Source organism: Dermacentor andersoni, chromosome 3 (assembly GCF_023375885.2).
Source record: "Dermacentor andersoni chromosome 3, qqDerAnde1_hic_scaffold, whole genome shotgun sequence".
Lineage (NCBI taxonomy): Eukaryota > Metazoa > Arthropoda > Arachnida > Ixodida > Ixodidae > Dermacentor > Dermacentor andersoni.
In genome coordinates, this window is record NC_092816.1 from 207,695,077 (window position 1) to 207,839,255 (window position 144,179).

At 46.2% G+C, this 144,179-nt stretch overlaps 3 protein-coding genes and 1 long non-coding RNA gene across 4 annotated transcripts in view; 2 read left to right on the forward strand and 2 right to left on the reverse strand.

The window, feature by feature from the left end:
- Positions 1 to 8,262: 8,262 nt before the first annotated feature.
- Positions 8,263 to 79,527, reverse strand: LOC126524339 (glutathione S-transferase 4-like). The gene is made up of 5 exons (XM_072287410.1): positions 79,153 to 79,527; positions 18,550 to 18,608; positions 15,669 to 15,810; positions 14,682 to 14,855; positions 8,263 to 8,411 (listed from the first exon to the last, which is right to left on the reverse strand). The coding sequence occupies exons 1-5, from the start codon at positions 79,291 to 79,293 to the stop codon at positions 8,274 to 8,276; spliced, it is 654 nt and encodes a 217-aa protein (XP_072143511.1). The 5' UTR covers positions 79,294 to 79,527; the 3' UTR covers positions 8,263 to 8,273.
- LOC126529771 (putative nuclease HARBI1) lies at positions 50,180 to 55,919 on the forward strand. The gene is made up of 3 exons (XM_050177281.3): positions 50,180 to 50,785; positions 51,340 to 51,554; positions 51,972 to 55,919. The coding sequence occupies exons 1-3, from the start codon at positions 50,195 to 50,197 to the stop codon at positions 52,291 to 52,293; spliced, it is 1,128 nt and encodes a 375-aa protein (XP_050033238.2). The 5' UTR covers positions 50,180 to 50,194; the 3' UTR covers positions 52,294 to 55,919.
- LOC129380378 (uncharacterized) lies at positions 56,988 to 60,638 on the reverse strand. Its single transcript, XR_011893521.1, has 2 exons — positions 60,379 to 60,638; positions 56,988 to 57,189 (listed from the first exon to the last, which is right to left on the reverse strand). It is a non-coding gene; the product is annotated as an uncharacterized lncRNA (long non-coding RNA).
- A 20,791-nt stretch (positions 79,528 to 100,318) lies between the features above and the next one.
- Pink1 (PTEN-induced putative kinase 1) overlaps positions 100,319 to 144,179 on the forward strand; it is a 97,262-nt gene continuing 53,401 nt past the window's right edge. Inside the window, exons 1-3 of the mRNA XM_050172668.3 lie at positions 100,319 to 100,869; positions 125,707 to 125,941; positions 134,146 to 134,214. Of these exons, the coding sequence (XP_050028625.2) occupies positions 100,489 to 100,869; positions 125,707 to 125,941; positions 134,146 to 134,214 (685 nt within the window). The 5' untranslated portion in view covers positions 100,319 to 100,488. The remainder of the gene's footprint in view (positions 100,870 to 125,706; positions 125,942 to 134,145; positions 134,215 to 144,179) is intronic.

The following is a 144,179-nucleotide window of genomic DNA, read 5'->3' on the forward strand; positions in this document are numbered from 1 at the left end:
CAATGGCCTGTGATTGTGTGGATGAACAGGATGCCTCACATTGATTTTTCTGTTGTGCTTGATAAATCATGGCAGATTGATGTACTTATTTTAAATTTCCGCAAGGCGTTTGACACAGTTCCCCACAGTAAACTTATTTATAAAGTGGAAAGTATTGGCGTGCCTACTTACCTTGTTAATTTGATTAATGCTTATTTAAAACACAGGACACAGTACATAGAGGTTAATGGTTGTAAATCTGAAGTGCTTCCAGTGACGCCAGGTGTACCCCAAGGAAGCGTTTTAGGCCCGCTGCTCTTTTTAATTTATAATAATGATTTGCCGGCTGCTATTTCCGAAAATGTCTCTGTCAGGCTTTTTGCAGATGACTGCATTCTTTTTAAGAGCATTAACGAGCGTAATGTTGCGCATCTTGCATCATGCCCAGATTTTCATTTGTCTTAAACTTATACATCAAGTAATTTTATTTCTTTAATTATTAAAATTGTAGCAAATGGCCTGTTTTTATATGCGCTGTACTACTGATATTGTGTGGGGTCAGGGACTTTTGTCAGACAAATTCATCATGCGCCATCCTTTATTTCAATAAATGATTTGGCAGTTGGTGCTCTGTGTGCCTGAGTGTTTCTTCCTAGCGTTTGTCTCTTTGGCACCATAAAATCATGTTTTCCAAATCGCACCAACATGCCCAAGAAGCACTTTTATTATTGGTCACCGTCTGTGACTAATGTGGTTTGCCCCCCTCCCCCCCCCCACACACACACATACACATTCGAGAAATAATTGTTACGCCACTGAGGCTAACGCAACATTTTGCCAGCGCTGTACGAATCATTACGAGTAGAGTTGTATGTACAGAGAAGAATGATACATCGCGAATCGTGTTTACCTGTTCGCTACTGGTGGCCAACACGCGATGACACGATGATCCCCACCTCGCAGCAGCCGGGAACTCAGGCTGAGTCCATCTGGCAAAAGTCCTTTGTACTTTGCAAACATGCTTTTTTCCAGCAAATGTTCCTCGTGCTTTTTTTTGTTTGTTTTTTGTTTTTTACCTCTCCGCGCCGCAGATGTGTGCTCCCTGCCCTGCTAAGTCTACTCGGCAATGCTCCAACGCCAAACTCGGGGGAAATCAGACAAGGAGGCTAGGTTCGCGTGGTACGCCTTAGCGACTGTGTAGCTAGATAATATTGCCAGGGCTGTCAGGAACCCACAGTCTGCAGGACTATCCCACATTGTAAACCAAATTATGGCCCTTGCGAGGGCACTGCTGTAAGGATCGGAGCACCAAGCCACCACCCACGATTAAACGGTATCTGGCTTCGGCCCCGTTTACTCTTACGCTGCCTACGAAATCTGTTCCCTTTATTGAGCGCGAAACTAACCAATGGAAACGTGGGAATGGGCGAAGTAATCGTCGCTTGAAAGTAATGTGCTCTCTACGCAACAACTTGCGCGCGCTTTGTCACACTCTTTGCCGCCTGTTTCCTACGCGCGTGGCGTGTACAAAGGGCGACGGGCCGGGGAGGACAGTGAAGGCATTCCCTGGCGGCAACGCAACAATTGGCGTTCCAGTGAAAAACTGTTCAGAGCACATTTATAGCCCGCATATTTTCCTATTATTTATGCGCATGAAGTTCAAGTAGCACATGGCAGTCACGCAAGTGCAATAATATCGATAATGAGATAAACCACTGCACGTTCTCCTGCTTCCATGACAGCCAAAATTTTCCCTCTGATGATTAGCCTCAAGCATTCTTGTGGCGACGAACCAGCATACTAACGTTTCTTATAATAAGACGGAACACGGACAATGGCCGCACGGTATCATTTGCTGGATTATAACTTGCGGGTGTCCGGCGTCCCTGCAGGCACAAAAACAGTAATGTAAAGTGCAAGCACAAGTTCCCCTTCCCTCTTTACATTTTGACAATAGTGCCAGCGGCGGTCGACCGTGAAAGGCTCGAAAGCACTCGCGTTCGCGCTTCAGCGCTCAGGTATTGCCTTTTGAGAGAAAGCTATATCTGTACAAACTGACAATTATACGTTGACCTTCATCATGGTATGTGGACGCGGCGAAATATTATAAGGATAAAAATGACTCCAAACCGCAAAAAAAGAAGAAAGTACTGGCTTCGCGGTTGACGTCTTGTTTGGCGCGGCGAACACTTATTATTCACCGCCGTGATGGGCATAGCGAAGGATATTGCAGCATTCGCCGCATGGCACGAGGTGCTTAGCGGCGCCTAACTGTACCCCAGCGTCGAGCCTGATATCGGCGCTTGATGAGGAAATTATGCAGAGAAAGTCATTCAGGCGTGAAAGCGGGGTGTCTGACAGTCGTTTCTGGCCTTTCCAGATCACGCATGATTGCGCTGAGTCGCTAGGCTTAAAGAACACCCTTGGCTGACCGTCAAGACGAGCGCTGCAGTCGGCAAACCCACACCACCGTCACTTAGGGCGGATCTAGCGAAAGAAGCTAACATTGACACGTGTACTTTTTCACCTTTCTCGGGTGATCGCTTTTTTTTACCGGCTAAGCAAGGTTAAATGTTATCGCTCAGCGCAGGACGCGCCTGCATGTATCGGAAATTACTGGAATGTTATAGGTAGTTCTATCCGCTGTCTGTATTCACCGAACCTGGTGTAATCTGACTGTGTGCACGACGCGAATTGTGTAGTACTTTCTGAGAGACGCGTGAGCGCCAGCGATTACCCTGGAAACTTCTATGACTCGTGTATAGAAGCCGATGCGATGGCCCCACAGGTCAGATTTTAGACGATCGCGGACTGTGTTCGCCGCTATTGTCGCGCTTTGAGTGTAGCCTGTTTTTCTGGGCACAGGTTCACCCAATAAACAGCTAGTTAGGCCATTTACAGTTTTCCTACTGTGTTCTTGACCGTCACTACGCCGTGACAATATTAGGAAAAACACTTTTTTTTTTTACATCGGAGTTGTCTGAAGCTAGTTTCCAGCGTTTCGTGATGTGCGCAGGCAAAAACGATGGCGGCGTCTATAGAGCTACAATAGCTTAAGCACGAGGTGAAATCGTACAGCTGCATTTGAGGCCAGCTGTGCCAAACCGGTGACGGATGATGGTTTGATGCGTTGCGATCTACGCAAACAACGACAGCGCTGCCGTGGCGCCCTATGCCTTACCGATTACGGGCAAGAGCCTTGCCGTGGAATGTGTCGACGCATGCGCCGCGCAGATTTGGGAATGGATCATTGTTGCCACCGTATACGTTCATCCCGGAATATCAAACAGGGAGCTTGAAGAATTTATGATCCGACACATTTGGTTGGATCCCCTCGATGTATACTCCAATCCCATCGTCATTGTGGGAGGGTTTTACGTCAATGTGTCTCGCGCCGACGGAAAATGGTTCTTGGCGCTTTTCTTCGAATAGTTTGGCCTTCAAGGTTACATTCATGCTTCTCAGCTTGTCCGAAGAATCGTCGAGAACATATAGTATAGTGTGGCGCGGCGGACCACCTGAAGCCTTCTCTGTTCACGTACTTCCTGAGATGACCCGCCGAGGATCCTCCTTTTTGCATTGCGCTTCGCCGAAGGGATGAAATCGTCGTCACTGTCATCGCTACTCGTCGTATATAGTTCAATGCTATCACGGCGGTGTCATCATTTCGGCTGTTCCGCTTCCTTGAGGCCGACGTTGAAGGCAATGCCATGTCGGGACTACGTAGAACTGGGTGCTGCAGGTTAGTACATAGGTAAGCACTGCAGCTTCTGCAATGCTTGTGCGGGATGCTCCCGAATAAATACAGCAGTCGAGAGGTCATTGTGGCGGCGTGATAGAAAAGTTCAAACGAGTTTCTCATGCCACCTTTCCTCTCATACGCGCTCCTGTATATACACACCGTCTGAACAACGCCCCAATGCAGCGTGCCAGACAGCAGCCACAGCAGCAGCAATTCAAAAGTCGAATTGGCAATGAAAGGTACTCTTTGAACCATGCCCCAAATGAATAAGGCTGAGCCAATGAGAGGACGACAAAAGGACGACTACACATCCACTTGTTCAACTTCTGTGCCCAAGCTCCGGAACTCTCACACTTGCAGACCCGAACACGTCACATGCGAAACTCTTGCAAATCAACGGCTCCTTTATTTATGGAATGTCAACCAGATAAAAGCAGAGCAGAGCAAAAAATGCACGTACCGCTGCCTACGGACCTCCTATATCCATGTTTTCCGCCATTCTAGCTGGCGAAGCCGCAATAGAAACCAATAGAACCGGCCTCACCAGTTTATTTCATGCTTGAATCCAAAACACTATATGTATGTTCGGATTTGGTAGCCCATCATATTTTGTCAATACAATACAGAAAAAGCAATGGAGCATAATCAACCAATGTAGCTGGTGGATGCGCCTGCTGCGCCCGCCCCAGCGGACAGATGCCATTGCATTCGCGGCGCCACCAGCCCTTCGACTCATTACGAATAATCAGAACTTCCGCTCTGCATCTGTAGATAAATTACGATTTCCTAAGAAGCACCCCCTCATGATTCCTACAATTAACCCATGGCCCTCAGTCCCCAGCAGCTGCGCAGCATCTAATCAAGGCGGCGGTCAGACCTGTAACACAGCAAAGGGTGCTAAAAATCTCTTGATCCGGACAGGCCACCAATGGAAACTGACCTTGTCAACCTTCAACACCCGAACTCTGTCGAGTGAGGCTAGCTTAGCAGGACTCTTTGAGGAACTATCAGACATTGTTTTGGATATTATCGGCCTTAGTGAGATTAGAAGAACAGGGCAATCTTATACTGTTCTGACTAACGGCCATGTCCTCTGCTACAGAGGTTTTTCAGATAAGAAGCAATGCGGGTAAGACCTAATCGATAAGGACATAGCGAGCAACATTAACGAATTCTACAGCATTAGTGAGGGGGTAGCAGTAGTCGTAATTAACGTAATAACAGGTATAGAATAATGATGGTACTAGGCTAGCTCCAACATCCACTCACGATGATGATGAGGTAAATCAGTTTTATGAAGGTGCTGAATTAGCGATAAGAAAAGTGTAAACTCTGTATACTGCAGTAAGGGGCGACTTCAATGTCAAAGTGGGGAAAAAGCAGGCTGTTAGACCAGCAATTGGCAACTACAGCGTGGATTCGAGGAACAATAGAGGAGAGGTGCTGGTATAGTTCGCAGAAAGGAATACACTGAGCATAATGAACACCTTCTTCAGAAAGCATAGCAACAGAATGTGGACCTGGAAACATCCTAATGGTGAAACAAGAAATTAAATTGATTTCATGCTTTCTACCAATCCCAGCACATAGCAAGATGTAGAAGTATTAGGTAGGGTAAAGTGCAGTGATCATAGGTTAGTGAGCGCTAAGATTGTCCTCAATTTGAAGAGAGAAAAAGAAAAGTTGGTCAAGAACAAACAGGCCAACGTAAATTCACTAAGACACATTCAGCCTGGTATTTGCATACAAATACGCAACCTTAGAACAGAGAGATCAAGATGACATACAGGTGATGAATCAAACCGTAACTAGGCTTGCTTCAGAGGCAGCAATTGAGGTGGGAGGCAAGGCACCAAGGCAACCAATAGGCCAGCTCTCCCAAGTAAAAAAGGACCTAATAAAGAAGCGACAAAGAATGAAAGTGCCCAACTCAAGAGATAAGACATAATTCGCAGAGAACTGTCAAAATTCATCAACAACGCGAAAACAAGGAATATTCGAAATTATAACGTGAGAAGGACTGGGGAAGCTGTAAGAAATGGATGCAGCCTGAAATCAGTGAGAACGAAACTTGATATACTACAAACCAAGATGTATGTGCTAAAAGATAAGCAAGGTAATATCATCAGCAATCTCGAAGATGTAGTAAAAGCAGCGGAACAGTTCAATACTGACCTGTGCAGTACCTAGAAGAGCCACATTACCTCTATTCGAAGCGGTAATTAACAGGTTGCAGAGACTTCTCCTATAAATGGGATGAGGACAGAACGGCCTTGCAAGACATGAAACGAGGAAAAGTGGTAGGAGAAGATGAAATAACAGTCGATTTAACCAAGGATGGAGAAGACATAATTATTGAAACACTGGTGGCTCTCTATACAAAGTGTCTATCGACTTCAATGCTTCTAGAAAACGTGAAGGATGCAAAAATTATACTAATCCACAACAAGGGAGACGTTAAGTAATTGAAAAATTATAGGCCCATTAGCGCACTTCCCGTATTATATAAAATTTCCCGAAGATAACCATGAGAAGGAAATTCACAGAAGAATAAAAAATGGGTTGGAGTGCATACGGCATTGTCAGCTCCTGACCGAAAGCTTACCATTATGATTGAAGAGAAACATGTACAATCCGTGCATTTTACCGGTGTTGACATATGGGGTAGAGAGTTGGAGCTGACAAAGAAGCTTGAGAACAAGTTAAGCACTGCGCAAAGAGCGATGGAACGAGGAATGCTAGGCATAACGTTAAGAGACAGAAAGAGCTGTTTCGATCACTGAGCAAACGGGTATAGGCGATATTCTAATTGACATTAGGAGAAAAAAATGGAGCTGTGGAGGTCGTGGAATGCGCAGGTTAGATAACCGGCGGTTGATTAGGGTTACAGAATGGGTGCCAAGAGAAGGTAAATGCAGACGAGGACGGTATAAGACTAGGTGGGGCGATTGAATTAGGAAACTCGCGGGCGCTAGTTAGAATAGGTTGGCGCAGGAAAGGGGTAATTGGATATCGCAGGATAGAGGCCTTCGTCCTACAGTTGACATAAAATAGGCTGACGATGGTTATGATGATGATGATGAAGAAGCACTGACCACTGAACACCTGTATTGTGATATTCATTTTATTTGCCCTATAGAACGAAAGGAGAAAAGTTGGGTAGGTGACAAGATTTATCAAAATCTTGTGTCACTAGACAACACGGGAAAAGTTGTGAAAGCGGTTAGAAAGAACCACCACCTTAAAATTTCCGTATTTTCTTTTGCGCCTTCTTTCACTGTGCATTAGTTTGCTAGCATGAAATTAACGCTGGGCTTCCACCGAAGTTAGCGGCACATATTTGTACTTGGAACGTCCGATGGTCTGATGTCCTCTGGAATTGCAGAATGTTCGCCATCCAGGGCCATTGACACCTCTTTCAATAGCGAAAACGTGGGATTTATGCCCGAGACAGATTGACGTTTTGACGTAACGCTGTCAGCAACAGGTCTATTGAGGATGGCAGTGAAAATTTTCTGAACGGCTGAAATGAGCCTCACATTCCGGCTCAGAGTTGCGTCCAGGATCGTAGCCGTACGAAAGAGAGGGGGGGACTGCCCCCTTTCGACCTTGAAATTACTTTGTACCAAGATGTCGCCTGCCCAGAGCACCCTCTATTGGTTATTCCCCATCCACGTCCCCACTCAAGATTACCCCCCTCCTTTAAAAAAAATCTTTGGGTGCACCCAAGGATTCAAGTTTCTCGATGTCGGCTAAAACGTGAAGTGAGCACACAAGCATACTAAATCACCTTCAAGTTTATCTTCGTGTAGAGCAGTTCGAGCCCACCCCCCTCACAGTGAGGCTCTAGTCTGCTTCAAAGCTGTTAATAACAGCATTTACCCAGGCAAAGTGTTTTTGGTATTAATTGGCTGTCTTTACAAGTTCCTCCACTGGATTATAACATTGTATAAAAAGGAGACTAGGAAAAAAAAGCGTGAAAAGGCACTTTAGGCCATGGAAATTCAATATAGGCCACCAACATCAAGATATGTTTTGGTAGGCATGATAAAGGTGCCACTAAGCGTTTGTTGACCCACAATGTGTGCTTACCTGTTAAATGGGCAGAATAAGGACGTAAGGAAAAAGTAAGCATGCAATTTAAAGTCCTGGTCCCTAGACGTAACCGTGCTCTACAAGTCTGGACTAAAGCACACAGATATATCTTCCGTGCTCCTATTTATCGGCCACCACAGGCCAATTGACGGTACCTTCCTAGAAGTAATATGCGCAGACGACTACGCTGATGAAAAGCGAGAAGACGCGTAACTATGAAGTTTAATCAAGTATTTGATCACAAGAGCTGGGCGAGAGGCGTTGCCATGGGGCATTTGCATGCGCAAGCAAAATGACAATGCAGGCAGAGCCAAAATGTCGTACATCATAGTAATAAAAACTTCATTTCTCTGTAACCTCTCGTTTCATTCATAATTTATCATGAAACATTCATGTCAATGAGTTCATTGCAAGCTGAACTGTATGCTAAGGAACTGGTCACCGTATGTGTTGCGCTTCATTTTAATCCTTCAAGACGCTCGTTTAGCAGGTCTATGCCTTGGTTATTAATTTCACCGAAGTAAGGAAGCGTTGTCTTCACGCTTGTGTAGAACGCTCGAAGCCTAGGAAATTGGTCCCTCCGAAGCACGGGCAGCTGAAATAAGGCAAGAAAAATCCATGTCATTGCATAAAACTTTGTATCGTGCTAGCTCGTTCATTAAAAGACAGAAGTTAATTGCGCCAAGTACAATGTCTACGTCCTTGTTTGCTTTGCGCAGTCTCTTTTACTGCGACAGCAGTTAAGTGCTCGAAATTGGGCTTGGCTTATTACAACATGGCACCGGATGATAGACGGCGCTGTGATCGCAATATGGCGCCGCCCTCAGTAAAAAGGTCTATACAATTATTCCGCTGCTTTTACATCTTGGTTTGTCCGATGCCAAGTTTCCTTTTCACAGATTTCAGGCTGCGTCCATTTTTTACGGCTTCCTCAGTCTTTCTCACGTTATAATTTTGAATATACCTTACTTTCGCCTTGTTGATCAGTTTTGACAGTTCTGCGAATTCTATCTTATATCTTGAGTTGGACACTTTCATTCTTAGTCGTTTCTTTATTAGGTCCTTTGTTACATGCACGAACTTTCCTACTGGCTTCCTTGGTGCCATGCCTCCCACTTCAAGTGCTGCCTCTGAAGCCAGCCTAGTACGGTTTCATTCATTACCTCTATGTCATCTTCATCTCTTTGTTCCAAGGCTACATATTTGTTTGCAAGTACCAGCCTGAATTTCTTTGCTTGTACTATGTTTCTTCTGTCTGACCTGTTCCTTCTTGACCAATTTTACTCTTATTTTCTTCAAATTGAGGTGAATCCTATCCCTCACTAACCTGTGATCCCTGCACTGTACCCTACCTAACACTGTGCAGCACTGTGCAGGGATTCGCAGAAAATACGAAATCAATTTCACTTCTTGTTTCACCATTGGGGTTTGTCCAGGTCAACTCTCTGTTGCTACGCTTCCTGAAGGTGTTCATTATTCGCAGCTTATTCCTTTCTGCGAATTCTACCAGCATCTTTCCTCTAGTGTTCCTAGAATCGACGCCGCAATATACGTATACCGAAATATATACCGAAACTTCCCCTCAGGGGACCCGCCGTGGTTGCTCAGTGACTATGGTGTTAGGCTGCTGAGCGCGAGGTCGCGGGATCGAATCCCGGCCACGGCGGCCGCATTTCGATGGGGGCGAAATACGAAAACACCCGTGTACTTAGATTTAGGTGCATGTTAAAGAACCCCTGGTGGTCGAAATTTCCGGAGTCCCCCACTACGGCGTGGCTCATAATCAGAAAGTGGTTTTGGCACGTAAAACCCCACAATTTAATTTTTTTTTCCCCTCATGGGCACATCCTAAGAGTGGCGAGACAGGCCGCCGAAACATTGTGGTTCTAAGACGCGCGTAAAACAGGTGACCTTGAGAGCGGCCTTTCTATAGCGTTGGGCAGCGCTTATACGAAGCCTCCTTTAAGCTACAGCAAACGCATCTGCCATTAGTCGGACATGGTTTGTACAGTTCGCGCGGTGAAGCAATTGACGTCCCTCTTACCACCGTAGTCGCAATACATCAGTTGCGAATACATGCTCGAGATGTACCGCGACTCCGAAGGAAACACCGGCACATTAGTCGAAAGGTAAGCGCTGCAGTTTCTGCATTGCTTCTGCGGGGGGTCACGGACAATTACAGCTGTCAAGAGGCTAATGCGGCGACGTCCAGGCCGCTATAGAGGGCACTGTGCCCGTTCGACGTGGTACAAGTGCCCAAACAAGTTTCTCGCATCCCCTTTCCTCTCTGCAGCGCTCCTGTCATGTATACACAGCTCTGAACCACGCCCAGACGCGAGGTGCCAGCCACAACAGCAGCAGCTGCAGTAGCAGTGGGACAGTCGAAGGAAGAGGCAAAGAAAGCTTCACTTTAAAAGCTTCACTTTAAAAGCCACAGTTTCCCCTGCAAGGCGACGCATCGATTGCGATAGCAAATTAGTGTACAGCTAGCTATACGAAGTAAGGATAGTAGTTTCATCGGCCATGGAAACTGGTAAACATAGGCATACTAACTGAATTACTAAGCATGGCGTCACGCGCGTACAAGTGAACATGAACACCTCTCACTCGATGACCACGAAGATTCGCTGTCGAAACGCGGCAGCTGCAGCGAATGAACTTACATTCGTGCTGCGTCTCGCATCAACGCTAACTAAGCCGCGAAAACACAGCGCGCGGCGGTCTCTTTCCACGTCGATGATGTCCATCAAGATGCAGTGGCCCGGGCGGGCGCCCGCGCGTGGCCGCCTGAGCCGCCCGGTCTAGAAGGAGGCCCCCCCACTCCATACCCTCCCCCCGGAGCCTCGCGCGCGATGGAAGACGGCGCGCTTTCACGCTTTCCTCGTTTGCGCGCGGGAGATTAAGGTGCGATCGCGAGCTCACCCTCGGTAGGTATCACTCGCACTTACAGCATGCGAGGCACAGCAAAGATTTTATCGCCCTTGGACTTTATACAGAACGTCACGGCGACGCCGATGGCAGAAATGAGCCTGGAGTCTCCATATAATTGCTATCGCAATAAAAAAGCAGGCAAGCGACAATAAAATGGCATTCTTCGCGGTCAAAAAATGCTGCTGTTGCAGTAAATAAGTACAGAGCCGATGGAATCGCTCAAGTCTGCGGTCTCTTTCGTTGTGATAGCAATTATATCGGCACCCCTGGCGCATTTCCGCAATCGGCTTGATGTTCCGCATAAAGCGCAAGTACAATAACATCGTGGCCGCGCGCCGTATGCTAGACAAACCTTGCACGGGTGAGCCGCATATGGCGGCTCGATCCCGAGCTCGCAAGAGAGGAGTGTGGGGAGGAAGCGCGCCGTCTTCCATCGCGCGCAAGGCACCGAGGAACGTTCTACTCCGGGGACGGCTAAAACCCCTCAATGTTTAAATGTAGAGCCATCCTTTGAACTTTTCCGCCACCGCGCGGGCGCTCCACCTTTCTCGCTGTCCAGTATCATTTTTTCCGATTTGACTACTGCCATCACGTGAAAGCACGCGCTTATTCATTTTCTTGTTTCCTTATCCGAGAAAAACGAGTGCTTTTGGAAGTCTTTCCGTGACCGTTTTCATTGCAAATGAATGGATAGGCGCCGTAGCGCACGTAGTATGTGGATTATATGGCAGCAGGATCTTCGGCCATGAGCGCTTCGTTAAGAACAGTGCGCTTCCTTGGCACTGTTTCTACTCATCGTCATTATAGTTGCTGCGCCTACGGTGGACGTAAGCCCTTCAGTGAAGGAAAAAAATTGGCAGTAGCTTAGCTCGGCTATGCCAGGATATACGTATCGAAAGCTAAGGCATAGCATGGTTAGCCTTGGTTAATCTTGATTGCAAGTCCAGGTTAGTCTGGTTGCCTAGCTTTGTTGCGGCGTTTAGCCAGTCGTTCGGCGCTATTCGTCTGTTTCCTGGGCGATTCGTTTTCTCTTCATCTCGTTCCGATGTCGATTCCAGGCCTCCTCCAGCTTTTCAGAATTGTCGCCGTCCATACTGCCGCCTCAAATGTGATTGCGGCGCACGCGAGCTCTCCTTTTTAATCCTGCGACCTGTTATCAGGCATGCGGCACAGCTGGCGAAGCGAGCGGAAGCGAGCGCAACGACGAGGAACGCTGTGTGACGTCATACCAAACAGCGGCAGCGGAAAGGCGCGGCGCTGCGCAGCGGCGGAACACCTGTGGCTCGGTGCTACTAGTGGCGCATGCACAGTAGTGACTAGGGAGCGAGATAGAGAGAGAAATATTCGCGGCGAGGCGCGCGTTGTGACGTCATGTGCCTCCTCGGAGCACCGCCACGGCGATATCGCAAGTTCGAGGCCAGTAAAGCTTTCACTTTAAAAGATTTTTACGCTGCCATCCGGCAAGCATGATATAGAGCAACGAAAGACATGGATGCACCGGATTGGTCGCGCAAACTTCAGCGGGACGCCGTCCGCGTACCTTTGTGAGGTAAGTAGGACGTTTCTATATGTTACAGTGCATTCGAGGTATTTATTTGCAAACTTTCAAACCGCGCGATGTTAGTGCGGATGTCGCGCGCTCTTTCATTCTGCACCATGTCGACGCAGTTTTTCTTCCGTGAGCGATAGTGCGCAACTGTTTCGGTACAAGGAAAACGGAATGATACTTGAAGACTAAGATTTGCGTTATTTAGGCTTTTGTGTTTAGCCGTTGAGAAAATGCACAGCGTCAGTTAAACTCTTAGAATAATCAACAAACAAATCAGACTTCGGGCGATGATACTTTAGCAAAAAAATGTTTTCAAACTTTACAAGTACTGTGGGAAAAGCTGCTCATTTGATAAAAATTTACGATCTCCTTACTGAGTATTTCCGGTAATATTTGTCCGCAACGAATCCTTTTCTTGGGCGTATGATGTTTAATTTATGTAGGACGTATTTTGTCTCTTGTTAAATATTTAGGATCATTTTTCGGACGACCAATTTGAGCTTTTCATTGCATCGCGAGAATTCTTTGTGGACCGCATTACCGCAGTAATAGAGTGTTCTTTATTTAACTACTTAGATAATTTACGTTTCCACCAACTCAGCGCTAAGGTCTTCAAAAACACAGTTGCATTCTTAGAAAATAATCGGACAGAACAAGTAAGTGTACAAAATTGTTCAGACAATATTAGTGTGAATTATGCTCTGGCAGTTATGTAAGATAAACAAATATTTTTTTTGCAATTTTTGATCGGAGAACCGAAAATGCACTCGAGTTCCATGCATATTCCGCGGCTGCCTATATGCTGGGCCCGCACTCTTCTGCCCCGGCAATGTCGCCGCCGGTGGCTTCACTCGCTCCTGTAGGCGGCCGCAGCGGTTGTCACTCCAGAAGGTTTAGTACATAACCTTATAGAGTTTCCTGCAAAAATGTTTGTAGGAAACCCTATGCATAACCTCCTTGAGCTTAGCGCCATCTTTGTAACGAGGGAACAATTCGGACGGAAGAAAAAATAATATGACGACATATCCGTTAAAAACAAGTGATGTCATCTTGTTCTCAAAGACGCGAAATTTGTTTTGGTGGTCAGCCATTAGAGCGGTATATTCGAATGCCTCATCATTCTGTTTGATGAGTGTTTCGAGCTTTCAGCGCGGAAAGTGATGCAGCAAGTGCTCAGCCGTACGGGTGTCAAAATCGAACCCCTTCGCAGCACATACTTTCTTTGGAGGCTGACCAAAGCTTTGCGTGTAGAGTGCTGGTCCCCGTCAAACGCCAAGCCCGTCGGCCAGCGCAGCCTCACGAAAACAGCTAAAGTAAATTCATATGGCGGTTCCAACTCACTAATTTTGACACAACTCAAGTTCACGCAAACGTCGACAAGCAAAACAACAGAGTGTGTGAGAGGGGCGTACTCGTCGAACAGGTGAACTTTAACAGCTCGCCCTTCTGCACACTTCAAGGCTACATCATTTCAAATGATATGGTGGGCACTGAAAAAAGGTATTTATTTTAAGGATAAAGTAAAATCGAGTCGTCTCCTCTTTTCTCGCCACGCTTGTATAATAGTGATTACGATTTTTATTTTCTTTGAATGAATCAAACTGTGTCTCGCTCTACTTGAACAACGCTTTTTTTTTATTTCCCATTGGGTGTTCCCTCCTGACATAGCCGCGCTGCACTCGCTGCTCCCATAACAACCCTTGCTGATGCCGGTGACAACTTGTTAAAAAAATTAAATTAAGGGGTTTTAAGTGCCAAAACAACGATCTCCTCATGAGGCACGCCGTAGTGGGGGACTCCGGAAAATTCGGACTACCCGGGGTTTTTTAATGTGCACATAAAGCTAAGTACACGGCTGTTTTCGCATTTCGCCCGCATTTAAATACGGCCGCCGTGGCCGGGGTTTCGCGACCTCGTGCTCAGCCGCCCAACACCATAGTCACTAAGCAACCACAGCTGGTTTGTCTGCTGATAGCAGTTGTTTAGTGCGAGTGACAAATCTGGTTAATAAGGTTTTCGACCGCGAAATACGCGAAATGGGATTTACTTCATTAGTAAGCAAGGGGTAGAGGATTGTTACATGTTTTTTCACAATTCGCCGAGTTGAAAGGAAATCGCCGTCGACTCGCAGCTCTTAATTGGCTGTGTAAGTTCTTCATTTTTCCGAAGAATTGCGCAGCGCTGTCGCATGACAAACTTTCAAGTCTGTTATTCAGAGTCAGCATAGTTAATAATATCGTTGACCTCGGGACGACGTCCTCATAACGTGAGAATGATGCTGACAAAAACACTACCGGCGACGGAGTATAAACACACATTAACACGGCCCAACGTCTGAGCCCTTCATATGTACACCATCACTGCCAGTGCATGTCGAAATCTCACCTCCTGGCACAGGGTGAGGTGCGCCAACAATGTGAGGTCCGCTAGAGTGAGCGAGTCGCCTACTGCGTAGCCGCCGTCCTTGCCCACGTGATTCTGCAGGCCACCCAGGACGTTTTCTTCGAAAGCTGCGAATTCCTCTGGCGTTGGATTCTTGAGGTCGAAAAACCTTGGCTTCTGCATGAAAACAAACGATGATATACGCCATCTGGCACACGGTGCCAACCTTTATTATCCATCCTCCAGGCATCTTGTACAAAAACAAGGACGAAAAAATTGATCGACGCACACGCGCCAGTTACGACGACATTTAATTCTTCTAGGAGAACCACTTTATTATTTACACTTTAACACGATTTCACACTCGGCTAAGCAACACGAGCGGAACAGCATTAGTAACAATACCAAAATTTTGGCATGCACGGAGTAAAGTGTAGGACCGTGACCTTCGAACATAGCAAGCGGACACGCCGTCACGTTCCGCTCAATCGGCTATGCAGCGAAGCAGGGGCAGCATGTGCACGTTCTGCGGCAGGCATGAGCGTTGTGCGCACAAACTGCTGCATTTGCCGGCTTGCTGGTGTTCAGCTAGCTGTACAAGCGTAACCGTGTCGTTCCCACACTGTGGTGTATACAGTGGTCTGAGGGCAACGGACAGCAAACTTGAACCTGCAAAGGCCGACTTGCTCACCTCGCGCAACATATAGGTGCGCCGCCTGCGACGCTATGCTGGCAGCGCCATGTCGGCCCGTGTTGTGGGACACCTGTCTGCAAGGGCACTGTTTCTGGGACGCAGCAACAGCTGCCTCGCGTTCTGAGTCACGCCTACGTGCCGTCCCGCGTAAACGCAAAATTTTACAAGTTTCCAACCATTAAGAAAACGACCCGTCTTTTCTTTTGTTCTTGTCTAGCTGCTGCTGATTTTCTATTTCAGTTAGAGCAACATAAATAACCGTGACGTTATTCACACGAAAGATCAAAAGAACTTACGAAGAAAGCGAAGTAGTGGGGCTGTATGGTGCTGGTCACGGTTGCGAGCACTTGGTCCACCTGTGCTCGAAGCTTGGGGCATGACGGGTACAGAGTTGATGACGGTGCATACTTGTTGATCAGGTAGTAAGCGATCGCAGAGCTGCGTTGTTAAATAACGATATAAATGCAACACGTGGGCCGTGGCTCTGACGCATATAACATGGAAGATGAGTTGAAATGGCTGGGTGATCCGAACAATTTTAACAACTCCCCGAGACCTTCTTATTGCGATGGCAATTATACGGACACTCCGAGCGCATTTCTGGCGTCGCCGTCGCCGTGAGGTTCAAGGACGATGAATTCTTCGCCGAGCGCCGTACACTGTATGTGCGAGGGAAAGCGTGCGAAGGTGAGCCGGCGAACGCGGCTCATTCACGTGTGTGCGAGTGAGTAAGGCGGGCCGGATAAAGCCCCTTAAACTAGGGCCGGAAGCGCGCCGCCTCCTGTCGCGCGCGCGGCACGGGGCTTCGCCACTTCGCAGAAGTGGCGGAGTGCGCGTCCGCACGGGCCTCATCTTCAAAGCGACCTGCGATTTTTGCAGGGTGCGCGTAGTGCCGGTAGCTTCGTATACGCTGTGCTTTCGACGTTTCTTTCGCGTTGAAGCGAGAGATACAAGAAGGTCAATTCGATCGCTGCTGCTTCCGCGATTCCTGATTCCAGAATTCTGATAGCGAGTCTCCGCGCTCATCGAGCGAGATGTGTTCATGTTTACCTGTGCGCGTGGGACACCGTGCTTGTTAACTTAGAACACGTTGGCGGGCTAGTTAATTTGAATCCATGATAGAATGTGTAAGCGCGACTGGACGACAAAGTAGGAAAAAACAGACACAGAGAGACACCGCTGTCTCTGTATGTCCGATTTTGTATGCGCCTTCGTTCAGTCGCGCCTACACATTATACCATTGTTAATTTAGTTAGTAAGCGAATGTTTACAAGCTTATACGGTCGATAAATCTACTATCCTTACTTCGTATAGCTATCTACCAAAATGCTATCGCAATCGGTGCTTTGCCTTTCGGGAGAAACTTCGATTTTTTTTTATTTGTGAACTCTAAGCATTAGGCACGGTACACGGTAAACAGTGCAAGGATGAAACTTTCATCTAAATAACTAAGCTATCTGTACGATAACCCCGTGTCTTTTGGCACGCAACGTTTCATTGAGGTCACCTTTTGATACTTCATCCATAAATGAAACAGCTCAAGCTAAGTAGGGATCTTCCTCCCAGCAGCGTGATCAGCATAATGTTTAGCTGGCTTCATTTTATCGAGTTTATTCTACGCATGAAGCTCAGCCTGTTCTCCAACAATACATTCTCATTTATTTCCTCATACGCTCTTTGGAAATAGGGCTCTACGAGCCACGAAACTCGCCGTAAAGAAGCGTGTTTTCATTCCTTTTGATTGTCTATTAGGGCGTATCCACACTAACGGCAGTACTAAGTTTATGAAGCTATAGTGGATGCTATGTTATTTTAAACCCGTGAACACTGCCCTGATTCAACGGAGCAGCTTCACAGGTGGAATCTGCAATCCACAGAAAGACATTCTGAATTAAGTGAAAGTCATTCTAAATGAGACTCCAACGCACATCATGTGTTCCACCGTAGTGCGAAGAAAATTGCTTTCTTTACCACCGGCCGAAACCGATTTTCTCGTGTAGCGCTTAGCATGCTTGGCGGTGTGCGCAGGAAAATTACAATTTGGGTTTTACGTGCCAAAACCGCCATATGATTAAGGTGCACGCCAGTGGGGGACTCTGGATTAATTTCGACCACCTGGGGTTCTTTAACGTGCACGCAATGCACGACACTCGGGTGTCTTTTTTTTTTTTCATTTCGGCCCCATCTAAGTGCGGCCGTCGCGGCCAGCATTCGAACCCTCAGACTCGGAAGCGCAACGCCCAAGTCACTGAACCATCAGGTCCTGTGTCTGCGGAGACCTGCGCGCACTTAGAAGGCCACCGGAAATTCTTCGTCAGAAAGAAAACGTAAGACGCTTCCTGCCTTTGCGCTGCTCGTAACGTTCATCTCAGATCCATGTTAGACCGGTGACATTGAAGCCAACATCAAATACCGTGCGCTCGCCCTCGTAGATAGCGTAGCCCTGAACGTGTGAAATCGGTGTGGCTACTGTCTGTATGTGCTTCGCCGTGAAGCGACAAGATCAACCAAGGTTGACATGAGGCATATGAACTTTTACAGAGTTTTCTTATTCACTCGCTCACATTTATAAAGGCGTCGAGAATGCGATCACCTGCGCCACGCGCCATGTAGAAAATGATAGTACGTGCGGGCGTGGCAACGTCAACTGCGCGCTGTTGGCAGCAATGCAAGTGGCACAGCGAGCGTGTGCCGACGAAGAGTTCACAGTGACAGTGCAAAGTACTCTGACAGTATAACCAACTGCGAAGCTACCGGAATCATGTGTGTACGAACATTTGTAGAACGAGATGATGCTAAGGCAACGTATGCTGAGGAGGTGAAGCACCTAAAAACACAGTAACAGAACTCGGCCACTGCAGCGACACACAAATGACCCGAGTTCATGGTGGAGCTAAGTAGCCACGAATTGGAAGCACTGAAAAAAAAAAAATGTTCGTGAGCTTCTTTATGTGCATCGATAGCGAGGCACGTAACCATACACAGAGTAACCGGCACATCTTAGGATCAGAAAGACAAGCAAGTGCTTGCTTTGCTTGGCTTCAGTTTATCGCACAAATTAATCGCGTGCGCATAGAAAATACGCAAACGTTCATATGTGGCACAACGTGTAGTAATGTTGCTGATTACAGAAGGAAATGCACGATATAACTTATACCGAAAATTCCCATGACTCACCTTTCGTACAGGATGAATCCATTGTCGTCTATGGTGGGCGCCTTGTGGTAAGGGTTCAGCTGCAAGGAAAGGAAATTCCGCTTGTTTCTTGTGCAGTCCCATTTACGAAAGCAGAGCAAAAGCGCTCGCCCCCGGATTCATGAGTCGTGACTCGCCTTGAAGGCATGCGCGCTTCTCATTCTTTCCGAGGTAGAAAAGTGGCGGAGTTGATTTTACATTATTAGGGACAAAAAGGGGCTCAGGCCCACAAGGCGCGTTTACAGAGTTCGTCTATGTCTACTTCTATTGGAGCCCAGTTAGACAAATCGCAGTTGCCTGGGTGACCGCGGTGTGGCAACTCGCTCTAAAATTTCTACCTCAATTAGTTGCTGTCTCAACCTTGCGACTACGCAAGCATGACGTTTCATCGTCATCACACCATCAGTTCATCTCTAAACATAGTTACAAGACGTTGCTGAAAATCTCCTAGGCCCTAAGCAATACTGCTAGTTCTGGGCCAATACAAATTCATAAAGAACACCATTGCAGCTCAGCTTAACAGGTAATGTGATTTGTAATTACAGATTCTACTAACATTGTTGTTATAGTAGGATACAACTTAAAAAAACAGCAGTTGGCAGCCAAGGCACACGGACCGCACAGGATTGTTACTCCGCCAGCCAATCACAGTAGCAAACAAAATCGTCGCCATGCGACCATTTCGAAATGGCGTCGTACTTTATATCTCTGCAGCGTGTGCTGTCTTGAACTCTTTTCATGGGCACAAACGATGAGGTGTACAAGAGACATGGACAAAGTGCATGAAGTCTCAGCCTTTCACTCTTCAAAAGTCGGCGGCACAGTACATTACTCATGAAGCTTCCCTGCCAACTGAAGTGAAATTTTACAATAAACAGTTGCAGCGAAGCATGCGTTTTAGTCAGTTCAATAAAGAATTAATCTTTCATCATACCACTATAATAGACGAGTGGAAACCTACAAAATAATGCGCTTATAATTTTATTTTTGTGGTTACCGCCTTATTTAGGTAACATGGAAAGTTTGAAGTCCGAACTATTTGCAGCCTCGCGGAAGAAGAGTGGCTGGCGGTTATGAGGGCGTGGGTGAGGCTTCGCTGCAGACTTGAGTTCTATCCAACTATAGCAATGTTAACACGATATCAATAAAATTGTTATAGCACAAGAGTAAAGCCAAGAATAGCAAAAATTAGTTAGTATTACACTATTGAAACATACTCATTATGAATTATAACTTGTCTAAAAACTTATAAAAAGCTTGGACTGTCTTTTATCGTCTTCAGAAGGTTATTCCATGTTTTTGTTCCAATGTAGGCTTACCTGCGTCTTGCCTACAAAATTTTTGTTATTGTGTCCTCATGCGTCTGTGTGGCCTTAGAAAATGGTACTTGGAAGGGGTTATCATCGAAACGTATGGCATGAACTGAACACGCTGTTTTGAAGTCCCTAACCATGAGGAACACCATAATTTTAATTTTTTCCATATTGGTTCTGTGTATTCCGTATACCCAGAGAAGGACATAATTCAGAGCGCTCTTTTCCCAATCTTGATCACCGGATCTATGTAAGATGAATACGTATGCTCCCATGCTTCAATACAAGAGGTTAAATGACTATGCAAAATACGAAAATAAATCATTCGCACTGTACATGTGGGAAAATGCTGAAGCACCTGATACGAAGCAAAACATGCATGAGTGAGCTGGCTGCAAACATTTGCTATGTGAGCCATGTAATAAGGGATGGCTCTCACGTTACACCGGGATATTTGTATTCTTGAGCTTCTGTAACTGTTGTTATCGCTATCTTCGAAGCTATTGGTGGTATTTTACCTCTATTGGTCGAAAATATAATGTACATTGTTTTAGATGTATTTGCATGCATTGACATCCCTGTGAGAATAAAATATTGGTAAAATGACGTTAGTGCGTATGAAATATGCTTATAATGGCTGGCCAAATATTTTCACTATGGTAACTGGCAAATCAATTCTGAGGAATCTGCAAAGGAAACCCGTGGGGGCTTCTCAGAAAGGAAACTCGTAGTCCTCCCATTCTGTGAAGAGAGAAGTCCAGCGTAGCTGGCGCTATGGTTGGTTTTGCTATGTTGAGGTTTTCGTATGTTCGGGATTTGCAATGTTGAATTTCACTATTATTAGTTTTGTATTGGGTGAGCAAAGAGCTACTCAAAGATCCCGGATGCCATGACCATTGTAATCACAGCCTTGCGATCACTGTGATGCGCGGCAAGTGGTTGCACCTTCACTGTGTTACTGTTCTTCCCGAAGGTTACGTCGATGTACGATCGTTGACGAGGGGTAAGTACGATGGCATCGGTGAAACACTTGAGGCCGAAGTGCACCAACGTACAGGTAAGTATCCACGCCCCGTCGGGTCTGCTCCCATCGATATTCAAATCTCCCACGATGACGATGGATGTATGGTCGGCTGGCCTAACCTTCCCGAAGACGTGCACCGTTTCGATCGCGACACGCCCCATACCGTATCTTGCTCCACGTCTTCGGAGGAGATGCACTCCCGCGGCCACTTCACGCTGTGGCGCATGACCCACGCCGCAGATCGTGGCCAAGTCTCCGGCAAACCAAAGACGGTCACACACGATCGCTTTATTTTAGCGCGGCTACGCCAATCACGCTGCGTAGGAAAATCCCTACTTAGCTTGAGCTGTTTCATTTATGGATGAAGTATCAAAAAGTGACCTCAATGAAATGTTGCGTGCCAAATGACACGGAGTTGTCGTACAGATAGTTCAGTTATTTAGATGAAAATTTCATCCTTGCGCTGGTTACCGTGTACCGTGCCTAATGCTTCGAGTTCACAAATAAATAAAATCGCAGTTTCCCCCGAAAGGCGAAGCACCGATTGCGATTGCGTATTAGTAGATAGTTATACGAAGTAAGGATAGTAGATTTATCGGCCGTATAAAATCGTAAACGCTGTAGTGCATGACGCACGCCGCCGATCGTGGCCAACTCTCCGGCGAACCAAAGACGGTCACACACGATTGTTTTATTTTAGCGCGGCTACGCCAATCATGGTGCGCGCTTTAGTGCGCCTCATGGGCCGAAGAGCGCGCGCCGCGATATTGCGCTATGTCGGGAGAGAGACGGCGCTCGTGGCGAGGAGAATACAAATCTTGGGAAAGACGCATCTGCGGTGGAGTCAATATTGCTGGCCTGTGCCCACGGAGACGAGATCCGCCAGAACCTAGCCATAAAGAGCTTCGCTGTGAAAACTTAGCAGTTGAGGAAAAAATTCATCCGGAAGTTTTTCCTCATCTGCGAAGCTTTTATTCTAACAAGCCCGTGCAGGTTTCTGTTGTAAAATGTGGTATCAAACCGCCGCATCATGTGCGCGCTGTCAATGCGCAGGCGCCACGTTCTTTTTCTATGTTCCCTCCTCATTTTCCCTTTCCCCTTTTGCTTTATATATACGTGCATTAAACTCTTGTGCGTCGTTCTCGGCTAAGCACTGGGTCGTCAACGTGTCCCTTCTTACATAACGGCAGCAACGCTGCGGCTGCTATGTTACAGTTTCCTTTGTAGGTTCCTGCTACGTTCGGCTGCGTGACACTTTTTCAGTTCATGTGAAATGCAGCACGACATATTCAAGAGCCACAAAACTTGCAGAACAACATTTGAATATTAGTTTTGCAATGTAATCATTTATATACCTAAACATAATATATATATATATATATATATATATATATATATATATATATATATATATATATATATATATATATATATATATATATATATATTATACCTTTACATATTCTCACGTTGTAGTGACGGTGGAGAAGCAGACAATAGCAAAACTTTGTAGCAATGAAATGTTCATAGGGCGAACCTGCATGTGCCCAGAAAAACAAGTGACATTGAATGCGCAATAATAGCGGCGAGCACAATCGGCGATCGTCGAAAATCAGATCAGCGGGTCAAACGCGTCGGCTTTTACGCATATATCGTCGAAGGTTCCAGCGTAATAGCTGATTCCCGCGTACCTTCCAGAAAGCACTGCACAATTCGCGTCGCGCTTACAATCAGGTTACACGAGGTTCTACTGCAACAGGCAGCGGATAGCACCATCGACTACATTCAAGAAACTTCCGATACATGCTGGCGCGTCCTTCACCGCGCGATAAAGTTTAACGTTTGTTAGCCGGTGAAAAGCGTTCACTTGAGAAAGGTAATTCAGTGTACCCGTCAGTGCCCTCTAAAAGGGCATCGTCCCAAAGCTGCAAACACAAAAGCGACAAACAAAAATACCTGTAGTAAAGAAAAAACATCAATGAAAAAAAATTATGGGGTTTTACGTGCCAAAACCACCATCTGATCATGAGGCACACCGTAGTGAATGACTAGAAATTTGGACCACCTGGGGTTCTTTAACGTGCACCTAAATCTAAGTACGCAAGCGTCTTCGCATTTCGCCCCCATCGAAGTGCGGCCGCCGTGACTTGGATTCGATCCCGCGATTTCGTACTTAGCAGCCTAACAGCATATCCACTAAGCAACCACAGCGGGTAAAGCAACAAAAGAACAGTCACTGAAGTTTGTCAGCGGGCGTAGAAAGGCTTAAGTGGCACCATGTGGAGGACTTCGGGTCGTACGCGACGCCGCTGTGATTGCGAAATGCCGTCTGGCACGACCTCATAGTCAGGTGAACCAATAAATCTGGAGATCTTGTAGGGCCAGAAATGGTGTCGCAAAGGTTTCCCATTAAGTGCTCAGGCTTTCGCGTATCTGGGTCAAAACCGAACACATTCGCCGGGCTGGTATTCCACATAGCGTTGTCAAGGATTGTGTTGTCCGTATTTTACTGGCCCTTGACGCACAACGGAGGACGAGTTGTCGTGCTTCTTCGGTGCTCTGAAGATAGGCGGTGACATCGAGATTCTCTTCGTCAATAACGTGTGGCAACACGGCGTTAAGAGTCGTCGTCGCGTTCCTTCCGTAAAGGAGCTTGAACTGCGTGGTCTGCGTTCTTTCTTTCACTGCCGTGTTGAAAACGAAAGTTACGCGTGGAAGGACGGGATCCCTGGTCTCTTGTTCGACGTCCACGTACATGCATATCGTGTAAGTGAGGGTCTTATTGCGGGGCTCTGTGAGACCATTTGTCTGCAGGGAGTAGGCTAGGCGGTTCTCTTCCGGTGGCTTGTCTGGCTGTATTGCAGGATGGTTTGAGTAAGCTGCGCCGTAAAAGCTGCTCCTCTGTCGGTGATCAGGACTTCAGGGGCACTATGTTGTAATATGATGTTCTCGACGAAGAATTTCGCCACTTTGGCCCGGGTACTTTTGTAGGGCTTTTGTTTCAGCGTAACGGGTTGGTAACCACAACGATTCACTTATTGCCAGATCTTGACGTCGGAAATGGGGGCGCGCCATAGGCAGTCAGCATCAAAGTGCTTCCGTCCGGACTTGTGGATGATGGTGATGTCCCTTTCCTAGAGCCTGGGACTCCATCTTGCGAGTTGCCTTGAAGGGTCCTTAAATTTCCCAGCCAACACAAGAAATGGTGGTCGCTTACGAATTTGAAAGGCCTCCCGTATAGGTAAGCGTGCACTTTCGTGCAAGTCCAAATGATGGCAAGACATTCTTTTTCCATCGTGGAATAACTGGTTTCTCCTTTCGACAGCAACCGACATGCGTAAGCAATGACCCTTTCAAATCCATCCTTCATTTGGACTAGGACGGCGTCGAGGCTAGTCTATTTGAGCCTGTGTGGATTTCGGTATCGGCGTTGTCATCTAAGTGGGCGAACACTGGAGGTGACTACAGGCATCGTTTGAGCTCTTGGAATGCTTCGATTTGCGGAATTTCCCACTTGAACTCGACGACAGGTTTTGTAAGATATATCAATGGCTCGGCAATGCTTCAAAAGGTTGACGAAGCGACTATAAGGGATACACAGGTCAAGGAATATGCGCACTCCATTCTTGTCGACGGGCTGTAGAAAGTCAGCGATGGCAGATGTGTTCTTCTGATCGGGTCAAGCTTCTGATTTGCTGATAACGGGACCAAAGAATATAAGCTTATCGTAAACGCAGTGACACTTGAGGACGCCCTGATGACTTCATGACCTTTAGTACTGTCCAAGTCACCTGAGGTGATCGTTTAAATGCCCGGCAACGACAATGACGTCGTCCAAGTAAACGATACATGTCTGCCACTTCAACCCTGCTCACACCTTGTCCATCACGCGCTGGAATGTTCCAGGCGCCGAGCACAGCCCGAATGGCACGACCTTGCACCCGTAGAGGCCGCCCGGCGTGATGAAGGTGTGTTCCCTCTCATGGACTTCTATTTGCCAGTAGCCCGTCTTGAGATCCATTGATGAGAAATACTTGGCGTTGCAGAGCTGGTCCAATGCGTCGTGCATCCGTGGGAGGGGGTACGCGTCCTTCTTCGTAATCTTGTTCAGGCAACGATAATCCAGGCAGAAACGCAGGGTTCCGTCCTCTTTCCTCACCTACAAGAGACGCCCACAGGCTCGTCGAAGACTGGATGGCTTCGTCGCGTAGCATTTCATTGACTTATTTTATGGCTTCTTTTTCACACGCAGAAATTCGTTACGGCCGCTGACATAGTGAGTGAGCGCATTTTTTGGTTATTATGCGATGCTTAGCAACTGGTGTTTGTGGAATGCTCGATGACATCGAAAAGCAGTCTTTGTATTGTCGGAGGAGACTTTTGAGCTGTTGCTGCGTACTCATGGCGAGACTCGAATTCATGTCAAAGGCTGGTTCGGGAAATATGGCCGTTGGGTAGATATGGCGGAAATATGGCCGCGGCGGTAGATGTGGCAGAACCCGAGAGGACAAACGCATTGCTGGTTTTCTCAATTTCCTCCATGCGTGCGACCGTCGTGCCTTTCAGAGGTGTGTGTACTCCTGGCTGAAGTTTGACAGCATTACTTTCGCTTATCCTCTCTCCAATCGAGCGATTCTTCTTGCGACGAAAATTTCGGCGTCTACCAATTTATGTTTCTCGCCCTCGATGGCGCCTTCTACGTCTGCCGGTGTATTGGTGCCTACGGAGATGATGATACTTGATCGAATTGGCATGCTGAGTTGATATTCGAGCACGCTGAAGCCATTGTGACTGCGAGAGCTCTCCAGAGGTATCGCTTGATGTTCGGACAGTGTTATTGATTTCGACTTCAGGTCGATGATTGCGCCGTATTAGCTCCGCAAGTTCATGCCGAGAATTACATCTCGCGAGCATTGTTGGAGGACAGCGAATGTCACAGGATAGGTCCGGTCATTAACTTTAATTCTTGCAGTGGATTCTAGTCGCCGTTATCAGGTGTCCTCCAGTTGTTCGAATTTGAGGGCCGTATTATGCAGTTTTGACTTTCTTCAACTTGGCGGTGAATTAGTCGAATTAGGCGGAAGGGGGTAGAGCGCTACGTCTGCAATGGACAGCTCAGCGATGTTGTTCTTCCAGGTGGCCCTTTTCTTGACCGCGGCACCGGACGCACCATCCACGGAACCGCAGCAGTGCCTTACTTGGATCGACCGGCCCGAATATTGGATACAGCGGCCACGTCTGGAATGCTGCCGCCACGTCTGCTGGCGACTGGGTTGGTCTGCACGTGACGAAGCTATCGCGAAGGAACGCCACTATATCTACCGCCACTTCATCGTGCCCCACTGAGGCACAGCACCACGTCTGCAATGGAGAGCTCACCGATGTTGTTCTTCCCGGTTAGTTACCTTGACTGCTATATAGCCGCGTAAAAACCGACAACCGTCTTCTTGTCGTGGTGTAGTGCCCCAGTGAGTGGTATGTTACTTGTAAAAGCTGCAAAAGCTTATGAAATAGTTGCTTTGTGGGATTTTGTTGCTTCTGTCGGGGGTGGTTGAGTCGAATCCTGGGCCTGATAATGAATAGGTCCTGACAAATGTCTTGCATACCGTCCAAAGAATTGAGTCAGGCCAGGGCGATATTTGTATGAACTTCGTGCCTTAAAAAGTTGGTAGGTGCCCATTGACGTGGAGCTGAGACAACTATCGACTCGAATCGCGCGCTAGAAGTCGACTCTGCTGCTCAAAAAAATAGCAAGGTTTCGCCCGTCGAGATGCCCGAGGCTGTTCTCGGCATTTCCGACAAACTGAAGTCGATTGAATCGCGCGGCGACGATGCCGAAAATCGCCTCCACCGCACTAACATACTTTTCTTCTGCCTACCTGATGCCACTGACGAAACATGGGCATCTGCAGAGCAAAAAATAATAAAGTTATGCACGGAAACCCTGGGAGTAGCTATCGAAGCGTCTCAAACAGAGCGTGCACACCGTCTCGGGAAGTACCGCGAAAATAAGTGCAGGCCTATCATTGTGAAATTCGTGCTTCTTAAGGACAAACAACGCATTTTGGAAAAGGGGCAAAAATTCAAAGGCACTGCTTACGCTGTACGTGAAGATTTTTCATTGAAAACTCTGGTAGCTACAACAAACCTGCTTGAGTACGCTAATTCTCAGACTGGCACTGATAAACTAAACGTGGACAAACTGCGCGTAGGATATATTACCTACGTGTTTGATGCGGTATCAGGGGAGAGTGTTCGATCGTCAAGATAGCTCATTCTTAAAGAGGCAGCTAGTACAAACAAAAATTCCAACTCTGCACACAGTAAACACGTACCATCACGATTATGTTTTTCATGCACTAACCTCCTTGGTATGCTGTCAAAACGCGTTCAACTCAGCTCATACCTTGATAATTGTGATTGTGACATATTAGCACTCACATAAACGGGGCTAAATCCTAGTATTACTGACCCTGAAGACCTGCCTGGTGATAACGATTACGTCATCTACCGCAAAGATACAGAGCACAAAAGAGGAGGTGGTGTCCTAATAGCCATCAGACAGCGTATAGCTTCCCATCTTGTTAATGTACCCAGTGCTTCAGAAAAATTCTGGATCTGCATTAAGTCGTCGTCAGCTAATTAATTAGCAGGTATTTGTTACACACCTCCAGAAAACTCCGATTTCTTCATCTCTCATTTGCACGATAACCTCAGTGTCATTAGCGTCAAAATTCCAAAAGAAGCTAATATACTTTTGATGGGCGACTTCAACTATCTGGATATTGACTGGTCGAACCTGACATCTAGCTCTCGCTGCTGCAAAGAATTCATCTATCTAACTTTGTATTCCTCACTCACGCATTTATCAAACCAACCCACCAATCCGTGGAACAAATATTCTTGACCTTGTTTTGACGTCAAGCCCTGAGGCCTTAAGCACCATTTCTACTAGCGAGGCATTCAGTGACTATCAACTCCTTAATTTAACAGTCAACATCCCATCACATGCACGGCACCTTGCATCCATCTTCAACTATAAAAAGCTAATTGGAATACCATTACCATTGGTCTTCAAGAATTATCCTCTTCCTTCGTTCCTACTTTCTCTTCCAGAACAGTGAATGAAAACGGAACATTGTTTAAGGAAAAGCTTCTGAAACTAATGAGTGATCGCATACCTCAAGTTGCATTCCGGGTTAGCATGTACAAACCGTGGTAACATAGATGACTGCACTAACTAAAGAATAAAAAGAAACGCTTGTTCAAAGCAGCGCAAAAATAGAGCTCCGCCTCGTTGAAATTGAAGCAAAAGTGCTGTGAAAAACAATACTGCCACGCCGTTCGTAAAGCGAAACATCAGTTTTATCTCATCACCTTCAACCTCTTATACATAAAACCCGAAAAAATTCTGCCGCACAATCTCCCCACATAACACGAAGGTCCGTATAGCTCTACAGCATGACGGCGGAAATTTAGTTTCTGGCGAAAAAAGGGCAACCATTTTTAAAAATTATTCCACTTCAATGTTCACCCACAAAGAACGTTCTAGTATTCCTTCCACCGCTGAAATTGGCTACAGATATATGACCTCAATCGAACTAACCATTGAAGGCATCGCGTCTTTAATCAGTAACATTAAAATGTCCACTAGCCCTGGTGCTGACGGAATTAACGCCAAAATTCTTAAATTCACGATAGCCTCAAGTTGCTTAATCCTCTGTCACATTTTTAAGCAGTCTCTGTCGACAGGCGAACTTCCATTTGATTGGAAAATTGGCAGTCATCCCAGTGTTCAAATATGGCGACAAGAATAATATTAGTATCTACCAGCCCATATCTCTAACAAGTATTGCATGTAAGCTACTAGAACATATCATTGCATCAAATGTCGCGCAGCATCTTGAAGAAAACAGATTTTTTTTTACCCTCATCATCATGGTTTTAGGAAAGGGCTATCCTGCGATACGCAACTTTTGGAATTTACTCATGAAGTTTTATCTAATATGAACGATAACCATCAGGCGGATTGTGTTTTCATTGACTTTTCAAAGGCATTTGATCATGTACCATATTTTCGTTTAATTTCCAAACTCTCCGCGTTAAACGTCGATTCTTTAACACTATCATGGATTATAAATTTTTTGTCATTTCGCAAACAGTTCACTTGTATAAATGATTGCTCGTCATCCCTCTCTGAGGTATCGTCTGGTGTTCCCCAGGTCAATGTCTTAGGCCAATTACTATTTCTACTATATATTGTTACGAATGATGTTTATTTATAGGGTGAAACGAGGTCCGAGATGGAAGCTACAGGCCAGGCCCAGCCGGCGCAGAGTACCCCGAGATCACGCGCGTACACTCTACTTCTTTCTCTGCCTCAGTCGTGCAGTGCTGCGACATTTTCCCCGGGGGCAGACGAAGCTCGCTGAGCGAGTTAAAGGGACCTGTGATGGTACTGCTTGAGTCTGGCCACGTGAACCACTTGCGTCGCACGTGAACGCCGAGTACTGCCGTCACTTTGGCGACGACATAGTTCACATCACTCAAGCGGCTGAGCATAACGAATGGTCCGGTGTAAGTGGCGAGAAACTTGCGGTACAATCCTTTTTTGGGAACGAACAGGTGTCCACAACCAAACATAATCACCAGGAGTAAAGCTGACGGGGATGTGCCGCGCATCATAGCGAATCTTGCTGTTGCCTTGTGAGGACAACGTCCTAAGATGCGCCAGTCGACGTGCTTCCTCAGCACGACACAGAGTTTGGGCGATGGAAGGATCTTCTTGGCACGATAAAGGTAGAATAGTGTCCAGAAAGCTCTGGGGAGCGCGTGCGTACAGCAAAAAGAACGGCGCATATCTAGTAACTTCATGCTTGGCACTATTGTACGCGTTCGTTACAAAAAGTAAGACGGCGTCCCAATTCTTGTGGTCAGCAGCGACATACATTGATAACATGTTGGTAAGGGTTCGATTCGTCTGCTCCGTGAGGCCATCGGTTTGTGGGTGGTAAGGAGTGGAATGCCGACATGCAGAACCACAAAGCCGTAAAAGTTCTCCAACGACGTCGGCGGTGAATTGCCGTCCACGGTCACTGATGACAACCCGGGGAGCGCCGTGACGGAGTATGACGTGATGCAACAAAAAGGAAGAGACATCTGCTGCAGTGGCGGATTGAAGTGCCGCCGCTTCCGTGTAGCGAGTAAGATAATCTACGCATACTATAATCCAGCGGTAGCCAGCTGACGTCTTTGGGAGCGGGCTAAGCAAGTCGATGCCGACTTTTTCAAAGGGTAGCGTCGGTGGCCTAACTGGTTGTAAATAGCCTGATGGGGCCGTCGTCGTTTGCTTGTGGCGCTGGCAAACAGTACAGCTGGCGACATACTGTTTAGTTGTTTTCCAGAGCTTGGGCCAGAAAAATCTCTTTCTAAGTCGGTGTAGTGTGCGTGCGAAGCCAAGGTGCCCGGACGTGATATCGTCATGCATGGAACGAAGGACAGCAGGGCGCAGATTTTCGGGCACAACTAGAAGCAATGGGGGACCATCCGCCGAGTAAATTTTTTGTACAGCAAACCATTACGAAAAGTAAACGGTGTTGTTCCTGCTGGCTCACGTGCAGCTGCCCGTAGGGATTTCAAGGTAGGGTCGCAACGTTGCTCGCTCTCGAAGGTACGCAGGTCTGGAAAGTCGGAAGAGATGGAAACTAGGTAGTCATCGAAGTCATCTTCCTCAGCTTTAGTGTGAGGCGCAGGGAGACGGGATAGGCAATCAGCATCTGTGGCCCGCTCTTGTAGTTAACGGAAAAGCTGTACTCTTGAAGGCGCAAAGTCCAGCGGGCCAACCGACCAGACGGGTCACGCAGCCCAACCAGCCAACAGAGTGAATGATGGTCAGTCACTATCGTGAATGCGCGGCCATGTAGATACGGACGGAACTTCTGAATGGCGAATACGACTGCTAGGCACTCGAGTTCAGTAACGGTGTAGTTTGTCTCCGCTTTTGTAAGAGTCCGACTAGCGTAGGCAATTACATGCTCACGGCCATCGCAGAGTTGAACAAGCACAGCGCCAACACCCGCACCGCTGGCGTCAGTGTGCAGCTCAGTTGACGCCTCCGGATCAAAATGCCGCAGTACCGGTCCAGAAGCCAACAAAAATTTCAGCTGTTGAAACGCCAACTCGCAGTCAGCAGTCCACAAGTATGGGGTGTCTTTGTGAAGGAGAGACGTGAGGGGAGAGGCAAGCTGTGCGAAATTCTTGATAAAGCGCCGGAAATATGAGCAAAGGCCCAAAAAAATGGCCAGGCTTAGCTTGGTTAAGCCAAGAATGCGTTGCATATGCGCGGTCCGTGACGTCACGCGCCGGCGCAGCGCCCCTAGCGGGAGGAGCGGGAGTCAGGTGGTGGCTGCGGCCGCGCGCGACCGCGCGAGTTGGGGCCCAGCTTTTCCTCCGGCTGTCGTGACGTCACGTCACGTGGTTGCGCTAAAGGTCAATGGTGGCTGCCCGGCCGCGCCCAAGGGCTGAACTGAGTGATTGCAATATGCAACGCATAAAAGCTTCGCAGATCTTTCACCGTTTGTGGCTGTTGGAAGTCGCGAACTGCTGCTATCTTTTCAGGGTCTGGTCGTATGCCGTCTTTGTCGACCAGAAAGCCTAGTACGAGGACTTGACGCTCACCGAAATGACATTTCTACGAGTTTAAAATAAGCTTCCTGGATACAGTCAAGAACGATCGACAGGCGCTGATTGTGCTCGTGAAATGTCCGGCCGTAGATAATGACGTCGTCTAAAGAGCACATGCAAATTTCCCATTTGAGTCCGCGGAGCACGGTATCCATAAATCGCTCGAATGTAGCTGGAGCGTTGCATAAGCCAAAGGGCATAACGTTGAACTCAAAGAGACCGTCAGGTGTCACGAAGGCTGTCTTCTCCTTGTCTGAGGGGTGCATGGGGATTTGCCAATATCCTGACCGTAAATCAACAGAAGAGAAATACGACGCGGAGTGGAGGCAGTCGACGGCGTCATCTATTCGTGGTAGGGGTACACGTCTTTCTTTGTGACTGTGTTTAGGCGGCGATAGTCCACACAGAATCTCCATGAGTTGTCTTTTTTCTTCACTAGGATCACAGGAGCAGCCCAAGGGCTACATGATTCCGGGATCACTCCTTTCTGTAACATTTCTTCGACCTGCTCGGCGATGACTTTCTCTGAAGGTGAAACGCGGTAGGGCTTCTGACGAATTGGCGTTGCTTGCCCTGTATGGATGCGGTGTTGCATACGAGACGCCGGTGGTGTATTGGACGCTCGTTGGCCTTGAGCAAAATCAAACACTGTGGCGCAGCGAGCGAGCACAGCTTCCAGCAGACACTGCTCACTAGAAGACAGCGACTTGTTAATCATGCGCTTAAAGTCAGCAGAATTATCATGGTTGGAATTGGGGTTGAATTTCTTTTCGGCAGTTGACATTTCGACCGTTCCGACGCTGACAATGGCTTGTTCATCAAAACTTGCCAGTTTAAGTCCTAGCGGCAATGTTATGGATTGAGTTGAAACGTTCACTGTCCACAAACGAGTACAACCATCAGTGGTGACAACGAGGGAGCGAGGGACTATCGCATTTTTCTTGAGCGCATTGTTATAGTCGGGTTCGGCTAAACCACAACAAGAACCTGTACGAGGGCGAGAAGTATTCACAGGTACAAACATTGCAGTTTGAGGGGGCAAACACACATCTTGTGACACGGAGAGAACGTCGGCGGCATCACTGGTGCTATCTGTCATTGAAGTTCGTGCGTCGTGGCGAAGAGAAATCTCGTCACTTCCACAATCCAAGGTTGCCCCCTACTCACGCAAGAAATCAATTCCTAAAATAATGTCGCGCGTTGTACGTTCATGCACAGTAAATTCACTTCGAAATGTCTGGTCCCCTATCGTAACTGAAACAGAACAGACCCCAAGTGGGCGTAACATTTCCCCACCAACTCCACGAAAGGTAGAGTTCCGATCCCAAGAAAACAACTTTTTGACCAAGACCATTTTTGAAGGACAGGCTCATAACAGAAACTGCCGCCCCGGTGTCAACTAAAGCAAAAGCACTCACATTGTCAACTAAAACGCACACTTTGTTTTTAAACAATTTTACACAAGGGGGTCTTGATGAAGATGAACATATTGCGGCCTCACCCCCGTCGGTCGCACCAGCTAGTTTCCCAGCGGCGGCGGTGATAACGAGCGACGACGAGGTGATGGAGAGCGTCGTTGTCGTGTCGGTGGTGGTGTCTCGGAAACGCTGCGATCGGAAACGGGGGAATCACTGCGGTTCGCGCGTCCCTGCTGCAGCCGCTGGAAGGAGCTGGGATACGGCCAGGGCTCGTCAGCGGGCACGCGGGGTGTGTAGGAATTAAACCGTGGAGCACACTGCTGGCGGCGGTGGCAATACCTAGCAATGTGTCCAGGCACACCGCAGCTGTAGCAAATGCGGGAGTCGCGGCTTGTCGCGGGTGACACCGGTGACATGGGTGTTATGGGTGGAAACGTACTCTCATGCTGGTTGTAGGAGGGAAGAGCCCGCGGAATAAATCGTTGTGGTGCATCTTGTCGGCGTCCCAGACTTGTCGGTTGCGGTGGCAAGTTGCTGCTCTCCGTACGATCAGCATAGGTCCTGCGAGGTTCTCGGTAACTCTGAGGTGCCCAGGTGGTCGGTGGCACACGAGAGCGATGATCAAATGCACACTGATGGCACACATGAGCGTCGTCAACAACTTTAAGGCGTTCAAGCTCTTCTTTAACCCCTTGCCGAATCACCGAGGAGATGTCGTCATGGGTTGGGACGGACACACTTGCAATAGTTGTAACGTTGTCCAAGCGTCCAAACTTTGGCCCAATCCTCATTTTCAGCGCTTCAAACGCCCGGCAGTGTTTCCTCAGATCAGACGGAGTACTAAGATCTTCCTTCGTTATAAGAAAATTATAAACATCTTCAGCGATTCCTTTAAGCAGATGTCCTACTTTGTCTTCGTCTGTCATGGTAGCGCTGACGATTCCGCACAATTTCAGAACAGCCTCTATGTACGTTGTACACGTTTCGCCAGGTAATTGAGCTCGTCGGGAAAGCGTCTGCTCAGCCTTCTTTTTCTTAGAGATCGGGTCCCCGAAACACTTGGTGAATTCTTCTACAAGATTGTCCCAGCTTGTCAGAACGCTCTCGTGGTTTTCAAACCAGAGGAGCGCGGTTCCAGCGAGAAAAAAAAACCACGTTATCGAGCTGCTTCCTAGTGCTCCAGTAGTTGTGGCGGCTCACTCTGTTGTAGTGTGCAAGCCAGTCGTCGACGTCTTCGTTCGCCTTCCCCGAAAAGGTGGGTGGCTCTCGCAGCGGTGTCCAGTAGCCAACCTGACCTGCGTGATTGCTGTCTGGTCCGCCACAGGTGGGGTCGTCACTGCCTTCTCCGGAATCGGCCATGTCCGCTGCTTGTGGTCGTAAACCGGCCAAGCGCCTACTCTGTCGGACAGTTGGTAGAGCTGGGTCGTCCAGGATCGTCCAAGATTTACCCCGCGCGTCCACCAAAGATGTTACGAATGATGTTTATTTACAGGGTGAAACGAGGTCCGAGATGGAAGCTACAGGCCAGGCCCAGCCGGCGCAGAGTACCCCGAGATCACACACGCACACACTACTTCTTCTTTCTCTGCCTCAGTCGCGCAGTGCTGCGACAATATTAACGACCTACCTACAGATATTACCTCTACCATTCGTAGGTTTGCTTGCAGATGATTGTGTTATTTACCGTATTTGTAATCCAACTGATCATTTTGCGCTACAGCAAGGTCTAGATCATGTAACAAAATGGTGCGCTAAATGGCTATTGGCAGTAAACACTGACAAATGTAAATTAGTAACTTTCAGCCGAAAACTATCAAACTCCGCGTTCACCTACTTGCTTAACAATCACCCAGTCTCAGCGGTATCTTCATACAAATACCTCGGTATCCAATTTACTCCTAAGCTTTCCTGAAAGACACACATAAATAAAACCATAGCTAAGGCTTCACTTACTCTCGGATATCTAAAACCAAATCTTCATGGTGCGCCACCTGGGACATGAAAACTAGCTTACTTAACGTTTGTTCGCGCGCAACTTGAATTTACATCGCCTCTCTGGTCACCCTACCAGCATACTTAACACACTCCCTTGAATCCGTTCAAAACCGTGCTGCGCGCTTCATCGCTCGCGATTATAGCCGACATTCCAGCGTGACTAACATCAAGATGACGCTATCACTTCCACCTTTAGAATCAGGTCGAACGGTTGTACTGATTTGTTTATTTCATAAAATGGTGTCCAGCCGTCATAGAAATACGCTGCCCTTGTCTCAGCCATGCCGTGCATCACATAGTCTTCATAATCACAGTAGCTTTCTGCGCATTTTTGGTTATACTAAAGCATTTACCATGTCTGCTGTCCTGCGTGCCATAAAGCATTGAAATGGCCTTCCTGATGACGTCACAAACACCAGAGACGCTAACGCATTTAGAGACAGGATAACCGCCATGCTTACATCATATATTTGGTTTTATGTGCTGTTGCCAAAACAAAATGTTTTCTAATGTTGTATTACATGTATGAAAATGTGTTCTTGTTTAGTTCTGAGCCACATTGTGTTCCGTCTTTGCACCACTGAATCGATATGCACAACTGAATGTTGTTTTTTCCCTGTCATGTTTGCTTCCGCTCGTACGGTATATATACACCGATACGTGCGAAAATAAAATCTATAGTTGAAAGTGAAGCGCTGTCTCTGTGTATCTGTTTCTTTCTACGTCCTCGTTCAGTCCCGCTTATACATTCTATCAAGGGGTATATAGCCTCGTTCTAAAATCTAAAATTTGTATAACTGCTATCCTTCATTTTAGGAGTATATTGTCTGGTGTTTGTCGCTAACAAATATATAACGTTTTTCTTCAATTGTTGTATTTGCTCTTATGCTTTTGCGATTTCAATGTATATTGTCCTACGCACACAATACTCCCATTTAAACGAACCTGTGAGTTATTTGAATAAAATAAATCTTGTGTTTACAAGAGCGGTGACTTCGTGGCCGTCGAGAATCACGTTAAGGTCAGTGGTTTTTTGTCTGCCGTTGCAGTTAGGGTGAGGCGTCGGGCCAGGGCTGCGTCGCGTTGTCCCAGTGATGCCACCTCGTGTCGTCAAGTCCCCATTAGAAAGCGTTTTCTTGTCCTTGAGGCTTCGTTTAAGTGGCGGCGTGTCATCGCTACGTCGGAGGGAGGGCGCTTGCGGCGTCTTCATCAGCGGCGGAGGATCTTCGGCATTTTGACGAACGACAACCGTACCTCCATTGGTTGCCGCTTTTAGTTTCACAGATATTGGCCAGCGGACCGGCTACGGGTAGAGCCCGTGTAGGATCGGTGCTGCGGCAAGTGGTAACGACCTGGCGACGGCGAGCGGGAAGGTTGTCAACGTCTCCACTGAGTGGCTGCGAGGTAGTCAGCGATGTCTCGGGGTTGTTCTCCCAGCTGTAGACGCGGTGCGTTGGCAGCAAACCCTCGTAGTCCCATCTCGCGCTACGGACACCGGTGGCATACGAGGGCAGCTTCTCCGCTGTTGTCGATGGTCCGGAGCGGATGGTCGTCCGGAGCGCGCCATACGTCCGTCTTCCTTGGGACGTTGCCCAGATTCATAGGCGGGCAGGCTGGAGGCGGCAGTGGCAGAGAAGCTGGTGACGTGTCCCTGGCGTGGGCGGCGTGGAGGCGGATCTTGACGGCGAGCAACGGCGGCGAAGGTCATCGCTCCAGGCTGGGGATGTGTTGATTCCGGATGGACTTGGGGAACTCCCAATGACCGCTGGATTCGGGACCCAATGACCCCACTAAGTCAGCAATTCAGGCCAGCTGAGGCTGCGACCTTGGGAGCATCCTCTGTTGCTCTTCGCGCACAATTGCTGGGATGGACTCACGCAAATCTTTGCTGCCAAATGCTTGGACCTCGTATTTCGGCGTAACCATTTGGCGATCATATATTGCCTGGTGAGCATTTCCAGCGCCTTCTCGTTGGCCGTGGTTTCCGATGAAAATTTCGCGACAGGCTTCGGTGGGTTACGAATTACTCCCGCGAACAGGTATTGCTTCACAACCCTCATCGGGGATGAATTTTCTTTTATTCTGACGTGACAGGGTCTGCATGACGAAACAAGCCGCTTACCCTTCAGTGAAGATAGCGACTTTTTCGTTAGGTAGCTGCGTCCGAAGTTCTGGGAAGACTTTAGCATATTCTCTCCGCACTATGCTCGCCTGAAGAAAGCTGCTGCGGGACAGGTCCCTTGACGTTAAGGTTCACTCTCGATTTTCAAACCATATGTTTGAGCAGAGTCATCCTTGCAGTTCCAGTTGTACAATGTCGCGACTCTTTCGTAGGTCTCTAGCGAGATTTCTGGGCCTTCAGCCGCGAAAGGTCGCTGGCCCCCGAAGTTGCTGCAGCAGAAGAGGCAACGATAGAGTTGTCATCGCGCCTACTCACTTGGTGTTGGTCTTTCTGGCCGGCTCGGGTGGAAGTCTGTGCTCCGGGGTGGATTTAATAGCCAGCGGCTAGCTCGATGGTCCACGTCGACGTTAGTGATGTCTTCCCGGTTAGGGCTTCTTCACGGATCTGCGGGGGTGCCCGAAACATGAACGATGATACACCTCCACCATATTTCACTTTGTAGCGACGGTGAACAAACAAGCAGTAGTGAAACCTTTGAGCAATGAAAACTGCTTATTGGGCGAACCTGTGCTCAGAAACACAAGTAACACAAGTGCGATGATAGTGGCGAGCACAGTTGGCGATTGTCGAAAATCTGATGAGTGGGTCAAGTGCGTCGACTTTTATACACGAATCGTCGAAGATTCTGGCGTAAGCACTGGTGTCCGCGTGCCTTCCCGAAAGCACTGCACAATGCGCGTCGTGTAAACGATCCGATTACACAAGGTTCGGTGACAGTAGAAACGGATGAACCATCGATAACATTCGAGAAACTTCCAATGCATGCAGGCGCTTCCTGTACCGAGCGGTAACGTTTAACATTTGTTAGCCGGTGAAAAGCGGTCACAGGAGAAATATAATCAATGTCACGTGTCAATGGGCAAGTGCCAATTTCATTGACCACGTGTTGGTTTTCTGCTTTCAAGTGACAAGGTTTATGCTTTCTTTTAATGCGAAGCATTCTTGTTGAATGTAGCGTACCTTTTTTGGTCATCTGCCATCGTTTTTACGAATTTAATGGGCCGATCCCGAAGGATATACAGTACAACAAGCTAGTGCAGTCCTTGGGCCGATTCCCAAGGGTAGTGTCAAGCGCAGTCTTAAAATGTGAGCCAATCCCGAAGATAGCGGCCCCAGTGCCGAAGTGCCCCGAAAGGCAAACGCTTATCGCTTGACACATCCGCTCTCTACTTCCCGGAAAGCGTGCCAGGGTTCTTCCACAAGTGGCGTGGAATCGCTACGCATCTAGAAATCGAAGTGACGATATATGCCAGACGCCGTAGTGACGTCAGGACTCTTCGTGAAAGAGGCGCTCACTTCTTCCCGCTTCATTGCACCTTGGGAACTGCGTCTCCACACCGCTATACTGGACCGTCTCTCGCGCGTGCGTCTATTTGTCGTACAAAAATCCCTCACGTGACCTGATCCTAGGTGCCTAGGGACAGCATCATTTAGGGATTTTTGAGAAGGCGCGATGCTGGCGCCGAGCGACGCCGTGGCGTGTTCGTCCTCGGCGTGATCGTTCTCTGGACCGCGCGTTGTTCAACATTGCTCATGTAATCGTGCGTGCGTTGCTTGTGTGTTGCTTGTAGGTTCTGTGTTACTTGGCGGAAAGCCGTGAGTAGTGGCGGTGCGGCAATGCGGCTTTAGCCTCGATGAGCTCTGGCACTACAGAATCTGCGTTGTGTGACCCGTGCTTTCTTGAGAACCCGGCGGTGGTGACAATTGAAATATCGAAGTGGCCTACCGCCTCGGCAGCGAAGTTCTGCGAACCGCGATGTGGCGTCGCCCTTTCCGAATTTGCTTAACGGACATCGAGGCATGTGCTGCTCGCTGCAAGTCATGTAAATGCAACTGCGTCGACCGCCCACTGTTCAGCGCTGAATGTTTGTTTGGTGTGCTGTGCTTGAAACGATTGATGCAGCCGTGCAGCGGGGGTGGCGGAGGAGCAGAGTGGCTTATGGGCTCAGTTTGCGCGTTCACAGACATGTGCTCCCGTCTTGGTCTCATTAGCGGCTGTCGCGGGACTGTGGTGTGCTAGCTCCTTGCCTAGTATGAAGTTTACGACGCTAACACATAGCATGTTCACGTTTTTCCGCGCTATGTGTCATTGGCATGACGGCCGAGTTGAAAACGAAACATATAGTGTTCTTTGCCTTTGTGTGTTGTAAATTACTTTCTATTGTGGAAGTTCTGGGAGTCTTATTACGCAAGGAGTGCGAACGTAAACATAAACACATATGTGTGTCTGAAATTTTGAATTACCCATAATACCCTTTACGACTGATAAGTGGGCTACACGGCCTGTGTGAATCAGCTACCGTATGTTGCGACGCTCTTCCGTGCGGTAGACTGAGGCATGGTGCGCGTTTATTTCTGTACTGTTGTAAAAACGATTTGTTTATTCACTCAATACAAATGTACGGCTTCTTCGCCGCAGTACGTTTTAGTTACGCGGTGAAGCATACTAAAAGTGGGAGGGGGCCACTATCAGCCAGCATAGTATGTCCACTTAGGCGACCTGAGAGGCGGCGGTTTCGCGAGTGTATGATTAAAGAACTCTTATTATGTCCAGTGACAGTGGCCCCTTTTCACTTCTAGTATGCTTCACCGCATTACATTGCTTAGGCTTCACCGCGAAATAATAGTGTATTGCGAGAAAGATAATCGTAAGAAGCCTAATTAAGCAACGTTTCTTTTGTAGCTTGCTACACCGCAATACAGGGGTGTAAATAAGCATCGTGCAGTAAAGTAGACTAAGAGTGGAAAGGGCACATAGGTTTACACTGTGCTCATTACTTTCAATTGTGATATAATTTGCAAGTGCATCTGTGCTCGTGGTAAGCTTCATTGACAATTCTTTGTACATTACAAATTAATATTGCAATGAAGCTTACTAAAGCACATTCGCCATTATGGTACGTGTTATTCACCTTCAATGCAGGAGCACAATGCGGATTCTTGCCCCTGCTTTTGGCTGGACTGCACATGCTCTTTGAGAATTGATTCATTGTTCATAAGTGCACTGGTACTTTAAACTGGAGGGCTCAAGTTGATATGAAAGCACAATTTTTATTAAGGGGACAAGATGTTGCCAAGATGGTTGCAGCACAGCTTTTTTTTTTCTTCCAGGCACCTTTTCTACTTGAAGCTTCCATTGCAGTGTTTCGAACATCATTGAACCAGCACATAGTGTATATAAATATTGGACACTGATTGGGAACATCACCTAAGTTCATGCCTATATATAGTAAAAAGACCAGACAAAATAAAAGAAGGGGGTGGGCTGTAGCAATACTAAGTGTTAAATGGTGCTTTATCCTTTCCCTTGAGTTTTCTGTTTTTGTGCTTTTTATGAATCCTCCGCAGTAACCATGCGAGTGCTGAGCTTGAGCTTGTTGGTTTCAAGTCTGATGGTTGTTACTAACAGAACAGTGTGATAAACGAACAAGGGCTTGGAGGCATCCATTCACCTTGCTTGCCTCATGGTGCTGCTTCATAAGCACCGTGAGCATCCAGGCCAACTAGGAAGGGAGGTTTGTTGCAATTGCTTCTGAACTTTATTGCCACCAAACCAACAGTGCTCTCAATGACAGCTTTTGGACAGTAGAATGCTTGCACCCAGCAAAGTCTTAAAAAGGAAGCATTCAGGATGTGCAAAATAGGCTTTTGAAGCTGGCAGCATTACTGAAGGGGCTTTGCCCATCTGCCCTCTTTATGGATACACAAAGATGATTTCCTCTTTAAGAGGGATTGTTTCAGAGGTCGTTACATGGCAACAGTGTTGGGTGTTTAGTAGCTTGTCTTTGCCCACTGTTAATAACCTGTTCCTTCTCTAGTGCCCCTGTGAAGTGCCTACTTTTTGGACACAATGTGCTCTCCATGCATTCATGCATTTTTAGCTTGTAAAGACGTCTATTACCCCTTGCCTCAAGCTGGTCTTTGCTGATGTCACCCAAGAAGTCATTGGGGAGTATGGCTATGTACGCTTACAAAACACTGTCGATACCAGTGAAACTAAATTAATGGAGCTGCTGTTCTTTTTTTGTCCACTCCATCCTTGTTAGTTACAATGAGCAATGTCCGAACAGAAGGCATATGTAGTTGGTCGTGCATAGCCTGCGCACTAAGACTTTTTGGCATGTTATGACCTAGCACAGTGTTTATATGTAAAAACCTTCTGATGTGTTGATGACTTCCTTCTCTTTATCATACTTTGCCTGCTGGAGCCAGCAAGTGGGTCAACCAGATGTTCAACAGGCTTCCCACTAGTTTTCCCAGAGTCTCCTTACCAGGGTGCTGCTGATAGATATCTGTTTTCTTGACCTTGCACTGCACTTCAACCATGGCCACACCTGCTAAACCTATAGCCTGACATCAAAAAAGGGCTATACATCATGTTGCTCCAAACTCGTAACATGTGCTGCAAGGCCTTGAGGAACACCCTCATTTATTTACGCCCTCATCATACTGTACGAAGCTTCGCATGATAAGTGCGACAATTAACATCTGCTGGTTTTTCAGTGTTATTCCTGTCCAGCTTGCTGAAAGCTATCCTGAGTGTTTCAAAAGCAAACGACCGCTGCTGGACAAGAAGTGCTTAAAACAAGGGTCGCTATAACCACATATGTCACACGAAATGAAGGCCACTCAGTATACAGGCGGTTTACTTCATATCCGACAAGCTTGGTTCTCCCTTTGCTAGTGAGTGAACTCAGCTTGCCCCGAATACATGGCTTGTGACAAACTATGTGCCAGATGCTGTGTCCCCTGCAAAGCTGAAGATGTGTATGAGATCCTGACACCCTGCAGCGGCTTCTACACTGGGCAAACAGGCTACTATAAAAACGACTGCCTTTACTAATATGCTAATAACATGAAAACGGGCAGAAATTTGGCTATTCATTGGACCCAACTGCAGGTGCAAGCCACCCTTCCACCAGATGTGTGTTGTTCACAGAAAATGGAGCTATACAAATGCAGATAAAAACAATGATGTTTGAAAGTAGTAGAGCTGCACTATATTCTGCACAAGCAGTGCTATCTGCAGCGCTGGTACCTTATAGCCACAATTCATGGCTGCACCACCATGCAAAGGCACCATTCTTGAATTATTAACTTCTATTATATTTATGGTGGCCATATATTGCGATTACATATCATCCGCATTGTGTGCAATATGGCTAAATGTCAATTATGATAGCCATTCCTAATCTGAAATGCAACAAAAGAGCAAATATAGGCAACAAATTGCAATTCAAAGAGACAAAAGGCAACCAGTGCACAGGATAAGTGACAGACTTCCTTTTATTGAAAAAGAAACGTGACATGTGTCATGCCACCACCAGTGGGTAGCAATCTTTCAAACTTGGGTGACAGAGGCAAAACTTAGCAAAATGCTACCATCACGCTGTAAAACGGCCTTGGACACAAAAAACCGACATCATATTGTACAGAATGAAAGGGCAAGACTTCATCTAAGAACAGTCTATGGCACCACATACTTGAAATGGTGTAAAAAATGTTGACATGCCCTACCCATAAAGAAAAAGCAACAAACACAGAAAACACGCCTTAAAATGCAATGTGCAGAGTCTGAAACCAAGAAAAATCAACCCGAAAAAGGTTTCGGTAAGTCTTTCAATGATTAAAATTGTCAAACTGTATCATCACTTCTTAATGAACCTGCACAGCTGAAAAGGAAGGAAGGAAAGCTCAATAGCAGGGCTGCAGAAAAGGTCACCGAATAAATATACTTTGCTTACCAACGATACCTGTGGTTTAGTTGTGGTCTGTGTATAAACTAATTGTGTATAAACTTTTCTTGTTTAGAATGGCTGAGCGGATAGGGAAAAAATGACCATAAGAGCACCAGGTGTATGCATAGTCTACGCACAAAAAGCCACTGCTTTCTTACTTTTTTTTTTCTGTATTACTATTCATGGAGTATTTAGTTGCCTTATTAGCACTGCTAACATCCCACTGCAAAACACAAAATTGGGCAAGTTGTGGCATAAAGAAAATTCAGTTTCACTCATAATGTGAAACAATGATGCAGTAGCTGGTGAAATATGCACAGGAAGCTTACTTCATGCAGTGTTTGCTGAAGTGAACACTTGCCAATGCAAGTCGGTAATCTCCTTAAAAAAGTAAAATAAGTAAGAGTCCTATTTATTTTTGGGAGTTGTGCCTCAGTGTTGAAGTGGAAAGACTCGGCTTTTCTTCCTCCTCTTTCATATCCGGACTTATCCACTGATCTACACCAAAACAACCCTTTAGCTTCTTACTGCTGAATTCGTTTTGGTTTTCTCAAATCTATATTTCGGCTACCCATTGCTAGGCCTCTCCCTTTGCTTGAGGAAAACAAGACACCAACAGCTCCATCCAGTAAATCTGAGAAGCCAAGCACTAGAAGAAGATTAATGAAGCAGATGCACCCAATAATTGCCATCACATGCAAAAAGAAAACTTAACATAGGACTGCCTTCACAAGTGGGAAGGTGATGTGTAAGAACTTGAAGGTGTGGATGCCAGCTCTATATACAGTATGCAGACATTGAGCAGGTGTTAGCCAATCTAGGCACCTGTTGGCTAGATCACGCTCTCCGGGATCAGTATTCACCACGACTGTACCTTCAGCAGCGTGGCTGAAATGTAGAATTGTGGACTGCCACTCTTTTGATCGTATGTTTGAATCCTCGCAGCACAATGAGAACTTTATTTGCAATATTCTAGCAAGAAATTCGGGAATTCCAGTAACAACACCAGTAGACATCAGAACAACCAGGGGAGTTAGCCCATAGCAGCTATTGCTGTAAAAAATAAGACTGGCATAAGCACAAGAACTGAGATGGGCATACTACATGCCTTTGTTCTGGTAGTGGTCCACTACTTTGGTGCTACAGTTAATGATCTCCACTGTCACTGGACATAATAAGAGTTCTTAAATTATACACTCGCGCACCCGCTGCCTCTCAGGTCACCTAAGTGGACATACTATGCTGGCTGATAGCGCCCCCCCCCCCCAATTCTAGTATGCTTCACCGCGTAACTAATCTGTACTGCGGCAAAGAAGCCGTACATTTGTATTGAGTGAATAAACAAATGGTTTTTACAACAGTACAGAAATAAACGCGCACCATGCATCATTCTACCACACGAAAGAGCGTCGCAACATACGGTAGCTGATTCACACAGGCCGTGTAGCCCACTTATCAGTCGTAAAGGGTATTATGGGTAATTCAAAATTTCAGACACACATATGTATTTATGTTTACGTTCGCACTCCTGTATTAAGACTCCCAGAACTTCCACAACAGAAAGTAATTCACAACACACAAACGGAAAGAACACTATATGTCTCGTTTTCAACTCGGCCGTAATGCAAATGACATATAGCGCGGAAAAACGTGAACATGCTGTGTGTTGGCGTCGTAAACTTCATACTAGGCAAGGAGCTAGCACACCACAATCCCGCGACAGCCGCTAATGAGACCAAGACGGGAGCACATGTCTGTGAACGCGCAAACCCTAAGCCACTCTGCTCCTCCGCCACCCCCGCTGCACGGCTGCACCACTCGGTCCAAGCACAGCACACCAAACACACATTCAGCGCTGAACAGTGGACGGTCGACGCAGTTGCATTTACATGACTTGCAGAGAGCAGCACATCCCTCGATGTCCGTTAAGCAAAGTCGGACACGGCGACGCCACATCGCGGTTCGCAGAACTTCGCTGCCGAGGCGCTAGGCCACTTCGATATTTCAATCGTCACCACCGCCGGGTTCTCAAGAAAGCACGGGTCACACAACGCAGATTCTGTAGTGCCAGAGCTCATCGAGGCCAAAGCCGCATTGCCGCACCGCCACTACTCACGGCTTTCCGCCAAGTAACACAGAACCTACAACCAACACACAAGCAACGCACGCACGATTACATGAGCAATGTTGAACAACGCGCGGCCAGAGAACGATCACGCCGAGGACGAACACGCCACGGCGTCGCTCGGCGCCAGCATCGCGCCTTCTCAAAAATCCCTAAACGATGCTGTCCCTAGGCACCTAGGATCAGGTCACGTGAGGGATTTTTGTACGACAAATAGACGCACGCGTCTCTCGCCAGGATGTCGCGTCCCAAGAAGTTTCTCACCCAAGCCTAGCTTCAGGAACGTAAGCCTAAGCGCGCCAAACCCGTAGAAACGGCTCGGACGCTTGAGGCCCGCGCTGCCCTGGTGGAACTAAGGCGGATCGCCGAAAACGCACGCGATGCCAGCAAAACAGGGAAAACGGAGTTGACCATGATGATGATGATGATGGTGGTGGTGGTCCTCTTTTATCGCGCGTACTCATTAAGACCAAGGATCAGGCGTCAGGAAGCTGCTTAAGACGATTCTGTTTAAAAAGGAGAAACTGAAATTAAAAGGAAAAACAAAAGAAAATATTATGCACATCCCGCGTACTGTGAAAATCAGAGACGATGAGCAAAACAAGAACAAGGTAAAGCGGGAGCCAACGTTTCGACATGTTGACTTGTCTTTTCTCACGCGCGACTGGCCACTCGAGGCACTTTGCGTGTATTCGCGGGCTTGTTTCACGCCTAGAAAAACTCTTTTATGTAGCACGTATTGAGCAACACAAAGCTGTACCGGGAGTTTTTCCTGTTGCTCTACAATTTTCTCATTGACGCTTTTCATCTAATTATAATATTGCAGAAGTGCATTAATAAATTAGGACTAATTATTTAATTAGGTAGAATGAAAAAAATATTCTGAGTATCTGCACGCGACGGCAAACAACATTACCTTGGTTCTGTCCAGCTGCGGGGCGGGGCATTCGCTTACTTATTTATTTATTTATTTATTTATTTACCTCAATATACCTCTGTTGCGGGGTTTTACATGAGGACTGGTTAACCGTAAATAGAAACAATTCAACAACAGAAAAGAAACACTAAATACAAGAATGCAAAACTATGAATAACAAATACAGACAAGTAAAACACACCTAGCAGTAAAATAAATAAATGTAGTTATGGGTAATATTGAGCGCATTAAAAAAATTTTGTTCATTTGATGTATACATATAAAGCTTTCGGTGCAGCGTTTTACAACCTGTAGAGAGCGAGCAGTGCATAACACTATTTAATAATGTCAGCCAGAAGAGCTTTAAATTTATCGGGGTCGGTATTGTTTACAGCATCTACGGGTAACTGGTTCCAATCCTTTGCCGTTTGGACGAAAAATGAAGTCATACGCGCAGTAGTATGGGCTTGTAAGGGATGACCAGCTTTTTGGTGACTTATGCGAAGTGATAGTCGATGAGCGGGAGTGATGACGGCGGGGTTAATGAACAAGTGATAAAATTTGTGAAAAGTCGAAAGCCTCTAAATTTTGCGGCGGCATTCAAAACTGAGAAGGTTGGCCCGGGATTTTAGTGCTGTGACGCTAGTTAGATAAGAGCAATCTGAATAAATGAACCTTGCAGCGCGATTTTGGACCGATTCCAACATGTTTGAAAAGTTAATCGGATGGGGGTCCCAAACTGCTCTGGCGTACTCGAGTTTAGGTCGTACTAGCGTTTGGTAAGCAAGTATTTTCAGAGAGGACGGGGAGTGATGCAAGTTCCGACGTAAATAAGCGAGGGTGCGGTTAGCATCGTTTGTGGTGTTAACTATGTGAGACGACCATGTAAGATCACCAGATAGGCAGATGCCAAGATATTTATTTTAGTTTAGGGAAGATATTTGGGAACCGTAAATTGTGTAACATATTGTGGAATACGACGACCGACGGTGGATGGGAATGAGTGCAGATTTCTTTGTGTCGAGGAACATCAACCACATGTCACACCATTTTTCGACGTGATGCAGATTATGTTGGAGCTTGGTAGAGTAAAGTTTGTTGTTGATGCTGCGGTAGATAAGTCATCGGCGAATAATCGAATCTTAGAGGAGATGTTATTGGGAAGGTCATTTATATAAATGAGGAAAAGTGAAGGGCCCTGTACCGTGCCCTGGGGCACGCCCAAGACAACCAGTGCGTTACGAGACGCACCGTTGTTAGCCCACACAAAGTGTTGATGATTAGTAAGGAAGTCACGCACCCAGTTTAGGACAAGCGGGTTAAATGCGAGAGTTTAACAAGAAAGCGTTGATGAGCAACTTTGTCAAAAGCTTTCTCAAAATCTAAAAAGAGTGCGTCGACGGGCACGTTAACGTCTAGGCTGGAGCTGATATTGTTAATGAACAGGGCTAGTTGGGTAGAGCATGAGCGATCTTTTAGAAATCATGTTGGCCGGGATGAAAAAATTTACGGTTGTTACAAATTTCATAATGTGTGAATAAATTATGTGCTCCATTATTTTTGAAGGGGCACTTGTAATCGATATGGGGCGATAGTTTTCTTGCGATGATTTAGGGCCGTTGTGCATAGGAATCATTTTGCCAACCTTCCGGTCATGAGATACAATGCCGGTCACGAGGGATTGCTGGAAAACCTGCGATAAAAGAGCGCTGGAAATGCATTTTGTATGTTTTAGGATATCTGCATTGATGCAATCGATTCCAACTGACGATGTAAGTCTCAGGCACCCGATTATTTTTATTATTCCGCTAGCTTCAATTTTTAAGCCACGCATCTCATGGTGATCAGAGTAGGGATAATCTGGGAGATTGCCTACAGGCTCCTCGGTAAACACTGAAGAGAAGGTAGAGTTTAGTATTACAGCGACGTCCTCGTTTCGCACGGGAAAGTTGAGGTCATCACTGAGTGATATAGGCGGACAAGGCTTAGGGTTGATAACTTGACAGGACTGTTTGACTGTTTCGTAGCATAGCCGGTAAAGTGTATGAGAGGAAGGAACGTTTAGTTTTGGTGGCGAGAGAGTCGAATCCCTTTTCAGTGATGTGGTACCTATTCCATGCGGAAAGTGTGTTAGATTGTTTTGCCGAACGAAATAGTCTTTTCATCTTGTTCTTCAGTCGCTATAACGCGTTGTTAAAGGGAAGCTGAAGAGTCTGTCGAATTCAATAAGACGCTCATATACGGATGCGGCAACCTTATAAACCATAAAGGTAAAATTTTGGGGGGGATTTTTCAATTAGGAGCGACGCAATCGTCGGTTATAATTGCGGTGTAGCTCCGCCCCCGTCGAGCGCCGCGCGCTGCTGCTGACGCTGACGATGCGAGCGGAGACTGGAAACCGCGGCTTAGTGACGTCAACACTGGTGTTCCACTCCTTTGCAGTCTCCGCGACCGTGCCTGACCGGGCTTATTTCTGCGTAGGTGCCGTCCTAATCTGCTTCGCTCGACCCTACATTCCTTTATTTTTGTGTATATAGGAGTGGTAGTTGACGTGCGCAGCATCAATTGAACTTGTAGGCCCATCATGCCGGCGTTCTGTGCAGCCTACGCTTGCACGAACACCAGCGGCCGCGACGATGTTCCGATGTTCCATTAGTTCATGCAAGACAAGAAGCTTTCGGCTAAGTGGGAGGCTGCTGTGAAGCGAAACAACTTCAAGCGCTCAAGAACAAGTGTTGTGCTCTAACCACTTCCGTGACGATTACAACCGGAGTTTATCAATAATGCGTGCTTTGGGTTCTCCTAAAGAAAAAAAGCACGCTGAACGGAAGGTGCATGTTTATCGCGCACCCTTGACGCAGGTTTCATCGCCAAGCGCCGCGAATTTTTCATTCGCACGTGTGTTGTGAAACAGCCTGCATGCAGCTACCATAACTCAGTGCAAGCGTAAAGTTTGCATGTGTTGGAAAACCTGCTCACGCCAAGACGCCGCGCTCCCCCTTCTCTCGCACACATAAGAAACCGACCATCTCACGTAGCCGACGGAATTCGCCGGTGACGAGTAGCGTGCGGATGGCGCGCTGATGAAGGTTCTATACTACACGTGCTACAACAGCCGGTAAACTTTTCCCGCGTTTAAACCGTCTGTGTAGACTGCCGACAGCTTTGGGGCAGCGCACAAATGCTGAAGATCGCATCACCGCTTACGTTCTACGAGGAGGCATGCCGGAACATAACACTACAGTTGTTTGCCTGGAAACGTACTCACTGGAACGCTGAATGCAGCTTAGCAAAAAACATACTCGCCAAAAAACATTTCCAACACAAGGAGATGCTAACACTTCGCCTTCGTTCGCGTGGAAAGCAGTGCTTGCACCAGCATTTTCTGCTTCTTGGAGAGGCCGGCTCTTCGCAATCGGCTCGTACATGTAGTATGTACAAGTATGTACGTACGTGTAGTATGTACAGCTGGGCGCTCCCAGAATAATTCGGAACGCCGGACACGCAGCTGCTCGTCGGCGGAGCACGCCGGCGGATAAATACAGGCAAGATTTGCGCATGCGCGGTCTCCCTAGCGAGCAAGTTTCGCTCCCTAGTGCATCTAGATTGGCATTGCCTTGCTCCAAGAAGGTAGCGCTAGGTGCCCTGGGCGAATGAATGTCTAGCACAGCATGCATGCACCGTAATCTATAAATAAATGCTCGTGGATGCCTTGCAGCGTATTCTCGCCATGGTCTACATCCCGTCTGGGAGATAGCAATGCTTTGCGTGATTACATGCTAGTGAGGCGGCTTGGCTACAACGGCATCGCTGCCTTATTTTTCCACCGTGTTAGCCTGTCCTGCGAAGTATTAGCTCTTAGTAAAATAGCTCCCTATCAGTGTTACTACTAGCTTCGTAATACGAGGACAATTACCACTATTACACGACCCCTCTTAACGGGTGTGTCTGCGATAGTGGCAATAAAAAAGTTTACAATATGAAATAACGCGGCACGTTCGTAAAGGCCAATTTCACGCACAAGAACTCACTTCATGCAAAGGCCCCCCGTATTCAGAAATGCGGCTTGACTCGAACTTGACTTGCGGCCGCCTCAAGTCGGCGCCAACGCGCATCATAAACCTCCCTTGACTTGAAGCGCCTCCTCGCGGCGGACTTCACTTGATCAAGTACGCGAAAACTTCAAGACAGGGCCAGCGCTACCTTGAAGTGGGCTTGACAGGTTGAGGAGCCATGGCGGCTTATAGGAGCGACGTTGCCAGAAGAATCAGCGCTTACGAATTTGCGTGTAGAGCATGTGATGTCGTCTTCGGTGATGCATTTTACATGCAAACTGTGCCACGGCCATGGATGCGCGACAGATTGAACCCGATGGAGCTGTACGACGACGAGGAGTTTCTCACGCGCTATCGCTTCACGAAGCAAACAGTTCGTGAGCTGCTCGCCTTTGTGCCACTTGAAGCGAGCGGCGACAACCGAGGATTGCCGCTGACACCCATGCAGCAGCTGCTTGTGGCACTGAGATTTTACGGCGCCGGAACCTTTCAAATTGTGAGCGGAGACTTGGTCAATGTGTCCCAGCCCACGGTGTGCCGCACGGTGAAACGAGTGACGCGCCTTCTTGCAAGGCACCTGTTCCGAGCAGTCGTCCGCTTCCCGGATGCCTCACAGCTGTCAGGTGTGATGCGAGATTTCTACGAGATCGCCCACTTCCCCGGGGTGACGGGCTGCATCGACGGCACACATGTACGCATAAAGAGTCCCGGAGGCGATGACGCAGAAGTTTACCGCAACCGCAAAGGAGTGTTTTCTATTAACGTTCAGGTAAGCCCTTTCTCACCATGTGTAGGGATCGTACGTAAGCGATTAGTTTTGCAGAAACGTAGAAGCAGCGGTAAAAGTCCTATTACAATTCTCGCATGCTGTTTTAAGTAACTGTGTTACGCGCGTCATATTCATTCACACGCTATATTTGACGGAGAGACGGTACGAGTGCCGCTGTTTAGTCGAATGTGTGGTCTCAACTGTAGCGTTGCGGCAAGGACGAGCTTCGCTTGCTGATCACGAAGCAACTGATATGATGTGCGCGCGCACATATTTTTATTTCACAACGTAAGAAATGGGCTATCACACTTCTGTCCATAGTGACCACTACAAGCTGTGCAACAAATTCCGTATTTACATGTGCCGTGGCAAAAACAGGGCGGTGAATTATGGGCCACATGCAATTTTTAGTTAGTTGAAAATTTCTGCGAGATAGCCTTCAGTTGTTTTCAGATTTTTATCTTCCGTGTTGCTGGGAGGTAAAATGTACTGACAGTTGTTGCAACGACAACATTTCGTTCCTGCACTCATACTCTAGTTTTCTTTTTTTGCAGGCGGTTGCCGGACCAATGCTGCAATTCTTCAACGTTGTAGCGAGCTGGCCGGGGTCTGCCCATGACAGTCGCATATTTGACAATTCTAGAGTACGAGTTATGTACGAACAGCACCGTGTGCCTGGTCTGCTGCTTGGAGACATGGGCTATGCCTGCTCTCCTTTCTTGATGACCCCCCTTGCTGAGCCAGGTCCAGTCAACTCACCAGAAGGCAGGCAAGTAATGCCTAATCCTTTCAGGGGTGTATATGATAGGTAACACCTCTCCCCATAATAACATACTATGTTTTTGTAAAGCTATGCAATACACCTGAGGTGTATTAAAGTGAGTAGCTGTAATGCATAAGCAACACGTTCCTCTGGTATCTGTTGCTGCACCAAGAGCGCACAGATGGTGTTGCCTATATAGCGCGAGATTGTTACAGTTCCGTTCAATATAATGGTCGGTAATGAAATATGGCTGGGCAGAACGAATGCAAATCTAGGAAGGTGCTACATCGTTTGCAGGAAATGGAATGTATTTGTAACCATTCAATGTAGATCTGTGCTAACTACACAGAATAACAGCTTTGGAACAATATAATGTACAGTGTGTATTCGAAAACTAATTGCATTGTATTGTCATTCTATCAGGTACAACAAGGCGCACATCAAGACCCGCAACTCCATAGAAAGGGCCTTTGGAGTGTGGAAAAGGCGCTTTCCATGTTTGGACATGAAGCTGCAGCACAAGCCTCGTAATGCAGCTCGCATAATAACTGCTTGCGCTGCCCTGCACAACGTGGCCCTCCTACGAAGAGAACCCGAGCCACTCGGTCTCCATGTTCCCACCAGCCGATGCAGACGTACAGGAAGAAATACTTGCCAAGAGCACCTGCCAACTGTTAATGGTGTGGGGGACAATCTACCTGGCATGCGTGCACGGCAACTTCTTATCCAGAGAAGTTTCTCTTAAGATTGTTGTTTGAAATCCACCTCGTGTTTCTGAATAATAGGGGTGTGTGAACAGTGAATTTTGAGACTGAATCGAATGGAAATCTAGCAGAATCAAATTGAATGGCTTTGGAATAATGAAGAGGCATTAGCAGCATTAATATAAAACAATGCTCACATCCTAGTATAGTCGGAAAGGTTCTGTCATTACATAGCACATTATGAAGTGTTTATTAAAAGCACAAAGAGCATCAGGAGCAGACCAGTAGTTTCTTTGTATGCGCAGAACTCTTTAGAGTGTGCAAATGGTCACTGTATAGCCTGTAATGTATGGCTACCGAAGCAACGTAGCCTGTTCCACTACGCGAGTTCTCATGTTTTATGTCCATACTATGCCCGAGGGGTAAAAACTTACCGTGCTTTTGCTCCAATTTTGTTTAATTAGGTGCAGTTGATGTTTTGAAATATTCAAAAAGTTTCGAATATTCACACACCCCTAGTGAATAGTTGGGTAATGGGTTTATGGTTCTGTGTGTCGTGTGGAGTCTGTATGGCACTACAGACAGACGAAATGTAAAAAGACCATGTGTGCTAAAAACTCCGTTACTGATTAGACACGCAGCCTCAGGGTGTCATGCAGCTTTTATTCATTGCATTCAATTTTGCAAGCTCAACTTGCTTTTGAAGATTCAATATTTCTATTTTGAGCTTATGCTCTTCATTTCTTTTTTTCAAGTTGTCTGCATGCTCCTCTTGCATCAGACGCATTCGCAACTTTTGCTCCTCCCTGAGTAAAGCAATCCTGACTTCATTTTCGGAAGCCAAAGTTTTCTCTAGGAGTGCCATCCTGCTTCTGGGTGGCCTCTCGCTTGTAAATTCTCTGGCTCGTTCTGGCTCGTTCTCCTTGTTTGACTCGAGAAGCTCTGGCGCAGCTGTAGTGTGATCCACAATGGGTGAACTTGTAGCGTTCAAGTCATCCATTGATTGGTCGTGTTGTACTAGATGGCCAGGGCTCCTGTGCTCCTCTGAAAGGATCATTAGTTCAAAATTATACTCATCATGTGGCACACACTTTGCATCGCTGAATGTAAATGCCACAACAAATTGCTTTCGACATATTCAGCTGAGGGTTTTCAAAAAGCCTAAATGCCTTCTAAAGACATATGTAACTTCTCCGCACTGTACAACAAACAGGCTGAAGGTACCAATTGCACAGACATGTATACAGCATCAAAGCCTCAGAAAACACGATAAACTGGGAAGTGGTTCCTCCCACTTTCCTCACAGCAGATTGCCTTCAAGTTTCATGCTACAAAAACTTTGCAATGTGTTTCATGAAATAGTACTATACCATAATAGTCATATGTTGCTTCCACTTCTGTTATCATCGGCTGCAGGAGCCGAACAACAGGCTCACTGTCGACGGGGGGGAGGTAGGTTGCGCCATCAGAGTCTTCTTCGTTTGGTATTCTGGTGGCCATGTGGCCTGCCACAGCCCCAACCAAAGCCGACAGTGGTGTCATACCTGCTGCAGCAGGTCCTCCTCCTAAAGAAATGCGCAACAGTTGTAACATTCTATGAAGTACATTTATGAAATGCTTTGAGTGGGCCCGTACACAATGCACATTGAATAAAAATTTTCAACATATTTGATTTTAAGCAGGTTGCTGAAACTGCTGTGACCCACTCTTTTACTCGCATCCTCTCCAGTATTGCATGCAAGGTATATTACAGTACTACATTGTGCCACATTTCATGTTCTCTAATCTTTGTATAAATGTGTTAATATTTTCTTAGTACATGTATTTTTGTTATCTGCATTGCCTTTCAGCGTATATTTAGAAGACCATGTGGTATTGCATAAAATGTCACTGCTGTATTGTGGATACAATACACAATGCTCATTGAGGCTGTTCTGAGTCTCGCCGAAATAGGGTGCAGCAAACTTCTATGCACATACAAACAAGTAGGCAGGCTGTTATAGTAATAGGGCATTTCAGGAGTTACAAAATGTGATTCAGTGCCAAATTTTGTGAACTGGAGCTTATGTGTATCTGATCATACTGAAATAAAGTACCCTGAGCGTGTCGAACTACTGCTAAGCTGTTTTTGCCAGCATACAATTATGTCGGGGTACCATTAAAAAGACGTTACTTTTCAGAGCAGTAGAATGAGCATAATTTGCTGTTTTAACAGCTCGCTTGTTGCATAACTACTTCTAGCCTAATGCCTGCGTTTAGCAAACCTAAGCTGTGTCTGCTCGTGTGTTACCCTACGCCCCATGTGACCCCCATTATGTGTTCCAGCATATGCACCACGCGAGAAGTGCTTGCGCATCACGTTCATCACTTTGAGGAAAAAGCTTTTGTACCGTGCACCATTTCGGCCAGCTGCAAATCTCAACTCTACACGAAGTACACGTGTAAGCAGTGCAGTACAAACGCGCGAAAACGTGGCAATGTTAATTTTTGTGACAACGTCGAAACGCGGAGACATAAATAACACGAACATACAGTACGATGCACTGTTCGTGTCACTTATACGTAGCGGTGTGTCGTTGTTTTCGCAGTCAATGACGCGAGCCTCGGCAAGCATGCAATCACCGAAGCCAATATACTGTCGACACCACACACACAGACACGCAGTTTGACAACACAATTCCAATGACCTACACAATGGTGCTAGTCTTCTACGTTCCATCATCAATAAAAGATCGCTTACCCGTCTTGTGAATTTTTCTTTTTTCTTCAGAATTCTCTTCTTTCCATTTCTGCTTCATGTTTCCCCAACATTTCTTCAGCTGCTTGGGGTCGCGAGGCGTGACACCATGCTGTGCATTGTATTCCACAGCGAGCTTCTTCCACGCCGCAGTTTTCGCGCTTAGGGATGCCACGTCCGTCTTTTTACATTCTAGAACTTTTTTATGATTGTTGACTAAGCTCAAAAGAAGCGACTTCTCCTCGGATGTGAAGCGCGGTGCCGGTTTTCTGGAGCCACACGGTGCGGTCGTCTCCTGCGACGCCATTTTAAAAGGGCCGGCGTTGCGCGTACCCGGTGGTTCGAACGGGTGCGTTGCGTTCACCGGGTTGCTGTAACGCCCTCGCTGCGTTCACCCAAATAGCCAACTATAGCTGATTTAACTTGGCTCCCGTTGGATTTTTAAAAGGCGGCGGTAGTGCGCTTTGTATGTACATGCTTTGGACATTTCTTGTGAGCGTCTGTGAAACAGGGTGTTGTAACCTTTCTCTATGGTGAAACCTTTTCGACGTGTTTCTGCGTTGTATCTTCGATTTAAGTGGTCTTCGCTGCCGTGGTTAGCTTGTTTGGCTGGTTAGTACATGTGCAAACGGTCTTTGCCTATGACTGTGATGTTCTGGAGTTGTGGAAGGTCGTCGCCCCTATTTGATGTACATGCGTTGTCGCGACATCATTCGAACACTATACCATAGAGAAAGAATGACTATATGATCAGAGCAGAAACAAGTGCTATAACCTCCCCTGGTGGTCGTGTAGGCGTCAGCTCTTGAAGTATTGGGCAATGCACAGAGGGAGCCAGTTTTATTTGCGGATGTGTGCTTGCACCAACTTTGACAAAACTCTGATCATTCGGGACCTATAAAAGCAGTGCTGTATTGTTTTTGTTCCCTGCTTAGTTCGCCTGTTTACATACTCGCCTGAATGTGTGCTGTTGTGATTTGTATGTTTTCCGCCGTCGGTCTGTACCAGATACCTCGCATTCAGCTGCTTATCGCCTGTGGTCGTTTTATAACTTTGCTGCAGAATTTGTCCTTAAGTCGAATAAACTAGGGAAGGAAATCGTGAAGCTTTACTCCCGAAAAGCGCTTGTACGTCCATAGAATTTACAGTTCAAATGCAACACATATCCTCATTTAAATTTTAGAAGAATATGATATCATTAAATTTAAATTGCAGATAAACAGAATTCAATAAATTGAAGGTTTCTATATGCACCCCAAATAAGTTCTGCAAAGTGAAACGGTTTGTTACATTAAAGTTCAATATATGGAGGTCTAATTGTACAAAATTGATTGATATAGGGGTTGATTGGATACAGGGTGCGCATATTCACACGCCTGCTTCCTTAGTGTCGTTACGTGCCGGTCTATTTGGGCAATAAACCAAGCAACAATGTTAATGTTTTTGAACTGTTCATATATCGGGAGCACACCAAGAAGGTGATCTAAAACCTCCAGGCATATGGTGACTATCTGTTCCAAAAGAAAAAAAAAGTAATAGTAATAATGTGTACGGTGGCATAGCAGAGTAAACAAACAAAAAAGCTGTCTTTTTAAGACAGTGCTACATTTTTTTTCCTAATTACAGCAGCCGTGCAAGGTGTTCTAGATCAGTTACAATATTTGAAAATTCATTGTGATTGGCCAGTCTGTTTCCCCTAGTGTTATAATGGTCTCATATTCTTGCAAAGTTAATCATATTACTCCTGTTTCCTTACTACATTGAACTCCTGAAATGTTTTATCCCGGCCACTGCTCCTCATCCACCATGCTTTTTCTGCTTAAAAGTTCTCAAAGCAATTATCTTGCTCTCCTCTCCCTATTATTCAGGCAGAAAAACAGACCCACATGGCCATCACAAACTAATTTTCACTTACACATGTCCTGATGTTCAAAACGTTGCAGTTGAGTTGAACTTATGCAGCAGTTCATTGAGCAGCTCTACAAGTAAGCTTATGCATTCCACTCATCTTTGTGTATTGGAGTTGGAGCAACAAACAGATTCACAGGAAGATGTAAATACAAGTCGAATAAGGAATGTTTTGGGCTGGAGCCAACGTTGTGACAAACTCATCTTTGTCAACTAGTCCTCTTGTTGAAACACTGGCTGCAGGCAGAGGCCTCCCTTGTTTAGCTGATGTTGATCACTTGTAGAACAATCACTATTGTAAAAATAAACAGGCTATAGAATAAATTTTATGTACAGTAAGGTTTCAACATTTTCTGTTAATAACCCAACAGAACAAGACCATTAAAAAATTTTCAAAGCTCAAAAAGGCTTGCATTCAAGTGTAATACTGCATGCATACAGAAAAGCAAACTATTCAGTCAGCTCTCCTCTTGAAGCTGTACTTCACTATCGCAGCAGGCTAGCAAGCACCAAGTATGAAAGAATAAAAAACGCATTTGCACTTCTCGTCTGACGAAATTTACTGAGCTTTTACAGAAATGAAAATCATTGAAAAGGAAGTGGGTATTTAGGTTGAGATATGAGCACGTAATCTGTAAGCCTCGTAAGCTTATGTCAAGTAAAACAACATAAAATCCTGAGAGATTGAGCTTTTTAAGTACACATTTTATAATAGGAACACCAACCTTCTTCAGGGTGATAAAAGCACTGTAGATCAAGGTTCTCTACGTAGTGGAAACATTGCTAAATCTGTTAAGATGTGAATGTGGGCAAGTTCGTAACAAATTTCTAACTTGCTAAAGCACATTACTGTCCTCATCGAACAAATAACTATAGTTTCTTGTACATGTGCCTTGATCACGTTCAGCACAACATTATGCCTTTTTATCTTTCTTTAATACATTCTGTAGCCCTTCAATGAATTCAAGATGCTAGAAACCATGTTGAACTACAAAGTGCTTGCCACTAGAAAAGACAAGAAGTCAGTTCCTGTGTTAGAAATATTTATTGGTTAGAGAAAGGCTAAAATTTAGTAGGAACATTAACCATGTTTTGAAGTTTTCATCCTACTCATTTTACGGTTGAAGCTAGCTTGCTTCTCAGGTTACTTGTGCTTATAATTAAAGCACAACAAACAGATGAATGGCTTGCCAGGGGATTATCCACAGAAAGTGGTCACTTTTCTCACTCTCACCGTAGTGTTTGGGCTACTGCTGGTACTGTTGGCCGCATAGCAGCCAGTGCAGTGCCACTGAGTGTGCCGACGTGCCAGTTTTTCTTAGCATGTGGACATTCCTCCCACGAGTTTCTTCGATGTTGTTTTGACGAGGGCCGAACAGTGAATGAGCCAGCTAGTTCATCTTGAAATTTTGTAATTGGCGTAGAGTTTCCTTCAAGCATGCTACGAATGTTCCACGCATTTATGATGGCACTTCCAATGAGCAACTCAACAGCTACCTTTCTGTACCACTTGAGTCCTTTTCTAAGGCAGTTGTGGTATAACGTCATTTGTTCACTATAGTCGACGCCCTTTTTTGCTGCATTGCAATCGAGACCGGCCTGATGTTTCATGATTGGTGCGCCGTCCCTTGTTTTCTTCCCACTGTCCACCAAAGTTGCTTCATATTTGGCGACAGATGTGAGTATCAGAACAGGCCTCTTGTCCATCCACTTCAGTGCCTTCACTCCATTTTTGGACTGAAGTCCGGTAGCACTGCCATTTGCAACCTTTACTTCAGTGAGATCTTTTGGCAGCCCTTTCCTCACTGAGCGAACTGTGCCACGAATGAAAGTGTCTTCCTTTAGAAGGCGAAGAGTGAGTGGCAAGCTCATGTAGAAGTTGTCTACGTACAGCGGGCACACGACTTCCTTGTAATTTTGCAGGAGTTTCAAGCATACATCTTCGGCATGTCCGATGCCAACTGTTCAGTCACACTTTCCGGCATATACATCAACCTTTAGCCTGTAACCGTCTTTGGTACATGCCTTGAACAGCCTGACTCTGTAAGAACGAAAGTCTGCCTCGCCATGGCACTATTGTTTCATCTATCACAACCTCCTTTCCCGGCTCAAGCACAGTGGCAAAAATTTTGGTTCAATTTCTCTACCAGAGGATGGATCTTAAAGACATGATCCTGCAACTCTGCAACCAGTTAATTGTCCGCAAAATGCCGGAACCTCAAAAGTAGGGAAAAGGCGGCCACGGCTCATATTTTGACGAATGAGTTCAACACCATACAGGTTACTTTTTGCCCAGTAGTGACTCAGATAGGAAGATGGACAAGATTAATACAAATTGGTATTCCAACAAATGCTTTCATTTGTTGGAGATTGGTTTCCATCCAATTTTTCAACTTTGATTTAGATTTGGGAGTAGGAAGACAGAGGAGACCAATACAAATCAGTATTCGAATAAATGCTTTAATTTCTTGGGCATTGGTTTCCGTCCAATTTTTCAACCGTGATTTAGATTTGGGAGTAGGAAGACAGAGGAGACCAATACAAATCAGTATTCGAATAAAGGCTTTAATTTCTTGGGCATTGGTTTCCGTCCAATTTTTCAACCGTGATTTAGATTTAGGAGTAGTTGACTTCAACACTTGTTGTGTGAACCTGTTTGTCTCATTGACCATCATTTGCCAAATGTCATCCGTAATAAACAGTGAACATAAAGATGGGGCATAACGGCTAGATGGCAACTGAATGATAGTGGGCGGCCTAGAGTGCGGTGTCACACTAGGCGAAGTGGTTGTTGCCGGTGTCCATTTCTCTAGAGATGGGCTGAGGGAAATGAGAGCATCGTATCCTGAATCATTCACCTCAGAATCATCAGTCAGGTCTGACTCTCCATTCGACATGCTGGCTGAGGTCTGTGATGGTTCGTAAACACTATCGTTGTCACTGATTTCACTGTCTGTCCACTGCTGAACATCTGACACTGAAGCACTTGACTCATCCGCTGGTGATCGCGAAGTTGCTGGTGCATTCTTCTGGCCCAAAACTAAGTTTATTTGTTTCCTCTGCATTGTGCTTTTTTTTTTTTTGCATCCGGAAGGGGCATGAGGATCTATCTATTAGACACGCTGAAAAGTTTGGGAGTAGCAAGAAAAATGCAGGTACTTATTCCAACGGCACGTATTTCAAAAACTGCGGCGAAAGTTTGCAAGAAACCCAACTGAGAAATGCGCCGTCACTCGACTCTCCGAAACAAACTAGCCACTCCGTGTCCAATGCAATAAAAATATATGTTAGTTGCAATTTCAAACCTCAGATGGCAACACAAGAGCGAGAATTCTTGCGTGTGGGTCACTGGAGAGTCACGCCGCACACAGCATAAAAACGTTTTCATTGAGTGCATCGTGGATTGCCAGTGGGTCATAGCATTTAACATCAGACAAGTAGTCTACTGGCTATCTATAACCTCACACAACAAAAATCGTACCTCTGAGTTCAAGTGTGATAATGTTATCGCAGCAGCAAGCAGATGAATGCCCATAACTTTGCTGCTGCGTAGGAGCACAGGCTGTGCTGTGATGTCATTCAGAGTGACACGTGACTTAGATTCAAGGCAGCATCAGTTATTTGTTGAATCTGTACGTTGCTTCAGTGGACTAATTAAAGTTTAGAGAAATAATGAAAAATACAACCCGAATGTCTGGGTGCTTTTGTTTTACTTCGCACTGTAGCAATATGAATTTCCATTTCGTCTCCTTTCTCCGACGTTTGCACGCCCGCAGAGAACGAAACTATACGACATTGTCTACTGTGTTCCAGCATTGCGTTCATGCTCCTTCATCCCCTCGCGTTTGCCTCAGTGCTGGGGCACTGACTTATACCGCTAATCACGTGTTCTCGTGTAGAGCGCGCATTATCGTCCGCTACAGGAAACGAGACAAGCGCAACAGCTCGCACGACACCGTCACCGGAAGTGTGCCGGTGACGGTGAAAAAAAGAAGACGGCAGGGTATACCCGCCGCGCGACCCCTCGGCTCCGGTATGGGAGAACGCAGTGAAGGAAATTCGCTTACACAGGCGAAACGGGGAAAGTCGAGAGAGTGTTTATATAGGCGGCGACGCTTGCCTCCTGAAATCATGTGTTCGCGGCACTTCAATAATTCTCTCTCTGCTGTTAATGAACCAATTTGAAAAATGCTTGCGGTAGAACACTTCTTAGAGGATACGTAACAACTTTCAGCGTATAACCAAAATTTGTTATGTAGCCTGTGAGGGGCCCTTTAAAACAAACGCGGTAAAAATCGGGTGTACCGTGGAATGTTGTTACAGCTGCGTCGAGCTTCACAGCCCCCTACACAAGCATTGCTGTGAAGCCTGTGGCAGAAATAGAGTTTTATTAAATGAAAGGACTGCATAGAGCGCGCTCTCGTGTTGTGCTACGTGAATTAAATCATTCGTTTCCTGCCTGCACAAACGTCTGCATCTCGAGTAGATTTCGAGCACACCGTATAATAATGTGCAGTTCCGTCGTGCTTCGCAGCACTATACACAAGCACTGCCGTAAAGCTAGTGGCAAAAGCACGATGTCATGAAACCAGATCAATGCATATACCACGCTCTTTTGGTGCGCTGTGTGAATGGAAACATTGCTTGCCTGCCTGCACAAACGTTTGCATCTCGAGTTAATATCAAACAAACCATATAATATATGTGCAGTTTTGTCGAGCGCTTCACCGCACTGCATGCAAGCATTGCCGTAAAGCCTGTAGTATAAATAGGGTTTCATGAAGTCAAATGAATGCGCAAACCTCGCACTTGTGGTGTACAAGGTAAACAAAGAATTCGTTGCCATGTCTCCACAGTAGTTGGTCACGTTGATTTGTGTGAGCATATAGGTTCATGTGCCCCATCTACCTCTGTGATGAGAAAATAAGCAAGAATATCAGCTGCTATGTGTCGATGCATATGCTTTTTACTACAAGGTGTAGGAGCAGTACATCTTACTGCATGAGTAAGCCACTGATGGAAACAGTACGTTCCTTGAACATTGTAGCTATTTAATAGCCTAGGAAGCACGCTATATTGGAAGTTGCAATTTTTTTTCTGTTCGCGAAACTCAATAACTCAGTGCATTTTCTAAAAGCAAATTTCGGAATGATACGTGTGCTGCGTCAGTAAGTTAAGTAGGCAGCACATAATTAGGCTAAACCAGAGGAATATCTGCAGGTAGGGATTTATACAAATGTACAGAGTATTTTTTAAAAAATGTTTTCTCAAATGTTTTCAGTGTGGATCCAGTTGCATATGCGCCCAGCGCTGATTTCCACCGCTTAATTTTTGTTGAACCTTGATGTAACAAAGACGTAACACTCAGCACTCTACTTTGTTACATCAAAAATTTTTTTACAATGGAACACTGCATTCTACTATACGTGCCGCTCATGCGCCCCAAAATTTTGGCCCCTCTAAGGAATTCACTGTTTTAAGTCACTGTTCTCTAAGTTTCGTCCAAAACTTGAATAACGCTACTTCCAACACTCGTGAAACCAGCAGCCACGTCGGCTTGCGGCCTTTACACCGGCCGCAAATTACTTTTAAAAAATGTGGCACGCGCGGGCCGTGTATATGCACTCTGCTGCGCGCGGACAGCCGTATGCACGGGCACGGCCGGGCAAGAGACGTCGCGCGCTCTCCTACCCTAGCGCGCGCTTGATCACGGGACGTGGACAGCGCGCATAAAGCTGCCATCCTTCTCGGCTCACCCTCGCACCCTTTCATTCGCAATTAACCCCAGCACGTGGGATGCAACGGGGCACTATAATTTTTGTCACACTTGGACTTTAAACCAAACATCAGGGCGATGGCGAAAATTCGCTTAGGGTGTCCAAAAATTGCTATCGCAATAATACACTATGGAGAAAGGTATTATGGAAATTATCTGTGGATGGGTCGAAACCCCCTAATTTCCCAAACACGCACCCATCCACTGGCACGCTGCACACCACGGATCCCGCGCGGCACGCTGCATGATTAAGGCGTATCGTTCTTCTCTAGCTCTATGATCATTTCTGCAGTAGTCACTTGGCGAGAAGCTTAATTTCCAACCTATGCGCAAGTGTCATACCTGAATTTCGAAAGTACACGGACCATATATATGTTGGCAAAATAATCGGAACTCACTATTTAGACTCGCCAAAATTATACTTAGCTGCTCACTTGAACTCATAAGAATATACTACTCAGCCGAGCTCACTCGGGCTCAAACTCGCCAAAATACTGCTCAGCTGGGCTCACTCAGACTCATGGGATGATCTGAGGGAGTTGACTAATCAGTGAGTTTGCCAGCATATGATGTGTGCTGAACCACAAACCTGGCTTTCTTGAATAAAAACAGTTGGTCGCTGCAGCATATGGATGCACATAAGTGTAATTCAGAGAGCATGGCATTGTAAAGGCTGCCACAGTTACCATGCCATGCTGCAGCTCATTTCAATCATGTCAAATGCAATACCCCTTCCAGCTTTTAGTCAGTCGATCAAATGTGATTGCTATTTATCTCATCACAACACCTCATTTTCCTGCCTAAGGCTTTGGGTGAATTTTCCTTGGCATCCATTTTGTTACTCTAACAGGTTACCAGTTATCTGTTGCCTATGCGAAATTTGAAGTTGTGCACATTTCATGTGGACTCTATGCCAAACTCGTAGTAATGCATGCGTTTTTGCAGTTAGGTCTAGAGTTACAGAATCGCATGTGGGAGTTACTTTAGTTAGCAACTGTAGCTTTGGAACAAACATGTGCATGAGAGGGTGCTTAAGTGTTACCTGTCAAGACTGGGAGCACCAAGGCAACTTGTGCAGTAAAGGCATGGGCAGTACGAGCCCACAGATTTTTTAAGTGTGGCTGAGGTGATGCGTCTAGACTTCACTATGAAGAGAGCCAAATAAAAGGTTGCATCATACCTATTCATACCTATCATCATACCTATTCTGGAGCCTTTTCTTGAGCTTTTCTAAAACATTAAGCTCAGCCTGTACACTTTATCACAGCATAATTATTACATGTGATATAAAACATTGTATTGTGCAGTTTCTCCAACTCTTCGTGAAGGCATCTATCCATAGATTAAACAGGAATAGGCTCAATGTTGACATATCTCCACAGTAGCATCTCCAGGACCTCGTACTGTCACATTGCATCACAGACATTATTTAAGTGAACTCCAAAAGTGAAGCTCTTCGTTAACATTGGCTAAAATTGTATCTTTATATAGCAAAGTGATCATGCATAAATCTGTATGTCATGACAGAACACTTCGTTTCTCACGGACTTTAGTTTACAATTGTTTTCAAGTTCAGGAAAATTGTGCAGTGGGCTAGTTGGTTCGACATACTTAACACTGTTGTGCGGAGTGAAGAAGGGACAGGACTTGAGTGAGGAAACAACACACGACACCTGAGCACAAACTATCAACTGGTGATTATCACAAGACAATGATTCTGCTGAAAAGTAGGAACCGAAGGAAAAGAGAAGTCGTGGAAGCATACAACCTCAAGGTGGACCCACAGGGCTCATGTGTCAGCCCGCCGTCTATTTCACTCAGCAATAAAGAGATTAGCATAATCGCTGACAATAGAGGGTGTAGGTAGACCGGGAAGAGGACTCCTGTGCATGCGTGTAGGCTTTATGTACGCTTCACTTGCAGAAAAGTAAACCAGTTCGTAGTTTGCGCTCAGGTGTCGTGTTGTTTTCTCGCTCAAATCCTGACCCTTCATCGCTCTGCGCAACAGTGTTAAGTTTTCACGTTGTTCACTATGTGATGTAGGAAGGGTAAAATTGATGGGAAATCCCAATATTCTCGGGCATATTGCGAAAAATATGGCCCAAGTCAAGTGTCATTTTAGGCTTCACTGTCCCCTTTTATAGGGCAAATAGTAATAGTTTGAATTCTATGGACGCTGGTTGCTTTTTCTGACTTAACCTAGGCGGTGCTCAGCTCTCAGTTGAAAGGAACAGGTAAACAGGAGGACTTGCCACATAAGCAGGAGGTAGCACTCCACACAGACTTAAGCTTAATATACTGCGTGCTTCCACAGCCCTAGAATTGTTCATCCAGCAGGCTCACGATGTGGCCGTGAGGCTTGGCCTTCCGATCCTGACGTGGGAGCGGCCCGCTTAGTGATTAATTATCACTACTTGCAGGACCAAATAAAGTTTTCCTTCCTTCCTTCCTTCCACAGCCCTAGGGGGCTAGTCTGTAAGTGTTGACTAAGTGGACTGTCCATTCCAGTATACGCTGAATGAATAGAGCACGAGAGCCCACGGTGACGATTGCCGCTTGCTCTACCAGCTTAGAGCTCTACCTAATCAGTGTGTGCTGAAATAGTCCACTTAGTGGATCCTCACAGAATCCTTCCCGACTGATGTTTGTGTTGGTAGGTTGCAAGCATTGCACTTTCTTTCCTTTCATGTGGGCAGTTCCCACATATGGATGTCATTTAACATATTGTATTCATATTGCCTTTGATCTATAAATTTCTTATTCATGCTTATAACCAGGCCTACCAGCTCTTGTCCTGCATATTTATATAGCCTTCTCATTTCTGCATCAACACTGCACATATTTATAGCAAATTGGAGTCATTCTCCATTATACCCTCAAGCACTTGAAGTAGACACTGCAATAACCCCAAGGGAGGGGGGACAGTAACGCAAAAACCTTATTGGGCTTGTAGTGCTGCTGAAGGATGCACACATACCATGTATGCTAATATTCTCAGCAGACATTCCAAAGTTTGTACGAGTTCGACTTTAGCTGGCTAAACTGAATGATTTATATTGAAGGCAATTCTTGCAACACTTCGTCAAACTGAATGAAACTGGACAGCACAATTAGCTGTGTTCATCTACCATTTATACGACTGCTGCCCCGAGCATTTTGCCTGTTACTTTGCCTTTCGTTTCTGTACTATCAAGTTCAAGTACACATGTACTTTATCACTGTACAAGTAGAATGGCTTCAAGGCTTTTCCTGGGCATTCAACAGTCACTATTTATTCCTATAAACCTTCCTGCATGTGAAGACAAAAAAAACTTATTAATTCATGCTGGAAGTATAAAAAGACAGGTATTTGCACAGAAAATGTTTATTTTGAGCACCGAGGTTCTTGCTGATGTAGATATGGTGCTGGCTCCCTCCTTGCCCGAAGCATGTGCTTGCTGTACACAGCACCAGATGATGGCTTCCTAGGTCAAAAGATCAAATTGAAATAAGAGGCATTTTGTTTTAGCTCTGAAAAGAGAAAGCAGGATTGAGACATTAACATGTATAAAAAATACTTGCCTAAAGAAAAATTAATACACAAGCAAATTCACTAAAGAGGTTCACTTTCAAGAGCAAAAGTATGGTTACGATGAAAATTACAAGGACGCTTCACTGCTCATTGAGGTTTCGGTTCAGTAGTTGTTGAGCCACGAGGGTTAGCATGCTACATCTTGCATATTATGTTTTGTAGAACAATATTGCACTTTTAACAATGTAGTGCCTATTTAAATGTACTGACAAGGAATGCTGAAACTCCAGGCTAGTTTGGTCTGCACAAGATATGATACAGACACTGTACTGCATTCATTTAGTGTTTTTGTCACTGATCTCATACACAAAGGTCATTCACACCTATCCTACATGAAATGCAGTTTCTTTGAAGCTTCATCTAGTCCTTGAATTTGCTGCATGCTTATGTCTAAGGGAATTCGTTTGGTTCCTTTAAATGTAGTACATCTAAGCAACTGCTATCAAATGCCCATAGTGTTCCCTTGCATGTACAAAACATTTTTGGCCCTTTCAATGCACAATACTCATTACATTTGACACTTGGGACTCGTGCAAGGCGCCATTTAGTATTGTATGCTTGTCCACATCTGATAATACCTTCATAGCTGGGTCATTCCCATGCCAAATGCCTTGGTTATTACTGTGACCATCTCACACTTTTCCTTTAGAATCTTCTTGTCCACTTTTAAGGAAGCATCCCACGACACAATGTCTCCATCCTAGTGGTGCTATGGAGTTAACTTATGTGCTAGTTGTAGCAGATGACGTCAACTGAAGGCCACTGAAGATAAAACTCTCTGCGAGAATTCCTTTTGCACAATAAATGCAAACAATACAGAATAGTCAAAATGTAGTTATCTGGCAAGACTGGCTGCATCCATCATCTTTGTTTGGTGCAATTCTGAGGTGGCTCCATGTTACAAGATGCTTGGCGATTATTGCCATGTGACTGTTCGGGACTCTATAAAACACAAGAATTGCCTTACTCCGGCCTTTCTCTTTGTGCAGCAGCCAACGTTATTATTCGTCCAATCGCACTGTGTACTGTTCGTGTGTCCATAGACTAAATTCTTCACCACATTGTTTTTGCGGTATTTCGTGAGTGACCCATGAACTCATCTTGGGGTGGGACTTCTTTGGCGTCTGCTTCTATCTCTTGTCGTCAGCGCCTCACACAACTGTATGCCACTGGCAATTCTTTTCCTAACCACGAAGAATGCATTCGTCTCGTCACCTCTTCCGATTACGTTCTTTGGCCACCTAGAGGAGAGATTATAGGTGTCAACTCCTGTAACATTGTGGATGGCGGCGTACTCATTCTACCCTATGACCATACCCTATCTCGAGCAATTCTGATTACCCCTGGCCTTATTCGCTTCTCTGAGGGGTCGGCATTGCTTACTGCAATAAACCAAACTCTCGAACCCCAACTGTTGCCTCGTGGATCAACTGTCACTTGAGCTGTTGACACTCATGTCGTTGCAATTGTCACGAAGACAGCTCAGTGTGTTCTTGCGTCTATTACCGTGCGCTGAACAAAATCGTGCGCAAAGATGTTTACCCTGTGTCATGGATGGATGATGCACTAGATTCACTCCACGGTGCTGAATAATTTTCTAGCCTTGACTTTAGACCAGGCTACTGGCAAATACCGATGTACAAATCCGACAAAGAAAAAACGACATTTGCTACCCCTGATGGGCTCTACGAGTTCAGTGCGATGCCTTTTGGACTCTGCAATGTGCCTGACACATTCGAACGCATGATCGATAAGTCTTGTGTGGCTTGAAATGGAAAACCTGTCTGTGCTATCTCGACGACATTGCGTTTTCAACCATGTTCTCACAACATTTGCAACGTCTTGATGAAGTCCTTGCCTCTCTTGCAAATGCTGGTTTGCAGCTCAACACACGCAACACACACACGACACACACACACACACACACACACACACACACACACACAAATGCAGTTTCGCCAGCAAGGCCATCAAAGTTCTGGGGCACATAGTCAGCAAAGAAGGTATTCGACCGGACCCCGAGAAGCTTACTGCCATCCTCGAATTTTGTGTCCACTGCGTCAAAAAGACATGCACAGTTTTCTTGGACTTGCTTCTTCCGGCACTTCATACGCAACTTCGCTACGCTTACGTCCCCGCTCCATCAACTCCTCGCCAGTAATGCGCCCTTTGTTTCGTCCGACGAATGTGAACATGCTTTCCTGCTTTTGCAACATGCCCTGACGTCAGACCCAGTACTGTGCCACTTTGATCCGACCGCGCCCACCATCTTTCACACCGACGCTAGCAGTCAGTCTCGGTGCCATTCTACTGCAATGTGACAACACATTCCGCGAACGAGTAATTACTTATGCTAGTCGTGCACTAACCAGTGCAGAGAATTACTACACCATAACCAAGCAGGAATGCCTTGCTGTTGGGCAGTGCAAAAATTTCGCCCATATCTTCATGGCCGCCATTTCACAGTCGTTACCGACCATAACACACTGTGCTGGCTTTCATTGCTAAAGAATTTATCAGGTCACCTGGGTTGCTGTGTGCTTCACCTACAGGAGTACGATTTCAATGTCACCTACAGGGCTACAAAGAAGCATCAAGACACCAATGCTCTCTCTTGCTACCCTCTGAAGAATCATGACGATTCACCATAACCTCTCCGTGATTCTGTACGTCCCGAGTCCTCTTCATTGGCTTTACCCATTGTAACCCTCGAATGGCTAAGACACGACAGCCCATCTGTCCTTGTGTCCCACCAACGCATCGACCCATACTGCTGAACTATTCTCCAACACATGGAAGATTCTTCGTCACCTCCAAACGCCTGACTTCGTCGACAACTTAATCAATTCAAGCTGCACAATGAGGTTTTACATCGCAACATTTATCACATCGATGGCAACAAATGGGTCGCGGTCATACCATGTTCTCTGCAATGTGAGGTGCTTGAAGCCTTTCACGATCATGCGACGACTGTTCATCTAGGCTACCACAAGACTTACAACAGAATATGAAGTCGCTGCACCCTGCGTTCATTGTCAAAGCCGCAAACGACCAACAGCTCCTTCTGGCTCTTTACAACCTCTGCCTTGTCCCGCTTCGCCTTTTGAAGTAGTTGGAATAGACTTGTACGGTCCTCTTCCCACGACCTTACATGGCAATCGTTGGATTATAACGGCCATAGACCATCCAACACGCTATGCGGAGACAGCATCTCTACAATCCGGGACTGCTGCTGAAGTCGCCGATTTCTTTCTACACAACATTATCTTACACCGCAGCGCTCCGCGCGTTCTCCTCAGTGACCGCAGCAGTCTTCCTCTCTTCTATCCTTACCGAAGTTCTGTGCGCCTCTAACACAATTCGCAAGACGACTTCCAGTTACCATCCGCAGACCAACAGCTTGACGGAGTGTTTTCACCATACCCTCTCTGACATGATTGCGATGTACATCCGCCCTGGCCACACGAACGGGGATGCAATCCTGCCGTTCATGACATTCGCCTATAACATGGCTACGCAACGTACTACTGGCTTTTAACATTCTTTCTTCATCTATGGCTGTTCACCAAGTTTCATTCTTGATGTATCATTCCTTTCGACTCCTGTACCCCCATCAGTTCCTTTCTTGGAACAGTTTGTGTCTCGCCTCGCGGAGTGCAGTCGCCTCGCCCCGCTTAACACAGGCGTCTCCCAGGACGCTCGCAAGTTTCGTTACGACTCGACCCACTGTGCTGTGACTTTTTCTCCTGGTGACGAAGTTCTTTGGACTCCTGTGTGCGTTCCTGGCTTATGCAAAAAATTTCTGGTGTTTTATTCGACTTTCCGCGGTCGTTGAGCAGACATCACCTGTCAATTACCATGTCTCGCTTGTTAGAACGCCACCCGATTCCCGTTGCTGTGGCACAGAGATAGTGCATGTCTCCCGCTTAAAACCAAATACTTGACGCATTTTATAGTACTTACGCGCAGCCAGGCGGCCGCTTCCACAGCGAGAGAGAATTAGCATGGGCACAACACATGCCTGACTTTCAACTTCATCATCTGCACATCTTTTTCATCTGCATATATCATCACTAGCAGCACAGTTTAATCCTCGAGGTAGTAGTCCGAGCTTGGCTGGAATAAAGCGGTTATATATTTCTTGCACTTCAAGAAACTTCGTTTGACCTCGAAGACTTGAGCACTGAAGTAACGGCGCTAAGTATATACAAGACCTCATAGTAGGAGACAGTTCAATTTCACAGCCTGAGTCCCCTTGCTGGTGTAATCTTCCTTCGTGTAATTGTCGCATACTTGGCTATCACTAACACTGCTTCGCCTTTCTGCAAAACTGCAGCCTCTTTTTTTTTCTGCTAGTCCGAGCATAAGTGCTGCCGCACATGACTGCTGTCGATTCTGATTTTGAGTGAATCTGGCTTGGCCTCATTATGGTTACTGAGTGAATTATAGAGAGAGAGAAATAGAAGAGAGGAAAGGCAGAGAGGTTAACCAGACGCATGTCCGTTTTTCTACCCTGCACTGGAAAACGGGGTATAGGGATGAAGAGAGAGAGTGTTCCACAGCTATCATGCACTAAAATTTAAAAAAAAAAAAAAAAAAAAAAAACAGTTCCGTTACTCGAAGAAAACCTAGTGCATATTGTTTCCAGTAAAGTGGAGTAGTAGCCAGTAATTCTTTCGTTACTGAGATTTAATTTGGTAATTACAATTATCTAACTCGAGAAGTACTCTCATAATTTTCAAAGTGTCAATGAGGCATTTGTTGGCATACCAAAATGACATCTAACTGCAGTGTTTTCAGCGACATACTAATTGCGTACAATTTTACCGACTGGAAAATAACCTCACGAACTATGAAAAATACCATGTGAGTGAACTCTCACCCGCATCATAAAGCAGTGCCCTCAAATAAGCTGATTGAAAGTAACTGCATTGCCTATCGCAAACCTGAAGAGACAGCGCACCACCTTGATAATGGTACGGAAGGAGCCCCAACAGCAGGTTTCGCAGCTTCTCCTTTCTCTCTACGTCACACTTATTATCCCTCTCTCAAGGCCGACTGATAAATGATAACAAAAGCACCTTGATAACGCAGCCAAAGTGCAGCTCTGACCACACACGAAATGTGAAGAGCAATGTAATAGACACAGAATGTTTCAAAATCCAGACTTTGCTCGCACCGCATCGAAAGAGTGCGGGCGAAGTTATATTTCGCACCAGAAACTTGCTTCGGACCAAAGCCAATATAAAGTGAGCGTTTTATTTTTCATGAAAGTGTACACGTGCTGCAAAAACAGGTTCGTGTCAACAAATAAAAGCGAAATAAACACACTGGAAAGCGACCAACTTGTAGAGAAAAGGCAAAACCAATGCGTTCACGAAATTAAATATACCACTTCTATGAGCCGAACTGGCAATCAGAATGTCGGCACACACACACACACAGACAAAAAAAAAACTGTGTGCTCTTACTATCTATTAATTCGTAAGCTGCGTTGAACATCAGCCTAGAGGACGTGTTCAAATAGGTCTCCTTTTGCAGCTACGCAGTACTGTCTATTTTATCACACCTTTAGTGGCTTTCTTGATGACCGATGCCGGAATTCTATGGCAGACATCCGTTATCCTTACCTTGAACTAATGTGACGTCCGTCTAAGCTGACGTCCGGCACAATCTTTCACATAACCCCAAAGAAAGAAACTTAACGGAGAGGTCAGGTGACCTAGCCGGCCTCTTTACAGGCTCGTGCCTTCCAATCTATTTGAAAATTAGCACCCAACCAGTTTCGTGCTCGGCTGCTGCTGCATGCAGGTGGCCCATCTTGCTGATACAGCAGAAGTGGAAGATGTGACAGCGGGACTTTACTGAGAAACTCATCAACCACTCCTTCAAGGATTTCGTTCACATAACGCTGTCCAGTCAGTGCGTGATTGAAGATGGTACTGATTATTGCACTGGCGTAAATTCCAAACCACACATTGAGCGACCACTGGTACTCGCGCCGATTGCACTGTACTTAATGTAGATTGGAGTCCCTCCAATAGTGTGCGTGAATGACAATGAATGTATATATGATGGCACCTGCACTGTTCTTTTGCGCAAACTCATCATGCCACAGGTTCTTAGTGTCAAGATGTAAAACTTACCAGACCCAGCTTATTGTCAGTTAACAATATACACTATAGAATTAACGTCTAAGGTGATCACTAAGATGAGTGCTAAAACCCCTTAATGCTTACATAGGACCAGAATTCACAAGTGGCTGTAATAGGGTTCCTGAAGCACTCTTGAGCACATGAACATAACTTCCAGCCGGGATATACACGTGCGATGGGAGACAATGACTCGTTACAAAGCCATACACAACACCCTTTCTCACAAAACCTTATAACACTAGTAAAATTTGTTGGCCAAGTTACGATTTATCCTACTTTGAAGCAAGCGCATAAAGAGAACATCCCAGTCTTCATCCACGATTAAATCACCAGTATTAAATGGACCCACCTTAAGGGTTATTTGGCAACAGCATGTGTATGTCCATGCTTGTATCGTTTATTGATTGTCCCGCTCTAGTAGAATGGACGACCACGCAGCCCGATCATGCACTTTGTAATGAAGCTTCTTTCTAGAAAATCACAAATACCGACCGCACACACAACCTTTGTCACATCTGCATAGAGCACTCGAGCGTTACGCTGCGGAGAAAGGTTACCAGAGAATGGCTGTTGACAGCGCAGCGATATTGCTATGTAAAGGCTCATATTACTATGTAAACAAACGCTGTTTCCCGCGCGTTTAATGACGCCGCAAAGCACTCATTTAGCGACTTCATTCACTACCGCCCTTAGTCGGCGGACGGCAGACCTGAACCATGTGTCAGGAATGTGCGTTTACATTGCGAGATAAATGATGAATACTCCTTATTTTCTCTAAACAAGTGCGCGCACATGCCGCACTTGGGTCATCTGCCATTTACACATTCTGCCGTGTAGCAGCACCGTAACCAGGTAATGTTACGTTTAAGTGATTGTGAAAAAGGCTCTTAGAAGTTTGAAGGAACCTAAGATAAACAGTGTCGTCTAATATGCGTTCTCGGCGCTAGTACACTGTAGCACTGGCTGATCGGTGCGGCGGTCCGCGGGATGCGTCACAAGGAAAATAAGCTGGTAAGGAACCTGGAAATGAAGTATCAGGCAGCCGAAAGCGTAGCTTTGCATAGTAGAGGCACATCGAATGGAAAAGTGAAGTACTTACGATAGCTTACGCTAGCACAAGCCCCAAAAAATAAACGATCCACATCTTTGTCCAGTTGTTTGAGCGTAGCTCACCTTTGAGCTTGCCATTCTGCCGCCAAAACCAAAGACGGATGTGACATCACGGACGCGAAAAACAAAGAATGAATGCGACATCCCGGACGTGACGTTTGGGTGAACCTAACGCCTGCGTTCCGTCGACCGGGTGAACGCAGACACTTTCATTTTAAAAGTGACCGTCGAGCGGCAGTGGATCGACTTGGATGGTTATGGCTGTTTTCGTGCGATTTTCTTTTATTTATTTCTTTTTTCTGCCAATGCCTCTCTGCAAACGGGCACCTAGCTTAACCTTTCAGGAAATCGTCGGTTCTACAGATATATGAAGTATTATTACTGTCATTCAATCTGGTAACCTCGCTCCCAGACACACCGCGGCGTAGCTTGGGCTTGACTTGACGAAGGAAGGCAGCGAGAACGTTTATGAAACGTGATCGCTGCCTTCAGCGTGTTCAAGTCGGGTGTAGTCTTGAGCAGGACTTGTTCAAGTCAAGGCGCAGCTTCAAGTTAAGGCGCATTTCTGAATTTATTGGCGCACCCCGTGGTTCGCATATATTATGCGCCAATCAATCACGGAATCTGGACCATTGGTAGCGAGTATCCTTACGTATTGATCGCGTGTCGGTGTTTGTTGGCGAAGATACTCATTTTCATGTTCATTTTATTTTGCTCAGAGGAAATATACAATGATAATCATGGGTAGGCTGTGTGAGCTGAATGCAAAAAAATAGTAAGGAGAACATAGTAAATCTAAATGACAGGAAGAACACTGGGTTTATTTTTTCCACAGTAAACAAAAAGAATCGAAACGTCTAAAGCTGTTGGCATGTTCCGCTATCAATATCTCGCGAATGCGCCATCCACGCGAAGCGCAGCTTGTAGGCGGCGTGGAATTGACTCGCAGAGCGCATCTACGAAGTCCCTCTTCTCACCAAGGCGCTTCCACTCGCGCGTTATGGTGAGCCAGAGCTCGTCGGCACTGGCGCCTCCCAGATTCAGCTTGCATAAACTTTCCTTCATCATGCCCAACACGTTCTACATAACATTGAAGTCTGCACCTTTCAGAGGCCAGTCAAGAACGCGAACACTACGTTCTTGATGGAGTTTTTCTACAGCTCTGGCGGTGTGCACCGAGCCCAGGTCTCGTTGGAACAAGTAGCAGCCATATTTAAACGGCCCTTCCAGAACGTATGGCAATAGGTGGTAGTCCAGAATTTCGCAGTAAGCTTTAGCTGTGAACGATGGGGACAGTCGGATTAGCGGACCGAGGCCCTCTTTGCTAATTGCTCCCCAAACGTTGATAGTACAGCGGCCGCTGCTGTAGATCTCGTAAACATACCCAGGCTCGTATCTACACGAAAAGAAGGGAATGATCTTTTCAGATGAAATACCTGTTGCGCGTCCGAAGAATTTGTGCTTAAAAGATAAGAAAGAAAATGAAAATACCTGCAGTTATATGGTCTCCATACGCGGCGCTCTTGACCCCATCGACATGAAAATGTCGATTCATCTGAGAATATGACTTCCTTCCATTCTTCAGTCGTCCAGCGCTCATGTGCCTTGCCAAACTCAAGGCGCCGGCGTTTTTGGCGCTCCGTAAGGTGTGGCTTCTGTGCCGCGACAAATCCACGAAGACCAGCCGCTGGCACGCGCCTTCTAATTGTTTCCTCGCTGACTTGCATGTTGAGGGCTGTCTTGATCTGGCGGGCGCTCTGAAAAGGATTTGCAACGGCTGCAGCAACAATGAAAAGTCGGACTCTTCCGACGTGCATCGGTGTCGTCCCGATCGTGCTGCATCTTTGAGTCGGCCATCTTCATCCCTGTATGCTTGGATTATTCGGTTGACCGCACTTATAGACTTTCCTGTGAGGCGGCATATCTCACGTTGAGGTATACCTTGTGAACTGAGCTTAATTACATTTCTCCGCACATTCATCGGCACTCTTTTCGGCATGTTGCCTCGATAGGAATAGGGCGAAATTCTCGTAACTGCCATTGTTTCAATATGTTCGTATCTCTTTATCAATCGAGCCGCCGATATCATCACGGTTGCATCAGACGAAAACACCGCCCTTTGCCAGCGCTAGTCACGGTCACCTACCGTAAATATTTTGAGCAAATGATAAATATGGCCCGCACGAAAAATGAAAAAAAAAAAGGCGCCCAAGCACCCGAACATGCAGACACGAGCGCTTATGCTCAAACGCGGGTGCATGCGCAGACACAGCTTGTCACAGACACAACCGGCCCAGCCTCTCTTGACAAAACGTTAAGGGGCACCTAGGGCTACCGTTTTGCAGACACGCACCACAAACTAGATGCACCAGGGAGCCAACCTTGCTCGCTAGGGAGACCGCGCACGCGCAAACCATGGTACTACTTTTTCCACGGGCGCGCTCCGCCGGCCAGCGGCCGCGTGTGTTGCGTTCCGAATTATTCTGGGAGCGCCTGTACAAGTAGAAACCCCTTACAAGTGATCGCTCGCTATAAGCGAGCGATCGAGCGACAAAACCGAGCGATTTGTTCAAGCGACGGCCCGTTTTGTCGCTCGAAGCCGTCGCCCGTCACGGTCGCGCGCAAAATCGCTCTCGTAGAGTTTGGACTTAACGCCGAACTCCTCAGGGAAACGCAAGCTCTCGAAAATTTCCATGACCGTCTCAGCAAAACACCACCAAACTACTTTGCACCGTGCTTCGTGTGTAGCGGCAGCAGTTGGTCCGGACGAACACCATTGTTGATGTCACGAGGCGCCCGACCAATCACAGGCGGAAACGAGGCGCGCGAGCTGGGCGTGTCTGCTGCTGCACTTTTCGTCGAAATAAAATATGTTTGCGCTTTCTTTCACTCAATTTCGATGCGATATTCGAATTCAGAGGGTTGAAAACCATGGCGTACTGCTCTTCACTCATTTTTTCTGGAAAACCTTTCAGCTTCCCTTTAAACCATGGTGAAGCTCGTTCTGTTACGGTGATTGTGTTGACGTATAAATCAACTAATTCATTTATTTTATTTTTGAACTCGACTCAACGTTGAGAAAGGTTATTGATAAAATCTATAGAAAACTCGTTTAATTCCTTGTTAATGGCGCCATAGTCACCTTTATCATAAAGTGTTAATGTCTTTGTTTGCTTTTTAATGTGTGTTGGGTCACAAGAATATGTACCGTGAAGTACTGCGTGATCACTGAGACCACGTAAGTGCTTGAGTGGCGGAATGTGATCGGGGTGGGTTGTGAGCACGAGGTCTAGTATGTGGGTGAATGTGCGCTTTCTCTTGTAGTCTTCGTTACAAGCTGAGATAGGTTAAAAATGAGGCATGTGTTAATAAAATCGCTTTCGATGGAACGTTTCGACGCCGCGAGGGCGAGATCGTTCCACGTTATTGATGGAAAATTGAAATCGCCAAGTAAGATTAACACTGAGCGGGGCTGCAATACAAGCAGAGAATGTAGCGCATCATGGAATTTGTTGATGAAGGCACAGTCAGCGTAAGGAGGTCGGTAACACGTGCCGATAATCAGAGGTGAGTGGAAAACTTGCGAACGTATGAAAATTATTTCTAGGTCACTATGGTTAACAAGTTGATAGCAATGTAAGCTATGGTGAGTTGCAATTAGGACGCCCCCACCTCGCCTGTTAACGCGGTCGTGCCGAAAGATGTTGAAGCGTGGTAAGCAAGAAGCGATTTCGGAATCTATAAAGCAAGGATGCAACCATGTTTCAGTTAGTGCAATTATTTTGCTTTCTGTAGTGTCAATTATGTTACGCAAAGAATCAAGCTTCGGTAATATACTCCGAATATTAATGTAAAGGAAAGGCACAGAGTTCCGTTGTTTTCTTGCGCGAGTGACGGCCTTTAGCTACGAGTGACGAGCAACAACTTTCCAACAAGCGTGGTCGTACAACAACGTCGAAGTTATAATGCTTAGCTTGTTGTAGCGTATACTTGAAGGGTTTGCACTGTGCGCTTGCGAACTCGAGTATTTGCTTACGGACCAACCGAGTGGCTGGAGAAGTCCTTGGAAACGCTGTATGAAGAGCCCTTCAGTTTTCTGGCACTTGATAGAAGAGTCTCCTTAAGCTTGAAATGCGTAAATTTGACGACGATAGGTATGTTCTCATTTGGCTGGAAAGACCCAAGCCGATGTGCCCGTTCAATATCCGCTGGCTGCACGTGAGTTTCGAGCTTCTCAGCGCACAGCCTAGTTACTAGTTTTCGGATTGCTCCCTCGTCTCCCGAGTCGAGTCATCAAAGCCAAAGAAAACGAGGTTCGATCCGCGTGCCCTGTCTTCGTGATCATCCGTTCTTGCAGCTAGGCTAGCGATTTTCGACGCGCTCTTTTCCGAGAGGGCCCGGTATTAGTTACTTGTTCTTTCATTGTTGTGATGGATGAGCAATCTTCTTCAGTTTTAGTGAGTCTTTTACTGATTTCGACAAAACGTTTATCGAGTTCCGAAAGCTTAGAACGAACGGATTTCAATATCGCGCTTAAGTAAATTTGAGTGCGCTGATGAAAATGGAAGAAGGCGCTTGTGAGACCGAGAAACATAATGATAACATACATGGTTGCTTGAGAACGAGCGCTCTTAAGAAATGCAGTTGGGGTTATGCCTCCTCCGTCTCACAAGAACCTTCTTCCATTTTCATCAGCGCACTCAAAGTTACTTAAGCGCGGTATTGCAAGATCTTGCATGAAGGCGACCCTCAGGAGGTCTTGTGACCACCAAGTAGAGGCAAGCTGCGAATTGCAAGCAGCCAGGCTGAAGCGCGCAGGTTTCCCGTTACCACTTTTATCTAGCATCGCTGAAAGCCTCGCAACAAGCCTTCAAAGAAAGCAATCGGCAGCTTCTCAAAATGAGAATCACTCACGACAAATGGTTGCGGTTATCCCACATGTGCACCAGGTTGCGCATAATCTCAAGAAGATAGTCAGCAGGGCAGGCGTTCGGCTGTGGTTCACTGCCAGAAATAAGTTAGGTAGTCCGTGCCACCAAGTCAATCGGGTGACCGAGAACAATAAAAAAAGTTGTAAAAAGCAGAGCAGACAGAGGTTGGTTGTTGACTGTTGCGACTGTGTGGTCTACAAGATTCTTCTTTCATGCAAGCGTTTCTACATCGGTCAAACGGGGTGGTGCATCAATGACCGCATGCGCGAACACTCAAGCAAGGTTCAAAAACAAGCTAGAGATAGTCAATTATCACTGCATTGCAATGAATGCGGCTGCAAGCCATCTATGAAAGGTGTGACCTATTTGTCAAAATACCGCGATGACCACGCACGTCTTATTTCCGAAGCCTTTCACATTCATAATAGCGGTGAAACATGTGTAAGCACCCCTCCATTTCTCTCCTTCCGTAGGAGATAGCCTTCCTATCTCATTGATTGCAATTTCTGCCCAGCACATGATGAATTCCTGTTGCTTTTGTGTTTTGAGATAGTGGCAGAGTACATATATGCTGACTGAAGGAATAAAGACACTTGGTTGTTAGTCAGCGCTGTGGTCTGTGTCCCTCTCTTCGTCCTGTTGTTCAGCGCTGTTTACTGCTCGTAATCAAGAACCAACCAGCCCAAATGCGTACTCTTCCACTTTCTCTCACCTTTATATACTCCGGTGTCATGTGGTCCCCTTTGAACATATCCAGGTTCCGTAGCTCCAGGTCAACTCCGACGTGTCTGGCCACCATGCGCACGAATGCACAGGGCGGGCTGCCGTACTGGTTGTACAGAGCCACGGGCATGCCGAAGATCGAGAGCGCGCGACACTCGACAATCCGCTCTTCTATATATAGGCTCAGATAAATAATATCCTGGCAACGTATTGCGAATACTGCGGCACAGCGGAGCGTCTCTCTGCACCGTGCTACGAGCAACGACGTTTCTGCGACCGCTGGTGCAGAAGAAATGCACCGGAGCGAAAGCGGTCGGTGAGTGCGACAGGCGGGTATCCGCTACCGTTCTCCCTGAGAAACCAGTTCAAAGAGTGCGGCACGTGTATGTCGCGCTTTCTGGCAGTGTGTGCACCGGCGATTACGGCGAGCAGAGGCCGTGAATAGCGCGGTATCGCGGTCAGTGACCTCTCTTATTTCGCAAGCAAATAAAGCAGCGCCGGTCGCGCTTTCCAAGTGATTGCCGCCACCACGTTGCTTTTGTGGAACGGCGAGGTCATTTTCTGTTAATTGTGCTATCCATTTTGTGCGTTTATAGTTGAGAGCTTTTAGCAAAAATGTCAGTGCGTGTGGCCTCTCGCTTTTTCCTTTCCCTTTGTTTTGCGTCCCGAAAATCTATTTCTCTCAGCTGCAAGAACTAGCCATATTAAAAAGTGCGGCTTTGATAATAAAATTTCGGTGTTGTAGATAAAATCTCCGACGACCGGAATCGCACATGCGCGAGCGGGAACCGAGGCACTCGAATACAGATCCGAGAGGGATGTTCAAAGGATCCCTAACACCTCAACAAATCGCATTCCTCTCCTACTTTCTCAAAAAAGCAATCTTGACGGGACGATGGTCAACACGACCACTACAACATTTGATCGGCCCTGCAAACTGTTTATAGGACACCCCCCACCCCTCTCCCCGTTTATTAGGCTGAACCTCTGTGCCCGTTTCTTCGTTGTTGTTGTTCTAGAAAGTTGACGTCTGTTGGTAGCAAAGAAGCAGAGAATAAAACGAGACTATTCCTGAATTTATCTACAATAAGATGGAAGCCACCGAAATCGGAGCTTGCCAAGCGCAACAAAGCCTAGCTGGCCCCATTGTTAGGAATGGCCTGCCGAGGTTAAAAAAATTAAATTATGGGGTTTTACGTGCCAAAACCACTTTCTGATTATGAGGCACGCCGTAGTGGAGGACTCCGGAAATTAATTTCGACCACCTGGGGTTCTTTAACGTGTACCCAAACCTAAGTACACGGGTGTTTTCGCATTTCGCCCCCATCGAAATGCAGCCGCCGTGGCCGATATTCGATCCCGCCACCTTGTGCTCAGCAGCCTAACACCATAGCCACTGAGCAACCACGGCGGGTGACCTGCCGAGGTGCCAACATGCAAAGTTTCTCAGCCAGCTGCAGCAGCAGGGTTGGCGTTTTCTGGGAAGCCACCGTCTTCCTCTAGCCAAACGGCCCCACTACGTCTACTGTGTGCAGAGGACAATACGCCGCTTCCGCGACTCTTCGTCGCGGGATTGCCTAGATGAGTTCGACGAACCAAGCTTTGCTACTGAACACGCCACCGCCGACCTGGTCTGCCGTGAGCGGGGGAGTTCCCGAGGGAACGTATTTGGCGGCACCGTCCCACGCACCTTTCAAGACGTAAGCCCCGATTTCTGCGAAGCCCGTCTCACCTCGGTGGGGGCAGTGAAACCAGTGCGTACGTGTGTGTGTAAGCCCTCCCGCTCAGAGGCGGCTCGGCTACGATGTCTGGTCGAACGTTTTTCCCCCACCAAGGGATCTACGGAGCACGGAGTGTTTATAAGCAGCTGTTTGTCGCTGCTAGAGTGTGCTCGTGAGCTGGGTGCTCGTCAGTGTGCTTGTGAGATGTGTGCTCGTCATCGTGCTCTGTGATCGTGCTCGTGGGCTGTGTGCTCGTATGCTGTATGCTTCGACTTGCGTGCTCCATTTGGGAGTTACGCTAGGCTGTCGAATCTACCTTGTTCTAATGTAAATATCTGTAAATAAATCCTGCTTGCCTAGTCCTGTCCCCCCCCCCAAGTTCCTCCCTACGACCTACAACCCTTACAACTGGTGGCAGCGGCGAGATCGTCCGACAACTCCTACAACTGAATGGCAGCGGTGAGATCGGCCTACGACTCGTAGACAGCAACGGCCGCTCACGGACTTTGGAACATGATGACCGACCGGTACCCGATCAAGTTGGAGGCGACTTGGGATTGACCACCCCTTGCAACTGACTGGATACGGCGGAGAAGGACTGGTGATACGGTGCTGCTTCAGTGGGTAGGCGTTTGGTTTTGACTGTAAGACTTGCCTGCCTTCAATTTCTCTGTGTTTGTGGATGTGATTCGCTGCGGATATTTTACTTGTATTTTGATTTGCGTGGGTATCACAGCAAGTATTGTGTGACAGCAGAGCCAAAGCTTAAAGTAGCGACCATGGTCCTATTGTGTTTGACGAGAGCTGACCTGTTGTGGTTGTGTGAAGAGGTCGAGGTAGACATAGAGGAGGACTTGACGGAATCAGAGATTCGTAAGACCATTTTGCAAAGTGGCAATGATTTGAAATTCATAGAACAAATGGGCAAACGAATTCTAATAAAAGACGGGAACAGGAAGCAATTGGGCAAGAACAGGAAGGAATAAGGCAAATACAGGAAGAAGCTAGGCAAAAACTGAAAAGAATTTCTCAGGAAGAAGGCCTAACAGAAATAACGAGGCAGTACGTTGCTGCATTGAACAAAGAGATTGAAGGTTTGCAGCAGTTACTCGAACGAGGACAAGAGCGGCTTGAGAAATCTGTAGGTTGGACGCAGCGAAAGTGGGAGGAAGTAGATAGCATATTTTGGTCGAAAGCCGAGAGAAGGAGTAGCACCTGCGAGATTAGCAGCACGTTCATAAGTGAACTCGAAGTGCTAGCAGCTAACGATGCCTTAGTGGCAACAGAGGCCGTTAAAGGCCAGAGAGAGCGACGAGGTGCTAACAGAGCACTGTAGAGACAGCTAGGCCAGCTGTGAATGAATTGGCACAGACACCGCGCTTGTACGTCGCTTGTAATGTTAACAAGGTCGTTAACGAAGTAGACAATACTGCTGACCCGACAGACGCGAGCATCCATGTCGAGTCAGATCTGCGTGCCGAAGTGCAGTGCCAGCTGGACGATGCAGTTGAGGGCAGTTCGAAGGATTGCGAGCTGCATAGCTCAAGGGAAGAGAACTGCATTGTTCAGGGATCGGTTCAACTATCCGCCAGTCTAGGTAGCCACGAGAGCGATGATTTAGTTAGGAATCATTCGGACTTTGCGGGTGAGACAGCGATCGAGACCGACGAGCTGTGTGCTGATGCACAGCGTGAGGTGGGCAATGCAGTAAAGGGCAGTTCGCAAGGGTGCGAGTTCCATAGCTCGAGTAAAGACTGTTGCATTATTCCAGAGTCGGTTGGGCTGTCCGCCAGTCGTGGCAAAGTTAGAGCTGATTTAAATGAAAATCCTCAGACTGTGCGGTTAGGAGAGCGATCCGGGCCGACGAAATGTGTACCGGCCAGCACGAGGCGCGAGAAGGCGGTATGAAAGAGAGTTCGAGGAAAAAGCGCCGTAAAGATCGGAATGCGGTGGCTAATGTAGCGCAGCCAAAGACGGCGACAGTCGCAAAAAGGCCGGGCGCGAGGAAAAGAAAGATGCGGTCGTCATTCACTTTAAATTATGGGGTTTTACGTGCCAAAACCACTTTCTGATTATGAGGCACGCCGTAGTGGAGGACTCCGGAAATTTCGACCACCTGGGGATCTTTAACGTGCACATAAATATAAGTACACGGGTGTTTTCGCATTTCGCCTCCATCGAAATGCGGCCGCCATGGCCGGGATTCGATCCCGCGACCTCGGGCTCAGCAGCCCAACACCACAGCCACTGAGCAACCACGGCGGGTCGGTCGTCATTCACGACGTGTGCGCATCAAGCAAGTTCGGGCCACCGATCAAAAAGAGACCGAGAAGCATGTTCTGCACCGACGCGGACAAAGGGCACGGGGCAGTTACGTTCCTCGTCGTTCCGTCGTTCTTTTCGGAGTGCAACATGTAGTGCGAAGGAACGCAAGGTGGCAAGACGAGACGAGGTGGTAGGGAGTCGCGACGCGATCAATCGAGTTCGTGATGAAAGCGTGGCGCCAGGACGCAAATTGGCAGGATACTGTAACGTCTTGAAGGAGCTAATAGTGTGTCAGCCCTTCTCTTGTTCCTGGGTAGCCAGAATAGCTTCCGAACCGCCACAACCTCCAGTACGGCTCAAAAGTATGAGTCAGAAGTAAACGTTTGGAGCGGGAGGCCAAGGGAGCTTCCGTAGAAGGGAAACGTGATGTTTTGTTTTATTTTTGAGCATTTTGAAAATTTTCGCGATTTCAGACTGAAATTTTTTTGAACTATGTAAGGTATGAGCTTTGTTTATGTTTTGTTTGAGAAGCTCCGAGACTTCAAAGATGCGTCTTGGGTAAAACTTTAGTTTTCGAGTGTTAATTAATGAGCAGATAGGCTTTTTTTCTTTTGTGTGTGAGTAACCTGTAGTGTCAAAGTTATCGGTGAGAGGCCTATGGTAATGGGCATGTGTATTAGTTAACCTTCCTTTTTTATGTGTTTTTTAATTTTCTAAGGTTAAGCTAGCGCGTAGATTTTCAGTTAGTGCATCAGTTGCACTGAGAACTTTTAGGTCCATTAGTGCGTGTCGTGTGTGGACGGAAGGAAGCAGGTTTATGACTGGGTTGCTCGTGTGTGTTGAGGGCGGCCGCGTTCTGACTTCTCTAGTAAGCGTACGTGGAACTAGTTGTTAGAAGACGCATTTTTGAAGGGTTCTGCGGAATGCGTAAGTTACGCAAGTTTAGTTGTTCGTTTAAGGCACGTGTCCTGTATGGACTACAGGTACAAATGTGAGTAAGCGGGATGAAATGCTTACGTACGACGCAAGTACGTGTTCTGAATAGAGACCACAAAGCTAGCGTGATTGTGATTACGTACCTGTGAGTTGACCAGACTGCTCAGTGGCAACAGTACGTGCGATAAGTACGCCATTGCGATAGGGTAAGAACAGGCGGTTCGTGAACTTAGGCTGCTTAAGTAATGATCAGGTATTGGTGGTTGAGAGCCTTCGGTTTAGTTCTGCGTAAACCTTTACTCTTCTGCAGCGCGACGGTCAGGTTTGGTCGAACTCAAGGGGAACGGGAACGCTCGCTTTGGCGGCACGAAATTTTGGGGCAAAATTCGGGGTTCCCAATTGAGTGGCTTGCATTGAAATTTTGATAGTGATAGAATCGCACCGCTGCCACCAGCTGTTGGATATCGCACCGCTGGCACGAGTTGTTGGGGTCTCGGTGCTGACGCCCGTTATTGTCAATGGGTCGCAAGCCCCAAGGGTAGCGTTGGCCTGGCGGCCTGGGGCACAGGAAGCATCCGAAGGTCCCGGCAAAGCAAGAGAAGACTGGTAACAGAACAACTTGTTTATTCTAACATAGCAAAAGAGCGGCCGGTCAGTTCGACCGAAGTGGAGAGACGGGAGAGCACGTAACTCAACAGTACAAATCGGAGCCTCTCTCCTGGCGTCCGGGGGCAGCTGCTCTTATACCCTCGGCGTCGCGGTCCAAAAGGGAAGGTCACGGGAAGAGCCCACGCGACGGCGGAGCATGAGCCCACGACGGCGCGCACGGTCGAGCCGAGAGACACGTTGAGCCGAGAGACATGGTGAACCGAGTGTAGTGACGCATCGCCAACCCGCCCACACGACGGCGCGCACGGTCGAGCCGAGAGACCTCCTGGCTCCTCATTTGGGGAACTCCGCTCCCCGGCTGCCGCGCTTTGACAAGCGAGGGCACACACACACACACGCACACACGAAGACACGTGGCATTGAAACACGCCTGGACACGCTTGGCGGGGAGGCGTTGCGGCGGCGTCGAACGGGCCAAAATGTCCGCCGCTTTGAACGAAGCCCCGGCGTCCGTTGCATCCGCGCCGGCATTACCGCGCGTTGTAGGCGAAACGTAACAGACCGCCCCGCCGGGGGAAGGAGATCCCGATGGTCAGGGGACTGCATCCGCTGTCCGGAGGGATGTCGCTCGATGATGCTCATAACCGAAGTCGGGCGTCCTTTGGCGTTTCTTGAGCGCAGCGCACAGAGAAGGCCTCGTTCTCACGTTCAGGTGCACACAGGACACTGCAAAGTGACTTCGGGAGAGTTGACATTTTTGTTCTCGTTTCCGGCAAGCGTTAGAACTACGCCGAAAGTCAACCGCTCAGTCAGCAAGCACGGCACAACCCTCACTAAGCCCTGCCAGGCTCTTTCCCCTTTTATACTGCTGCCTAGTTCCTTACAGTAGTTTAGCAGCACTCAGAACGCGTCCACAAATCGGAAAATTGCACTAGAAAGCACATCATCACTTTGAAACACTACACAAAAGCAATAAGTTAAAAAAAATCCTGCCTCAGGAAGAAAAACATCAGTAACAAGCAATTTTGAGGCTGATTCCCACGTTAGGGGCTTCGACTTAAGCCATCGGCGTTACCGTTGAGACTCCCCTTTTTGTAACGCACCTCAAAGGAATATTGTTGCAAAGCGAGGCTCCAGCGCAGGAGGCGGCCATTTTTGGGAGAGATGGTCTGCAGCCATTGGAGAGGGCAGTGATCCGTCTCAATGATAAACCTCGAGCCGGCTAGGTAACATGACAATTTCTGAACGGCCCACACGATACACGCACACTCTTTCTCGGTGGCGCTATACGCCTGCTCACGACTCGTCAGCTTACGACTAGCATACAGGACGGGGTGTTCTACTTCTCCATTTTCCCGTTGGCACAGTACAACGCCCATGCCTCGCTCATTAGCATCACACTGAACAACGAACCCTTTTGTGTAGTCGGGCGATCGTAGCACAGGCTGGCTTGTTAGGGCGCTCTTTAGGGCGCTAAAAGCTCTTTCCTTTGTCTCGTCCCAGACGACTGTTTGCGGCTCTGTCTTTCTTAGAGCATCCGTCAAGGGAGCCGCGATATCAGAGTACCTGGGGATGTACCTCTGATAGTAGCCGGCGACACCTAACAACGACCGAATATCGGTCTTCGTGCGCGGTTGCGGGAAGTCTCGCACAGCGGCCACCTTTATTTCAGAGGGGCGGCGTCGACCCCGACCAATCACGTGTCCGAGGTAGACAACCTCGGCCTGTGCTAACTGGCACTTGGGAGCCTTGACTGTCAAGCCCGCATCGCGCAGGCGGGTTAGCACTGCCCGCAAGTGCGCCATATGCTCAGGCCAGGATGCGGAGAATATCGCTACGTCGTCTAGATACGGTAAAGCGAATTCTTGCTGTCCCCGCAACACTTTATCCATGAGGCTTGAAAAGCAGTATGGCGCGTTCTTCAAACCAAAACTCAAAACTTTAGGACGGAATGTCCCCATTGGTGAAATGAACGCCGCATACCTACTAGCCTCTTCTGTAAGTGGAACCTGCCAATAACCCCTGACAAGATCTAGGGTGGAAATAAACTGAGCGCTACTCACTCTCTCAAGGCGCTCCTCGATGTTAGGGATCGGATAAATTTGATCCTTAGTGATGGAATTAAGCCTGCGGTAGTCGACGCAAGGACGAGGTTCCTTGCCCGGTACCTCAACTAAAATCAAAGGGGAGGTATAATCACTCTCACCCGCTTCAATAACACCGAGCTGTAGCATTTTCTTTACCTCAGCCTCCATAATATCGCTCTGGCGGGGTGACACCCGGTACGCCTTGGATCGTACTGGCTCTGGGGAGGTAAGTTCTATGTCATGAGTAAGGACAGAAGTCCTACCAGGCCTCTCAGAGAACAGACCTTGAAACTCTTGTAAGAGCTGGTGTAGTTCGGTTTTCTGCTCAGGCGACAGCGATGCTTTACTTATTAAGTCACTAATGACTTGATCGGTGTCTTTCCTGTTTGTCACTGAGCCTAGTCCCGGAAGCTCGACCGGAAGCTCTTCTAACTTTCCCGCATCGGGAATTTCCTCTCCAGTATCTGGTGCCTTTAACGCTACAGGCTCAATTTTATCCCGTTCGGGCGTGCTCTGAATACCAGCTTGCTGCGCCTCTGACCCTTTTTCATCGTTCAACAACGTCGGCCCCGCAACTACCGCCTTTGCAGCGAGCTCCCGAACCTTCGATCTGGTTAAGGCCTGAACGCTAGCCTCACCAAACAAAAGCCCCTTCTCGCGCAGGAGGTGATCGGACCTGTTCGAAAATAGGTACGGGTACTGGGGGGCAGCATAGATGACACTGCGGCCTCCGTCTCAAGTGCTCCGAAAGGTCCTTCAATAAGCACTTTTGCTACCGGCAGACACACGCTATGAGCTTCCACTGCTTGCTTGATCCATGCGCACTCGCCCGTGAACATATCGGGTTCTACGTAAGAGGGGTGAACTACATCCATTGTAGCTGCGGAATCGCGAAGCACTCGGCACTCTTTCCCGTTCACGAGGAGGTCTCGCATGTAAGGCTCGAGAAGCTTCATGTTCTCGTCAGTGCTGCATAAAGACAAAAACACGACTTTTGTTTTTGTTTCTGGACACTGCGCCGAAAAGTGACCCGGCTTCTGGCACGTATAACAAACGCGCGCTTGCCTCGTCTCGAACCGCTTTCTGCGTTCGGCTTCGGTTGCCGCCGTCTCCTTACGTTCGGTCGGACTGCTTTCACTCGCATCCGAACTACGTGTGTCCCCCTTTGCTCTCATGGGCGTGAACTTTGGCCTCTCAAACTTGGAGCCAAATTCACCCTTTTGACCGTCCTTAGCTCCACGAGCCCGACGCGTCACAAACTCCTCGGCTAACTCAGCGGCTCTAGCCACCGTACTAACGTCTGGCCTATCCAAGACCCAGTACCGCACGTTCTCAGGTAACCGACTATAAAACTGTTCTAGCCCGAAACACTGCAGAACTTTCTCGTGGTCACCAAACGCTTTCTCTTCTTTGAGCCACTCCTGCATGTTTGACATAAGCCTGTACGCAAACTCTGTATATGACTCACTTCTGCCTTTCTCATTTTCCCGAAACTTCCGACGGAACGCCTCCGCTGACAGCCGGTACTTTTTTAGCAGACTCGATTTCACTTTGTCGAAATCCTCTGCCTCCTCTCTCTCCAAGCGAGCGACTACGTCGGCCGCCTCGCCGGGTAGCAAAGTGAGCAAGCGCTGTGGCCACGTTTCCCGAGAGAACCCCTGCTTCTCGCACGTTCGCTCAAAGTTAACCAGGAACAAACCAATGTCCTCTCCAAGCTTAAACGGCCGCATCAGGTCAGTCATTTTGAACAATACTCGTTCTCCTGCACCGTGTGCCTGACTTCCATTACGAGCGCGCTCCATCTCTAACTCGAGACGTTTCATTTCCAAAGCGTGTTGACGGTCGCGCTCTTCTTTTTCTTTCTCTTTTTGTTCTTTAAGTTCACGCTCCTGTCTTTTTGCCGTCTCCCTCTCCTCAATGGTCTCAAGGCATTCCGACAGCTCGTCATCCTCAGCTTCTAACTCAAGAATAGCCCTTAGCAGTTCTGGTTTTCTGAGTTTGTCTGAGACGTCCAGACCCAACTCTCTCGCAAGCTCCAGCAATTTCGGTTTGCGCAACGACTTCAAATCCATGGCTGCTCTGAATGCTGCTTTCTCTACTGCCTACTATTGTCTTGCCGCAAACTAACCCGGCAGCAACGACAACCACAATTACCAGCTCTGTTTCTAACACTAACAAAAGCCTGGCAAAACTCAGAAGAAGAAAGTCCCGCACTCACCAAACCTCGCAGCCAAGACTTCAGCGCAGTCGTTCCGCTGCAGGCAACCAGTCGTCACACAGGGCTCGTTGCACTGCTCCCGGATGGTCGTTGTGCTGCTCAGCATACATTCAACCGCATCTCTTCGCTGCTGGCCTCCGTTGTCGCGATCCCACCGCTGCCACCAGTTGATAGAATCGCACCGCTGCCACCAGCTGTTGGATATCGCACCGCTGGCACGAGTTGTTGGGGTCTCGGTGCTGACGCCCGTTATTGCCAATGGGTCGCAAGCCCCAAGGGTAGCGTTGGCCTGGCGGCCTGGGGCACAGGAAGCATCCGAAGGTCCCGGCAAAGCAAGAGAAGACTGGTAACAGAACAACTTGTTTATTCTAACATAGCAAAAGAGCGGCCGGTCAGTTCGACCGAAGTGGAGAGACGGGAGAGCACGTAACTCAACAGTACAAATCGGAGCCTCTCTCCTGGCGTCCGGGGGCAGCTGCTCTTATACCCTCGGCGTCGCGGTCCAAAAGGGAAGGTCACGGGAAGAGCCCACGCGACGGCGGAGCATGAGCCCACGATGGCGCGCACGGTCGAGCCGAGAGACATGTTGAGCCGAGAGACATGGTGAACCGAGTGTAGTGACGCATCGCCAACCCGCCCACACGACGGCGCGCACGGTCGAGCCGAGAGACCTCCTGGCTCCTCATTTGGGGAACTCCGCTCCCCGGCTGCCGCGCTTTGACAAGCGAGGGCACACACACACACACGCACACACGAAGACACGTGGCATTGAAACACGCCTGGACACGCTTGGCGGGGAGGCGTTGCGGCGGCGTCGAACGGGCCAGAATGTCCGCCGCTTTGAACGAAGCCCCGGCGTCCGTTGCATCCGCGCCGGCATTACCGCGCGTTGTAGGCGAAACGTAACAATAGAAAGCCTGGTGGGTTAACAGCTGATTCCGGGCGTTCGCACGCTGAGTGGTATTGTGTTGCCGGGATCGACTCTTCCGTGCCGGTTGTTGTGAGATGATAGAAGGCATTCCAAGTGCACAGCGGTTGCCGAGAGCAAAGCCATATTCTTGCTCACCAGCCATTCTCTTCCTGCCCAGCGGTTGTCAGCACTGGCCAGTCGAGATTTTCCGGGCCATGGAGGAGCCGTTAGGAATGGCCTGCCGAGGTGCCAGCATGCATAGTTTCTCAGCCAGCTGCAGCAGCAGGGTTGGCGTTTTCTGGGAAGCCACCGTCATCCTCTAGCCAAATGGCGCCACTGAGTCTACTGTGTGCAGAGGACAATACGCCGCGTCCGCGACTCTTCGTCGCGGGATTGCCGAGATGAGTTCGACGAACCAGGCTTTGTTACTGAACACGCCACCGCCGATCTGGTCTGCCATGAGCGGGGGAGTTCTCGAGGGAACGTAGTTGGCGGCACCATCCTACGCACCTTTCAAGACGTAAGTCCCGAGTTCTGCGAAGCCTGTCTCACCTCGGTGGGGGCAGTGAAACCAGTGCGTACGTGTGTGTGTAACCCTCCCGCTCAGAGGCGGCTCGGCTACGATGTCTGGTCGAACGTTTTTCCCTCACCTAGGGATCTAGGGAGCACGGAGTGTTTATAAGCAGCTGTTTGTCGCTGCTATAGTGTGCTCGTGAGCTGTGTGCTCGTGATCGTGAGCTGTGTGATCGTGCTCGGAAGCAGTGTGTTTGGAGCTTCGTACTCGTATTGTTAGATATGGGGCTGTTTCCTGAGCCTACTTCGAGTTCCCCAGACCACATCGAATCGCGCCACTGCTACGTAAGGAATGCAGAAGCATGGATGACACATTCCTGAGGCACGACAGGTGCAAACAAGTTGGCGGCCCCCACTTCATGTGCTCCGCGGTCGCTATTCACTGCTTGACTCTTCCAGAAAAGCGAGGGGATAGCCCGGCACTGTTGGAAGTGGGTCCCGGACCAAGACGGCGCTATTGTACCGGGTCGGCCTGACGGCGGTAATTCGCCGTGACAACCAGACGGTGCGGAAGTCCGCAAGGCAAGACCGCGGGGAGCCGCCGGGTGTGACATCACCGCACGGGAGCCTACCATTGGCCGAAGGGGGCGTCATCGGAGCGGGCTCTCCCATTGGCCGAACATGACGCGACTTCCAGTGCTCGAAGGGTTTAAAAAGAAGCATTCCAAAGAGACCAGAGCATTCCCGGATTCACCTCTCTCGAACTTCTTGCCGCGGGTCGCAGCGTCCGAGTTGCTGCCGGCCCGTAATGACTGTACGACTGTTACTTGACTCTCACCTCTCTGTATATAATGTAAAATAAACCCTCCGAAGTTTTGTTTTCATCCCGAAGTCCGTCCCTCAACCCCTACAGTATGCTGTATGCTTCGTCTTGCGTGCTCCATTTGGGAGTCACGCTAGGCTGTCGAATGTATCTTGTTCTAATGTAAATATATGTAAATAAATTCTGCTCGCCTAGTCCTGTTCCCCCCCCCCAAGTTCCTCCCTACGACCTACAACCCTTACAACTGGTGGCAGCGGCGAGATCGTCCGACAACTCCTACACCATGCGCTGACTCGTGATCCCCAGATTAGCCAGGCGCCACACTTCGCTCCGTTCGCGGAGTACCTACCTCACCAGACTGATTGTCCACTTGAATATGACCATAGAGCTGGGCTCAAATTTTTCATCAGGGAGTATCGTGATCGTCAGTGATTTTTATCTTTTTTTTCTGCAGAGAGCTTTCCTTCGTTCTTTCACCCATGCCCCATATATATAGCTTAATATAAAGCATGTATACGTTTCACAGCATGCCCTTCTTTAATATACCATGTTTATGTAGTTGAAGGAGGCGTTATTCGCAGTTTCGACTTTTGGGCCTCTTTCTGTAATTATACTATGCACGATGTACTGTAAATATGAAGTAAACACTTTGAAAACTTTCAAATCCGTTCTCGGGGTAGGTCCCTCTTCCCGGTCATTTGCTTGTTCTAAGTGGTGCCGCGTGCTCCCTCTGCAGGAAAAAAAATTCTAGCCAGGTCACTAGGCCAATTGCTGGTCGGAATTTCACCGCCCATACAAGGGCGCCGATGCCACAGCACGTGCTCAGAATATAACCAGAATAAAAGGCATTCGGTGCGGACGTAGTTCCCACAAGCTAAGAGTTCCAGATACGGTATTTGCAATGTTAAAATAAATATTTAGTCAAAGCTTAAAACATTCATGGCTTGGGGGGACGTGGCGAAAAAATGCAATGGGTGAGAAAGCGAATGCATCTCTCGGGTCCATTATGAGCCTTCGTGAAATAGTCTTAAGCGTAACAAGAGTTGTGCGCATAAGCAAGCAGCCGCACGATGCAGTCGCGCGAGGGCGTCGAGGTGTCAATATTTTCACGTGGTAGTTACAGTCAAGAACACAGCAGAAAAACTGTAAATGACGAAACTAACTCCTTATTGGGCGAACATGTGCCCAGAAAAAGAGGCTACATTCAAAGCACAGCGATAGCGTCGAACACAGTCAGCGATCATCGAAAATCTGATCTGCCGGTCAAGCGCGTCGGCTTTTATATATGAGTCATCGAAGTGTCCACAGTAATCGCTGGTGCCCGCGTATGTTCCAGAAAGTACTACACGATTCGCGTCGCGCATACAGTCAGATTACACAAGCCTTAATGGCAGCAGACACCGGATAGAACCATCGATAACATTCGAGAAACTTCCCATACATGCAGGCGCGTCAGCGATAAGCTGGCGGGTGAAATGCGGCCCCCGAGAAAAGGATAAGCACACGTGTCAATGGCCTCCTTTTAAAAAGCACCGTCCCGATGCAACAATCACGAGCACAAAAACTAAAGCTCATGCAGTGAAGAGAAATAACAAGCAAACAGAGAAACAAAGTCCCAGAGTTAGTGTTGGTAGGAGGGCCCAAGGCGCACAACTTGGATTATTTCAGGCCGTGAGCGGCGCGGCTGTGATTTCGAAATGCCGCCTGGCACAACCTCCATAGTCCAGTGCGCCAATGCCTCGGATGATTTTGTAAGGTCCGAAATAGCGTCGCAAAAGTTTATTGCTATGTCCGCATCGGGGTATTGGGGTCCAAACCCAAACATGGTCACCGGGCTGGTACTCGACGTAGCGTCGTCGGAGGTTGTAGTGATGGCTGTCGGTCCTCTGCTGATTCTTGATGCGCAGGCGGTCGAGCTGACAGGGTACGCGGCGCGCTAGACATAAGTGGTGATGTCAAGATTCTCTTTGTCGGTGACGCGCGGCAGCGTGGCGTCGACAGTCGTCGTCGGGTTCGTGCCGTAAGCCAGCTTGAACGGCGTGGCGTTTCTTGCACCGTTGTGTTGTAAGCGAAGGTTACGTGCGGCAGGACGGCAGCCCACGTCTTGTGCTCGAGGTCGGCGTACATTGCTAGCATGTCGGCGAGGGTCCTGTTCAGCCGATCCGTTAAGCCATTCGTCTGCGGGTGGTAGGCAGTTGTCCTCCTGTAGCTTGTCTGGTTGTATCACCAGTGGCGCAGTAACGGGTGGGGGGCGGAGGGTCGTGGACTCCGGGTGCCAGTTGCCAGGTGGCGGAGGGGGGTGCCATATATGTCCGAAAACCCTCTCTTTCCACCGGCTTGATTAGGCGTAAATGGTAAAGAATGCTCCGGTAACCAGCAGCCCGAACTCATTAGTGCCGCAGAATTGTCGGCTGCAGCTTCATCAACATATCACGTTATAAGTGCATGAATGTGCGGACTAACAAATGTAATTCGCTAAGTGGTCGTTAAACTACTCGCCTTAGCGCAACGTTTCATGTGCGGTGCGCTCGTACGGTGCGCTCAATGCCCACCATGGTTTGTGTGTGGTCAGTATGTTTACAGTGCTCCATTTATCAGCTTCGTATAATTTGTATTAGTTTTGTATCAATTTCGCGGTGTTGAATAAGAACACTGTCTCCAAGACCTAGCTAACCGTCTCTTTGTCGTTTTGTTGTTGTCATGGTGGCATATCCCACAGGGCGGAGTATTGAGCCCTATTCTCTTTGCCCTAACTATGGTTGTCTTTGCTGAAATATTACCCACGACAATTCACCTGCCAATGTACGCTGATGATATTTGTCTTTGGTCTTCTGCGGTGACTCGTCTTCAAGTGCGCGCAAGAATTCAGTGGGCAGCCACCCGAACTTGTTCGTATCTCCGCAAACAAGGCCTTACCACCGTATTCAGAAATGCATCTTAACTTGAAGCCCACGCTTGACAGGCGTGATTTATATCAAGTCAAGCAGGAGCTTCAAGTTAAGGTGCATTTCTGAATACGGGGATTGGTGTGTCCATCGAAATATGCGCGTTAATGGCTTTTATGCGCAAACCCACGGCACCATACCCTGTTTCTCTCAATAACCAGGGTATCAAATACAAGAAGTCTCACCGCTTCTTAGGTGTGTTTATTCACAGGGAGCTTTCATGGGGCCCCCGCTGCATCTTCCTGAAGCGGAGATTAATTTCTATTGCACATATAATGAGTTTCCTGTGCGGAAAAACCCGGGGCACGTCGGTGCCGTCCATGCTGCAGCTGTACAGAGCACTGTTTCTGGGCGTTTTACGGTACAGCTTGTGGATTTTGGCGAACACATGTAAAACAAACATTCGTACCCTCGAAAGTTTGCAAGGCCAGGCTCTACGGAAACGTCTTGGGTTTCCACGATGGTACCACAATCATCATTGCTAGAGGCTACTTGGTTTCAAGATATATAACGATTGACAACCTTAGAGCACACATTCGACATCTGTGTCACGTACCCAGTCACTATATTGCTGCTTTTCCAGGACAAAGACCTCCAACCACATCGTTTTCCATACTTGTTGCGACGCACCAAGGATACCTTCCGTCCGTCCTTACACTAGCAGCAAGACCACTGTGCACCCCTCCGATGCCTACGACAGCCACAAGTACGCCTCAAGATTCCGGGAATTGCGAAGACGACCCGTCAATCAACAGTGGCTCTACGTCAGTTCATACTGTCATTAGTGAACGAGGCATATTAACAAAGAACGCACATTTATACCTATTTATCTGTCTCAGCCACCAGCTCCACAGGCGCTGCTATCATCCCGGCCTTACAAGTCACAATTACGTTCAAAGTGTCCCATATAACGACCTGTCCGGCAACAGAACTTGCCCCTTTACGTGTTGTTGAGATATTTGCCGTCGATCCCTACGCCTAAGCCTTCCCAGTTTAATAGCTTGAATATTTCTTCCAACCACGCAGCGGATGGCATTGGAGAGAATGTGTCTCCCTGTCTGACCCCTTTCATTATAGGTATCTTCCTACTTTTCTTGTGTAGAATTAAGGTAGCTGTACAACCTCTGTAGATATTTGCCAAGGTATTACGTGAGCGTTCTGTACTCCTTGATTACATAATGCCTCTGTGACTGCTGGTATCTCTACTGAATCAAATGTCTTTTCGCAATATATGAAAGCCGTAAGAGAGGCTTATTGTACTCTGCGGATTTCTCGATAACTTGATTGTTGACATGGATGTGATCCATTGTAGAGCATCCCTTCTTGAAGCCGGCCTGTTCCCTTGGTTTACTAAAGTCCAGTGTTGCCCTTATTCTATTGGAGAGTATTTTGGTAAATATTTTATATAATACTGGGAGTAAGGTACTGGGCCTATAATTTTTCAATTCTTTAACGTCTCCCTTTTTGTGGATTAGTGTAATGTTTGCATTCTTCCAGTTTTCTGGGACTCTTGCAGTCGACAGACACTTTGTATAAAGAGCCGCCAGTTTTTCAAGCATTATGTCTCCTCCATCTTTGATGAAATCGAATGTTATTCCATCTTCTCCTGCCGCTCTTCCTCATTTCATGCCTTGCAAGGCCCCTTTGACCTCATCGCTAGTTATAGGAGGAGTTTCTGTATCCTCCCCATTACTGTTTCTAATGTAGGTACCCTGACTCCTCTGGTTATTGTACAGGTCAGTATAGAATCATTCCGCTTATTTCACCATATCTTCGAGATTGCTGATGATATTACCCTGCTTATCTTTCAGTGCATACATCTTGGTTGATCCTATGCCAAGTTTCTTTCTCACTGATTTCAGGCTGCGTCCATCTTTTACGGCTTCTTCAGTCTTTCTCACGTTATAGTTTCTAATATCACTTACTTTCGCTTTGTTGATCAGTTTTGACAGTTCCACGAATTCTATCTTATCTCTTGAGTTGGACACTTTCATTCTTTGTTGTTTCTTTATTAGGTCCTTTGTTACTTGGGAGAGCTTGCCTACTGGTTGCCTTTGCGCCTTGCTTCCCACTTCAATTGCTGCCTCGGAAGCCACAGTTACGGTTTCATTCATTAGCTCTATGTCATCATAATCTCTCTATTCTAAGGCTGTATATTTGTTTGCGAGTACCAGCCTGAATTTGTCTGTTTTTACCCTTACTGCCTCAAGGTTGACCTGTTTTTTCTTGACCAATTTTGCTCTTTCTCTGTTCAAATTGAGGTGAATCATTGCCCTCACTAACCTATGATCACTGCATTTTACCCTACCTATCACTTCTACATCCTGCACTATGCTGGGATAAGCAGAAAGTATGAAGGCAATTTCATTTCTTGTTTCACCATTAGGGCTTTTCCAGGTCCACTTTCTGCTGCTGCGCTTCGGCGAAAACGCGCCTCTGAATCCATTCATCGGGCTCGAAAACGAGCCCGATGAATGGATGGATAGGTGGATGGATATTATGAGCGTCCGCTTTGGAACGGGGCGGTGGGTTGCGCCACCAAACTCTTGCTACTATACTGCTTAATATCCTACCTCGGTTAAACAATGGAAAAAGAAAAAAAAACTGAACTACCACGCCCAAATTTTCTGATCCCCTATTGCGAACTGTGCTTTTGTACGTCTCCGTACAGATACAAAGCCGGCAATATCGTTACTAATATGGATGAGATAGTTCAAGTGGCTGAGAAGTCCTATAGAGATTTATACAGTACCAGTAACACCCACGACGATAAGGTGAGAGAGAATAGTCTAGAGGAGCTTGAAATCCCACAAGTAACGCCGGAAGAAGTAAAGAACGCATTGGGAGCTATGCAAAGGGGGAAGGCAGCTGGGGAGGATCAGGTAACAGCAGATTTGTTGAAGGATGGTGGGAACACTGTCCTAGAAAGACTGGCCACCCTATATACACAATGCCTCATAACCTCGAACGTACCGGAATCTTGGAAGAACGCTAACATAATCCTAATCCATAAGAAAGGGGACGCCAAAGACTTGAAAAATTATAGACCTATCAGCTTACTGTCCGTTGCCTACAAAGTATTTACTAAGGTAATCGCAAATAGAATCAGGAATACCTTAGACTTCTGTCAACCAAAGGACCAGGCAGCATTCCGTAAAGGCTACTCAACAATAGACCATATTCACACTATCAATCAGGTGATAGAGAAATGTGCGGAATATAACCAACCCTTATATATAGCCTACATTGATTACGAAAGAGCGTTTGATTCAGTCGAAACCTCAGCAGTCATGAAGGCATTACGGAATCAGGGTGTAGATGAGCCATATGTAAAAATACTGGAAGATATCTATAGCGGCTCCACAGCCACCGTAGTCCTCCACAAAGAAAGCAACAAAATCCCAATAAAGAAAGGCCTCAGACAGGGAGATACGATCTCTCCAATGCTATTCACAGCATGTTTACAGGAGGTATTCGGAGACCTGGAGTGGGAAGAATTGGGGATAAAAGTTGATGGAGAATACCTTAGCAACTTGCGATTCGCTGATGATATTGCCTTGCTTAGTAACTCAGGAGACCAATTGCAATGCATGCTCACTGACCTGGGGAGGCAAAGCAGAGGGGTGGGTCTGAAAATTAATCTGCGGAAAACTAAAGTAATGTTTAACACTCTCGGAAGAGAACAGCAGTTTACGGTAGGTAGCGAGGCACTGGAAGTGGTAAGGGAATACATCTACTTAGGGCAGGTATAGTGACCACGGATCCGGATCATGAGACTGAAATAACCAGAAGAATAAGAATGGGCTGGGGTGCGTTTGGCAGGCATTCTCTAATCGTGAACAGCAAGTTGCCACAATCCCTCAAGAGGAAAGTGTATAACAGCTGTGTGTTACCAGTACTCACGTATGGGGCAGAAACCTGGAGGCTTACGAAAAGGGTTCTGCTGAAATTGAGGACGACGCAACGAGCTATGGAAAGAAGAATGATGGGTGTAACGTTAAGGGATAAGAAAAGAGCAGACTGGGTGAGAGAACAAACACGGGTAAATGACATCTTAGTTGAAATCAAGAAAAAGAAATGGGCATGGGCCGGACATGTAATGAGGAGGGAAGATAACCGATGGTCATTAAGGGTTACGGACTGGATTCCAAGGGATGGGAAGCGTAGCATGGGGCTGCAGACAGTTAGGTGGGCGGATCACATTAAGACGTTTGCAGGGACGACATGGCCACAATTAGTACATGACCGGGGTAGTTGGAGAAGTATGGGAGAGGCCTTTGCCCTGCAGTGGGCATAACTAGGCTGATGATGATGATGACGTCTCCGTCTTTTGTCGTTTGCCTACTTTTCTTCCACCAATCCTCCAGTCGACTCTTACTAATGTCTATTGCGGACATGTTTGCTTTATCACTGCTCCCTCTGAACCCAAGGGCTTCAAGGAGACCAGTGGTGCCTAAATGGACCGCTGGGTAGACGTCTTCACATTCTAATAAAGCATGCTCCGTAGTTTCCCTAGCTTTACCGCAGCAAGCACATGCTTCTTCTTCCTTCTTATATCTCGCTTTATAGGTGCGTGTTCTAAGGCATCCCGATCTCGCTTCGAAAAGTAATGAGCTTCCCTTTGAGTTATCATAAATGGTTTCTTTCCTGATTTCGTTTTTTCCTCTTAAGTAGTTACTCATGGCAGGTTTCTTTTCCATTGCCGCCACCCATGAGATTAATTCAGCCTCTCTGACTTTCCGCTTGACCTTCTTTGTTTCTCTGTTGTCCACCCTACAGTCCGCATACTTGCTGGTAAGCTTCCTAGTTCTTTTCCTCCACTGTGAATCAATGTTTTTCCTGTACAGATACCTGAACACTCTCCCAGCCCATTTATTTTCTTCCATATTCCTCAGCCGTTCTTCATACTCAATTTTACTGCCAGCATCCCTCACTTCAAAACTAGTCCAGCCCATATCACCCTGCAGCACGCTGATCTACTGCAGCGCCATCTGTCGCTGCAGCCTGAAGTGATTGCTGGCAAGAGGAAAGTAATCGTGCAACACAGAGCCTCCGGTATTTGCAGTTATGGTTGTCGCGGAGGTCATGCATGTACGTTTGGAGCTCGCGGATTGCTTGGTGTGGTTTTTTCCTGCCGCGTTCGCAGATCCTTTATGTGCACGGCAAGCTCTGGGTTTGCAAATGTACTGTGTGTGCGTGTGTGTGTGTGTGTGTGTGTGCATTGATCGAGGTTCCTGCATAACGATCACACTACTCCGGGCTGCTTCAGATGGGGCACATTCAAAACATTGGCTGTATTCTTCCCCTTTTCGCCCTTTTACGGAGCCCTTTTACGGAGCCAAATATGTAAACGTTAGCGGCAGTAGTCGTCACTAGATCAGTTTTGTTTTTTTTTTTTTGTCTGCGGTGAAACCTGGCGACCGCTTTTCAGGCTGATACAAAATGAAAAGAATCCCGTGAAACCGACCAGGCACAGTGCAGGTGCTCTTTCCGGGCTTTTCATCCTTGAGTCTTTCGAAATACTAAAAACATATGCGTGCCTACCGAACGGAACGAGCAGACGAGTGTTGTTTCTGCAACCGAAACGCTGAGCCATTGGCTGAGCAGACAACCTGGAACACTGCATGATCTGTGGTCGGAAATGGGAAAGCATACACAGCGTTATCGATGTATCTTAACAGTTTGTATTAGTCTTTTTTTTTTAATTATAAGAATTTCGGTTGTGTTTTGAGAGCGCTTTAGTTTATAAATGCGTAGTTTTTGCACAACATGTTTAAATTTAGCGCGCTGGGCACCACGACCTACTGAACTTCCAGTAGGTCATGCTGGGCACGCCGGTCGATCGCAGCGCCCTCCTAGTGGCGTCATGGCAGATGCGTTCCCAGGTATCTCATTGTTTTTCCGCCGTTTTTCGGTACCGACGACCATACTAGTGAGAAATTCTATGCCGACGACACACTGCCCCGTTCCAGACACCATAGTAGTAGTATAGTGCCTAGAATACATTCATTGCCAAACGACTCGAATGGCACGCGCTCGCTCGCAGGCAGTCACATGACTAGATCATTTTCACCAATGTTTTCACACGCCAAAATATGCCAAGACGAGATGTGCTATCGACCAGCGGATCGCCATCGCCAACATCGCTGTTTTGGTCACTTCGCGATGGTTTCGTGTTATTGTCTGCGTAGGTCGTAGCAGAAGTTCTGTGGTAGAAGCTGCAGAAGAGGATTGTCGTTCTACGAACGCCTCAAACGACGCGACATTCGAGGTGATCGCGGCCGTTTAATCGCCCGCTATGAGGCTGTTATCTGCCTGGAAGCCTTTGGGCAGCGCTTGGGTGCAGAAGTCGAGCCGCTGCTACTCGGTCACCGCTAATGGCGAGTACCTGCGCGCCTACGTGAGCGACATGATGGTGCGCTTTCGCGTCGCCCTGCGGACCCTGTGGCCCCGTGGTCGAGTGGCCGTCCGCCGGGGCCAGGGCCCGCCCGTTCTATCCCGTTACCTCCAGCGCTGGGCGAAGCACACGCGAGCGGCCGACCTGCGGAGACACGCCGCCCGTCAGCTGTTCGCCGGCGCTCGCCTGCCGCTGATGGGACTCACAGGCGTCTGTCTCATCAACAAACCGTCGCTGGTCACTAGCGAAGAGGAGCTAGAGAGCGTCTGCGTCGCCCTGCGGGTAAGTTGCCTAGCTGTCAAGCACAGATCGCAACTGCCCGTGACGTAGTTTCGGTTCCGTGCTTAAAACCGCAGGTGCCCTCGTCGACACACCGCGAGGTTCACGCTAGTTTTTGCGTGACAGCTCAAGAACGCTGCACCAGCTGCATATTCTTGATCGTGCAGCGTCAATTTCGTCGCGACGCTGTCGCGGAAGTCAGGTTTGGGACTCATCGCGATGAGGCTGATTCAGAGGCGTAGTTAGGCAACATCATCACTGAAGCAAAATTGGCCAGACCATGTAGGCACTCATCGCTTTCGTGTATGTTGCAGAGATCGGGGCCAGTTTCACTAGCTTAGTGCGCTGAAGCTAATGCAAACGTGTGAATGCATTGTGCTGCACACATTGTAGCGTACATCTTGAAACGTTTTTATTGGACTTTTATGAGAAGTTCGAATATTAAGTGCAAACTATTGCAGTTAAACGAGTTGTAAAGTAGAAGGCTGGGTGTTTGCTCACAGTGTATTTCTCAAATGGCTGGATCAAGTATGCTAGACTTGAAGTCATTGATGTGTTCATATCTGACCTACTATATTCATTTTTTCTGCAGCTCAGACTTATTCATAATTCTGACAAGGCAAGAACTGTGTTGAAACAAAATTTTCAAAGAACCTAATTCATTCATTAATAAATCCTGAAGGAGTTAAATCCAATGGCCATTGCAACAACTTAACCGTTAAACTTTTGTAATGAAACCATTGAGAAACCATTGAGTATTGTGCAGTTTTATATTGATGCTGCAGTATTGGGTAATACTTGAAAACGTAATACTTGAATACTTGAATCGAAGCACATTCAACTGAGCCCCGTTCACCAATGTACCACACAGTCTTCAATATTCCTTTCAGAGTGGCTGTCTTTGTCACAGAGTAAGGACCATAAAATTTGGCACTGGATTCTCTTACTCCTTTCCTAACTAGAATGTGGTAGGTAACTTGAATGTCTGGGATATCGGAGCAATGTCTCTTGTCAAAATTTTTTTCATTCGTTTACGGTACCTCTCCTCCTGTGATTTTTGTTTCCTCTCCTCGACGATCTTGAGATTTTCTAACAGCCCCAGTTCACGGTCCGCTTGAAGAATAGGGGTCTCTCCTGAAGAAGCGAACTGCGAGCTGCATCCCAAGCCACTGGTGTAGGAGCGATTGTGATGTCTTACAGCTGCTTCTAAAGAGCATTTCCATCCACCAGGGAAACTATCGTGCATCCTGATGTATTGTTTCACATCTCGTATAGCACGCTCTGCAAGCCCATTCGCCGCGGGATGGTATGGCGCACAGAATTTGATTCATATATTGTGGTCTCGAGCCCATCTTGCTAGTTTTTCACCCTTGAACGCTGGACCGTTGTCACATACGATCTTCCTGGTTGTCCTAAACATATCCCGTTGGAGGAGGGCGATGACACTATTCGCATCTTCTTTTCCTGCCCGTGCCACGACTGTCCTGGTGCACTCATCTATGGCCAGAAGAAAAGCTTGCGTTTTTCGGACTCCTTCTCGTTTCTTATTTAGCTCAGCAAAATCCAGGTGTATAACTTCAAAAGACACGTTCGAGTGGCAAGGCATTATCATGACGTCCGTAGGCTTCTTATATTTTACTTTGTTGACTTGACAAATGTGGCATGAACGAACGTATTGATTGACGTCTTCTTTCATGTGAGGCCACGTAAATCTCTTGACTAGTTTGTTGTAGGTGCGCCAAAATCCGTCGTGTCCTCCAGATTCTGGGCTATCGTGGTACAAATAAAGCACCCTGGGAACCAGCGTTGGCGGGATTTGATAGCAACCTGCCATAAAAATTAATTGTTCAGCGCCTTCCCACAATTTTACTTCATTGATTTCTTCCGATTGTTCTTTGTTGGCCTGTATCATCAGTCTAGACAATGCATCTGCATCAGTCAAAAGGGGTCCAGGTCTGTGGGAGATGGTGAAATCAAACAGCTGCAAGTAGTTCACCCATCTGGCGATACGTCCCTTATGTTGGGTCATATTCAAGAGATGAGTGAGTGCCTGGTGATCCGTGAACAAAGTAACCTTCGCATCTTCTAGGTATGTAGGAAAGTACTGAATTGCTTTAAGGACAGCAAGAGCTTCCTTTTCAGTAGTGGTGTAGTTGACTTCAGGTGGCTTGAGGGTGTAGCTGTAGTAGCCTACTACATAACGCTTTTCTCGGCCGGATGCTTCTGGACATTTCTGGTACAAGACTGCACCTGTTCCATAATGGGAGGCGTCGGTATTCAGTTCAAAGGGTAAAGTGAAATCTGGTATGCGTAGAATAGGGTCAGCAGAGATTCTGTGCACCAGATCACGGTAAACTCTCTCACATTCCTCATCCCACTCAAATGGAACTTCTTTGTGCGTTAGGCGCGTGAGGCATCTTGTTTTTATAGCAGTCTTTTATGAAAGGTCTGAAATGTCCTGCTAATCCCAAAAACACACACGCAATGAGTGGACGTCATATGGTTTCACCAGTTGGGATATTCTCTCAACGGACTCTTGTTTCGTGCTTTTGGTAGTCCCATCAAATACTCTTCCAAGAAACACAACTTTTCTTTGAAAGAATGCACTTTTCTTAAAATTAACCTTGAGTTGTGCCAAGCTCAAGGCATTTAATACCTGAGAAAGGTGTTCCTGATGTTCAGCCTCTGTTTTGGAGAAGACGATAATATTGTCTATGTACACGTTACAAAAGACACCTAGGAAAGGCTTCAGGACTTCGTTCATAATCTTCTGGAACCATGCTGGCGAGTTTTTCCAGCCGAAAGGAAGCCGGTTATACTCGAACAGATCGAAGGGCGTGATAAAAGCAGTGTACATTTTTGTTTGTTCGGTTAGTGGGATCTGCCAGAAACCTTTGCACAAGTCAATGTGTGAAAAACTCCGGCAACCACCTGTCTCATCTATAATCGTGTCTATCTTCGGCATGGGAAATGGTATAAGTTCTGTCTGGCGATTGAGAACCCTGTAATCTGTGCACAGTCTGAAAGTTCCATCTTCCTTCGGCGCAATAGTTATGGGAGAAGCGAAGGGTGACACCGAAGGCCGGATTATATCGGCGTCTAGCATCTCGTGCAATTCTTTCTTCAACCATATCTTACGTTCTCTTGACATGTTATAAGGTGATTTTCAGGTGACGGTCTTGTCAGTTAGTTCGAAAGGCACCTTGTGCGACTTCATCGCTTGTGGATAGCTTCCTATGCATACCAGTTCAGGGTTGGTCGTTGCAATATCCTCCGCGCACTTGACAATTCGCAGGTTATCTTTTCTATCTTGCCGTGTCTCTTCCCTTGATAGTCCTTCCACTGAAACTGCATCGTCCCAGTATACGTTGATTTTTAGTTTCTTTATATCTGGTCTGGATAGCAGAAAGTCGTACGTCACCCCCTCAATCACCAGTACTTCATTCTCTATTTCATGACCTTGGAACTCGATGTTTACTGAGGCCCACTGATTATGCATTGTCACTTTTCTATCGTAACCTTGCACCCGTAGTACTCTTCCACTATGCAGGTGACTTGAATCTACCAGCTTGGCATTTATTATAGACACAGAAGCACCGCTGTCAACCAAAGCCATCATATGTCTATTTCCCACTTTGACAGGAATGTGAAGTAGGCTAGAGCAAGTTAAATAAACAGTCTCAGTTGTGGTCATCGGGTCGGACTGATCACCCTTGTTTATTAGTTTTTTGTCGTTGGAGACTCTTGAGCGTCTGAAAGCAGGGGGACAGGGTCGTTGTCGATGTTATTCACTCGACCTCTGGGTGCACTCCAACCCAAGTTCTCTGTACTGCCTGCAAGGCGGCTCGGTTCTCATGGATTACGGCTTGACCTATCCGCGCCAGTCCGTCTGAAGCGACTGCTTGAGCCAACGATTATATTTTCTTCTGAAGTAGATGGTATGTCGTGAAGGCACTCCAGGAGCCCGTATATAGTTTTAGGTGATCGTGCTTGCACTAGCTTCAGGACTTTCACGGCCAATCTGTGCATTATTAGAGCTACTATGGCAGAAGGAGGAAGCATAGGCTCAGCCAGCTTTAAAAGGCGGCGTTGTTCAAAGAAATACTCGACAGGGGAGCCCTGCTTGAATTTGAAATTAAGCGCGGCGTCCCATCTTTGCACTGGGTTGCTTCGGAATGGCGTCAAGAATTTTTCCTTCCACTGGTTCCAAGAGTTGCCAACATCTTCAATAATGTGCAGATCGTACCACTTCCGTGCAACACCTCTTAAATAACTACGCATGTTGGTAATCTTGTCCTCATTAGAGTGCCATTTGTTCTTCTCAGCGGCATATTCATAGAATTCAAGCCAACTTTCTGGGCTTGAAGACATGCCGTCGAACGCATCAGGTTCTACAAAATTAGTCGCTGGCTTCTCAGCGTTTAGAGAGCTTATAAGTGACGTCACCAGTTGGTTTTGTTGTGCCATCTGTTCTTGTTGTAGCTGAAGAGCTTTCAAAACGAGGCTCACCTCTTCTGTCGAAGACCGTGATCCAGAGTCCTTTCGACGCATTGGCTGAAGAACTAATTCGTCGAAGATCGCCAGACGCAAGTTCACTTTCACCGCACCCTTCCGACGTAGTTCAGCAATATCTATGGAAGCCTTCTCTAAAACCAGGTTCATGGGTTCTGCTGAGTTGAGTTCGCGAGGTAGTTCCACCGCTGGTTTGTCTTGAGCTTGGTATCTCGAAAAGATGATCTTCTCTGCGGAGGTCTCCTCGAGGAAAAATGTCACCCACATTTTGGAGTCAGTTGTCGGCTGCGCCAAAATATTGTAGCGTTCCTAGTTAAAGGACACAGTAGACGCAAAGCATTGCTGTGGAACTGGCGTCCATCTCGTCTACATTTATTCCTCCCTTCTTTCTTCTCTTCCTCTGTCCCCCCGCTTCCCGCGCTGCTTCATCTTCTATTTGAAGGCTCATACCGCTTCAATTGAATGAATGAATGAATGAATGAATGAATGAGTGCTTTATTTAGACAATATATTGTCTGGAATGTAGGGGCTAAAGGCAGATGCAACTGCCTGACAAAGGCCCCCCTACCCGTACATTACTCGGGGTGGAACATCATGAAAATACAGTGCAACAAAGAAACAAGAAAAAGAACAAAATGTATGCAGCAAGCAATCAAGTATACAAAGAAGTAAGATTGTTACACTTTATACTATCATCAGTAATGCGCGAGAACATGGAAATATTTAAACAAGCGAATAATACTGATCAGTGTTACGAAACATTATATAGCAAATAGGAAAAAAAATGAAAGAAAAAACAACTAAAATAAAAAGTTATCGAGACCGCAAGGACAGTTAAGTACCATTAGGAACTTAGCAAAAGATAATGCCTAACCTTTTTCTTTTTGGATGAGCAGATCTGCATTCCTGAATCATAGTAGCGATTTCTGGATTATTATTGAAGAAATGAGGCACTAGGTAGGGCGAGTGTCTGGGTACCATATTTGGTTCTAAACATAGGTGTTCTAAGTCTGTTATGCCTAAGGGTATATTGTGAGTTGACGGATGACAAAAATGTGAACAGAGTATTTGGGTCATGCAGAATTTCCCCTATGTGTATATACATAGCAAGCCTTAGTTGGAATAGATGATCTGTTGTGAGTACGTTTAGCTTGGAAAAGTATGGTGCAGTGTGGTCACTACGTTGAAGGTCTTCTATGCGATGCGCAGCTCTTTTTTGTAGGATTATTAACCTATCTAAATTTGTCTTTGTAGTTGTACCCCAGATTAGTAGACAATAGTGTATATGTGAATGAACAAGGGCATAGTATAGCTGTACTTTTAACCATTTTGGCACCAAGGTTCTGGTATTATACAATATAGAAATTGACCTGCACATATTTGCCTGTACCTTGTTTACATGTGGTGTCCAGCTCAAGTTTTCTTCAAGGACGACACCTAGAAACTCATACGTAGAAACCCGTTCGATAGCACAATTTTTAAATCTAATACAGTTACTATAGACATCAGGCTTATTACAGCTTTTGAAAATAATATACTTAGTCTTTTTTACATTTAGTTGAAGTTGATTACAATGCTACCAGTTTGATAGATTAGTTAACCATCTATTAGCTGCCTTTTCAAGTTCAAATAAGTGTTTACCTGTAAAAAAAAATACTTGTGTCGTCTGCGTAGAGAATTATGTCAGGAGTTCGCGGTATGCTCACAAGAGCATTTATATAAAGAATAAAGAATAATGGTCCAAGGATCGAGCCTTGCGGTACGCCATATTTTATTGGCTGTAATTGGGAATGGTAACCATTTAGGCTAGTAAATTGCACCCTGTCGGATAGATAAATGCGTATAAGGTTTAATACCAAACCTCTAACACCGTTGTGTGGGAGTTTGTGAAACAAAATGGGATGCTTAATAGAATTGAATGCCTTTTTAAAGTCTAGGAATAATCCAAGAATGTATTGCTTATTATCAATATTATTAACAAATTTTTCTTTAATATCTAAGAGCGCCATTTCGGTTTATCTTTTCACGAAAGCCAAATTGCTGCTTGGAAAGCGTTTGGTGGTTGCCAATAAACTTCATTAATCGTGATTTTAATGTATATTCTAGCACATTAGAAAATAAAGGTAGCACATATATAGGCCGATAGTTATTCAAGTCATTATGAGAGCCACCTTTGTGAATGACGACTACTCTGGCTACCTTCATGCCTTCAGGAAAGGTACCCGTGGCGAAAGCTTGATTGCAGATGTGCTGAAGTGGGCCGCATAGTAATTCAGCAACATGTTTAATTGGGTCAGCCTTAATATCATTATAGCCAGCGGCAGTATTTTTATTTAACGATTTCAGGTATGTAACTATGTCTAATTCACTACAAGGAGTCAAGAAAATAGATTGCGAGCAGGAAGAAAAAATGTATTGTTGGCAGTCATTTGTTGTACTATTTGTCTGACCTGCTGCACCAGAAGTTAGGAAATGATTGTTGAATTTGTCCGCTAGGTCGGCTTCAGTGAACTCAACACCGTCAATGGTTAGTGTCGTAGGAAGGCTCGCCTTTGTTTTCCCTATGAGCAGACATGCCAAGTTCCAAGCTTTTCTGGGATTATAGCAGACTCCGGAAAATCTTACCTGATAATATTGAATACGAGCTCTCTTCAAATCTGAGTTTAATTTGTTGCGAATTTTTTTGTATTCAAGTATAATAGAGATATATCTCTTAGTCTAATGAAGTTATGGTATAGTTTATCTTGTTCTCTAATTCTATTGTAAAGATCTCTGTTAATCCATGGTTTCCTGGACTTGTTGTGCCTTTTATAGTATTGCAGTGGGAAGGCAGCATCATAGCAGTTCTTTACATGTTGTAGGAACCAATCATATGATACGTTAGGGTTTTGGTCACTGGACACATCACTCCAGTCGATACTTTCAATACTAGCATGAAATGTCGACAAGGCATTGCTATTGAAGGAGCGGTATGCAACAGGAGGTCTGAATTAACAGGTCTGTGTGCTTTAGACATATACAAGAGCTGACCATTTATTTATTGGGTATTGTATCATAATTAATCGCTTGATTACAAACGACATGCATGTGGTCACTAAACACTACTTTGCTGGTCACAATGTCATGCCTTAAAGGCCAGCTTTAACAAAATGTCACTTGAGCTAAATTTGCTCTAAGTGCATATCATAAACTTTTAGCATAATACAGTCGAACCCAGTTATATCGAACTTACAAAAAAATATGCTGATCAGTTTGATATAGAGCGCAATTCGATGTAAGCCTGCTAAAGAATTTGATGTTTCAAAAGCACATACCATTTATAAAAGCATTTTATTGATGAAACTAGCTTAGTTTCGCATAAAATAGTTCTGGATCTTCAGCTTGGGCTCGCTACCTGCAACAGCACACACTTCTCCGCATTGTTTAAAGAGTCGGAGCAGCCGAGCCCTCAACCTTCCACATTTGCACATAAGCGCCGGACTAGTGCGAATGCACCAATCACCTCGGAGGATGTGGGCAAAGTATCGTAATTTGCTTTCCTCATGGTGCTCGCTTTCACTTGGGCTCAGTACGATGTCGGGAATGTAGGCTTCAGGCTCTCCCATGGTCGGGCACCGTCATCCGCACTCACAAAATTGTCAAACAATGATCTGTCAATGGCTTCGTCGCACTCATCAGAATTTTCAGTCATCACCGGGCACACGGAAGCCAGCACGTCTGAAGTAGTTTCGGATGAACCACTTGCACGCGGACACCGGGTCATTTGTCCGCAGTAGCCCTGATTTCCTCCTTATTCTTCACGATTGTGCTGAGAGTGCTCCTCAGAATCTTGTATGCTGCGGTGACATCTGATTTCTCACCATCTTCAACTTCATTTGTGATTTCGAGCTTCATGGTGAAAGGCAAATTCTGGCCCTTTGCGCTATCATCATGGCAACACTGTGGGTGAAGGCCCACAAAGCGCAAACAAATTGAACGAGAAAAGCAGCGAGCCAACTCGCCACCGAGAGGGAAAGCCAAGTTCTGGGGGCACTTTTGCGCCGTTTGATGTTTGATATGTCAGGAGTGACTGCTATTATTGTTCCGTGTAAGCATAATTTTTGCGATCGATACTCATTTAACCATACCGTGTTCAAAAATTGTTCAATATACAGCATAATTCGATGTAAACAGGTTTGATATAGTCGGATTCGACTGTGCATAATACGTAAATGAAGGTACAGAAGGAGGTCCGAGAGGAAAAGGCTATAAGGGAAACTCCTGTCAGGTAGGACATAAAACAATAACATTGTTCAGCAGTAGAATTAACAAAACACGAATGAAAAAATGAAAAAGATCAATCATATATCAGATGATGCATTGTACAACATAAGTTTCATAATACAATAATAATACAAAATGGTACCGGAAGAACAAGAATGATAGTGCAAAATGATATTGATTATTGTGCACAGGAATATTGCAGAACTGAACAAACACGATTGCAGAATATGAGGAACCAATAAAACTATGAACGTCACTTCGTGCAGTTATCTCCTTGCTATTGCCATCAGTGCTTCGCCTTCCTGGCAAAGCTGTGACTTCTTTGTGCGTATATCTTTTTTTTTTTTCCTCCTTTTTTTCTTGCTCAGGACAAACATCTGCATTGTTTTACACTGTTCTTAATTTGTGGGTGCCAGCTGTGGGCACTAAGCATGGTTAATTATGGCATCCGAGATTTATGGCGCCGCGTGACACAAGCAAATCTCGGATACCATGAGCCATGTCGATGTATTGCTCTTTGCGCAATAAGCACCGCATGCGCTGGCACTCATAACCATGCTATTATGGCCTGAACTTCTTCCATTTTGTCACTGCTAACTAAGAAGATACCATCCGCCAGAAATTCTGTGGGAAGTTGTTAAGTTGTTTTTAATGTTGAAACTTTAAAACTTCAAGTTAAGAGGAAGCTTTAGCTTGGGCGCTCCTATCTAAATGCATGTAAAAGGAGAATTCGTTTTTCTCGGCAACCACTGCACTGAATCTGACGAGGTTTGTTGCACTTAAAAAAAAAAACTTAAAATCTAGCGACTGTTGGTTTCGAATTTTTTATTAAAAATTGGCAAAAATTTAACATTTTCAAAATACAAAACTATCAAGTTTACAACTCTGTAACTCAAGAACGAAATATGATAATACAATTCTGTGAATTGCAGCTAATAGTACATCTAAAGTGGACAAAATTGGTATGTTACATGCGAATATAAGAAAATTTAATAATATGGAAATACAGTTTTTGCAGAACCCTTGTAACCAACGTAACAAATTAACGTAAGATGTAAAATGACGCATCGAATTTGTCCGCTTTGAATGATCTAATGGATGCCATTTACAGAACCGCGATATCTGTTCTTGATACAGAACTATGAAATTGTAAACTTCGTGCTTCTATTTTTTTCATGCGGTCGAATATTTGAAAATCTTTTTAACAATATTCAAGCCCTAAATCAAAATTCTGCTTCCAACAGTCACTAGAACTTAACTTTCTCTCTCAAATGCAACAAATTTCATTAAAATCAGTCCAGGGGTTATCTCAGAAAAACGTTTTTGCGTTTTACATGTATTTGAATAGGCCGCGTCGGAGTTCAGCCCGAGCTAAAGCTTCCGCTTAACCAAATTCACGATTTAACGAAGTTTTTCGCTGTAAGTATAACTTTGTTATATCGAGGTTCGACAATATATATATATATATATGTATTTGGGCGTGAAAAAAAAAATAATATTATGAGCCATTCCACTCTGTGAAGGTGGAGGACCAGCGAAGCTGTTTAGCACACGGCGCAGAGGTGACACAGAATTTTGAACAAGGTTACGGACATATTTATTATTGTCCTGATTGGTAGTTATTGTGATAATAAGTATGCACGCACATTCTCGTATCAACTCTGTTATTGGTTCATACTATTGTAAATAAAATTTTTTTATCCCAGCCTCCCCATTATGACGACAGAAGAGAAATAAAATTCTACGCTGAAATGATGAGCAGCAACTGAGCTGTTGTTGTTGTTGCCTACACGTGTGTGGCTCCTACCCACGACGGGGGATTGGCCAAGACATGGGTGGATTATTACAAATTAATATGGAGCATAAATTTCTGCATATCTATGGAATTAGCATTGAATAGTGTAGAATTATCTATTAAAATAAAATGAAGAAAGTCATGTTGAATCAGTCATAATTAATTTAAAAATACAAACAAAATGAATTTAGCAGGGCATTCGTTTGGATTCTGTAAGAAATGTTTGGACAGCAAAGCAAGCATCCCTGTAGCTGAATCCCAAAGTGTGAGCCCCGAATGAAAGAATAGCAGGTTCTGTTAAGTCCAGGCCAATTCTTCGAAAAGGTATTTCCAACAATCTTTTTCTTTTCGCAGTAAAGTGGCAACAAGATAGAAGAAAGTGATCTATTGTCTCCTCCTCATTACAAAATGAGCAGAGGGGGGAGGGAACCAAACCCAACCTGTGTAAGTAGAAATTCAGGGAGGCAATGCGGCAGCGTAATTTGGTGAGAGATACCTCAAGCATCTTTGTGTTACAGGATTCGCTACGCCAGGGAAATGCCAGGTGCTTATAATCTGGAGAAGCAGTCAGAACTAGGTTTGATAAGTCTTTTCTAATTAATCGCATCCGAAATCTAGCCACCGTGGTCTGTGCTGTCACTGATAGAATAAGAAGAACAGGACTGGAAAGTGATGTCTTTACCAGTGAATTGGCAGTTTCATTAAAAAACAAACCTTTATGATCAGGTACCCAAATCAAATGAACACACTGCACATGGGGAGGCACTAGCCAGTGAAAGAGTTTTAGCGTGAGTTAATCATTAGAAGCGGTAAGGGAAGAGCACACAGAAAGGGAATCAGTAAGAATAGCAGCTGTTGTAGTCATTTGGTCTAATTTACGTAAAGCTAGGATTACTGCTAAAACTCGGCCAGAAAAATAGGCACAAAATCAGGCATTCTGAAAGAAAAAGACCACTCATGTGCAGGACAAAATGTTCCATGCCAGTCTTTTCCTCACGCTGTGATGCATCTGTTGCAATCATAATGTTTGTTCCTAGGGTGCTTAGGTGGTTACGTAACATGACGTTTAAGATGCCGTAAGGTAGTAGTTTCGCGTGACTTGGGAAAATGTCATCGAACCTGATCTCCAGATAATTTGAATGTGTATTATTAGGAATGACATTGCACATTTGTCCATTTGGTGGTTGAAGTAATGATTGCACAAATATAATCTGTGGTGTATGAAACCTGGGTCAATGAATGGGAAATAATAATTCTGGATCGGATATGAAAATTATTTGAGGACGGCTTAATGGTGATTCATATAGTCGTAAGAAAGTCTGAACGGTCAGAAGGTGAAATCGGCATAAAATGGGTGGGATTCTCTCTTCCAGGTTGCATTGCAACATACTTTGGAAGGCCTAAACACAGACGTAGCGCCTCTCGTTTTAACAAAATTAGTGGCCGAAGCTTGTATTATGGAACACCTGAGAATAAAACACTGCCGAATTCTAAAACCGGACGAACATACATTTTATATACTATCAAGAACAATTTTTTTTTTTGCATACCTGTTCTTCAGTTGCTCAACTTGCCCAACATGCCCATTGTACGAGCTCTTTTTGTCGCAGTATATTCAATATGCGGCCGCCAGTTAAGATTTCCATTGTAAGTAAATCCAAGGTACTTGAGTGACTCTACTTGTGGGATATCTTCGAGATGATAGATAAGTGATATGTGTACTGCATCTTTAATGTGAAAAACAAAGATAGCGCATTTATTAGCATTCAGATTGAAGTGTAAGCTGTCCAGCCAGCCTTCCAGTTTCCTTAGATACGACGGTAAAATGTCGTAAAGGGAGTATATGTCACTAGCCATACCAAAAAAGGGCAATGTCATCAGCATAAACATAGGTACTGACACCTAGGTGAATGAGGATTCTGCTCAGTAAGATAATAAATAATGCTGGTTAAAGTACTCATCCCTGAGGCACACCTTTTGCTTGCTTGTGTTTACAGTGAAACCTCATTATACCGTAGTTGGCCGGAGCTCGGAAAAAGTATGTAGTAAACAGTAGTACTGCTTAACCAAAATAGCATGAGATCGCCCACTTACCTGTAAAAAACTGAACTCCAAGAGAGTGCAAGGAAACGGGGGAAAACATGCAGTGTTTATTCACTTCGCACTATAAAAGTGTTATTTTTGTTTGATGCCGTGGTGGCCTAGCAGCGACGACAGCAGCCTCAAACTTGCTGAAGCTGCGAGCAAGCTTTTCAGCCAGCCCCCTCTTCTCGGCAAAGGCTCTCATGGCAGATTCCTCGTTGGCATTGCATATTCTCCGTGAACGGGCGCTGTAGCATTGCAGGAATTGCGGGGTGCCTTTTTCATTGCGGGGCGCTGTTCTCGTTCTGGCGATTTCATTCATGAGGCTGATGTAATGCGCAGCTTCTGTCACTGTCGGGCCTGAATCGCCTGTGCTGTCGCTTTCCGTGTCGTCCTCATCACTGTTGCTAGCCAACACTTCGGCAACAACAGAGGCAACGATGGTGAAAAGTCGAACCTCGTAGCCGACATCTCTTCGCAGTCGCAGCAGCGCTGCCGAGCAACTTTTTCGCATTCCAAATGCCGTGCACCGTAGTCAACAGTAGATCCCTGTCGCATGAGAGCGCCGACTTCTTAGTGTCACATTCAATAGCACGAACGATGTGCAATTTTTCTTCTATGTTGAGCACTCACCATTTTTTTCAAGCGAAGCTTTCTTTGCCTCTTCCTTCGACTTTCCCACTGCTGCTGCTGCTGTGGGCTGCTGTTGTCGCGCACACCGTGTTACGTCGGAGGGTGGTCAGAGCGTGTATATATACGACAGGCGCGAGTAAGAGAGGAAAGGTGACAGGAGAAACTCGTTTTCACCCCACCGCGTCGAATGTGCACAATGCCCTCTGGAGCTCCTTGGCTGTCGCCACATTAGCTGCTTGACAGCTGTAATTATCCGTGACTCCCCGTAGAAACTGCAGCACTTCCCTTTCTACTAACGTGGGAGGCCAGAGGAGACGCAGATAGAAGTGTAAAGAGGAGAAGGAGAAGAGGCAGTTCTCGTACAAGAGAGGGGGGAGGTGACGTGAGAAGGCAAGGAAACCCCACTACTATACGACAGCGGTTGTGGGGGAACAGCATAAGCTCAAGTTCAAGGTACAGTACTGTATGTTGTTGCTATTTCTGAAAAATAAACGCCATGCAAATATGTCAAGCGAGCAATTTATGCAGGGCATGCAGAAGCAGAGCCGCATTAATTAAAGCGCGCCGCAGGGTCCAGGAGACACCACGGAAGCGGTCGACCATCACATCAACCCTTGTGTGCCCGCCGCCTTAGCTTTGCGACTATGGCATTCCTAGAGGTCGTGGATTTGATCCCAATCGCGGCAGCCGCATTTTGACGGGGGCGAAATGGAAAACGCACATGCACTTAGATTTCGGGACGTGTTAAAGAACATCACGGTGTCAAAATTAATCCAGAGTCCACCACTGCAGCTTGCCTTATAATCCAAGTGTGGTTTTGGCACATACAGCCCCATAATCCAATTCAAATTTAGTACTTCCGCCACAATGCGATGTACCATGTGAAGAAATGACAACGCTCAACCCTCTGAGAGGTTATAAAATATGGGGTACAACGCCTCAAGCAAACACTTCTCCCTGTGTGTTCTGTGTACTATGCAGACAAACAGCAGTGGTGCACGCAGGGTAACAATTAACATCAACTCGCCACTCTCGGGTTAGCCTAAATGTTGAAGAAATTAAGCTTTAGCCATCAATGTCACCGCTGATCGTTGATCAAAGCATCCAGCACAGAAAGCTTTGCTTACCTTGATTCCCACAGTGCGTGGGATCTGCATAATTTTTTTTCCAAGCTTTGGCATGACGTGGGTCCTTGCTTGCACCACGCCACAACTCTCACTGGCACAGCACGGTGCTGAAATGATGTTGATGTTGATGTGGCTTCACGCGCAAATGCACATGATGCTTGAAGGCCGTTGTTCTGATCTCTGAGGCTTGTTGTTCTCCCCGGCCGCCCGATGGGGACGATACACTGCCATGATTGCGCGACGAAATGTGGAAACACTATGTGTTAACCGATACATATGCAATAAGCTGGTACGGTTTATGCGGATACAAAACACATTATGTTCAATGACCGCAGAGTCGGGGATTTGACTTTACTACTCTTAAAACGAAAGTACTGTTTAAGCGGATACGGTTTAACAAGGTTTTACTAGAAGAATAGCCGCTTCAAAAACAGTAGAATTCTCTGTCTCTTAAAAATTCATGCACCCATGCTTCAATATAGCCTGGAAAGCAATGACCCTGTAACCGATTTGTTAAAATTGTATGTTCAATGCTGTCATAGGCTTTACATACATCTAAGGTAACTAAAGCCGCATATTGTTTTTTCTGTCTGGCGATGTGAATGCGAATTTGAAGGTCTACATGCCGTGTGCCATATTGAATAGCCAGATCTGAATGCAATTTGACGATGACTCCACAATTGATTTTCATCAGTAAACTCTATTACATGCCCATGAAGCCCTCTTTCAATAAGATATGTCTGATGTCGACGTAACTGGTCTGATGTTGTCAATTGTATACCCTGCCCCTTGCTTTTTAAGTAACGGAATAATTTTGGCAATCTTCCATTTTTGTGGAATCCATGCATTACTAATAGAGTAGTTTGGCAACTTCAGAAGCTCACTTGGAGCTTCTTGGAAGAAAATCTTTAACATTGCATTTGTTATTCCGTCCGGGCCAAGCGCTGTAGTTGGCAACCGTAACATGACATGTGCTACTTCCAAATAGAATCTCTTTGTAGTCCGAGAATGCAGGAGTAAAAACAGAAGTTTGAAGGCACGTTGCGAACCGGCTCTCCAATCCTTTAGCCAATAGCTCTAAGGACTCCTGCATTTCCCGTGAGGTATAGACGATGGGGTCTACATTAACGCTCATTGGGAGTCTGTTTCTAAAACGTAGGTAATTAAATAAAGCATGTATGTTTTTGGATTTAGATAGATAATCGAAATGTTTTTTATTGTACTCATCTTTTGCGTGTTTAACGGTACGTTTGAAGGTTGCTGAAATAAATTGATAATCTTTCCAATTTTGTGGGCTCTGATTTTGTAGGGGTTTTTTCCAAGCAGCTTTCCTTTGATAAACTCGTGTGCATTCACTGTTACACCAAGGACTAGATGAGGTACGCTTAGCTGTATCAGTATCAGACAGTTTCTCCAGAGTCTCAGTTGGGCGCATTCGAGCGTCTACGCCCTGGACAATGCCTTTAGTGCATGCTAGATAAGGAGGAATAAACGCACTCACCGGGACAGATGCGAAAGTTTTACACTTTAGGAGGTTTGCAACACAAGTTGAATCTGATGACCTATAAGCTATCCCACCTCTTCCAAATTGTTTGACAACACTTATCATCTGGAAGTGACACATCATGGCTTGTAGCTCGGCCTGGACAGCCTGTGGGTTGTTCAGTCAGATGAATCCACTGCTCGAGGGTACCAGTGTGACAGGGATGCTGCTAACACCACTGCGGAAGAAAGATTGCAAAGGCAAATCATCAGGAGAAAGGGAGGCTGACCAAGGGCTGGGCCCTTGCCCAGGAGAGCTTTTAGACATCAGTGCTGCTTCAATCACTAGATAAGTCCTACAAAAATAAGTAAAATAACTAGGTCAAATCCACCCAAAACACAGCCAAACCACCAAGCAAGCTCCAGCTTGGGCAGATGGCAGCTGGGAGAAAAATTGTATGGTCAGCCAGCATTTTTAGCTTCCGTCTTAAAAAACTCTACATTTCTTAAGGGGCATTTCAAGCTTTAAACATCTGAGAGGCTTGCGCATAAATGTGATGGAACTAAGGCAAAGGAACGAGACACTGAGTCTACTGTCACTGGAACATTCAGAGTACGTTCAGAGTACAAGCAAACGTAACCTCCTGTGTTGTGAATTGCTCACGCCGAGCATCACATGTTCTACTTGTCGCTCGCCCCTATCATGTTGATTTTTCAAATTGTGATTTTCACACAAGCTGTGAAAACACGGGTGGTGCCAAGGTGCATACGGGAGGTGCCGAAGTGCAATCCTGGTCCCGAATTCTTGCTTTCCATAAGCAGTTTTAATTGTGTAGGTCTAATGGTACAGCTTGTTCAAAAATGTCTATGTATTTCATTTAGTCTCCTGACTCTGTTATTACAGAAACTGCAAATTTGTATGAAATCGGCTGAATTTGGAACTAGCACACATGCATTATATGGGGTTAGTGTCATATGCACTGATAAAGAAAATCACATAGCATGCATTAAAGCAGCTTGATGACAAGTATATTCATTTATACTGAATTTACCTGTTTACCAGTGGAGTGAAATGTGACTTCTATTTGAGGCTAACGGTGCTGGACATTACCTTCAAAGGGTGGTTGCTCACATGAATGCCATCAAGAGTGGGCAGGCCCATTCGACTCCCAAGTGCATCAGGTTCGGCCTGCCATTTGTGGAATGCTGTTCAGCTTACCTTGCATTTATTTCGAATATTGTTACATTGTAGTGATGGTGAAGAACACAGTAGCAACAACTTTGAATCATGTAACTAGCCCTTTATTGGGTGAACTTGTGCCCGGCAAAACAAGTAACACTCAGGCATCATGATAGCGGTGAGCAAAGTCTGCAATCATAGAAAATCTTATCAGTGGGTCAAACACATCGGCTTTTATACAAGACTCAGCGAAGGTTCCAGCGTTATTGTTGGTGCCCACCTGCGTTTGAGAAATTATTGCCTAATTTGCATTGCGCATAGTCAGATTACACAAGGTTTGGTGACAACAAACAATGGATAGAACTAGCAATAGCACTTGAAAAACTTCCAATACATGCAGCTGCATCCTGTGCCCAGCGATGTTTTAAAATGAAAAAGGTTTGCAGTCACTGACCAAGTGCAACGAAAAGAAAGACCCATAAGAACCCATAGGGGTTCCTTGTTCACTACTATGCCACTAGTCGTCTTGTCCGCCTCATTGGCTTCACTGTAAGAAGTGTGGTAAAGCTAATTTTTGTAAGTGGGACTGGTAGCAACATTGTCATAGCAACCATGCCTAGTCTGGCATTGTGCACAGAGTTGATGTGCGGAGGGTTACGGACTGGATTCCGAGGGAAGGGAAGCGTAGCAGGGGGCGACAGAAAGTTAGGTGGGCAGATGAGATTAGGAAGTTTGGAGGGTCAACATGGCCACAATTAGCACATGACCGGGGCAATTGGAGAAGTATGGGAGAGGCCTTTGCCCTGCAGTGGGCGTAACCAGGCTGATGATGATGATGATGATGATGATGATGATGATATGCGGAACGCTGAGAGCATATGTTTACGAAACTTTTTGTTTGATGCTGAATCATGACAACTCAGCAATGCCAACTCATTTGCATGGTGCACGAGTGCTGCAGAGGCAAGGCAAAAACAAGAAAGCCCTGGGGACTGGGTGCGACAGAAACAGTAGAAGGAGCGTGGTCCAGCAATGTTCTCATCTAGCCTTCAGGGGACACTAAAGCGAAAAAAGATTTCTTCTGTATTAGTATATAATAAACGCGTTTTGCGCCATGACCACACACAAGAAAGGAGACAACACCGGCACCCGCGTTGACTCCTTATGTGTGTGGTCTTAGCGCGAAACTCGTTTATTATGTTGGATAACCAACTAGCCCAGCAGTTCACTCTTCTGTATTAGTAAATTACCCTTCTGCGACTCCAAAACAACACTCATGTCATGAAGAAGATAGGCCAGGAAGGATGCAACAAAGGAATGACGGGTGGCAACGGCTGCTTTGAAATTCCCGCTTCAGCTCACTATGATGTCATGGATTTTAATGGTGTCCGCTAAAGCCTAGTTAATTCCTTATCGGTAAATATAGACTACATTGTGTTCTAAAGGAGCCAAAGATTGAATATAGAAAGCTTCAGGAGCTTTTACTGAGACATCATCATCATCGTCATCATCAGCCTAGTTACGCCCACTGCAGGGCAAAGGCCTCTCCCATACTTCTCCAACTACCCCGGTCATGTACTAATTGTGGCCATGTTGTCCCTGCAAACGTCTTAATGTCATCCGCCCACCTAACTTTCTGCCGCCCCCTGCTACGCTTCCCTTCCCTTCGAATCCAGTCCGTAACTCTTAGTGACCATCGGTTATCTTCCCTCCTCATTACATGTCCGGCCCATGCCCATTTCTTTTTCTTGATTTCAACTAAGATGTCATTTACCCGCGTTTGTTGCCTCACCCAATCTGCTCTTTTCTTATCCCTTAACGTTACACCCATCATTCTTCTTTCCATAGCTCGTTGCGTCGTCCTCAATTTCAGCAGAACCCTTTTCGTAAGCCTCCAGGTTTCTGCCCCATATGTGAGTACTGGTAACACACAGCTGTTGTACACTTTCCTTTTGAGGGATAGTGGCAACCTGCTGTTCATGATTTGAGAATGCCTGCCAAACGCACCCCAACCCATTCTTATTCTTCTGGTTATTTCAGTCTCATGATCCGGATCCGTGGTCACTACCTGCCCTAAGTAGATGTATTCCCTTACCACTTCCAGTGCTTCGCTACCTATCGTAAACTGTTGTTCTCTTCCGAGACTGTTAAACAATACTTTAGTTTTCTGCAGATTAATTTTCAGACCCACCCTTCTGCTTTGCCTCTCCAGGTCAGTGAGCATGCATTGCAATTGGTCTCCTGAGTTACTAAGCAAGGCAATATCATCAGCGAATCGCAAGTTGCTAAGGTATTCTCCATCAACTTTTATCCCCAATTCTTCCCACTCCAGGCCTCTGAATACCTCCTGTAAACATGCTGTGAATAGCATTGGAGATATCGTATCTCCCTGTCTGACGCCTTTCTTTATAGGGATTTTGTTGCTTTCTTTGTGGTGGACTACGGTGGCTGTGGAGCCGCTATAGATATCTTCCAGTATTTTTACGTATGGCTCATCTACACCCTGATTCCGTAATGCCTCCATGACTACTGAGGTTTCGACTGAATCAAACGCTTTCTCGTAATCAATGAAAGCTATATATAAGGGTTGGTTATATTCTGCACATTTCTCTATCACTTGATTGATAGTGTGAATATGGTCTATTGTTGAGTAGCCTTTACGGAATCCTGCCTGGTCCTTTGGTTGACAGAAGTCTAAGGTGTTCCTGATTCTATTTGCGATTACCTTAGTAAATACTTTGTAGGCAACGGACAGTAAGCTGATCGGTCTATAATTTTTCAAGTCTTTGGCGTCCCCTTTCTTATGGATTAGGATTATGTTAGCGTTCTTCCAAGATTCCGGTACGCTCGAGGTTATGAGGCATTGCGTATACAGGGTGGCCAGTTTCTCTAGAACAATCTGACCCCCATCCTTCAACAAATCTGCTGTTACCTGATCCTCCCCAGCTGCCTTCCCCCTTTGCATAGCTCCTAAGGCTTTCTTTACTTCTTCTGGCGTTACCTGTGGGATTTCGAATTCCTCTAGGCTATTCTCTCTTCCACTATCGTCGTGGGTGCCACTGGTACTGTATAAATCTCTATAGAACTCCTCAGCCACTTGAACTATCTCATCCATATTAGTAACGATATTGCCGGCTTTGTCTCTTAACGCACACATCTGATTCTTGCCTATTCCTAGTTTCTTCTTCACTGTTTTTAGGCTTCCTCCGTTCCTGAGAGCCTGTTCAATTCTATCCATATTATAGTTCCTGATGTCCGCTGTCTTACGCTTGTTGATTAACTTAGAAAGTTCTGCCAGTTCTATTCTAGCTGTAGGATTAGAGGCTTTCATACATTGGCGTTTCTTGATCAGATCTTTCGTCTCCTGCGATAGCTTACTGGTTTCCTGTCTAACGGCGTTACCACCGACTTCTATTGCGCACTCCTTAATGATGCCCATGAGACTGTCGTTCATTGCTTCAACACTAAGGTCCTCTTCCTGAGTTAAAGCCGAATACCTGTTCTGTAGTTTGATCCGGAATTCCTCTAGTTTCCCTCTTACCGCTAACTCATTGATTGGCTTCTTGTGTACCAGTTTCTTTCGTTCCCTCCTCAAGTCTAGGCTAATTCGAGTTCTTACCATCCTGTGGTCACTGCAGCGTACCTTGCCGAGCACGTCTACATCTTGAATGATGCCAGGGTTCGCGCAGAGTATGCAGTCGATTTCATTTCTAGTCTCACCATTTGGGCTCCTCCGCGTCCACTTTCGACTAACCCGCTTGCGGAAAGAGGTATTCATTATCCGCATATTATTCTGTTCTGCAAACTCTGCTAATAATTCTCCTCTGCTATTCCTAGAGTCTATGCCATATTCCCCCACTGACTTGTCTCCAGCCTGCTTCTTGCCTACCCTGGCATTGAAGTCGCCCATCAGTATAGTGTATTTTGTTTTGACTTTACCCATCGCCGATTCTACGTCTTCATAAAAGCTTTCGACTTCCTGGTCATCATGACTAGATGTAGGAGCGTAGACCTGTACAACCTTCATTTTGTACCTCTTATTAAGTTTCACAACAAGACATGCCACCCTCTCGTTAATTCTATAGAATTCCTGTATGTTACCAGCTATTTCCTTATTAATCAGGAATCCGACTCCTAGTTCTCGTCTCTCCGCTAAGCCCCGGTAACACAGTACATGCCCGCTTTTTAGCACTGTATATGCTTCTTTTGTCCTCCTAACCTCACTGAGCCCTATTATATCCCATTTACTACCCTCTAATTCCTCCAATAACACTGCTAGACTCGCCTCGCTAGATAGCGTTCTAACGTTAAACGTTGCCAGGTTCAGATTCCAATGGCGGCCTGTCCGGAGCCAGGTATTCTTAGCACCCTCTGCAGCGTCACAGATCTGACCGCCGCCGTGGTCAGTTGCTTCGCGGCTGCTGGGGACTGAGGGCCGGGGTTCGATTGTTGTATTCATATAGGAGGTTGTGGCCAAGTACTGCACCAGGGTGGCCAATCCTGCTCTGGTGAGAGAGTGCGTTACCGGTTCTGGTCACCGGGATCAGGCCACACTCCAGGCCTGTTTGTGCAATTTTCTCAACACACTGTTTTTTTTTTTTTTTTTGTATTTTCCGGTGGAGAATTGCGCGGCATCGGGATTTGAATCACGGTCCTCTTGCACTGGAGACGGATACTCTACCGTCCCCGTAGGAGTTAAATTAAAGATTAATTTATGCGGTTTTACGTGACAAAACCACTTTCTGATTATGCACGCCGTAGTGGAGGACTCCGAAAATTTCGACCACCTGGGGTTCTTTAACGTGCACCTAATTCTAAGTACACGGGTGTTTTCGCGTTTCGCCCCCATCGAAATGCGGCCGCCGTGGTCGGGGTCCGATCCCGCGACCTCGTGCTCAGCAGTCTAACACCATAACCACTGAGCAACCACGGCGGGTCCCGCAGGAGTTGTACGCCTCATTTAACCTACAGTGGTGCCCTATTTGATCAGTCAAGGTGGACCAATCTGAGCTCGCTTATACCGCATGGTTGGCATTCGGCTAGAGAACCTGGTATTTATGACCTGCACATGTATGTGAGGCCATACATATTTGAAGATATATATCTTTCTTTTTTCTTTTTTTTAGGAGGGTTCCCGTACAGTGATAAAATAAAGGAAAAGACATTAAAAGAAAGAAAAAAAAAGAAAGAAAAGGGGGCGAAAAAAAAAGGAACATAACAGGTGATTTGAACTCGTGACCCTTCGATGTTGCCCGGAAAGATAGCTCAGTCGGTTGGTTCGTCAGGCCCCAGGCTACTTACAAGCGCCACAGCTCCTGCTCCGAGCCTCACACTTACGTGGAAAGAGACTCATGTTGTCTGTGATAGTCGGTTTTTTGAGTGGTTGGAAGGCATACTTTCTAGGAAAAATGGCCGCTCGAGGAGAAGAGCGAACTCGAGCGGCTTTAGAGGCTAGGAAAACTGCCTTAAAATATTTAGACTTGAGGGAAAGCTTCGTAAACAAACTATAACACGGCAATCAGCACTCGAATACGATGAGAGAAATTACTGAGACGTGGAAAATTCCCTTGAAAAAAAATCTGGTTTGCGAGACAAATGCTTGTATGTATTGAACCTCTTAAAAGATGAGGGGGGAAATATGCGCTCACCGAGAGGGCATCGTCAGCACGAGACCACCACAAGGCACCTTACAGAGATGTGGAGAGCTTCGCGGCCGGAACGAAGCCTCCCCTCTCCGCCGGCCAAGAGGGGAAAACGCGCTTTCCGATCACTCAAGGTTGCGCGGACAAAGCATAACTCTAGCGTCTAGGAAAAGCTTAACCAGGTGCGATGGTGACACGCATAGCGTGGGAAGCTAGCCGCCAGAATAACTATACCAAGGACTGCTGCTGACGAGGGCGGAATACCTTCGTGTAATTATAATAACCCTAATAGGACTACTTTCAAAAGAAAAAAAAAAAGGAAACGGCCCAGAGGGCTATACTACGAGAGCTATGACTGATAGTTTTCTATATATATATAGATATATATATATATATATATATTCATCTCATCTATGGGATCGCATGCGCGCGCTGTTGCTTTGTCTCTGCGTGTAGTAGTTAAGAGAGCCAGTCTAAGGGCGGAGAAGAAGAAAGGAAAGAAAAGCAACAAACTGCAGCGCCGTGGTTTTAAAGCGCACCCGTGGTAGAGAAACGGAATGCGATATAAGCGTGCGTAGCCATGATACACACACGACAAACTGCCTTAAAATATTTAGACTTTAGGGAAAGCTTCGGTAACAAACGATAGCACAGCAATCAGCACTCGAATATAATTATAACCCTAATACTAATTGTAAATATTCATCTCATCTATGGGATCTAATGCGCGCGCTGTTGCTTTGTTCTGTGTGTAGTAGTTAAGAGAGCCAGTTTAAGGGCGGAGAAGAAGGAAGGAAAGGAAAGTCTCTGAAGCAAAAATACAGCGCCGTGGTTTTAAAGCGCACCCGTGGTAGAGAAACGGAAGGCGATATAAGCGTGCGTGGCCATGATACGCACACGACAAACTGCCTTAAAATATTTAGACTTGAGGGAAAGCTTCGTTAGCAAACGATAGCATGGCAATCAGCACTCGAATATAATTATAACCCTAATACTAATTGTAAATATTCATCTCATCAATGGGATCTAATGCGCGCGCTGTTGCTTTGTTCTGTGTGTAGTAGTTAAGAGAGCCAGTTTAAGGGCCGAGAAGTGGGAAGGAAAGGAAAGTCTCTGAAGCAAACTTGCAGCGCCGTGGTTTTAAAGCGCAACCGTGGTAGAGAAACGGAAGGCGATATAAGCGTACTGCGTGGCCATGATACGCACACGACAAACTGCCTTAAAATATTTAGACTTGAGGGAAAGCTTCGTTAGCAAACGATAGCACGGCAATCACCACTCGAATATAATTATAACCCTAATAATAATTGTAAATATTCATCTCATCTATGGGATCTAATGCGCGCGCTGTTGCTTTGTCTCTGCGTGTAGTAGTTGAGAGAGCCAGTTTAAGGGCGGAGAAGAAGGAAGGAAAGGAAAGTCTCTGAAGCAAAATTACAGCGCCGTGGTTTTAAAGCGCACCCGTGGTAGAGAAACGGAAGGCGATATAAGCGTGCGTGGCCATGATACGCACACGACAAACTGCCTTAAAATATTTAGACTTGAGGGAAAGCTTCGTTAGCAAACGATAGCACGGCAATCAGCACTCGAATATAATTATAACCCTAATAATAATTGTAAATATTCATCTCATCTATGGGATCTAATGCGCGCGCTGTTGCTTTGTCTCTGCGTGTAGTAGTTGAGAGAGCCAGTTTAAGGGCCGAGAAGTGGGAAGGAAAGGAAAGTCTCTGAAGCAAACTTGCAGCGCCGTGGTTTTAAAGCGCAACCGTGGTAGAGAACTGAGACAACGTGGCCCAACTACAAGAAATATACTTGAAATTTAGGACGTCACACTGACGCAGTGGTGTTGCGCTTTGGCATGAAATTAAAGAAACGTAACTTTGACCATTTTTTCTCCAGATAATCAACCTGCTATCGAAAAAGAAAAAAGTAGTTTTCAAAGTATTCTTTTTGAGTCTAAATTGATTTATCGTTTCTCCTTAGTGTCTCATTGAAAAAGAAAAAGAGGTGTCATAGCCTCTCCTGTTTTGTTTCATTCTTCCATGTTTGTAGCACTGGTTCAAATAGCCTATGAGTGTTGTGCATTCATGTTGACTGACAGAGAAGAGGCTGGACATGCAGGAGTTGGCCGTGACAATGAGCCAGCAGCAGGTGGTGGCTGAGGTGCCAGACAAGGCACCAGTCAAGCTAAGTGACCTGGAGCTGGGCGCAGTACTGGGCAAAGGCGCCAATGCTGTTGTGTACAGTGGCCGCTGGAGGGCGCCTGTCAGCAGCCAGCCGCCTCCAGTGCCACCCGATGACAGCAAAGCTGCCAGTGCTCCCTTGCTCGTAGCTGCTGCCAAAGAGGCAGACTCAGGTAATTGAAGAAACCTGCAGTTCAAGTGCGCTATGGTGTGGTGATACATATATGGTCGCCGTATATAGCTAGTTTTCTGCTAGACTTTGTTAAGGAGAACAAAATCTTATGTGTAGACTAGCTAGCTAGGCAAGTTGTTACATATTAACATGAAAGTGAAAGGCACGAACAACATAGTACATACAGTGAAACCTCATTAAACCATAGTGGGTCGGAGCTTGGGAAAAGTACATACTAAACGGTAGTACTTCTTAACCAAAATAGCATGAGATCGCCCACTTACCTGTCAAAAATCGAACTCAGAGAGAGTGCAATGAAAGGGCAGAAACATGCAGTATTTATTCACTCAGTGCGACAAAAGTCTGCTGTTTTCATTTTCGTTTGAAGCCGTGGTGACCTAGCAGTGGCCTCTAACTTACTGAAGCTGCTAGCCACCTTTTTCAGCCTGCCCCCTCTTCTCAGCAAACACTCACATGGCAGATTTCTCGTTGGCGTTGCATATTCTCCGTGCACGGGCGCAGCAGCGCTGCAGAAGTCGCAGGGCGCCTTTTTCATTGCGGGGTGCTGTTCTTGCTACTGTTGGGCCTGAATTGCTCATGCTGTCGTTTTTCGTGTCGTCCTCATCACTGTCGTTAGGCGACACTTCGGCAACAACAGAGACAACGATGGCAAAAGGCCGAACCTCATAGCCGACATCTTCTCGCGGTCACAGCAGCATTGCCGACCAACTCCATCGCATTCCAAAAGCCACACACCGTAGTCAACAGTAGATGCCTGGCATGTGCCAGCGCCAACTTCTTCGTGCCACATTCGATAGCCCAAACGATGTCCAATTTTTCTTCTATGCTGAGCACCCGGTGCTTTTTTTCCAAGCTGTGAGTCAGCACTCATCTTCTTCTGTTGTCCCTTGCCATTCATGCTGCTCACCTTCATGTAAACTCTTATTTATGTATAAGCTGCTTCCCCCATTTTATGCTGTAGAGCAAACTTTCAAATGAAAAAAACAAGCTAAACTTTTAGTTGGACTTTCTATGTAAGAAAGTTGCTTATTTACAGGTAAAAGTGTGCAGAAAGTGAATAATGAAAGTGGACACAAAATAAATTGTTTTTTTTTAATGAATTTTCGTAAAAATTTCTCGCTTCGTAGAGGCAACAATGCACCTCCTCGGACAGCCCAGCGGTGCCGACAAGGCTAGCCACGTTCCGCGGACTGAGTATTGTTAGTTGCTTTGCTGTCGCCTTCATGGTTTACTTGGTGCAAGAGAACTCCTGGAAAAGGGTGTTTTGCGGCGCTTTCTCACAAGCCCCAGAAGTCGTCACAGTCAATTGACAGACGTGGCGGCTAGCCACAGGGTCGGCTCTGGAATTAAGAGGCGCATGTTTGGGTCAAGCGTGTCAACCCCTGCCTACGAGGACCTGCTCACCTCAGTGTGTTCAGTGAAACCAAAGTGCAGAAGTGAGTATGTGAACCTTCCCCCTCAAAGGCGGGTCGACTACGTTGACTTTAGACGCTCCCATTGGACGAAGGTTGAACGGCAGTTTTTTCTCACCTAGGGATCTAGGGAGGACAGAGGGTTTTGAAGCAGCCATTTGCAGCTGCTTGGTGTGCTTTCTTTTTCAGTTATGCTAGAATGATGCACACTCCATATGAAAATATTAGTATTTGTATTCCAGAAAAAAAAATGCTGAAGCTTGTCCATATGTACTGCAAAAAAAAAAAAAATGGGAGAAAGAGCGTATTTACCAAGAGAAATCTGAGCTGAAATTGCAAAATAATTTGACAGGCTCAAATGTAGTTGACATCTAAGGAAGGGAAAGCGCAGTGTAAATTATTACAGCACAAAATACTAATGCCTACCAAGCTGGCTGAGCTCAAGCAGCCCTGAAAAATGCATTGTCATTTTTGCAGCTTCCGTTCACGCTTCTCCAGTTCAGCCTGGGTCAGTAGATTCATCAGGCGGGGCATTTGGGTGGGGAGTTCTCACGTGCCCACTCAATGAGAATCAAGAATCGTTCTGGCTGCGCCAACACACATCAAATTGGTTGGGCCCAAGCAACCCAAGAGGTGCTTTGCTGTTTTCCTATAGCACAGTGTTTTAAGACAGCGATCGGAAACCAAAACAAAATTGAGCTAGTGGCTGAGGCCAGAGTATGATGCCTCCAGAGCGAAACATGACTCGTTTCATGCTGCCTGCAGCAGGGAACGGCAGCGTCTTTGAATTATTGCCTGTTAAAAGCATGCAGTAGGCTACCAATGGCACTATGCCACATGCACTGTGAAACCAGTTGGTGAAGATGCTTATCACAATAGTTTGGCGGTGGCGATAGCTGTGAAAATGACATCTCATCACCTGCGATGAGATTTGTGGGTACTGGAAGAGAAAACAGAGTGTGTTACAGCAGTTTTGCCTGGACACGGGTAGTTAACACAGGTAAAAGGCTGTTGTGGTGGGTGCACACTGCTCTCAATCACGCATGTCTCAGACCTTTTCTTGTTCACATGGGATCTAGTGTCCGGAAAATGCATCATACGATCCCAGTTTCGTGTTTTACTGAAGATTGTTGCCAAAAGATTGTCAAAAAAGAAGCGTAACTGAATGGGTAATTCTTTGTGTTCTTGATCTCAAACGTTGACGCTGGGAAATCGTACGCAATGGGATCGTGTCCACGAGGTTCTACTGTATTTGCATTTGTATTGCAGTTAAAAGAAAAGTATTTTATATCATTTGTCGTAGAATAGGTCGTTTTGGGGCCAACCAGCAATTTCAAACAACTCTCATGCAATGAAAATAATTTTACGGCAATGCTATTTTGCGAATTCACTATCCACATCACTGCAATTATGCAGGATTTTTCTTGCTGACATTGACTTTGAGGCAAAGGCTACTGGCCTGCGTTCACCACATGGTTGTGATTGCAAGAGGACTGCTCGAAGTCCAAAAGAGCTGGCATCAGCCGAGACTGTTGTAGCATAAGATGGGTGATAGTTGGCCAAGCAGTGGTCGGACGTCAGAAGTTCCTTGATTTTTGTGAATGCTGCTTCCTGTTCGTGCTGCCAAGTCCAGCTAGTATTCTTATTTAGAAGAGTGTGTATCGGTGCAGTAGTTTCCAAGACATGTGGTATAAACCTGGCAAGATGATTTATCATCCCAAGTAGATGTCTGACACCTGCAAGGTCTGTGGGAGGTGCCATTGCATGGACTGCTTAAATCTTGCCAGGATCTGTCTTGATGCCTGGTGCTGAGACAATGACACCTAGAAATGAAAATTCGGAGACCCCAAAGCAACAATTCTCTTGGTTTAAAGTGATACCTGCAGATGCAAGACGAGTCAACACTTGCTCAAGCCTTGCATCATGTTTCTGCTTGGTATGTCCAAACACAAAAACATCATCAATCATATTAACGACGCCGTTCTGACCTTCGAGAATCTGTGCCATTTGTTTTTGAAAATACTCCGAGGCAGACATGATACCGAAGGGCAGTCGGCAGAAACAATAGCGACCGAAAGGTGTGATGAAAGTTGTCAGTTCATGAGAATCTACTGACAATTTGACTTGGTGAAAGCCTGCAGTCACATCCAGCTTCCAAAAAACAGCTGCACCGTCAAGAAGACCAAGTACTTGTTCAACTGTAGGCAGAATGTGATGCTCTCTGAAAACCACCTGGTTCAGTCGAGTGAGGTCAACACACAGATGGTAATTTCCGTTCTTCTTAGGTACCACTACCAAGCCGGCACACCACGGAGTTGGTTTATGAATACGACAAATGTCGCCATCGCCTTCAAGTTTCTTCAGTTCTTGCCGAACGATTTCATGCAGCGGGATACGTAACCGTCGAGGGCACTGAGTGAGAATGGTACAGCGTCTTGCTTCAAGTGAATTGTGTACTCATCTCGAAGTGTGCCGAGGCCACGGAACAGTTCGGCATGAAGCGTTGGCTCAGGAGTGTTCATAGCACCAAGGAATTTGACGACCTCAAGGGCCTAGATAACCAGTAGACCCAGTAAAGGGATTCAATTATGTAAAGATACTGAGAGCTTGTCTTCCCTTGCCAAAATAGACGTGCCAGATATCAGCCCTGTACATGAAGAGGTTGTGTTCCGGGTCCTGTCAAGACTGCATCAATGTTTTTGAGCACGGCCGGGACTCCAGGCAAGTCACTTGGGACTGCAGAAACCTCAGCTCCTGAGTCTACTTTGAATTTAGTTGGATAATTGTTGGCTGTGACATCCACGAACTTGGCTTTGGCAGGTGACACCAGAGCATGCAGCTCTATGGCACTGAGTCTGCCGTGCTTCATCTTTGTGGAACCACACACTTCAGCGAACGGAAAAATTTCAGACCAAGTTCCGTGCTGGGCACTCTGAGCACGCGTGAAATGCGCGACCACAGAAGGGACAAACTGCGGCTTTGCGGTAGCTCCGTTGTTCCGACTTTGCGTCCATTGAGCGAGCTGTTTTGGCGTCAAGACACTGTCACAAAGTGAACTTTGAAGTTTTTGCCGCATCAATATTGACTGCGGCTTGCAAAGTAGCCTATGCAAGTGAGCGTTCCTTATCAGCGTCTTCGGGCTGACGAGCTTGCATCCAACTTCTTTGAGAGAGAGCTTCGGGGAGCGGCACAGCTGGTCTGAGAGACACGCATCCTGCAAGCCAACAACGAACCTGTCGCGAACCAAGCGTTCTTCCACTGCCGATGATGGGTAGTTGCATCGTTTTACTAACTTGCAGAGTTCGGCGTAAAATGTGTCAATGCTTTCGCCAGATAGTTGGACGCGGTTATGAAAGCAGGAGGACTCGTGGAGTTCATTAGCAGGGTGCACAAAGTGCTCGGTGAAGCGTTTGACAACAGCGTCGTAGGACGCTAACGAGTCTGCGTCGAGTGAAAGGGTTCCAGGAGCGGACGAGCATCTGGGCCCATGCAGTAAGAAGCGTACATACTTGGACGTCTTGCGAAGCTTTCTGTAGTCCAGAAGCAGCGGCATAATCTTTAAAGCAAGACTTCCACGAAGACCAACTCGCGAGTTAGAGAAGTCAAACGCTTCCGGTGGCTGAAGAGCGAGGCCTAGCCACTGAGTCGATTGGCCGCTTTCTTCGAGGGGCATTCTGTCATTGACGGCCATTCAGAGACGGAAGTTTTTCAAACAGATCCCACTTCTGACGTCATGTCACATGGCATTCCTGTCAGGCCACCTTTACCTTTACCTGCCCAGAGGGCAGCACTGGTCAGCTGATATGTGGCGACCACTACAATCTGGAGGTAAGAATGCAAGTGAAAAGCACATCTGTTCATGTAAATATGTGTCTGCCAGGCCGCTTATTTATTACAAATCGAAGCAAGGAATATTTGGCTGCGAGAGAGGATAAACCATGAAAAATGAATGGGGTGTAGAAAGTTATGAACTTTCTTTTCTCTCCTGATCATTACTTGTACATTTAAGTTTAAAAGTTTACCCAATTTCCCCTTGCTTTCCTTGGTTTCATTGTCTATTGGCTTCATTACATCACTACACTTTCACCATTACAATTTGAAAACCAAGCCCCTCATTTCCGAATTCTTCTAGCTCATTTCTAGTTTATACAGCACCATGATTGCTGCGTTTTTGTAGTCTTCCAAGAGCCTTATAAATGTGGCTCTACTGTATTTGGTTATATTATATGTTTTATGCTGCCGTATACCTTTCTCACTTGTGCGATAGATCTTGTTCGCGACACTTGCATAATTAATTTTCCATCCTTTTGAAATCAAAGGCTAACAACATAAATTAAAATGCAAGTTGAAAGTGTCTTGCATGCATTGTTGCTTGTCCATGTTTTCCCATGTTTCTCCAAAATGTACACTTGGGACTTCAAAACGCTTGGCAACTGGCTATGGAGCAATAGCCCATTCCACTCCTACGTAACTATGCAAAATACGAGGGGCATTCAGTAGAGATTCCCCCTGACCCACTTCCATTTCTCACAGGATGTTGAAACTGCACGTGTAGTGATATAAGCCTCTATAGGTTACGTGCCAATATGCAACCCTTAACTTATTTAATAAGGGTCTCTCTTTTACGGGCACAGAGGAGGTGCAAGGTGTGATAATGAACCCAGTGGAACACAGAGCAGCCATCAATTTCCTTTACTTGAGAGGCCACACACGGAGAGATGCGTTCATTGAGATGAAACAGGTTGATGGGGAGTACTCACCACCATAATGATGTTGTAAAGAACTGGCATCATCAATTCAAACGTGGTTGGACTTGGTGGAAGCAACTCCAATTGCATGGTAACCTCACTCCGCTATCGATCGACACGCCATCTAGCACTAACCAACATGCCAACCGTTCTAGAAAATCATCCTGCAACATTCGAGACCTAGCTTAAAATGTCAAGCTTCCAAGGAAAAAAATCATTCAAGACCGTCTTCATACATGTAAGACATCCGCTCGCTGTGTCCTCCGGCTGCTGACGCCCTTCCAGAAGCAGGAATGAATTGAATACTCCCAGGCTCTTTTGACAATGTGCAATGAAAACCAGGAGTATTTTTTCAAGCGACTGATTGCACAGGAAGAAAGCAAGGCCCATCACTGTGATCCAGTAACTGATGTTTAATCGATGCAATGGAAGCATCTGGGCTCACGGACCCCAAAGATGGCACACGCTCATCCCTCAGCAGGCAAGGTCATGCTTACAATTTTGTTGGACTAGCATGGTGTAGTCGTGATGCATTTGCTAGTAGGGGTGTGCGAAGGGTGCCTTTTAGGACTGATTTGAATACAAATCGAATAGTACTGGAAGCAAATTGAATCGAATATCAAATACTTTTCAAATAGTTATTGAATAATGAATAAACGTTATCACAATTAATATAAAACGATGTTCACATCTCAGTATTGTTAAAGTTAGCAAGTTTTGAACATTACATAGCATGTTATGAAGCATTCTTTATCAAAAGCACAAATGGAGCATTAGGAACAAAAGTAGTTTCTTTGCATGCACAGCGCCCTTCAGAGAGTACAAATGCTCACTGAAAAGCCTCTAAAGTATAGCTACCTAAGTGATGTAACTACCTGGCTCTACTATGGAACTTCATGTTTTATATCTGTAGTATGACCACGGAGGAACAAACTTGCCCTACTTTTGCTCCAATTTTACGTTTATTGTTTATTTGGACGCGGTGACATTTTGAAACTGCAATCGACCGGTGTGCCTAGCAGGTGAAATTTATATATGTAGTGAAAAGATTTCTGCATTTATAAACTAAAACACTCTCAAAATACAATTGAAATTATTATAATGTGCAAAAGTAAATAATAAAACTGTTACGATACATCAAGACGCTATCTAAGCTTGCACGTTTCCATTCACAGATCATGCTGGGTTCTTGATCTCAGTGTTTCGGTTGCAGAAGACAAACAAACACTTTTCTGCTCGTTCTGTTTGGTAAGCATGCATATGTTTTTGTTATCAAAGTATTTTGAAACATACAAGGATGAGAAGCCTGGAAGGAGCACCTGCACTGTGCCAGGTGGGTTGCACAAGATCCCTTTCATGCTGCATCAGCCAGATATGCAGTCGCCAGGTTTTGCTGAGGAAAAAACAATAATGCTGTGTGACGAATGTTGCCACTATCGTTTACACATTTTGCTCTGCAAGAGGGCACCGAAGGGCAAAAATGCAGCCCGTGTGCCCCATCTGAAGAAGCCCGGAGTTGTGCTAATCGGTATGCTGGAACTGCAGTGCACGCACACAGAAACAAACGCATGCACACACACTTGCAAACCCAGCGCTTACTGCACACAAATGTGCAAATGCGTCAGGAAAAGCCACAGCAAGCAATCGGTGAGCTCCGCATGGACATGCATCACCTCCACGACAACCATAACCACTGATCGCAAAAGCCCTTTGTTGCACCATTATGGCTCCGCTTACCAGTAATGTCTCCAGGCTGCAGTGACAGACAATGCTGCAGTAGAATGGAGTGCTCAAGCGCCCCCAGGCTGGCATTGCTAAAAGAGCCTGGTTTTCACCGCCGGACAGCACCCTGCCCAATTTCAGTGCACCATACTTCATGCTCCTATAACTTGGTGCCATTTCTGTTTGACTGGTGGAGCATTGGAATGGGGAAAATATTATGGGGAAGTATTGTCATCTGTTCTATGCATTGGCTTGCTTTTCCCATGGGCGCTTAAATGTAACCTTGTGTACATTTTGCGCAGATATTGAGCAGACACAGAAAGAGGCATCAACAGCAACGGACTCTACAGAGCCTGTGAAACACATGCAAGGTAGGTGAAGTATCCTTTTTATTTTAATGAATATCTTGTCCTTATTTAAATAATAATATTGTTGCTTAGTGATGGAGGAAAAAGACAATGCTGAAGGAAGACAATGATCGGGGGCACAGCCATCTGCATGCATGTTTAGTCAGCCAGCTTGACTATCTGTATACAGTTTTTAATACTATGTGCATATATTTACTGCATTCTACCAGTGCTAACATATGGGGCAGAAACTTGGAGGTCAACAGTGAAGCTCGAGAACAAGTGAAGGACCATGGAAAGAGCATGGAACGAAAAATGTCAGGGATAACATTAAAAAAGAGGAAGAGAGCAGCAGTGTGGCTGAGAGAGCAAACCGGGATAGCCAATATTCTAGTTGATATTAAGAGAAAAAAATGGAGCTGGGCATGCCATGTAATGCGTAGTGTAGATAACTGGTGGACCATTAGAGTTTCAGAATGGGTGTCAAGGGAAGAGAAGTGCAGTCAAGAACAGTGTAAAACTAGGTGGGGCTATGAAATTGTGAAATTTACAGGTGCAAGTTGAAATTGGCTAACGCAAGACAGGGGTAATTGGAGATCGCAGGGAGAGGCCTTCGTCCTGCAGTGGACTTGAAGGTAGTCTGCTGCTGATGATGCTATTTACTGCATTCCTTAATATATTGACGGAAACGCTCGGTATTGCGGCTGGCGATGGAGCTTCAGAGAGAATGTTGCACCACAGCATTAAGCCTCACATGCTGCAGACGTCACAGCATGTTAGTCTTTATGCTGTACTTTCGCGCAATGTCTTGCTTGGTCGGGCCTTACTTATAAGCTTCTTTGAAGACCAACTTTCGTCGCCAGGTCAAGCGTGCGGTAGAAGCTGCAAGTAGCCATTATAAAATGTTGCGACTACACCCAAAATCAGAAGCACGGAACTACACTTAAACCTCGATGTAACAAAATAGTTAAAATTGGCAATTTGCTTTGTTATATAGAAATATCGTTCTATTGAAATTCAACCTTTTATGCAAATAAGTACAGTCGCTGATAAATTTTTCTTACAGGGGAAGGGGCCACAGAATTTTCCCAATTGTCGGGCAATTGAAGAAAGCAAATTTGAATGAGGAAACAATTCATTTTGATGAATTTGGGAGCTGGCGACGACTGATACGGTTTCGTGCCACATACATCAATGATATTTTCTCGGCGGTAAGAGTTAAGTGAAGCCAGCCACGCTTTCACGTGCACTCTGCCCCTGGGGCTGATGCCGTCACCCGCATTGGAACAACGCTATCACCAAAAGCGCTAGCAGTGGGGAGCGAACGCTTCGTCTGCCTCTCGCTCCAGCGGGTCTCCAAAACTCGAGAGCACACAACCTCTAATAGTAAATGTGCCGTAAGACAATTTACATGGTGCTACGCCATCTCAGCACGCCCACTCTTTGCATACGCGGCAGATTATCTCTAAAGCAGGGTGTGCAGCTGCATATGTGCTCAGCCATGCTTACAGCCATGCGCAGCCACGGCCTAGACAGAGAGGCGCGAACTTCTCCCACCCTCTCACACCCGCTTGATCACGTTAGGGCGAGCTCGTTCCCCTCCCCCTCTTTCCCATTGCTCGCACGGGAAGGCATCTCTTGTGAAGCCATCACCTTTTTTTCTCTCACCCTTGCACATTTTCACTCACACCTAAAGCACACAGTGTGCTGCGCGCGATAGGATCTTATCGCACTTGGACTTTATACGAACATGACTCCACTTCGGTGGTCACTCTTTGTCGCGCAGTACATGATTTGAGAGGTGCATTTGCAAGCAGCAACCACTTGTAATTCAATCATTTGACCATCCGTGTTGGCGGAAGTTTCTATTGTCTCAGTGTTCCTTTTCGGCAGCAGTGAAATTTTATTATATTGAAATAGCATACAAGCACACTTTATTATATTGAGGTTCTAAACAGATGGTTAAATATTTCCTTATATCAAGAATTTCATTGTATTGAAGTTTGTTGTATCAAGGTTTAACTGTACCTGCGGAATAAACCCAATGTGCGGCTGGCATTAACTGTATAATCTTGCTGTTTCATGAGCTGTGGCGCTGCGGACATCTGTGATGGCGACACCAGTGTGGTATACAGGGCTGTCTTGGCAGTTGAAAAATTGCACATTTTAATGTAAAAATTACGGTCGCCTCGAGGCTCTCGATTGAAAATTAACTTCTAAATAACCAATATTATGGACTTTTCGAATTATTGAGAAATGTTTTTTATAGGATTGCATGCAAAGCTGACAAGACCAATTATTTAGGTATTCACACGTCATCCTTTTTACCTTTCTTAAAGGGATAGTGAATAAAAAATTTGTCGCCGAGATTTCTGTCTCCAGTGATAGCTGTCGCACCGAGAGCGACCAAAACAACACTCTATCTGAGGAGAAGTGAGTGAAAAGTAATTATTTTAGTGAATATTTCTCAAATCATAGCACCTACCGGCCTCCTCCGAAAGCTCCGGCAAAACCGGATATCACGTCACGCTTACCCACCTCGAGGCCCATTGCGAGCGATCGTTCATACTGAGCGCGCGAAGGGGCGAGTTGATATTTGCAGCAACGCGCTTTTTTTGTTCGACCGTCCTATTCGCACCGCTTCCTCATGTGGGCGGTTCGAGAACCTCTCGTCTTTCATCTCGTGGATTTGTGGTTTGATGTGTGGAGCAGCGGTGTCAACGCCGCAGAATGCCGAGGGTGTGCTGTGCGCATGTGAAAACGGCAGGCAGCGGTAGTCTTTTTCTCGCGTACCTCTCATGAATGCTTCTCCCGTGAACCGCTGGCTTGTTCACGCTGTAGTTTTGCGCACAGGTGCTGTTTGACCGTAATTTGTCGTTTGTACGACATTCTGAGCCAGATGTTTGGCCAATTCTGCCAGAATGAATCGAAATCCGCATCGTCTGAAGCGACAGCTGACGAAAAAAAATTTGCCGACATGAGACTGGTGGCGCCATCTCGTTTGCACCAAGGGAAGGAGTGCTCGGCTGCGATGAAACAACGGGACGCTGAAACCGCTGCGCATGTACTCGTTCACTCCGTGAATAACAAGACGCCCCCTGCTTACAGAGGCGCATTTCAGTCACTGCACATGCCTGGCTTCAATCCTCACCCGTTGCTTCATCGCATCTATTCTCAATAACAGCTACTTGCGCGTATCAAGCACCTGCCACGCGAGAGCCGGCAGCCGACTTATGCTCACGTCGCCGGCCACACCTGCGTCGATGGCGTAGGTATAGGGAGGTCTACATGCGTCAATATCTTCAATGATTTCAACGGGTTCTTTTTGTTTTTTTTGTAGTGTGTACACACGGCACCTGTATTGTGCATTGGTAGCTTTCATGCTTTACGCGCTAACAGCTACCCATAACATTTACAACCAAGCGGGCGGAGCAAGCCGCTTTGCGCAGAATGCAGAGTAATTTCCTTACGTCGCCTGACATAGCCTGAGGCATAAGCGTCCTCGCTCTGTTGAAACCAAACATGGCAAAGCGTTTGCGTGAGTGAATCATGCTGGGCGCACCGCCACGGATGCAGCACTGTCAATGAGGCGTGCGCCTCTCGTCTCGCTAACTCATTTGTGACAGGTGCGAGCTTGCGATCCGCGCCGCAGGAACCGCGTTTATATCTGGTTTCCACTTATGATGCCGCCCTTGATCTCTGGAAGCGTACGCGTGTACATGGAGTGCACAGTGTAAACACCACTTTGCTGGTCCAGACTCCCTCGGCACCGCGGAGGGGGACTGCTGCGGTGGGTCGTCGTCAATTTCGCTTGACGACGCGGACTGATCGTAGGCATATGCCTTTATCGTTCGTGGTCGTTCAGTAGGCCGCTCATCCAAGGCGGAGTCATAATCTCCGCTCATACAAGCACTCTGACTAGAATTTTGCATTTTGCACTGCACAACGCGAGGAAAACAAAACTGCGCAGCCGGTCAGTTCGCTCCGCGGCTGCTGAGGGTAGGTGTGACGTCAGATCCGCCGGCTTGTTGTCGGGAGCGCTTTGCGAGTGACGCGGTGGCCGCTCATAGTGTCAAAAATAAAGCCATCCGCTCAAAAGTAACCCGAATAATGACTATATACTATAGCAATCGCGTCTTAGGAATGCAATTGTGGGGCTTTTTCTATATTCGATTTTTATTCTGTATCCCTGTAAGTGGCGTCTCACAAGGGAGCGTACTAGGCCCATTTTGTTCAAAGTCTATATTAAGGACATTGTTAATATTGATAATACCATAAAATTTGTGATATACGCGGACGACACTAGTATGCGTCTATCAAGCCCAGATGCAGACGAATCAGTTACGTTCGAAGCTCCGCACTCATGATGGAAATTTGGGCTCCAGTGTCGATGAGTACTGTAACGGGCAAACCATCCGTGTCCACGTCCAGAAGGTTCCGATCAGTAGGCAGGGTCAGAAGAGGAATTTCAGGCCAGGGTTCTAGAGCAGCGTCACCTCCAGAAGCTGCCCCAGTTAGTTTCCCATCGAAGAGCAGCGACGATAAGCTGGGGATGGAAAGCGACGCAGCTGTGGCGAACGGGAGCGGCGACTATGTGGTGATGACGAGTGGCTAGTTGCAGTGGCTTGAGTATTGTCAGGTGCGTCTTCAACCTCAGTGGAGAGCGATGGTGTGCGAGGATTCAGTGGGGAGTGGCGGTAGGTGGGAAAGAGTGGGCTGGCCACAAACTTCGACAGTGCCGAGAGATGTGGCCCACACGTCCACAGTAAAAGCAGATGGGTCTATCGTCATGTGTGCGCCATTCGGCCGGGTTGCGATAGCTCGGATATGGACCGTATTGGCTCCCATGAGCAGGGGCAGAGGCAGCAGACGAAGCAAAGTCAGGACGGCTGGTGGAGCAGATGGACAGAAGACCCACATTGGCAAGTTCTTGGTGAATGACCGACTGGATGAAAAGCACAAGCGGCCGGGAATTGTCAAAGCACTGCGTCACTGGCATGGCAAGAGACGCTGCTTGGATTTCTCGCCGAACGATAGTACAAAGTTTTCACAGGGGGGGGCTCACGCGGTGGACAAATGTCTTCGCATGTCGATAATGCTACGGTATTGGGTAGACGCGTAAATTGTTGAACTATGCGGCAACTCTTCGCTTCTTCAAAGCGGCGACATTCATTAATGATCTCATTTACCACTGTTATGTTCTTGTAAACAAGCAGGTTGTCCGCGATGCCTTTTAAGATGTGTCTGACCTTGTCTGCCTCTGCCATATTGTTAGCCACTCTGCGGCAAAGGGCGAGGACGTCCTCAATATACGCAACGTAAGATTCAGTGCACGTCTGTACACTGGTCCCAAGGTCCCTCTTCGCAGCACGTTGGCGGCCGACGGGCTTGCCGAACAAACTCTAAGCTTCTGTTTGCACTGGTCTCAACTTATAATCGCTTCTTCGTGTGTTTCGAACCAGACCCGCGCGGTTTTCTTGAGGTAGAATATTATATTAGCCAGCATAAGCGCGTTATCCCACCTGTTCCTAATTCTGCAACCAGTCATCATCATCAACATTGTCAATCCTGGAAAACATGCCAGGGTCGCGAGGCAGGGCCAGGATGACCGTCGGTGGCGACGACGGGTCCGTGGTTGAACTGTCTCCTTCGGATGACATGGCGGCCAGGTTACGTCCGCTGCGGAGCTCCATCTTGCCCAAGTCATTAACCAGCATCTGCACCAATGATGTTACGGGAAGGAAGAAGCATGCGTCTATTCACAGATGGCTTTTAATGGCTGAGCCAACAAGCGTAGAGCAGCAATAACACTAAACTCTTCTTCGTCTCCAAGGCCACCATTAGCATCCTCTTCTTCCCACATTACCGACTGTGACAATATTCTTCATTACTGATACGGAAGAAGCTGTTTCAATGGGCGTAATGTATTCTCGAGAAGAAAAATAATCGGGTTTGGCACGTTCGGCTTGCTCCGCTGGCCGCCATTGTTGTTTTGGTATCCCGCACTGACAGCGACAGCCGCCTGCTTGTCATACTGCAGCAAATGTGGGATGAAAAAAGAAAATGTCTCTTTTCATGGAAAATTTAACCCGCATAATGATTGCACCCCTGAATATGTGTCTATTTTTTTTTGACAAAAATGTGTGAACATTATGCAAGTAAATACGGTAATAATTTAGCTGCCCAACTCTCCTGATCTGTTGGATGCTTCTATAAAATTGCACACTTAATACCTATCTGGCTTAAACAAAACATATATATTTCACTGTTCTACTCCATATTATCATACGGCATATTGGTATGGGGCACCACAACAAAAGCTAACTACAACAGGCTCATTATTATACAAAAGAAGATATTGCGCATTTATGAAAACTATCAGAGACCATGTTATGAACTAAGCACATTACCATTATTTTTTAAATACCGAATGCTTAAAGCTAATGACGTTTATGATTTTAAACTACTACAGTACTTACATAAGAATGCACTATATATACACGAAAACATTAATGAAGTTCCTTACAATATGAGACTAGAAAACAGACACCAAACACAAGGGCCAATTATGGTAAACAAACAACCAGGTACCAAGTACTAAAAATCCTAAATAAGCTAGAAGATAACATTGATTTCAATATGACTAGAAACGCCTTCAAAAACCACATTAAGGAATTGTTGTTTGGAGAGTGCTTTATTGTGCATAATAATAATGTGACACATGGGGATTATACATACATACAGAGGGAGGTCCCACAGTCAACATACGGTACAGGGGACCTCCCATTACAAATTAGTAGGATATCTAAATATAAAGCGCTATATGCAAACATGCAAGACACCATATTAAGTTAGTCACTAGCTAACGCTGTAAAATATTTAATGACACAAAGCACTTATTAATATAATGATAATGATCAAATTGTTATATTGAGTGCAAAAATTTACGAAGGTTTGATTTGAATGTGTAAAAATGAGAGAGTATCTTAATATGACACGGTAATGAGTTCCAAAGTAGTGGGGCTGAAAAATTAGTAGTAAATTTACCATAATTGGTTATAGGTCTTGGTAGTAAATAGCTGTTGGTAGAAGCGAAACGGGTACACGTGGAATGTGGATACTGGCTGTTAGTAATTATAGGAAATGGGAGCTTTCCATTAACAGATTTTTTAAAGAAGTATTCCAAGTGAGTAATTATTTCGTTTCTGTAACGGTAAAATGCCGTTAGATCTGAGCAATGAAGGTGCTTCCGATGTGTAGTTGCTACGTGTAATGATTCAAATGGCTTGATTTTGGGTATGCTGTTGTGGGGATAAATGTATGGGATACGTGTTTCCCCGTGATGATATGCAATAATTAATATGCGTGTGAATCTTCCTCTACTACGCCTTGTAGTAGAGGGAGATGAGTGTCTTCACATTAAAAAAAATTGTGAACTTTAATTGATATTCTAATTCTATATGCTGCCTGCTTTGTTAAGGATAAAACATGCTCGTCAAATTTTAGGTGTTTATCTAATATGACGCCAAGAAACAGTACTCTATCAGTAGGATAAAGTGTGCGGAAAGCAAAGGTTAGCGATGGATACACTGAGATATTCTTTTGTTTAGTTGACAAGATAGCGAAGTTAGATTTTGCAGTATTAATGTGTAGTCTCTTTAATCGGCACGAGGTTACAATATTAGCCGCGTCGTGGTTAAGCTTGCACATTAATGAATCAGGACTTTTGTCTGAGGAGATGATGTTAGTGTTGTCAGCGTAAAGGATACAGTCAGAGGGCTTTAGGCACCGTGAGGGGTCGGGTCGTTAATGTATAATAAAAACAAGAGAGTTCCTAATATATAGATCCTTGTGGTACACCAATGTTAGTTGTTTTAGGGTGCGAGCAAGTGCTGGATATTGATACAGTATACAGTGGAATCTCGTTGATACGATTCTCACGGGCACCGAAAATAAAAACGTATTATCCAAAAATCGTATTATCCAAAACGGACTCCAAAAGATCGCGAATAATACATACTTGGCACAGAACTTGCTTTTATTAAAGCACTTTAAAATAATCCGTCACTTTGCGCTGCACTTTTTGCTTTTCGAGGTCCTGCAGCAAGCTTTTCTGGAACTCGTAAAAACGAGTAGCAGTTTCCTCGCTGAGCTCCGCAGACGCGACAAAGCCATGAAGCCCGTCCAAAGCTTCGAGAGCACCGTCAGTATTTAATGGCCGACGATCGCTGCTGCAATCTCCGGCGTCTTGGTTGTCATAGTCGTCGCTCTACTCTTCAGCGGTAACATCTGCAATGATGTCTTGGACGGTGCGCAATTCACATGTCGCCAGTTGGTCGTCCGCCGATACAAACTCTTCCGGAGACGCGTCGACATTGAGGTCACCCCAGTCCGGGATGTCAATCTCTGCGCCGTCATCTCCATTTTCCTCAGTATCGCCAGGTGCACAAAAAAAGCCACACTTCTTGAAGCAGTTGGAGATGGTGTCAGGTTTGACGCGATCCCATGACATCGCCAGAAAATGGATGGCTCCCAGAGGCCGCCACACTGCTGCAGGCGCTGTGCAGAAGCACGGCCGGACTCTAGCCGAGCCGAGCCAGGCCAAGCCTCGAGCATACAAAGCGCGCGTCGCCGCGTCTTTAGTCCGCCGTGCCTGTCGTTTCGCTCGATGTTAATTTCAGTAGCTCTGCCCACCCGCTTCAAAGGACTGGCTCTGATGTTATCATCATACAGAAGACGTTTCCGGGATCGTATTATCCAAACCGACGTGGAAATACGATCGTATTAGCCGTACAAAAATGCATTTACCTCTATAGGGCATCGGCCGGGAACGAAAAAAAAACGTATTATGCCGAAAAACGTATTTAGCCGAATCGTATCAACGAGATTTCACTGTATTCTCTTTCTTTCAAATAGTTACGTAATAATCGCAGTGCCGGGCCGGTTATACCAATAGAGTAATTTAGCAAAAAGGATGTTACGAACAAGTGAATTGAACGCTTTAGAAAGGTCAGTAAATAATGCACCAGCAAAATTTCCAGTGTCAATTGCCTGCCAAATCTTGTCTGTTAGAAATATTAATGCCAAATCAGTTGAGTAACCCTCGATAAGCCCAAATTGGTTTTGTGATAGAATACGATATTTTGATAAATAACCTTATAAGCGTGTTACGATTAGTTTTTCGATAATTTTACTAAAGAATGAAAGTATAGCATATAGCAATAAGGCGGTAGTTAGATGTTAGACGCTTCATCTCCCTCCTTGAAAACAGGAATTATTTTGGCCTTCTTCAAAGAACTTGGATAGATTCCTGTTTTAAAGATAAAGTTCACTATGTGACAGAATATTTCAGATATTAGGTACGCTATCATTTTCATGAGAGATGGGCTGAAGTCATCAAGACCAGGCCCTGTATTTTTTAGACTGGAAATGACTGTGACTATGTGTTCAGGTGTTGCGGGATGAAGGAAAAAGCTATAAGGCACACGGGGGTAAGTCTCGGTCAATGAATCGTCGCACCATTCATTATCTGCACAGAAGAAATTAATGAAGTATTTTGCAATGTCCAAGAGATTATCAAGGACAAGATCCCCCGATTGTATCATAGTTATTTCGGAACTATCATTGGATCGACCTAAAGAAGAGTTGAATACTTTCCATTGCTTTTTGACATCATTACCTGCAGACTTAATTTCATTTTCATAATACATCGTTTTAGCCTGTTTGAGTAGTTTTCCTAGTAAGTTAGAATATTTATTATACCTTTCGTGCAGTGCAGTGTTAAATGGCTGTTTTTTTTGTTTTTCTGTAAAGGTTGTCTTTTTTCCTTAAGCAATTTAGCAAACTGGTGGATAACCACGGGTTACGAGGAGCTGAAAACATTTTTTTACAGTTCATTAGCACCATGGAATCTCAAATAGCATTAAAAATTATTTGTGAGAATGTGTTACAGGCAGTTTCAGGGTTATCACATTCCATTACTGGTGACC

What these genes read in the sequence shown, in the direction of transcription:
- LOC126529771 (XM_050177281.3), top strand. Translation starts at nt 50,195, where the DNA reads ATGGCGGCTTATAGGAGCGACGTTGCCAGAAGAATCAGCGCTTACGAA. An exon ending in TGTTTTCTATTAACGTTCAG is followed by an intron (nt 50,786 to 51,339) that starts GTAAGCCCTTTC and finishes CTTTTTTTGCAG; the next exon opens with GCGGTTGCCGGACCAATGCT. An exon ending in GTCAACTCACCAGAAGGCAG is followed by an intron (nt 51,555 to 51,971) that starts GCAAGTAATGCC and finishes TCATTCTATCAG; the next exon opens with GTACAACAAGGCGCACATCA.
- LOC126524339 (XM_072287410.1), bottom strand. Translation starts at nt 79,293, where the DNA reads ATGCCCGTGGCTCTGTACAACCAGTACGGCAGCCCGCCCTGTGCATTC. An exon ending in GGATTCATCCTGTACGAAAG is followed by an intron (nt 15,811 to 18,549) that starts GTGAGTCATGGG and finishes TTAACAACGCAG; the next exon opens with CTCTGCGATCGCTTACTACC. An exon ending in CCCACTACTTCGCTTTCTTC is followed by an intron (nt 14,856 to 15,668) that starts GTAAGTTCTTTT and finishes GTTTTCATGCAG; the next exon opens with AAGCCAAGGTTTTTCGACCT.